This window comes from Mchenga conophoros, linkage group LG20 (genome assembly GCF_057382185.1).
Source record: "Mchenga conophoros isolate Kocher_MC1m ecotype Shallow Benthic linkage group LG20, M_conophoros_male_GT1.1, whole genome shotgun sequence".
In the NCBI taxonomy this organism is placed as follows: Eukaryota; Metazoa; Chordata; class Actinopteri; order Cichliformes; family Cichlidae; genus Mchenga; species Mchenga conophoros.
In genome coordinates, this window is record NC_140545.1 from 26,900,715 (window position 1) to 27,044,893 (window position 144,179).

General features: G+C 39.7%; 5 protein-coding genes and 1 pseudogene across 6 annotated transcripts in view; 2 read left to right on the forward strand and 4 right to left on the reverse strand.

The window, feature by feature from the left end:
* Positions 1–8,182, forward strand: part of LOC146550970 (deoxynucleoside triphosphate triphosphohydrolase SAMHD1-like) — a 26,910-nt gene extending 18,728 nt beyond the window's left edge. The window contains exons 5-17 of the mRNA XM_085260490.1: positions 3,732–4,001; positions 4,086–4,186; positions 4,345–4,480; positions 4,566–4,657; positions 4,741–4,859; positions 5,831–5,943; positions 6,314–6,340; positions 6,421–6,492; positions 6,724–6,768; positions 6,855–6,920; positions 7,062–7,166; positions 7,278–7,412; positions 7,579–8,182. Of these exons, the coding sequence (XP_085116616.1) occupies positions 3,732–4,001; positions 4,086–4,186; positions 4,345–4,480; positions 4,566–4,657; positions 4,741–4,859; positions 5,831–5,943; positions 6,314–6,340; positions 6,421–6,492; positions 6,724–6,768; positions 6,855–6,920; positions 7,062–7,166; positions 7,278–7,412; positions 7,579–7,620 (1,323 nt within the window). The 3' untranslated portion in view covers positions 7,621–8,182. The remainder of the gene's footprint in view (positions 1–3,731; positions 4,002–4,085; positions 4,187–4,344; positions 4,481–4,565; positions 4,658–4,740; positions 4,860–5,830; positions 5,944–6,313; positions 6,341–6,420; positions 6,493–6,723; positions 6,769–6,854; positions 6,921–7,061; positions 7,167–7,277; positions 7,413–7,578) is intronic.
* A 13,833-nt stretch (positions 8,183–22,015) lies between these two features.
* Positions 22,016–23,709, forward strand: LOC146550971 (uncharacterized; annotated as a pseudogene).
* Positions 23,710–36,417: 12,708 nt separating this feature from the next.
* On the reverse strand, positions 36,418–38,111 carry LOC146550972 (zinc finger protein 862-like). Its single transcript, XM_085259707.1, has one exon. The coding sequence runs from the start codon at positions 37,966–37,968 to the stop codon at positions 36,418–36,420; it is 1,551 nt and encodes a 516-aa protein (XP_085115833.1). The 5' UTR covers positions 37,969–38,111.
* A 12,641-nt stretch (positions 38,112–50,752) lies between these two features.
* On the reverse strand, positions 50,753–77,579 carry LOC146550973 (deoxynucleoside triphosphate triphosphohydrolase SAMHD1-like). The gene is made up of 17 exons (XM_085259432.1): positions 77,522–77,579; positions 73,865–74,025; positions 73,394–73,599; positions 72,915–72,991; positions 54,922–55,191; positions 54,737–54,837; positions 54,443–54,578; positions 54,266–54,357; positions 54,064–54,182; positions 52,981–53,093; positions 52,584–52,610; positions 52,432–52,503; positions 52,156–52,200; positions 52,004–52,069; positions 51,759–51,863; positions 51,513–51,647; positions 50,753–51,346 (listed from the first exon to the last, which is right to left on the reverse strand). The coding sequence occupies exons 1-17, from the start codon at positions 77,528–77,530 to the stop codon at positions 51,305–51,307; spliced, it is 1,776 nt and encodes a 591-aa protein (XP_085115558.1). The 5' UTR covers positions 77,531–77,579; the 3' UTR covers positions 50,753–51,304.
* A 32,282-nt stretch (positions 77,580–109,861) lies between these two features.
* On the reverse strand, positions 109,862–117,241 carry LOC146550974 (deoxynucleoside triphosphate triphosphohydrolase SAMHD1-like). The gene is made up of 16 exons (XM_085259433.1): positions 117,189–117,241; positions 117,029–117,068; positions 116,498–116,658; positions 116,271–116,386; positions 115,959–116,032; positions 115,409–115,555; positions 115,223–115,323; positions 114,994–115,102; positions 114,815–114,906; positions 114,602–114,717; positions 113,860–113,993; positions 110,833–110,862; positions 110,682–110,747; positions 110,436–110,540; positions 110,215–110,343; positions 109,862–110,032 (listed from the first exon to the last, which is right to left on the reverse strand). Exons 2-16 carry the CDS (start codon positions 117,062–117,064, stop codon positions 110,009–110,011), a joined length of 1,440 nt encoding a protein of 479 aa, XP_085115559.1. The 5' UTR covers positions 117,065–117,068; positions 117,189–117,241; the 3' UTR covers positions 109,862–110,008.
* A 7,960-nt stretch (positions 117,242–125,201) lies between these two features.
* Positions 125,202–138,946, reverse strand: LOC146550975 (uncharacterized). Of its 2 annotated transcripts, none has more exons than XM_085260281.1 (19): positions 138,835–138,946; positions 138,667–138,717; positions 136,024–136,184; positions 134,088–134,266; positions 133,725–133,828; positions 130,442–130,615; positions 130,124–130,224; positions 129,779–129,899; positions 129,605–129,696; positions 129,390–129,511; positions 128,412–128,980; positions 128,029–128,043; positions 127,875–127,940; positions 127,662–127,751; positions 126,579–126,614; positions 126,401–126,493; positions 126,155–126,259; positions 125,895–126,044; positions 125,202–125,775 (listed from the first exon to the last, which is right to left on the reverse strand). In XM_085260281.1, the coding sequence occupies exons 1-19, from the start codon at positions 138,841–138,843 to the stop codon at positions 125,722–125,724; spliced, it is 2,292 nt and encodes a 763-aa protein (XP_085116407.1). In that variant the 5' UTR covers positions 138,844–138,946; the 3' UTR covers positions 125,202–125,721. The 2 variants fall into 2 exon arrangements, with proteins under 2 accessions (XP_085116407.1, XP_085116406.1); XM_085260280.1 differs by having other exon boundaries at positions 127,869–127,940.
* Between the last annotated feature and the right edge of the window lie 5,233 nt (positions 138,947–144,179).

Here is a 144,179-nt window from a genome sequence, read left to right on the forward strand (position 1 = left end):
ATGAGTCCACTGTCAGAGGCCATAAAAAGATCATTTGTAACCTTCACTAAAGCTGTTTCTGTGCTGTGATGAGCTCTGAAACCTGACTGAAACTCTTCAAATAAACCATTCCTCTGCAGATGATCTGTTAGCTGTTTGACAACTACTCTTTCAAGGATTTTTGATATGAAAGGAAGGATGGAGATTGGCCTATAATTAGATAAGACTGCTGGGTCTAGAGATGGCTTTTTGAGTAAAGGTTTAACTACAGCCAGCTTGAAGGCCTGTGGTACATAGCCGATCATTAGAGATAGGTTGATCATATTTAAGATGAAAGAATTAATTAATGGCAGGACTTTGCAGTTTTGTAGGAATGGGGTCTAAAAGACACGTTGATGGTTTGGAGGAAGTAATTTTTGAAGTTAACTCAGAAAGATCAATTGGAGAAAAAGAGTCTAACTTAACATCAATGGTACTAAAAGTAGCTGTAGATAATAATACATCTGTGGGATGATTATTGGTATTTTTTTCTCTAATGCTAAAAATTTTATTTGTGAAGAAGTTCATGAAGTCATTACTACTTAACGTTAAAGGGATGGTTGGCTCAATAGAGCTCTGACTTTTTGTCAGCCTGGCTACAGTGCTGAAGAGAAACCTGGGTTTTTTTTTTGCATCTTTTACATTTTGAGAGAAGCCAATTGAGTCTAATAGCAGATCAAATGCCATGTTGAGGCTGTCATTTTTAGCATCTACATGGATGTTAAAATCACCCACAATAATTATTTTATCTGAGCTGAGAACTAAATAAGATAAAAAGGCTGAGAAATCAGAGAGAAACTCTGTGTAAGGCCCAGGTGGACGATAGATGATAACAAGTAAGACTGGTTTCTGAGTTTTACAGCTGGGGTGGACAAGGCTAAGCATCAGTATTTCAAATGAAATAGAAGTCTGTCTTGGTACTTTGTTAATTAATAGGCTGGTGTGAAAAATTGCTGCCACACCGCCCCCTCAGCCTGTGCTTCGAGATTTCTGGTAGTTAGAATGACTCGGGGGTGTTGATTCATTTAAACTAACATAATCATCCTGTTGCAACCAGGTTTCTGTAAGGCAGAGTAAATCGATTTGTTGATCAATTATTAAGTCATGTACTAACAGAGACTTGGAGGAGAGAGACCTAATATTTAATAATCCACATTTCACTGTTTTACTCTTTGGTTCAGATGTGGATACTGTATTGTTCTTTCTTTGTGATTGTTTATGTTTAAGTTGTTTATTGCTGGTTTTTAGTTTGTTTTTTGTCTTTTTGGGAGCTGACACAGTGTCTATGGAGATGGGTTTTTGGGGGGGTAGCAGGAGGAGAGAAGCTGCAGAGAGGCGTGTAAGACTGCAACTCTGCTTCCTGGTCCCAACTCTGGATAGTCATATTTTGGGGGGTTTAATAAATTTGTCCATATTTCCAGAAATGAGAGCTGCTCCATCCTGTCACGGTCCGCTGTGACAGACCGTGTGGAGAGTGCATGGAGGACTCAGGTGCAGACAAAAGTGACACGGGAGTGAACTTTAAACAAAAGCGAGCCTTTTATTGTGGCTGGTAACGCAAGAGAAACAAACCAGAATAAGGGCAGCACAAAAGCAATAACTAAACAGAAACCTAAACTGGGAATGAACTAAGGTAAGGCTATGATTTAGAATACAAAGGTCTGGGCATGGAAACACGGAGGGTGGGAACACAGACGACGCGACACAGACTGTATGAAACACAGAGACTAAATACACATGAGGGATGATCAGGGGAAGTGGATGCACACGGGGAACACAGGTGACACTGATAATCATAACAAGACACGGCAGGAGTGAACGTAACACTGATGGGAGATGGGCAAAGTAAAACAGGAAGTACACAGAGGTTCAAACAGGAGGAGAGAGAGCACGGGGAGAACGCAGACATAACGGGCTGGGGAAAACATAGAATAAAACACAAAGAGAGACGAGGGCTCATAAATACACAGAGGGGCACACAGGGGGTAAGAGTCACGAAGGGAAAACACATAAGGAACAACGTAACAGATCAACCCAGGAAGCATGGCCTAAATAAAGAACAAAATACAAAAATACATGAAAACTAAGAATACTGGGCCCACATGGCCCAGGACCATGACACCATCCAAAGTGGGATGGATGCCGTCTCTCCTAACAAGACCAGGTTTTCTCCAGAAGGTTTGCCAATTATCTATGAAGCCCACATCGTTTCTGGGACACCACTCAGACAGCCAGGAATTTAAGGAGAACATGCGGCTAAACATGTCACTCCTGGTCTGATTGGGGAGGGGACCAGAGAAAACTACAGAGTCCGACATTGTTTTGACAAAGTTGCACACCGATTCAATATTAATTTTAGTGACCTCCGTTTGGCGTAACCGGGTGTCATTACTGCCTACGTGAATTATGATTTTACTGAATTTACGTTTACCCTTAGCCAGCAGTTTTAAATTTCCTTCAATGTCTCCTGCTCTGGCCCCTGGAAGACAATTGACTATGGTTGCCGGTGTCTCTAGCTTCACATGTCTGAGAACAGAATCACCAATTACCAGAGTTTGAACCCCGGCGGGTGTGTCGCCGAGTGGGGAAAAACAGTTGGACACATGAAAAGGTTGGTGGTGTACCTGGGGCTTCTGTTTAGGACTATGCTTCCTCCTCACCGTCACCCAGCCACCCTCTTTCCCCAGCTGCTTGGGGTCTGCCGGGGAACAGCTAGTGGGGCCTACGCTTTCTTTGGCTGCACCAGCTACAGGGGCCTGGCTAGCTACGGCTGAATGAAGGGTGCGAAGCCGAGTCTCCAATTCAGTAATCCTGGCCTCCAGAGCTGCAAATATGCTACATTTGTTCCAGATATCATTACTGCTAAAGGAGGCCTAGGAGTAACTAAACATCTGACACAATGAGCAAGAAAGTGCAGGAGGGACAGGTGAAGTAGCCATGGTGCTAACGAGTCGGCTATGAGCTAAGCTAAGCTAGCGAAACAGTACAGAGACAGTGAGTGAATTCTTTGGCTATAAATTAGGTGGTGACTACACAGAAAGTGTGCTTCGGATGAAGCACGTGAAGATTATACTATGAAAAAAGAATGTATTTAATTTAATTAATTAAATTGCTAAGCAGATAAGCTACTCAGAAACACCACTGTGTTTGAGCAGGAACAGGAAGTAATACTCTACCACAGAGCGAGCGAATACCAAGTGACTGTAAACTATACAATACATATTATGCATTTCAGATTGCTCAAATTAAATCATGTACATTACAAATCTCGTTCCCCTGTTGACTGTAGCTAGAACTATTCGTCTTTGTACAATTTAACCATGTTTTTCTCTCCCTTTTCTCCGTTAGCAGTAGTTTACCGGTTTTTTTTGCGTCTTTTTTGTACATCAAGCTAGTGGGATGTGAGATGTAGGGATATGGTTTTTTAATTTTGTTGTCTGGGTGGAAATTCAGGAGATTGGTGGCTCCGGGAGATTTTCGGGAGGGGCACTGAAATTCGGGATTCTCCAGGAAAAATCGGGAGGGTTGGCATGTATGGTATCACTTAAGCCATCTTATTTTGTATTGCTTTAAATTCAGCGTTTGTACATCAGCTTTGTAAAGCAAATTGGGACTTTTTTTTTTAATGTGCGATTAAAAACAACATTTGCATGCTTGCTTTTTTTCACTTTGATCCTGTCGCCACTAAAGCACCTGTCTGTGTATTCTTGTAGCATGAGGATGCCTCTATTAATATGCTTGATCGCCTACTGGAACAAAAAAATGGCCTGAAGGAAATGATGAAGGAGTGTGGACTGAAAATAGAAGAAAAAAGTGAACCTGACCGGGTGTTCATTGAAGAACTGATTAAAGGACGTCCGAAGAAGGAATCAGATCAGGATGGAAAATCTCAGGAGAAGGAACCAGATCAGGATGAAAAATCTCAGGAAAAGAAACCAGATCAGGATGGAAAATCTCAGGAGAAGGAACAAGATGAGGATACGGTACTGATCAGTTGTGTGAATTCACAATCATCGCTGCTGCAGAAGTGAGAATCTAATGCTTCTAGTCTGGCTTTATCTCCACAGTGGGAGTATAAAGGTCGAAAAAAGGAAAAATCCTTTCTCTATGAAATTGTGGCAAACAAGGAAACCGGGATTGATGTTGACAAGTTTGACTACTTTGCCAGGTGAAGCGTGCTTTACAAAAGAAAAATTCAATTTTTGTAGTAGACTTAGTGGTTCTTTGAAGAGTTTACCACAAGCTTTTTTTGTTGGTTTGTTAGTTTGCTTGCTTGTTTGATGTTTGTTTGTTTTTTTAATTCACATTTCCTCTCTCCCATCTCAGGGATTGCCACCACCTGGGCATCCGGAACAACTTTGACCATCAACGCTTCATTATGTTTGCCAGGGTGTGTGATGTGGAGGAGGAGGATGGGAGCAAAAAGAAAACAAAAATTAAGCACATTTGCTCTAGAGACAAGGTATTGACCTCTGCTTTTTTTTTTTAAATCAATTTTTAAGGAAAACTATATATGAGTAGCTATAACTAAACTATGCTGTCAACAGGAAGTGGCAAATCTGTATGACATATTCCAACAAAGGCACTCTATCCACAGAAGAGCCTGCAAGCACAAGATAGCGTTGGCTGTAGAAATTATGTGAGTGTACTCAAAATACTAGCACAAAATTGAGCTTGTTTGCAGTGTGCCACTAAAGTCATATGTTGGGTCATTATTTCCAGGATCAAAGATGCCCTCGTGCTAGCAGATAAGGTTCAAGAAATGCATATTGAAACTTCAAATGCTACGTTTTCTCTCTCTAAAGCCAAAGACAACATGGAGGCATACATGAAGCTGACAGGTAGTGGCTTTGATCTGTGTTGTGTATAAATTACAAATTGTCTTTACATGCATTTTTTTTTTTACCTATAAAAGTTTTTATTTATCTCATTCAGTTTATTTCAGATAAACTAAATACAGATATGAATTGGGAAAGATTATGGACAACACACAAATAGGACTATGTTCCTTTTGACTGACATTTTTGAAACAATTTAACTGTATATTTATTTAACCTCCTAGGACCTGGCGTCCACATATGTGGACATCACATTTTGGGTTATTTAGACCAAAATACTCAATTTTGCTCTAGAGGGGCCTGATATCCACTTACGAGGACATTATACTGCTACTGTTCTATTGAAATTTCAAACGAATATCCTCATATGTGGCTCTCATTTTTCTTAGAAACAAAAATCAGGTTAAAAAATAAATAAATCTGGTAATTCTTTGTTTTTACATTCATCAGGCCCCAATATGCCCAAATATCAAAGAGAAATTAAAACGCATGCCGTGGAAGAGTTCAGGTCTTACGGTGTGTTCACACCGAACGTGATAGACGCGACCAAAACGCGCCAGACGCGTGCAAATTTGCACCTCAACACGTGTGCAACGCGAATTAGACGCACGTCAAATGTGCCAGTCACGCTACTTTGACGCGTGTTTGACGCGTTTTCGCAACGCTAATCTGCTCCTGAATTTTCGCAGGACCCCCAGTCGCAGGTCATCACGCTTCTCCATTGACTTTACATGTAAACCTGACGCTCTGGTCGCGTCTATCACGTTCAGTGTGAACACACCGTTAGGAGGTTAAACTACTGTTCTCTGCAGAGGGGCTTTACTCTATTACACTATATTTAGTAATGTTTGCTATAATAATACAGTTGGTTTTTTGTGATATAAGTTTGTGTAAATAACTTTGTAAGATGAATTGTATTGTTTTATCTTGTTTGAACTGTCTTAACTTCCAATTTATTTCTGTTTACTCTGTAGATCATGTGATAGAAAAAATACTCAACTCTACTTCAGATGATTTGAAGGAGGCAAGGAAGATTCTAAAGAGGGTCATGGATCGAGACCTGTACTACTGTGTGGGTCAGGCCACGGTAAGCAATTATGTTTTTATGTGCCTGTATTACAAGTCAAGTATTCACACTGAATGGGATCCATTGACAGAGAAAGGGAGGGAGGAAGCACAGAACCTGAGCTTAGAATGCATGCAATACTACTTTCAAAGAGTCAATTTTCCATGCATGTACTAAAATACCAAGCTGTTAATGTATATCTGAAGAAAGAATATATCTGAAGAAAGTTTTGGAACAGCTCATATTTGATGGGTGAGAAATATTGTGTTTGAAGCAGAGAAATTAAGAAACATAGATTCTTTAAACATTTGGTTTGATGTGATCATGCTTGCTGTGTTTTTTCAGTACTGACTAAATCCTTTTCTTCCCCCTCCCACTTTTTCAATACAAGAAAAAAGACCAATTGGACATATCAGAGGTAAGTATGAGAACAGCTTAAAAAAACAATATTAACAAAACAATAATAATAAGACACATGTTTTGACCTCCATCCTTCAGGAGAAGAAGAAAAGTTTAAAAGAACTGTTCAAGGACGTTCCTGGGGTCGATAAGAATGAGTTTGTGATTACTGTGAGTTTTATTAATTTGTGAACCTTTCTTAAAATATTAATTTTTGTTGTTGATTTTTTAAAGATGTTTCCAACCCCCACTGGGCAATTATTTCATGTGAATATGAACATAGTCCTCCCTGTAGCTTTTCATTTTAGGTTGTGCCTTTGGTTTGATGTTATCATGCTTGCTGTACATTTTCAGTACTGAATAAATCTTTTTCTTCTCCCTCCCACTTCCCCCCTTTCTCAGCTCAAGGAAAAATACAACAAGGAAGAAAAAAAGAAAAAAATGGAGGTAAGAATGAGAGCAGCTCAAAAACAAGATTAACAAAACAATAATAAAAATGCACATTCTGTCCTATTATCTCCTTCATTGTTCAGGACTTGAAGGCAAATTTGACAACAAAACTGGAGGAAAAGTTTCCTGGGGGAAAATTTGAAGTCATTGTGAGTTTTATTGATTAATAACTTTTCTTAAAATCTGGATTTTTTTTCCCCCAATGTATTTAAAATATGTGTCCAACCTCCACTGGGCCAATATTTATATGTGGATATAAACACAGGCTTCTCTGTAAAATTTTATTTTAGCCTGTCACTTTTGACTATGGGATGAACACTGAGGACCCCATCAGTAAAGCATTTTTCTATCGCAAGGATAACCCTGACAAAGGAATCCCAATCTCCAAATCAAAGGTGAGAACTACAGCCTTTATTTCTATGTGCTGTGTTCTTTTTTTATGCATCTCCATAAGAAAACATTGGCTGTGTAATACGTAATTTATATGCTGCTGTGCCTGATGTCAGGTGTCGAAGCTTCTCCCAGAGCGCTTTTCTGACGAGACACTTAGGGTTTACTGGAAGAACCGTGAAGACATACCAGACAAAGAAAACGATATCAAGAAAGCTTTCAAGGACTGGTGCAAGGACTATGGCTTTGAGGTACTACTTACTTTATTCTATTTAATTGCTTTGATCAGCATTACTACATAATAAGCAAAATGATGTGAGTGTAAGTAGGAAAACTGTCTATCTTGTCAGATCCCTGAGTTCAGATTACACTTCAAAACTCTAACATATTGGTGGTACTAATAAGCTTTATTTACAGGATGTGGAAGAGGAGGATAACACTGACCCCAACACTAGTTGAGCAACTCCAGGAAATGACCAGACGATCTGAACATGTGAAAGATTCATGTATCAAGTTTTTGTGTGACTGTAGGGATTTTAATATGGGTGTTTTGAATCTGGCAATTAATGTAGTTTGGAGATTTTAAATATTTCTGTTTGTTTGTTTTTCTTATCTTAACCATCTGATTTATTCTAGATATGAAATTTTATCAAAATATTACATGCTGAATGACTTTCAATCTGTTTTTTGTGATTGATACAAACTGATACTAAGTACTTCCTGCAACAATTCCCTCAAAATGTATCAATATGAAACAAACTCTTGATAATCTAAAGTGAGTCATTTATTGTAATGTTTCGACTACTTATTGCACATTTTCACAAGAATCACACTAAATAGATTGTGTTGTTTCAAAACATGCAGTTTTGGGTAGCATTATGATTTGCTTCTTGTGTGAATATTCATTATTTTTCATGTCATCGCTAAATGAAAATCTACAAAGGTTACAATCTTTTAGCTGCTTTCCTATTCCAATTTGTTTACTGCTGATTTCAGGTAAATTCAAAATAAAGCTCTTTTTCCCTCATGTTTTGTGTCATCGTGAATGTGGCATGAATGACAAACCCAACCACATCATCACACTTTTCAGCAAACATTTTATTTCTGGTTGTTGTTTCCACAATAATCGCAGCTACAGCTTTTTAGCTTCCAGCCTCCCATAGACCAACAACAACTACCACAGACTTTTATACAGGGGAGGCACGATGAGCTGATTGAGCTTAGGTGTATCACCCTCTAACGCTACTAACCACGCCACAGTGAAGTTACAGCTATAACATTTATGCCACAACAATGTGCATCCCTCGGTTCTGCCAGAAAAAGGTAACCATAATGCTCCATGCACAATGGCACCCATGGAAAACTAACTTGAAACTTTAACCACTTAATACTTAATTATGAAAACTTTAAGCTTATCTTCTCTCATAAAATGAACCCGACACCATCTGTAAAGAATCCATCCACCCACAAAGCGAGCCAAGAACCTGAAAGAATGATAAAGCTGAGTAGAGCTTAAAGCTTAAGTGGAATTTCTGACTAGTAAGGACAACAGCTTCTTGAGAGCATCTGAAGAATCTTTTGCAGTTCTGGATGGGTTGGAGGTTCCACCCAAAGAGCTGATTGAGAAGGTGCCAAGTAGGCGCCAGCCAAGAGCCATCATATGCTTTGACATCATCAAGTTGCCTGACTACTGCCACAACTATCTGACACAGGGCTTTGTCTTGTTTTAATGCCAAAAAAAGGGGTTCTAAAGTTTTGAAGGATTTCCAACGTTTTTCCTGGAGTGTCTCTCTGAACAAGTTTAATTTAAGAGCAGTTTTAAAAAAACTTTGTTGTTTATGAACGTGTTTTTATTCCTTTCCTATGTAGCTCTGGAGCGCTATTCAAAGCTAATAAATCTTTACTTATTAATAGTAATATACAAAAAAAAAATACAAAAAATATAAAGTGAAAAGCATAAAAGGAGAGTGGACATTCACTAAAAGGAAAATTAAACTGGGCAACACAAAAACCAACACAGAGAGAGATCCTGGAACATGGAGGGAGATGAACAGACAATCCAGCAAGGGACAAAAGGGAACTGACAAAATATGTACAAATAAGAGCGATTAGGGAATGTGGAGACACATGGGAATCAAGAGGGACAGATCAGACACAACAAAGTCAAAGAAACCTTTATTTTTCACATGCAAATATTACAGCCTGCAGTGAAATTGGACCCCCCCCCCGAACAAACATACATAGCACAGATGTCACATGGGAAAACAGGTCTGAGATAGAGAAAAAACTAGGAAATGTGCAATACAACGGGTAGGTGGAGGAGGGGAAAAAAGAGACCCCTACTCATACTCGGCTCCTGGTGGGAGGTCAGTATGAGAACAGAAAAACAAACAAAACTCCTCAGCACAGAGAGCACATAAATCTCCACATCAAAACACCATGAAAACAAATGGCAAGCAACAGGGGTGGTTAAGGGGTAAGGGGGGGGGGTGAGCCGATGTAGACACAGCCATCGGCTCACCCCCCCCCCCGCACCATTCGTCTGGTGCGGGGGCAGAGCCGCTGTCTGACCTTAGCTGGAGATAAGCATTTGGAGGTGTTTGGAATCCAGATGGGGACGAGGAGTCTAAACTGTTCTGTTATCAGGGAGAGAATTTGTTGTTGTTGATCAGCTTCAGCCTTGAGACCACAGCCAACGCCGATAAGGAATATCTAAATGAGTTGACAAATCCATTTGGAATTATTGCCATTTCTGAAACATGGATTTATGCTGAGAAAGGACTGGACTTTGGACTGATGGGATATGATGTGAATTGTGTAAATAGAAGGAACAAAAGTGGAGGGGGAGTAGCTGTGTATGTGGATAAAAACCTAAATTACAAGGTGGTGGAAAGTATGACAACTGCGATTGATAATGTATTAGAATGTGTAACAATTGAAATTTATAAAGAAAAAGAGAAAAATGTAATAATTAGCTGTATATATACAGTGGCTTGCAAAAGTATTCGGCCCCCTTGAACTTTCCCACATTTTGTCACATTACAGCCACAAACATGAATCAATTTTATTGGAATTCCACGTGAAAGACCAACACAAAGTGGTGCACACGTGAGAAGTGGAACGAAAATCATACATGATTCCAAACATTGTTCAAGCGATCATTCAGAAATGGAAGGAGTATGGCACAACTGTAAATCTACCAAGACAAGGCCGTCCACCTAAACTCACAGGCCGAACAAGGAGAGCGCTGATCAAAAATACAGCCAAGAGGCCCATGGTGACTCTGGACGAGCTGCAGAGATCTACAGCTCAGGTGGGGGAATCAGTCCATAGGACAACTATTAGTTGTGCACTGCACAAAGTTGGCCTTTATGGAAGAGTGGCAAGAAGAAAGCCATTGTTAACAGAAAACCATAAGAAGTCCCGTTTGCAGTTTGCCAGAAGCCATGTGGGGGACACAGCAAACATGTGGAAGAAGGTGCTCTGGTCAGATGAGACCAAAATGGAACTTTTGGCCAAAATGCAAAACGCTATGTGTGGCGGAAAACTAACACTGCACATCACTCTGAACACACCATCCCCACTGTCAAATATGGTGGTGGCAGCATCATGCTCTGGGGGTGCTTCTCTTCAGCAGGGACAGTGAAGCTGGTCAGAGTTGATGGGAAGATGGATGGAGCCAAATACAGGGCAATCTTGGAAGAAAACCTCTTGGAGTCTGCAAAAGAGTTGAGACTGGGGCGGAGGTTCACCTTCCAGGGCAACAATGGTGTCATGGCTGTGTGCAGGCAGGCAGAGAGGAAGGATCCTAAATGCAGGATTTGGAGGCAGACGTGAACTCAAAAACACTCAGCTTTATTGCTGGGCATTAACAGAACATAAACTTAACTAAACTGAGAATACAAAACTAACTAAGCGGACAGGCAGGCTAGCGGACAGAACACACAGTTAACGTGAGGGTACGACGCGACACTGAGCAAAGGCAAACACAGGGCTAATACACACAGGGAAGTAATCAGGGAATGGAAACCAGGAGGGAGACACAGCTGGGAGAGATTAGGACTAACGAGACAGGGGGGAGCGAAGCCGGACACACTGACATAAGACATAATCCTTTAAAATAAAACAGGAAACAATACACAAAGATGCAGACTAAGAAACACGGCCTTTACACGGGCAGAACTAAACCTAAATCAGATTAAGCTGGAACATACTAAATAATACTAATCATCACCATCATCATAATCTCCTGAAAACAGATCAAGAAAATAACCAAAAATACAAAATCAAATCAAAACATGAGAACTCAAAATGCTGGTCAATTTGACCCAGAACCGTGACAAATGGGATGGTTTAAAACAAAACATATCCATGTGTTAGAATGGCCCAGTCAAAGTCCTGATCTACATCCAATCGAGAATTTGTGGCAAGATCTGAAAACTGCTGTTCACAAACGCTGACCATCTAATCTGACTGAGCTGGAGCTGTTTTGCAAAGAAGAATGGGCAAGGATGTGCAAAGCTGGTAGAGACATACCCTAAAAGACTGGCAGCTGTAATTGCATCAAAAAGTGGTTCTACAAAGTATTTTTTTTTCTTTTTTTTTGCCTGTCCTGTTTGGCTCTTTTGCCATCAGAATTATTGTCTAAAGGCAAAGAAACATGCCCAACGGATTTACTTTACCAAATTGACCAACCCAGCCTTGCTGTATTGGTCTATTTGATTCGCCTTTTATTGTTTATTTTATTTTAACCTGCAAAATACGGGACAGACTTGACTGGGGAAAAGAAAGGGGAGAAAGAAAGAGGGAAAGAAAAACAGCGGGGAAGAGGAATGGTGATAAAGGGCAAAAAAACAAAAACCAACAAAATAAGCAGACAAAAAATATATATATCAATCACCTGGATCACCTGTTGAGAAAGAAAAAAGACCCACCAACGCACCGATGTCTGAGGGCGTCTGCCACTGGCAGGGGGAGGGGAGGGGTGGGGGGAGATAGGCCTCCATAACTTGGAGGGCCTGAGATTTCCCTAGAGAGGTGGCGTCTAATATCCAACCTGACGTATAAACACAGAAAAATAGGCACACACAGATACAAACATCCATTCCCACCCTCATGCTCTCATATGCAAATACTCAACACTCACCCAACGTGGAGACAGACATAAATAGACACTGTACACACAATCACACTCCCCAAGCGTACTCTAAGCCCCAGGTCTAGGTACCCTTGCCCCTGGAGGGGGAAACTGCACTCAGACCCAGGTAGTGTTACCCTTTTCCCTGGGGTGGAGTGAAGCAGACTGCCCTGGCCAGGCAGCAGCAGGGAGGCCCCACATTCCAGACCCCAACTGGACGGCCAACTCCTCCTCCTAGCCCCCCCGCTCCAACAGGCAGCAGAGAACGGGGGTGTGTGAAGACTCTAAACCTCACTCCGCCCGCTCATATGTAGTGTTGGTGTATGTGTGTTCTAAGGTGCATTTAAAACCCAGGAGGGCATGGAGCTACCTGCCAGAGAGCAGCAGGTAAGCGCATAGCCCCTAAACCCCCATGTATAAGCTTAAAAACACTACAAAAGACCAAGGATAAAGGAGGATTAGAACTACCTAACTTTCAGCACTACTTCTTAGTATTAAATTCCAGTTCTTTTGGATTCTTTAGGGCCAAGAAAGACACGGCTCAAAAGTGGTCCTTTTACTTTTAAAATTATCTTTATTTTACATATCCGGGATATGGAGACCTGAACACAAAACACACAACCCCAGGTCTGAAGCACAAACGGAAGCCTAGTTATTTATATACTTGCACTCTACGTCACACCACACTTTAAGTTTCGATCAAACGGCATAGTTGGTTTGACTTTCTACTGCAATTACCATGCTTCTGCAAAAGCATGCAGTTTCCTGTCAGCACTTTTGGCACAGAGTGTACTCAGAGTTAGGCCTTTCTTATATAAAGCAATATAATCAGCATATAAGCATTTAAGATTATAAATTTAAACCTCAACAGTTCCCCCTCTTCATTTCTCACTTGAGAATGAGTCATGTTGGGGACTCTAATCAAAAGTATTAACCTAATTATGTGTATAAGTGTGTTAGCATCTATCCATCGGCACTCAAGGTCATCTCTACAATATATCAGTTCAGTCAGTCACGCTGAACAACGTTGACCGAGTGACAACTCCTATGAGCACAGTCGCAATTTGTGTATAAAAAATCATTTTTATATATATATATATATATATATATATATTATATATATATATATATATATATATATATATATATATATATATATATATATATATATATATATAATCTTCAATTTTATTCATTTGGGTAAGCAACACGTTTAACAACCTTTAACCCCCTTTAAGAAACTATCTTCTTCTCTTATCTGATCATCTCAAGCACGTCCTGTACTCAACTTACTTCCTGTTTTTAGTCACACGTACATTTACAAGCTCTACCACATTTGCCCTATATGGTTGTCTCAGTCTCCAGATGTTTTCCTGATGACCTATTCAGAGCAGGCCTATTTTCACACCTTCTGCATTACTTCTTGCTAAGCAAAGACAAAGCAAACTGTTTTTCACCTTTACCCCAGAAACCAATCTACGTCATGTCTGTGTCTGTACGCGTGCATTAAAAAAACTGTTGCAAGTGCAAAAGTTTCCACGCAAAATGTGTCTTAACTCTCACCTACAAATGAACCTTCATGTTATCTATGTCTAGAAGCATTTTGTTTTTACATTGACCCCCTACATATTCTACTAAAAAATCAAAGGAAAAACAAAACAAGCATTTTCATTCAATTAAGTTTAAGCATAGAAGCAATTACTTATCTGTAAGTTTTATCATAGCTAAATCATCAAGCTCCCTTGATAAAGCCCCTTATTTCAAAGGCAGCCAAAAGATTAAGTCTGCAAAGCATCCCCTTTCTCTCCCCAACAGAGTCAATTGTTTGTCCCCCTTTATTCATGGTAGCCTTGGTCCAGTTGTCAGTCCAGTCACAGTCCAGTCATTCACACATTCACTCAAAAGAAAAACACTTGTCTATCATTTTGGTCTGGATTGACACGCCGCAATCCTTTTAGACAGGAACTCCAGATTCCCACAGGTGGCCTTCTCCTCAGCCAGCTATAATCTGGAAAAGGTCACCTTATATTTGCTCTCCCAAAAAATTTTTTTTAGCGCTGTTAATTCAATCTTGCAGGCCTGCTTACAACAAAAATGAGAAAAAGACAGCTGATTATTAGCTCATCAAAACACAAAACATAATCACCTGACAGGTTTTCTCTAAGTGCACTGTTACAATTTTAAAGGGCCCAATTCTAGACATGTCCATGTTTAATAAAACTCCCTCTATTAAAATAAGAAAACAACCCAAACCTAACTGACAGAATCCACCCATCACTCAAACAACAACCCCAAAGATCTTAAACACAAAAAAAATTCTTATTAATCTATCGATATGTTGTGGGGATTAGAACTTCAGGGCCACAAAGGTTTTGCCCTACTCTTGGTTTAACTAATACTTACATAGTCTGAAATCACACTTAAAATCACTCCCTCTGTTCATTTTCCCCACATCATATCTTAGTGGTTGGCCTCAGATTCCACAGCGTCCCAAGAGTCCGAGGTCAACTGACATAATTTCACCTGCTAAATACACAAAAAATCTTGTTAAAAGCCACACAATTTGCACACAATAATGTTCCCCTTTAAGCACTTTAACATACTTAGATTTAGCATAAGATATAAACCCGTTATAACAATGTGTCATCACTAAATTATAAATTTCTTGTCCAACTCTGTACTTCTAAACAGACCTGACCACGTTAATTAATTATCCTGTTACTTTACCATTATATATTTCACCAACTAAATCTTCTCAGTCTCTGCTATGTTTCCTCCATTCAAAGCCTCTGACACCCAGCCACACAGGAAGCTTCTTTCTCACCACTCGCATGTGCAGGGGTTTTCATCTTCTTCTGTTCGTTTAATGGCAGTTTACTCCCCAGTGTACGAGGATACTGCCACCTGCTGACCGAGCGAATGAACCCTATTGTAAACTGAATTAGCGTCATTACAAACATGTGTTAAATTTGATTTAGTGATAGTCGAGTGTGTTTATGCTTGTCTCTGTGGAGAGGATTGATTGGAATAGTGATGATGATGCCCGCTATCACTGTCAATTGTCAGTAAACACTTCATCTGGCTGATGAATCTTCACGTGACATATTACAAAGTCTGTATTATTAACTCTGTAATTAGGCGCCATTCTTCTTATTTTATGGCGCTGTTGTTCAATTGGGGAACACTCTCTGTTGAGGAGAAAAGCATGAATTTGTTTGTATACGGATTATCCATTGTTTAAATGTCCCAGTAGTCAAAAAAGAGGCAGAGCTGTTGAGAAATGCTAGGAGCTAACTGGGCGCTAACTGTATCATTCAAATATATTGAATGTCACAATGTTGGCAAAGAGAGGAAGTGACGTAAGATTTGCTCATGCGGGGTACCGATTGGGTTTCCGGTACGGATCGGGTAGCGACAGACAGCGTCCTCCTTTTCCCCGAATTTGAAAGAGGGGTCGGGTGTGTCCTTCGTGGCCCACCATATCCCAGAATTCATAGCGCAGCCCAGCCAAACTCCAGTTTCCGGCAATGGCGGCTGCTACCAAGTTTTAAAATTACTCTTATTAATCTTTCTGAATCACAAAATAAACTTTTAACATATTTTCAGGCGAGAATGTGGGTGTGTAAACTTCAAATATGTGCTTGGTTTACCAAGATATCGCATATTTGCAAAAGTGCTTCAACGTTTTCAGAGACGTCTGTTACCTACCAGCTCGATAGCTAACCGAGAGCTTGGTCACTAGAGCCGCAGAGAACGGCACAACTCCCGGCACATCATTTTCAGATCACCACCGTCTTTCGCTACTCAGGTTAAACATAAGTTTAAGGTCAGCCTACCCGACCTTCTGAGGACCCGTAGCCCGCGAAGGCCGGGTCCTCAGGAGGATTCAGCCCATGAAGTTGGACACGACCTCAGTGTTCCGATTACCAGTCCGGGACTGGTTTTGCATGCTGACTGATAAAAAGCGCACCATGAACACATTTCATTGCAACTTACCGGCAGTTGTCTAGACTGTTAACAGACAGCAACAGATTCCAAGTTTCATTTCAAGTAATGGTGCATTACACAGACGCAAGCAATACAAGTTAAGTTTAATAGCTCATCACTTCAAAAATTACCATTTGCATGCACTATTATATATTATTCACCCTGTGTAAATAGCTTACCGTCACTTCTGTGGTTTGATCGGGTTCGATGGAATCCGGAGAAAGGACCCAGAATTTGCTTGCTGTCCCGCTCAGTCGAAAAGCGCGGTCCGGCGCATGCGCAATTGGGAACATAAGACTCATGGTTTGGGGGTATATTTTACTGCATTTTTTAATGTAATGTTGTTACTCTTAAGAAAAGGGTGTGTGAATTCCTGGATGACAAAAGAGGGAGGAGAATGTGTGTGAATGTGAGTGAAGTTGGCCAACTTCACTCACATTAATAACAGTCACTGTGACGTGGCATTTGCCCCAGACTGTTGGTATTTACTCCACTGTGTCTTCACTAGACCAAAGCAGTATCTTCATGTGTTTGCAGCAATTGCTAGCATGCTTATAGCCATCAAGCTTTACTCTCAAAGCTACTCTGTCCATTACACTTTTATAATTTAATCAATTTTAATAGAAAATATTGTTTTTGTTTTTTAACAGAGCACTTTCTATAAGAACTCCAGAGCTCACTGAATGATTCTTCAGACAATCACCATGAAGCACCACCACCAAAAACTCCTCTTCTGGCTTCCTTGAACTGGAGCACAAGAAAAACTCTTTTTTTCAGAGAGTTGGAGGGCCAAAAGACCCCATCTGGTGAATACCATGGCAGCTCAAGAAAGTGTGTCGGAACATATATGCAAACAACGTGGGAGCAATCCAGCTGTGCTTCGTTGTCATGACTGTCTACCACGCCCCCTTTTTTGTGATAATTGTGATGTCATCACGCACACCAGATATGTCCGTCACAATAGACGTGCCATGAATGCGACATGTTTTAAAATGTAACTGGATATCTCAAATATATCAGTCACCCTTTACATCACATGCCAGGGGGGTAGCTATACTATTTAAGAAAAATGTCCCATTTCAACTAAAATCTGTAATCAACTGTTAGTGGAAAATGATTCTATGTTTCTTTACCTTCTTTTAAATGTACAAAGATGCCCTTTGTCTGCCCTTTGTCTATGGTTAGATTAGTTTAGAATTATCCTTTTAGACTTTCCCAGCAAAGACATATTATTTTGGGACATATTGTTTTAGATTGTTTTATCTCTCACAGCTTTCTCCCAGCTCTCTGCTGACGAGACTAGCACCACATATGGAGTTGTTTATTTTATCTGTTTATTATTTTCTTATCCTGTTCTCACTGTCTCTGTGATTTGTGCCTATAAAAATGCCAAGCCTCTGTTCATGGGTGTGAGTTGTTCTTAACAGCTTACCCGTGTACACGTTAAAGCATAAAAAGTAACTTTGTCTCATTGTGTCTTTATTTCTCCTGGGTCTTTTGCAGAGTTTTCCCCCAACATCAACAATCCTCAGGGACGATACATAGTGGTTTCAGGGATGATAGCTTCTCTCCCGTTGACCCTACTAAATATTTATGGTCCAAATACAGATGAGCCTACGTTTTTCAGAAAGGTGTTTGACTTGCTACCGGATGATGCTGACTCAAATATAGTAGTAGCAGGAGATTGGAACTGCTATTTAGACCCTTACCTTGATCGCCTGTCAACTCGCCCTCCCCCAGAGATTGCCTCTGTGCGGCTTCTGAATAATCTTTCTAAAGCTAGAAATTTAGTGGACATTTGGAGACTTCAACATCCCACTGATAAAGATTACTCCTTTTACTCTGGCGTCCACAAATCCTACAGTCGAATTGATTATTTTTTGGTCAGTTCAAGCCTTATTTCTCAAATTTCGAATTCCAGATATCATAATATTTTGATTTCAGATCACAGTCCCACATCTATATCACTGAGTCTTAGTTTGCCTAAAGTGAACTATTCCTGGCGTTTTAATCCAACCCTTCTCAGCGACGAAAAGTTTATTAAATATATTACACCCAAACTCAAGGACTTTCTTGACTCAAATGACAACGGAGAGGTCTCTGATTCAACACTGTGGGAAACATTAAAAGTCGTAATGCGTGGCGAAATTATTTCCTATAGCTCAGGCCTCAAAAAGGAGAAGATGAAGCGACTTTCTGAAATTAATAGTGCCATTCCTCATCTAGAAAGGGCTTACCAGAATTCTAAATCACCTGAGGATTACAGACAGATATTAAAACTCAAATACGAATACAATGCAATTATGAGTGACCAGGTTACCAACCTTCTACTGAAGCTGAAACATAAACATTTTGAGATAGGAGACAAACCCGGTAAATTGCTAGCGCAACAACTAAAAGGAACACAAGCTTCAAGAGCAATTCACAAAATAAGATCTAAATCTGGTGCTTTTCTAACAAGCCCTATAGACATTAACGAGCGCTTTAGAGAGTTCTATCAGGAGTTGTACTCATCCCAGCTGAATGTAACACAGTCTGCCTTAAACGACTTTTTTGATTCTCTCAGTCTGCCTAGGCTAGATGAAGCTGCCAGAGATCAACTCGATTCAGACTTTATGTTGCAAGAAGTGGTAGCTGCTATTAAGTCATTTGCATCTGGGAAGGCTTCAGGCCCTGACGGTTTTGGCATAGAATTTTATAAGAAATTTTGTGATGGTCTTGCTCCATTCTTGCTTAGGATGATGTGTGATTCTAAAACCAGGGGCGTACTACCCCAAACTCTGTATGAAGCAAATATTTCGTTAATCTTGAAGAAAGGCAGAGATGACTCGGATCCTGCTAACTTCAGGCCAATTGCTCTTCAAAATTTTGATCGAAAAGTGGTAACCAAAATTTTAGCAACTAGACTGAACAAGCACTTGACCTCTATTATTCACCCCGATCAAACGGGATTTATCCCTGGCAGACTTTCTTTTTTCAATGTTAGACGCCTTCTCAACACCATCTATTCTGACCATGGTAGTTCGGCAGGAGCAGCAATTTTAGCTCTTGATGCACACAAAGCCTTTGATCAGTTGAGTGGTTTTATATGTTCGAGTCATTACGGAAGTTTGGGTTTGATGAAATATTTATATCTTGGGTGAAATTAGTATACGCAAATCCAACCTGTTCAGTTCTCACAAATGGAGAGAGGTCGGCGCCATTTCCTTTGCAGCGCTCTGTTCAGCAGGGCTGCCCCCTGTCCCCTGCTCTATTTACTCTATTTGCATTAGAGCCCCTTGCGATTAGGATAAGAGCACATCCAAAAATACAAGGGCTCTTGGTCGGAGGGGTTGAAACTGTTATTAGTTTATACGCAGATGACGTACTATTATACCTGTGTAATGCAGAAGACTCTGTACCATCCCTTCTTAATCTGGTAACCTCCTTTGGCAAAATCTCAGGATATACAATTAACTGGGACAAAAGTGAACTTATGCCTTTATCTAAAACCGGTTCACCGAGTTCTCTTTGTAACGTTCCATTCAAAATAGTTAACGACCATCTCACATACCTTGGATTAACTGTTCCTAAAGATCCCAAATTAATTTTTAGCTTGAACTTTGCTGAATTCTTGTCAACATTAAAGCATAACATCGAGTCATGGAAAATTCTTCCCCTATCTATGATTGGTAAATTCCATAAAAATGGTCTCTCTTCTTAGATTTCTGTATCTTTGCCAAAATCTTCCTATTTATCTCACTTCCTCTTTCTTTAAGGAGTTGGACTCAATTATTACTTCTTACATATGGAACAACAAGAATCCTAGGATTTCAAAACTACATCTACAAAAATCCAAATTGGAGGGAGGTCTGAATTTACCAATATTTAAACATTATTACTGGGCTGCAAATCTAAGAGCCTTGACCTTCTGGCAGCAGACATCCTCAGATCTTGGTGATTTCAACATCCCCCTTTGGGTTAAAATGGAGGCTGGCATTGTAAGGGGCTCCTCTCTAGAGGCCCTGCTTCTCTCGAAAGTAGGGAGGGCTGAGAGTCTTAAGAAACTGAGGTTTGTTCCGAAACAATCTGTGCGGATTTTGAACCAAGTTAGAGGTTTTTTTGAACTACCAAACTCCTCTGTGCAGGCACCAATATGTGATAACCATGCCTTTTTGCCTCCTTGGGATGATAGATCCTACTATGTTTGGAAGGAGAAGGGCTTAACCAAATTCAAAGATCTTTATATAGATGGAAAATTTGCATCATTTCATCAACTTGAGCAAAAATTTGATTTACCGCATTCACATTTTTACCGTTACCTACAAGTCAGGCATTTTATGCAATCCAATATGAAGAATTACCATGATGTTCCACATGAACATAACCTTTTTAAGGTGTTCCTGAGCCCTCCTTACTCCAAACATTTGATTTCTACAATTGTACATTTGTTTGATGACAGCATTGAAGTGCAGACTACGAGAGTAAGAGACGCTTGGAGGGAGGACTTGGGCGTGGAAATATCAGAATCAATGTGGGACAAATGCCTATCAAAAATTCATTCCTGCTCTGTTAACAGCAGACATCAATTAATACAATTTAAAATTGTCCATCGGCTACATTATTCCAAGGTTCGACTACACAAAATTTATCCTTCAACTTCCCCCATATGTGACAGATGTAAAACATCAGAGAGCACATTGGCTCACGCTTTCTGGCATTGCCCCTCATTGACCAATTTTTGGTCCAAAATATTTGATTGGTACTCTAAAGCTTATGGGATTTCCATTTTACCCAACCCAGAAATTGCCGTTTTTGGCTGTGTACGTTCCAGGACTATCCCTGCGACTGTGCGGGTGCCAATCGACCTCGGAATGCTGGTTGCGAAAAGACTTATTCTAAAGGAATGGAAGTCCGCTGCTCCTCCCTCCTTCAATGTCTGGCTCAATGACATGTTATCAGTCATTCAGCTGGAAAAAGTTCGATACCTGCAGACACCTACAGCAAATGTTTTCTCAAAATCCTGGACTCCGTTTTGTTCTCAACTTGAGAAAACTCATGTTGTATAAACATGTACCATGGCACCGCAATTTCCCTGTTTATTACATGTTCATGACATTTGATTCATTATGGATACTGGTAGTTTCTAATTTTAATGTTTTCTTTCTTTTTTCTTTTGTCTTTCCTCATTGACTATTATCATTATGCTATTTCTTGTCCTGTCATCTCAGCGCCTGTGCTGTATTTGTTTGTTGATGGAGTTTTCTATGCTGAAAAAATTAAAATAAAATACTGAAAAAAAAATGCTTGTCAACGAACTCTCCATTTTGGTTGTGTGAGCATTTTAGTATATGCATCCTTTACAGTATGGTTCTTCTGGATTTAAAAGTCACTTGTGGCATAGTTGTTTTCTGTTTATGTCTTTCATTTTAAACCAGACGGGAAAGATCTCTGCAGATGGCTTTCAGAAAAGTTATTTTGAGTGGGAGTGAAGAGATTGTGAAAAGACACTGTCAACACCTATTTAATGCATTTTAGGTCTCCGGACGAGGTGTTTGTGGAGGGGAGTGGTCAGCAGCCAGAGAGACCTCACATAGATCCAGCAGCAAAGTGGATGAGGAGGGACTGGAACTTGCAGTGTGTAGGCATGGAGTGCTGCTCAGTGCTCTAAATATGTACAGGGGTGAAATTTTTGCTTATCCCTTGTACCTGCAACAAAAGCTGGCCAATAGACATATCACTTTTTTTTGTATGGATGTTACCTGCAAGTATTGGCCATATCTTGAATGAGTAACAAATAGCTGTCCAGAGCTCCAGCACCTTCTTAGAATGAAGCCATTTCTTTCAGTCTTTCATGCTAAAGCCCACGATTTCAAATGTGAGGTATGAAATTCTGACTTTAATCACTTTATCTGAACACTTGCACATCAACATTTTGTGTAATGTGTATGTGCATCTGTGTGTGTGTGTTTTTTCCAGGTGAAATGGAGTGGAGCATATCAAGATGGGGCTGGTTTGACTCTAGGGGAGGAGGTGGAGCAGAGTAATGCCTTTTTGTCAAGGATTGTGGTTACCACAAAACACATGTCCAAAGCAGGTGAGAAGGCAAATGCTGCACTAGTTATATTTAAGTGTCTAATTATGATGAAAGTGGTAACATTACGTTTTCTGTGTGTGCAGGACGGAGGGACATGCTAACTTTTATGGCCATGCGCTGGAATCAACAAACGCTAGACCAGTTGGCCACCTCTCTGACCCATCGATATCAGAAGGTAATGATATTGGTACTTTATTTTTAGATGCTTACTCCTCTGTGTTCTAATTATTTGGAGTAAACATGTATTTAGTGTTTTTTGTTTGTTTGTTTTTTAATCTCAAATTGACAATGTAGGCCACAAAAGCTCTTCTAACCCAGCTTCAGAACCTGGAGTCCTTAAAAGTCCAATTAGCAGTGACTGACAGTCAACTGGATGAATGGGTCAGTGATGTAAAGGAGTGGGCAGAAGGTGAGCAAAAACTGATTCAAAAATGTGATGCAATTGCACAATGACTTTATGTAAGTGCAGCTGTCTTATTTCTTCTAAGCAGCAACAACAAGGACAAGCAATGTTGATCCTTTAGTGAGCAGAATTGAAGTGCTCGTAGCAAGCATAAAGAGACGATCCCAGCGTCTTTATAAAGACACAGATGGAAACAAAGCCCGTCCCAAGATTCATCGCAAGATCAGAGAAGAGAAAGGAATCTTGACTTCTGCTGTGGAAAAATACAACAGAATGGTTCCAGACAAAGAAACTCTGTGCTTGGAAGAAATTCTGTCTGGTGACACAGCTTGGCCGTGGAAGCGAGCACACAGCGGTACAAATATGTTGTCTACTTTCAGCATATCTGACATATAATGAAACCCTAAACTTCAGGTGTTAACCTAAAATCATTTACGACTTCAGACATTCTTTGTGAATTGATTTATAACTTTGTTATAAATTCATTTCAGACTCTGTCAGTCTTACAACAAAGAGAAGGGCATTCGATATCATCATGGCAATAAGAAGACTCGAGGAGGAAAAGAAGATTCTTGTTAGAAAGATGGACTATCACTGGAAATCTCTTTCAAAATATGATGATACCCTGAAAGAGCTGTTTTCCAGTGAGATATTTAAATGTATGTATTTAAGTAATGCATACAAAACACTGACTGTTTCTGAATGCAGTAAAGCAGACTAAATTATATGTTCTATTTTTAAGGTTCGCATTGTGGCCTAAGTGAGGAGGGTTTGAGAGGTCAACAGAGCATCATCCTCAGCAAACGACATAATGTGAAACAAAACAAGCTGCACGCAAGACAGTGTTATATGCAAGTTTTGTCAGGAGCAGAGAACATTAACCTTGATCATACTTCTGGTGATTACTTTTACAGTGACTCTGAATTTTCTGATTAAAGTCGGTAATAAATATCTGTAATATATCAGTTTGTCTTCAAACTTATATCAACTTCCTACCTAGTAGGTTTATTGCTGGGGACCCAAATTTTTTCATGTCTGCCATAGACCAGTCATATACAGTGCATTCCCAAGACTTCATCACATCAATGCATATAGTTTTTTACAAAGACTGCTGGCACATTTTTATTTAATGTCATTCGTAGAGCCTGTTACACTGTCTTTAAACATGCATTTTAGTAATACAGAACAGTAGACTGGTACAGTGGGGCAAAAAAGTATTTAGTCAGCCACCGATTGTGCAAGTCCCCCCACCTAAAATGATGACAGAGGTCAGTAATTTGCACCAGAGGTACACGTCAACTGTGAGAGACAGAATGTGAAAAAAAAATCAATGAATTCACATGGTAGGATTTTTTTTGCCTGTCCCGTTTTGCTCTTTTGCCATCAGAATTATTGTCTAAAGGCAAAGAAAGATGCCCAATGGATTTACTTTACCAAATTGACCATCCCAGCCTTGCCATAATGGTCCATTTGATTCACCTTTTATTGTTTATTTTATTTTCACTTGCTGTATACGGGACAGACTTGACTGGAGAAAGAAGGAGAGAAAGAAAGAGGGAAAGAGAAACAGCTGAGAAGAGGGACGGGGGAGAAGGGCAAAAAACAAAAACCAACAGAATGGGCAGGAAAAAAAATAAAAAAATAAAAAAAACAAAAAAAGGAAAAAAAAATGCATATATCGATCACCTGTTGAGAAAGAAAAAAGAAAACAAGCAGAAGAGAACAAGAGTAATAGAATAAACAACACCACAATGATATATGGGAATATGACAGTAAAGGACAGTAAATACTAAATATTAAACATTATTGTGCAGCATATAAGATCAACAGAACACAGTGTGCTTTGAGGTAGGAGCCAAAAGGGGTGTAGTTTGTGGGTGTGATCACCCGTGTGTACACCTGTGAGCATGGACGCGCTTGTTTTTTTTTAAAAGGTTCCTTCATGTAATGATCTGCTAGAGGGTGTGGGGGGGCCTCAGCCCCGTCCTCCAGGGCATGAAGCAGGTATGGAGGAGATCAAAACTCCAGACATCCAGAGGCCCCCAGAACACAAGAGACCAAGGAAGACTAACAGAGGGGCAGCTGCGCCACTGTCCCAGAAAGAGCTAGGGAGAATCCCAGATGAGGGTTCACCCAGCAGCCGCGGAGCAGAAGCCAGGGGGAGTTGCAGTGACGCGCCCGTGTGCTCCGCCGGCAGCCAGCTGTGCCTGAGTGACCGAGCCCCAGGTCGAGAGGCCGGGGGAACCCCACCTCCGAAGTGGCCCGAGCGAGCCCCGGGCTCCAGGCCCCGATAAGCGGCCGCCAAGGAGTGAGCCGGCGTGTACCTGGACGCCCATCCCCAGACACAAAGAACCTCCAACGCACCGATGTCTGAGGGAGTCCGCCACTGGCCGCCAGGGGAAGTGGTGGTGGGGGGAGATAGGCCTCCAAACCTTGGAGGGCCTGAGATGTCCCTAGAGAGGTGGCGTCTGATACCCAACCTGACATATAGACACAGACATACAGGCACACACAGATACAAACATCCATTCCCACCATCATGCTCTCATATGCACTTACTCCACACTCAACCAACGTGGAGACAGACATAAAGAGACGCTGTACACACGATCACACTCCCCAAGCGTACTCTACGAACCGGGTCTAGGTACCCTTGCCCCTGGAGGGGGGAACTGCACCCAGACCCAGGTGGTGTTACCCTTTTCCCTGCGGTGGGGAGAGGCAGACCGCCCCGACTCCGCAGCAGCAGGGAGGCCCCACACTCCAGACCGCAGTCGGACGGCCAACTCCTCCTCCTAGCCCCCCCGCTCCAGCAGGTTGCAGAGAATGGGGGTGAGAGAAGACTCCAAACCTCCCTCCACCCGCTCATTGTAGTGTTGATGCATGTGTGTTCTAAGGTGCATTTAAAACCCAGGAGGACATGGAGCTACCTGCCAGAGAGCAGCAGGTAAGCGCATAGTCCCACCTGCTAGCCCTCAATGTCTACGTGTATTTAAAATTGAGAGGTGGGCAACGACGCCAGGGGTGAGGTGTACACCCTGATGGTAACTTGGATTCCGTGTATCGTGCCCACCCCCAAGATCCTATATGTATGTGTAATGAGAGTGTGAGTAATGTGAATGTCTAAGTTGTGGGATAAAATTGAGGCAGAGGCAGCCAGAAGGGGACAGAGGGGGGGGGTAGCCTCCTCTGCACCCTGGTGACATACCCCTACTCCAAGGCCCTGCATGTATGGGTGGTTGTGATGTAGCGGTAAGAGGGAGGCAGCTGGAGATGGGGAGGGAAGGAAGGGAGGGGCAGGTGACCCCAGTAGGCACTCCCATACTCCGCGACCCGCCAGGGAAAGGGGGCCCAGGCCCATCCAGACCCCACAGAGCCCGGGACAGTCCACCCAACCCCACCACAGAGAAAACTGCACCTACCCCACCATCCACTCATCTTCCAGACTACATGAGACAATAGACGCCCAGGCTGAGATCTTCCTCCACCTCTCCTGTATCTCCCCTTCCTGCAGAGAGAGTTCCTGAAGAGAGGAAAGCTCCTGCAAAATGTGACAATCTCTCCCACCAGTTGAAGAGCCCCCCAGGTGACTCGATGCACCGGCGGCACCCCGCGCCAGGGCTGGGCCCCCATGCACCCGCCCGCCCACAACCCTGGCAACACACCAACCAGGACCCAAGCCCCCGAGGCCCGGCCAGGGCCCCAGCCCAGAGACGGAGCGCCCCCAGAACCTCACGCCCATCCCGGACCCACCCAGGGGCAGCCAGGCTACCAGGTCAGTAACCCACGTCCGTCAGCACAGACCCTCCCCTAGCCCCGCTGCACGCAGCCACGAGTAAACAGTCACCTGAGAGCCAACAGAGCCCCTAACCGGACATGACCGCTACCCCGGGTTGAGCCCCCCAAGGAAGATGCCTCCGGGGAACCCCCCGACGCCCCAGGCCTGTCCCTACCCCCACACCAATCACAACAGTGAAGGCGGGACCAAACTATGACCCCCCCCCACCCCCACTAGGTGATAGAGCTGATCAAAGGAGCCCAGAGCAATTGATCTGATGTGGTGGCAGAGGCTGTATCAAGACTAATGTAATCTAATAGATAATTTCTATATTGGTTAGAATTAAGATTATTTTTATTTTTCCAGTTCATGAGGACTGTTTTCTTGGCTATGCATAGGGCAGTGAAAACCATATGGGCTATATTCTTTTCTGAAGTGACATTATCGAAGCTGCCCAACAAACACACTAAGGGGGAAGTTGGAATGTTACATTTCAGACACTTTGATAAGTCTTCACATATCTTGCGCCAAAACTTCTGAACTGGTGGACAGAACCAAAGAGCGTGGATATAATTGTCCGGTGAATTGGTTTGGCAGTGTGAGCAGTTGTTGGTAGACGTAAAGCCCATCTTGAACATCCGATGACCTGTATAGTGCACTCTATGTAATATTTTGTATTGAATTAATTGAAGACTGGGATTTCATGGTAGGATTTGTAAAGAATTTATTCATAAATCAGGGTGGATAATAAGTATTTGGTCAATAATAAAAATACAACTCAATACTTTGTAACATAACTTTTGTTGGCAATAACAGAGGTCAAACGTTTACTATAGGTCTTTACCAGGTTTGCACACACAGTAGCTGGTATTTTGGCCCATTCCTCCATGCAGATCTTCTCGAGAGCAGTGATGTTTTGGGGCTGTCGCCGAGCAACACGGACTTTCAACTCCCGCCACAGATTTTCTATGGGGTTGAGGTCTGGAGACTGGCTAGGCCACTCCAGGACTTTCAAATGCTTCTTACGGAGCCACTCCTTTGTTGCCCGGGCGGTGTGTTTTGGATCATTGTCATGTTGGAAGACCCAGCCTCGTTTCATCTTCAAAGTTCTCACTGATGGAAGGAGGTTTTGGCTCAAAATCTCACGATACATGGCCCCATTCATTCTGTCCTTAACATGGATCAGTCGTCCTGTCCCCTTGGCAGAAAAACAGCCCCATAGCATGATGTTTCCACCCCCATGCTTCACAGTAGGTATGGTGTTCTTGGGATGCAACTCAGTATTCTCCTTCCTCCAAACACGACGAGTTGAGTTTATACCAAAAAGTTCTACTTTGGTTTCATCTGACCACATGACATTCTCCCAATCCTTTGCTGTGTCATCCATGTGCTCTCTGGCAAACTTCAGACGGCCCTGGACATGCACTGGCTTCAGCAGCGGAACACGTCTGGCACTGCGGGATTTGATTCCCTGCTGTTGTAGTGTGTTACTGATGGTGACCTTTGTTACTTTGGTCCCAGCTCTCTGCAGGTCATTCACCAGGTCCCCCCGTGTGGTTCTGGGATCTTTGCTCACCGTTCTCATGATCATTGTGACCCCACAGGATGAGATCTTGCGTGGAGCCCCAGATTGGGGGAGATTATCAGTGGTCTTGTATGTCTTCCATTTTCTGATGATTGCTCCCACAGTTGATTTTTTCACACCAAGCTGCTTGCCTATTGTAGATTCACTCTTCCCAGTCTGGTGCAGGTCTACAATACTTTTCCTGGTGTCCTTCGAAAGCTCTTTGGTCTTGGCCATGGCGGAGTTTGGAGTCTGACTGTTTGAGGCTGTGGACAGGTGTCTTTTACACAGATGATGAGTTCAAACAGGTGCCATTCATACAGGTAACGAGTGGGGGACAGAAAAGCTTCTTACAGAAGACGTTACAGGTCTGTGAGAGCCAGAGATTTTCCTTGTTTGAGGTGACCAAATACTTATTTTCGACCCTAATTTACGAATAAATTCTTTACAAATCCTACCATGTGAATTCATGGATTTTTTTTTCACATTCTGTCTCTCACAGTTGACGTGTACCTCTGGTGCAAATTACTGACCTCTGTCATCATTTTAGGTGGGGGAACTTGCACAATCGGTGGCTGACTAAATACTTTTTTGCCCCACTGTATGTATCAGAGGGAGAGAAATGTACTTTTTACATTTTTGTCATGTTAAGTTACTGTAATATATTTTTGGCTCACAGAATTTACAAGACATATTGAAATGTGATTGATAGAACTTTGTAAGCAAATTTCACAGGTGATATTTTTCATTCTTGAGTATTTTGATGTACATGTTAAGTATATTTTCATGGTATATCATTAGTATCAACAGTATTAATAATGTTAGAGTGCATTACTTGTGCTTATTTTTAAAATAATCATGCTACAGTACAGTAGGCAGTTCAGCTGATTATGTCACAACAGCCCTGATCCACAAAATAACTTTTGGATATATAACTTTTTTTGTTTAGTTCCAGTTGTACAGCGATGTGCTCAACCATATTTTTTCAAATTTACTTGTCGTGTCCAAATTCATGGGCTGCATCCTCCTGAGGCCGGATTTGTAGACCGATTACGTCACAGCGACGCGCCGAAGGCTGTCCAAATTCGTAGACTCCTCCGAATGCAGCCGACAAATGCGTCCTCCTTTTCCCCGAATTTGAAGCATGGGTCGGGTGTGTCCTTCGTGGCCTACCATATCCCAGAATTCATAGCGCGGCCCAGCCAAACTCCAGTTTCCAACAATGGCGGCCGCTACTAAGTTTTAAAATTACTCATACTAATCTTTCTGGGTCACAAAAAAAACTTTTAACATATTTTCAGGCGAGAATGTGGGTGTGTAAACATCAAATATCTGCTCGGTTTATCAAGATATCGCATATTTGCAAAAGTGCTTCGACGTCTGCTACCCACCAGCTCGATAGCTAGCCGGGAGCTCGAGGGTTACTGATGAGGCCGAGAACGGCACAACTCCCGGCACATTATTTTCAGATCACCGCGGACTTTCGCTGCTCAGGTTAAATGTAATATATAAGTCACTTAGACAACATAAAAATGTTATTGTTGGGCTTTTTTCAGTGTTTTGTTTGTTCGTGAGTAAATCGGTTTGGCTGAGATTAAAGTGATTAGATTAGATAAAATAAAACTTTATTAATCCCCCGGGTGGGTTCCTCCTTGATTTTTACACAGCTGACTAAACGTCAAACAGAAAACTGATTAAACAGAAGTATGAGACAGTTGAGAATTTACACCAGTGTCCTGTTATACTTTAGATAGCAAGGATCAGACGGCTGAGTTTATTAAACTTCACCGAGACAGCGGTAACGCTAATTAGAAGGCTAGACCGTCCAATTTCACGGCCGTTTACTTCCGGCCTATCCGATCTTCTGAGGACCCGGCCCACGTAGACCGCGAAGGCCGGGTCCTCAGGAGAATGCAGCCCATGAATTTGGACACGACCACTGTCTTAATTGATCCAGTGGTTACTAGGCCTCAGTGTGTTGGGGTGGACCAACATCATTGTCATTTTATCCCCACCGAATTTCCTGAAATTGTCTGTATCACTGTATTTTCTTTTTCTTTTTTTTAGATTACCAATGAACACAATCAAATAAAGCTGAAAAATAACTGTCAGTTTTCATGCAGTTTCAATGGATCATTTTGTCACCACAGTTAAAATTTAGCAACATTTATGTTTCCATGACAAAGACATAAAACACATTTCTGTTTAATATAGTTATGACTGTAGACTTGATATGTAACAACTGAAAATGCAAATTATGTAAGTAATTTGTGAAAAAGAATGTAGAAATCTATTTTTTTTTTAAAAACAACTTCTTATTATGCAACCCTTTCAACACTACAGCCCACACCAGATCAAATTTAGCTATTTGTGACACATACAGCACATAAATTTATTCCACAAAAGGACTAGATGGATGGCCAATATGAGGAAAGGCAGTCTGGAAAATTCATCAGGAGGACAAATTGTTGTGTGCATGAACTTCACGGTGTCTTTTGGTCTTTTATCAAAAGCTATTTGCCATTTTTTAGTTTCTTTTAAAGTTCTTGGTTAGGTTTAGGGATTAAAGACCAAATCCAGATTATAATATTAAAATATTGTGATACATCATCAGTAGTGGGCCTTGGATTCATTGGGTGTTTTGGCCCTTACCAGTAGACACCCTCATAAATGGAGGCCCTGCCAGGGTTGATCAGGTCCAGGGGTGTGTCACTGGTTGATGTGAAATTGTTATTTCTCTTCTACTTTTTTCTGTTTAGTTTTCTACAATTTATTTTCTCCTATCAATTCACTGCAAAACGAGAAGTAATATTTATCTCTTTAGTACTTAAAGAGCCTTACTTCTTAAAGAGATAGAAAAGGTGAAAGAGAAAAGTAAGAGAAAAGAGATAAGATAGGAGAGAGGAGAGCCGGAAGTGGGGCATCTGATCTGGCATCCCATACCTCCCTGCCCGGATCGGGCTGTACCCTCTACCTCTCCACTGCCTCTCACAAACAGGAAAAAGAGGTGAGGGGGGAAGAGCAGAACGTTTTTACATTCCTCCCTTATGTTTCACTACCATGAGGTTAACTGCACAGCCCAAGGAGGCCCTAAGACAGCTGTATCAGTCAACAAGTCTTCTGGTTTATCACAGTTCAAATTATAGTGTTAGGTTTTCTACCCTTTTGATGCCCTCTGCTTACTCCACCATGGTTTGATCAGTTCTGGGCATGTGTGTCGCAGCTAGCTGACTGCCCAAGTGATCTCAGCCCTCTTTAACCACAGCCAGTGGTTGGCCCACTCAGCAGTGTTAACTAATTTTCTTATAGCCTGCCACAGCACCTGTCCTCTGGCTCCAATCTCTTTAAGCAGTTTTGCTGTTGTACTGGCCCCTAACCCTAAATTTTAGTTCAGGTCGTATCTCTCCACAGAAACAGCTTAATTCCCTTTGTCCTGTGACGGCCAGTATTGGTTAGTAATCTTATAAAGCCAAAAATGACATATTGCCAAAATACAGGGTTAAGTGCTGTTACAGCTCAGAGGGTTGACTTAACCCTCTAATAATCAATGTAGTTAAAATACTCAAAACAATGTTGTCAATGGTAATGGGACAAAGCCACATTCAATGTTGATTTTAATTTGAAAATATGTGTACATAATCTAACATGCTTATTATTTGTGGGGACATCAAACTTGAAATAATTACTGGTAGTGAAATTAAACATTTTTTGTGTTCTATGTATACATTATATGTACAAAACAGAAAAAATAATATTTGCATAGAGAATGGAGTTATATAACAGTGTGGGTGGACCAATGGCAAGTAAGATAAAGTATTTTTTTTACGTAACACAATGCATTTGCAGTATAAATATCTGTCTAACATTTCTAAACAATCAAACTCCTGAAAATGAACACATCCTGTCTGTGAACAGAGAAGATCATGTGACATCTGGATGTATGGACCTTCGGTTCCACATATTTCTGAAACTGTTCCTTGTAGACAGTACACAACTGCAGTTTTCAGACATTATATGTTACTTGTTTGTAACATGGAAAAACAAACATTACAACATCATAAAAAGACTTCCTCATTGGCTGAAGGAGGTGGCACATCTGGCATGGCAAAGTGGTGTTGAAATTCACTGGCCGGCTCCCACGGTTCATCCCAGATTTTCCCACTGGAAAATATAATTATTGAAAGAAACAATACCAAAACCATTAATATCAGGTTGGGGATTACTTCATGCTTTTTATGTTTAACACCAGAGGTAGAACATGATAAATACATTTACTTAAGTACTGTACTAAAATGCAAATTGTCATTTTTATGGATATTTTTAGCTTCTGGTACACTATTTGTAATTTAGATGGATTACAAACAAAACATTAGTGTACAGTTACACTCAACACATATGAAAGATTTAGTTATTGTTTTTCAGTTTAACATTTCATAATATCCTTTCTGTGAACTGAAAATAAAAATTGTCCAAATGTAATAATTAATTTCTTTTTGATCATTCTAAAGGCTGTTGTTTTCTCTTTAATTTGTAGAGATGCATTGGTGTCACACAATTGTAATGCTAGAAATACAGGATGCAAAACAACTGAAAGCTTTCACAGTGTGATATTAGTACTTCTTTGGAAAGTTAAGAATCTGAATACTTCCTCCACTTCTTAGGCAATTTATCCTTTCGCACACATAAATCTGTGCAAGACATGGACATATTCTCTCCACTTTGTCAGTGTCCTCATAGCTTTCATATATTTCTTACCATTAATGTGAGTGCTCTTATGGTCACAGCAAAGTCCAGCCAGAATAATTCCCAGTACTTTTGCATCTAAGTGAGACACTATGTGTGTTTTCTGAACAGTTTCAAAAATACTTTGTGTCATGTATTGATATGGCTATGTCTTAATGTGATGACCTTTGAACCGGATGTTGTTGTCCGAAGGAAGCCCCGTTAAGTGGCTAGTTGTAAGATGGACAGTATTCAATAAAGCAAGACAAAGACCGTGCTTTATGTCCTGATTCAATTCAGAGTGCTCTGCCTAATTTAGTAATAAGGTGGGCACATAACAATGGCGACGAGGATGAGACGGACCTGGATTTGTTTTTGTGAGAAGTAGACCCAGCGAGGGACCAGGGGCAGATCACACCAAACCGAAAAACTTGTGGGCTAACATGGAAAAGTCGGGTATTCAACCGCTCGCCTGCTACACTGATCCAGCTACGCTCGGACTGAGATGGACGCGGTGGTTAACATCCTTCGAGTTGTTTGCTGATGGGAAAGGTCTATATTTTGACGGCTAATGCTATAGACGCGATCAGACAGCAGAGACGCGCTCTTCTACTGCACTTGGCCGGACAGAACGTGCAGGACGTCTTCTCCACTCTACCACAGACGGGAGAGGCGAAGGATTACACCGCTGCGGTGACTGCACTCAACACTTATTTTGTTCCTCAAGTGAATGCAGCATACGCACGCCAAACTTTCCACAAATTGTCCCAAACACCAGGTGAGACTGTGCAACAATTTTGTACACGTTTAAGGCGAGCTGCAAAAGACTGTGACTTTCAAGGTGACAATGATAACCAGATACGGGACGCTATCCTGAGTAAATGCACTTCTTAATATGTACGGAGAAAGCTGCTTGAGGAGGGTAAAGGCTTAACCGTAACGCGCACGTTGGAGGTGGCTTCACACTGTGAACGCGTGGAGGAGCAGATGGCGGCGATGAGCATCGCCGGGGAAAAGAAAGGAGAGGACACGGTCAGCCGGATTTTTACAGCAAAGGAAGAGAAGAACAACAGACCAAAAGGAAAAATGAAAGATGATAATAAAACAGACAGACAGGTTACAGGTGTGGTTATACTGACCACATGGGCAAAGATCCCAAATGCCCAGCACGAGGACAAACATGTCACAAGTGTAATGGTAAGGACCACTTTTCAAAAATGTGTCGTACAAAAAGACAGAAGAAACAAAATGTGAATGCTGTTGAACAAGATGATTATGCATTTACTGTGAATGATGATAATGTACCTGAGAAACATACCTTTTCTGTTGGGGGAATAGAGTTGAAAATGTTAGTTGACTCTGGAGCTACAAGTAATGTGATGGGAGAAAACATATCGGAAAAGCTAAAAGCTGAAAAGATAAAATGTCACTCATATGTACCCAAAGAGCAGAGGAATTTATATGCATATTCCTCAGAACAGGCACTCACGGTTAAATGTGCATTCAGATGTGAAATCAAGATTGGTGACAGGACTGAAGAGGCTGAATTTATTGTGATTAGAGGTAATGGTGAACCACTCCTGGGGAAAAAGACTGCCATAAAGTTAGGAGTGTTGAAAATAGGTGAAAATGTCACAATGTCACGCTGTCACAGATTTAAAGCACACTCTTAAAGAAAAGTATCCAAAAGTGTTCAAAGGAGTAGGAAAGCTAAACACCAAACAGATCAGCCTGTACATTGATCCAAATGTGAAACCAGTAGCACAGCCACTGAGGCGCATACCTTATCATTTGAGGGATGCATTGGAGAAAAAGATCAATGAACTAATCGACATGGACATTATAGAACGTGTAGAAGGACCTACACCTTGGGTAAATCCTGTAGTGGTACTCCAAAGAAATGTGACAAAGATATCAGAATGTGCTTAGACATGAGAAAAGCAAATGAGGCAATAATCAGGGAAAGATACCTCATATCCACTGTGGATGAAATCTTGCAAGGACTAAACGGCTCTGCAATCTTCACCAAACTCGATTTCAAGTGGGGATACCATCAGCTAGAGCTTACCCCGGAGTCAAGACAGATAACTACATTTGCAGTGCACAACGGAGTATACCGGTACAAAAGGCTAATATTTGGAGTCTCATCAGCTAGTGAGCAATATCAGCATGAGATTGCCAATGCACTAGCTGGCATTGAAGGAGTTGAGAACATTTCAGATGATGTAATCATACACGCGTCAGACCAGGAAACCCATGATAAGCGCCTGCATGCTCTGATGAAGAGACTCTCTGACTGTGGCCTGACACTAAACTCAGAGAAGTGTCAGTTCACCATGGACAGACTCGTGTTCATGGGAATACTGCTGACACAGAAAGGTATTGGCCCAACTGAAGAAAGAGTGAGAGCTGTGGTGGAAGCCCGAGAACCGAAGAATGCTACTGAGGTGAGAAGCTTTCTTGGACTGGTAGGCTTCAGTAGCAGGTTCATACCACAGTTTGCTACACTCTCTGAACCACTAAGACGTTTAACTCGAGAAGAAACTATGTTTACATTTGGGCCAGAACAAAAGCAAGCATTTGAAAGACTAAAGACTGAGTTAGCCAGAGCAGGTACCCTAGCCTATTTTGACAAAGAAGCCCCAACCAGAGTCATAGCAGATGCAAGCCCTGTAGGCTTTGGCGCAGTGCTAATACAAATACAGAATGGAGAAGAGGTACCAGTGTGCTACGTAAGTCGGAGTTTAACAGACTGTGAGCGAAGATATTCTCAAACACAAAGAGAAGCCCTAGCACTGGTGTGGGCATGTGAGAGACTACATCATATGTGTATGGCAGGAAGTTTGACCTCATCACAGACCACAAGCCATTAGAGGTCATATACAGCCAGAAATCTAAACCTTGTGCACACATAGAAAGATGGGTTCTCAGACTGCAACCATATGACTTTAAAGTAGTGCACATCGCGGGAAAACAAAACATTGCGGATTCACTGTCAAGACTGCTGTCTGACACCACGTCAAAAGAGATACATAAGCATGAATCTGAAGAATATGTGAGCTTTGTTGCAGTTAATGCTACTCCAAAAGCACTCACAACAAGAGAGGTTGAAGAAGCCTCTGCTACAGACTCAGAATTAACAGAAGTGCTACTTCTCCTCCCTCTTTTGTCATCCAGGAATTCACACACACATGCACAGGCTGGTCACTCGCCCCCACCTTTTCTTTCTCTCTCACAGACACACGCACACATTTTACTCCTCGTTCGTTCCGCCTGTGAACCCGCCCCTCGAGGCTGGCTCACACAGACTTCATGCTTCTCGCAGTCCAGGGCTCGCAAAATTTTAAAATCCCTGGTAGCCCTTCGGGCAGGCACTCTTTAGTTTTTGGTAGCCCGAAATAAATTTGAGTAGCCCGAATAAAAAAAGATTATTTTTATTGTATAATATTGTAAAGGAAACAAAACATCAATCAAAAAATTGTTAAAACACAAATTACAACAACTGTGTAAACATTACAATCAACTCAAATATCTGGTTCTAATTAAACAGAATTTTCTGTGAACTTGTTAGAACTGTGTAGAACATGAATTAGTCTGTGTCAGATCCTGAATCTGAAATTTCCACTGAAGTCTCGGATGAGAAAATGCCACTCGACATTGAGGGCATAGCATCTCCTTCATCAGCTTTCTCTTCCTGTGCATTGCCCTCCATTTCACTGCTCTTTGTTCTTGTCGGGGTTTTATGATCCAGGTGTCTTGAACCTTTTCCAGAAAACATCCAGAAACGAATCGACTTGTCAGGGCAAAAAGATTCAACTGTTTCCCCATTAATGGAGAGTTGCATGCAGTCATTCAGTGTTTTAGGGTGTAGAGAGGTACGATGTGTTGTCTTCACTCGGTTCATGCAAGAAAATCCTCTCTCACAGATGGCTGTCGATGGACTAAGTGTCAGCATTAATTTCACCAGCAACAAGATATGAGAGAGATGTTCTGGATTCTCAGAGAGGAGATCTCTGTACAAGCAATCTACTTTGCGACCCCGGCGTTCTGCAAGCCACACTTTTAGATCCATCCATTCTTGTGGAATTTTCTCTTTCTCTTCTGCATCTAGCAAACAGGCAAAATGTGTGACAAGATAATCCACCTCTTCATCCCCATAATTTGCTAGTTCTTCTCTGGGGTAGGGAAGAGTGGAAGGGTCAAAAACCTTGAAACAAGAGAGAGGCTTTTCGTGGAGATTTTTAAATCTGTTGTCCATGTACTTGACTGTGTTGTCAATAATCTTCTGGATCTCTGCACCAAAGGTGTCTTTGTCTGTTCCCTCACCTCTTCTAGCAGGTCGCTGACTTTTTGTTAGCCGAGTTCCACAGTAGCAAATGCTACCATCCTGGTTCGCTGTGAACTTTGTGTCCAAGGTTTTCTGATATTCTCCTGGTTTTGTTTTTAGGCTGAGTAAGCGTGATGTTGTGCTCTCAACTAACTGATTTGTTCGTGTGATGTTTAGGTTATCATGCTGAAAATCAGTAGAGCACTTGGATAAGATGGTACTGTAGTCCAACATGAAATGCAGGAAGCAAACAAATTTCTCAGTCTTCATCTCCTGCACCACCCCCTTAGCCTTGGCTGCATCCTCGGCTTTGACATCACTTCCTTCTGCCATGTTCTCCATATGAACAACAGTGGGAGTGTAATTTTTTTCCACAGCCTTTAGACATCTCAGCCGGCTTGGAAGCCACCGTGTGCTCTTCAGCCCACTGAAATGTGCCAGCCTCTCATTTAGCAGTTCACTTATTTCTGTCAGCTCTCTTCGCTTCTTTGGGGAATAGTAGTACATCTTAAAGATGGTTTTCAGTGTATCTTCAAATTTCACCAGGTACTCACAGACTTTCACGCTATCCAGCACGGCTAGCTCTAGTTTGTGTGCCACACAGTGGATTGTTATGATGTGGGGTATCCTCTGTTTCAGTCTCCCAGCTACTCCTGTTTTCTCACCCATCATCACTGCAGCACCATCAAAATTTGCACACACTACTTTCTTTTTCCATGTGTCCTCTCTGATACCCATGGTGTTCACTGCTTCATCAATAGCCTCTAAAATACCTGCAGCATTTGCACTCTTGACTGGCTGACATTTGATCATGTATGTGGCTATGTCACCATTATCCCTCACATACCTGACGTGAACCAACTCCTGTTCTATTATACCAGTGTCTGTACTGCCATCTGCAAGAATGGATAAGAACCTGCTTTCTTGAATTTCCTTTTCAATCTGGTCTCTTGAAGTTTGTGCTATTGCTCCAATAAACTCTCTGAAAGCATGGTCATTGAGGTAAGTGGAACCAAGATCTAGGCCATTTGCTTTCTGAAGTTTGCAAAGACTGCTAAATTTTGCCAGTGGTAGTTCACTCTTTGCAACATAGTACGCAGTTCTAAACAGCTTTTTCAGGACTTCTTGTTGTGCTTGGTTTATTTTTAGTATGGTTTTTGCAATTGGTGTTTGTTCTGGGACAGATGCTGCAGACTGAGCACCAATGCATTTCTTGTGATGCAGAGATTTCTCATGAGTTCTGATGGGGTCTTTCCTAAAATTACTGGTCCCAGTAACAAAGGCGCTTGTCGACTCAGCAATAGAGGGAAACTCACGACACACCCGGCAGAACATCATGTTATTTACCTTGTCATATTCCAGCCACAGAAATTCTTTTGTCCATGAATCCAAAAAACTGCGCTTTCTTTTTGCCTCGTAATCTGATTTATGATAACTTTTCCGCTTTGTGGTAGGTCTTTCTTTGCCTGTCCCTTCTTCATCCTGACCTGTCTTTTTTGGCTCAGCAGAACTAAAATACCTGCGTAAATCCATCTGTCTTTACACATGCCAGAGATTTTTTTTTAAATTCTCTGCGCAGTCAACCTCTAGCACGTTTAAGCTTGCTGCGGGAGATTTCACGTGTCACGTTTGAAGAGTAAGCTAGTGAGTGATGTTGTGTCCTGTCTGACTATACCATATTGCACCACTAGAGGGTAGTGTCGTGAAATAAGAGGAAAGTGCAGTCGGGAAATTGTAGAGTTAGAATATAGTTAAGACGGCTATCTGATAACTCGATATGTCTCCCTGTTACCTCTACGATGTAAAGTTATGTGCTGCATTCATTAAAGAGCACTGTTCTTTGATGAGGACTCAGCTAATTACTCAGCTACATTTGCGAAAGAAAGTTTACTTCCTATGATAGCCCGACGGGCAGGGCTGAGATAGATTTTGGTAGCCCGACTGGAAATATCACTAGCCCCGGGACGTCGGGCTAGCGATTTTGCGAGCCCTGCAGTCCCATTCAAACTTTCTGCGAGACACTTCTTTCTCTGCTTATTCTGGACAACGCCCTAGACGGCACACAGAGCGGGTGCCATCCGCTCTTGTGCACCTCACAAATTTTCAAACTGCGCCACGGACTCGATACCGCAGTTTCTCTTCCTTTAAAAAATATAAAACCAAACTCAACCCCCCAATTGACTTCACAGTTTGCAACAACTCGTGACACGGCCTCCTGCCGCGATTTCTACACACCACAAACACACACTATTTTGTTTAATCCTCATACACTCAGCTTCCGTATCAAATCACTTTCACAGCACACCCAGTCATAATCAATATTAACAATTCACACAACCAATTTACACTTTATTTTATATACTCAGATGTGTATAAACATGACAAAAGACACCAGATGCCAAAACAAGTTATTCAACAGTTCCTTATCACTCCTTCAGAACCTCTGTACCAGTACACCTAACTTTTTGACTAATTTAAAAGCCTCTAAGCCCAGGTCCAACCTTGCTGGTCAATCAACCCGCTTCGGGAACACCCTCGCCGACAGCGGTCAAATTTTTAAGCCATAATTAATTTATAACCGCTTCCCGCAGCTCGACAGGAAGCTCCACATCCAGCGTCTAAGTATCCCACTTGCGCCTTCAGCTTTACTTAAAGCTCACCTGTCAGTCACGATGAATGGTCACGGCCGAGTCCAACTCTTCACCCAAACAGCGCAGTAAAAATGTGGTCCCTGACCAACTGGTTTTTAACGGGTGTCCGAAATCCCGCGGGAACCACCCGAGCTGATCTGGACGTCGTCAGAAATAACCGTGCGTCCACGGTTACCCGTCGCTGCAAAACGCTGAACAAACCGCGCTCTACGGAGTCCAACTCCGGTCTTAAAGTAATTTAAATACTTTTAAAAGCATCACTTATGTGATGCCCGAATCCAATTCTGCTGATCTGGGAATAAAATCCCTTAGCCAAATACCCTAACCTAAGCCTTGCTTGGCTGGCGTCACAGTCAACAATTATAACACATCAACTTAAACACGTAATATATTAACTTAAACACACAACCTATTAACTTAAAATTCACCCCAGAATTAACAGCAATAAATTTTGTCAGTCAAATATTCCCCAAACTTTTTATCACTAATTACCCAAAATCACCACGGACATTTCCCCAGAAACTACTGAGTGAACATTTAATTTAGCTTAATTTCCAATTTAGCACCTTTGGATATTACTTTAATCAAGAGGTGGTGCTTACCTTTCTATTAAGGGCCCGTCACTCAGTCGACCTGCTGGTCCGAACCGTCTTTGACCGCACCTGCCGGACCTCAGCCAACCCAAGTCCCTCCTCAAACTGGGTTTTCGGCACCAAAACTGTCCTGATTTCGTATTTGAGGTGAGAGACAAACGACTGGAGGTCCATTGTGCATCAAAACAATGATTTTATTTACACACGCGTGTGGTGGAGATGAGCTCTGCAAAACATCAGCCTCGATCTCCCCAGAACAATAAACGAGCAGTCATATATATAACATAGTTGATGACGAGCATCATGCGTCAAAGCAGATAACTAACATGCATCACTTCCAGTAATTCCGACATTGAACACATTCAAAAAAGAACAGTTCCTTCCTCTGTTCCTCCGCCACCGCCAGATGCTTCCTGTTATTTCACTTACTGCACTTCAGAATAGAACATGAGCATGCCATTTACAAGCAAAACAAGTCTATATACTGTGTATGTGTGCAGGCAGCCTTATGTGTGTCTTGACCTCAGTGCATGACCTACTCTGAGTCATCTGTTACCAGGCAAACTCCAATGCAGCAGGCTGCTGAACACACAGGCCTGTATTATATGTGGTGTATTGTATTGTAAGCATGTATGCAATTCTTCCATAGCTTTGGGTCACTTTACTCAATAGATCGGCCGAACATCGCGTCGCCCGAAGCTTCAGACCATTAATTAACTTGACCGAGCTTCAACTCTATAATTAGCACAAAAATGCAATGTGTATAACATCATTACAGTTGCACCTGCAATGAAAGATTATTATGTGATTATGCTAACACCTGAAATACAGACTTTAATGTAACATCAACAGCTTCAGTAATTGGTTTGATGAAATGATAATGATAAATGATAAGTAATGCAACAGTAATGATAATGGTTATGAATAGTAACAGTAAAATAATATTCTAATCTCCACAGAGGGGATAGAATCCACTGACATTAAGCCAAGAAAGCTCCTTACCATGCATGGAAGGTTTTAGCCCAAATCCAACACCTTGAGACTACGTTAAGTGAAACAAAAGACTAAGGAGTGTCAGAACCACTATCCGGATGAAAGAAAAAGATCTATGAGTATTTCAAAATCAGAAATAATAGAAAACGAAACAACTGTGAAAATGACAGAAACCAAAACATTTAAAACTTTCCACTAAGGCTGTCATGGGCCTGGGTCTGTGACCCAGTGATCAAGTGTTATTTTTGGGTTTGATAAATATTTATTCATTTCATTTGTCTTCTGGAATGCTTATGATGGTTTGGTGTGATCTGCCCCTGGTCCCTCGCTTCCCTGTGTACGAGTTGGAGTGAGTGTGTGTGTGTGTGCCATGGTATGTTGGTTTTGCTGCCACACCAGGCCTGGAGCGTCTCCCGCCTTTGAGCCAGCCACACCTGGGATTAATCACTCACCTGTTGCCGATGTGCCTAATCAAGAGGCCCTACTTAAGAGAGCAGTGGAGCAGCAGTGGGTGTGGGATTGTTACACTAAGAATACACTGATAAAAGCTATTTTGGAGAGAGGTCTATATAATCTAAGGAAATCATATAAATTTTACTCTATTATTGCACTCAGCCAAGGAATTATAAAGTAATGGGTTAATTATACCCTTTTCTTAAGACTAACAACATTACATTAAAAAATCCAGTAAAATATACCCCCAAACCATGAGTCTTATGTTCCCAATTGCGCATGCGCCGGACCGCGCTTTTCGACTGAGCGGGACAGCAAGCAAATTCTGGGTCCTTTCTCCGGATTCCATCGAACCCGATCAAACCACAGAAGTGACGGTAAGCTATTTACACAGGGTGAATAATATATAATAGTGCATGCAAATGGTAATTTTTGAAGTGATGAGCTATTACACTTCACTTGTATTGCTTGCGTCTGTGTAATGCACCATTACTTGAAATGAAACTTGGAATCTGTTGCTGTCTGTTAACAGTCTAGACAACTGCCGGTAAGTTGCAATGAAATGTGTTCATGGTGCGCTTTTTATCAGTCAGCATGCAAAACCAGTCCCGGACTGGTAAAGTGTGTAAAGTAAAGTGTGCGTGTTAGTCCCCATAGGGAAATAGTTCCTCTGCATTTAACCCATTCACCCAGTGAAGCAGTGGGCAGCCACCAGTGCAGCGCCCGGGGAGCAGTGTGTAGGGACGGTACCTTGCTCAGGGGTACCTCAGGGTAGCCGTTTAGTGGAGTCGAACCCCCGACCTTCCGATCATGGGGCCACCACTTTACCTACTGAGCTATCCCTGCCCCCAGTTTTTATTTATTTATTTTTTTTTATTTTTTTTTTTTTAAAGTGAAGTAAAGGTAATCGGAACACTGAGGTCGTGTCCAACTTCATGGGCTGAATCCTCCTGAGGATCCGGCCTTCGCGGGCTACGGGTCCTCAGAAGGTCGGGTAGGCTGACCTTAAACTTATGTTTAACCTGAGTAGCGAAAGACGGTGGTGATCTGAAAATGATGTGCCGGGAGTTGTGCCGTTCTCGGCGGCTCTAGTGACCAAGCTCTCGGTTAGCTATCGAGCTGGTAGGTAACAGACGTCTCTGAAAACGTTGAAGCACTTTTGCAAATATGCGATATCTTGGTAAACCAAGCACATATTTGAAGTTTACACACCCACATTCTCGCCTGAAAATATGTTAAAAGTTTATTTTGTGATTCAGAAAGATTAATAAGAGTAATTTTAAAACTTGGTAGCAGCCGCCATTGCCGGAAACTGGAGTTTGGCTGGGCTGCGCTATGAATTCTGGGATATGGTGGGCCACGAAGGACACACCCGACCCCTCTTTCAAATTCGGGGAAAAGGAGGACGCTGTCTGTCGCTACCCGATCCGTACCGGAAACCCAATCGGTACCCCGCATGAGCAAATCTTACGTCACTTCCTCTCTTTGCCAACATTGTGACATTCAATATATTTGAATGATACAGTTAGCGCCCAGTTAGCTCCTAGCATTTCTCAACAGCTCTGCCTCTTTTTTGACTACTGGGACATTTAAACAATGGATAATCCGTATACAAACAAATTCATGCTTTTCTCCTCAACAGAGAGTGTTCCCCAATTGAACAACAGCGCCATAAAATAAGAAGAATGGCGCCTAATTACAGAGTTAATAATACAGACTTTGTAATATGTCACGTGAAGATTCATCAGCCAGATGAAGTGTTTACTGACAATTGACAGTGATAGCGGGCATCATCATCACTATTCCAATCAATCCTCTCCACAGAGACAAGCATAAACACACTCGACTATCACTAAATCAAATTTAACACATGTTTGTAATGACGCTAATTCAGTTTACAATAGGGTTCATTCGCTCGGTCAGCAGGTGGCAGTATCCTCGTACACTGGGGAGTAAACTGCCATTAAACGAACAGAAGAAGATGAAAACCCCTGCACATGCGAGTGGTGAGAAAGAAGCTTCCTGTGTGGCTGGGTGTCAGAGGCTTTGAATGGAGGAAACATAGCAGAGACTGAGAAGATTTAGTTGGTGAAATATATAATGGTAAAGTAACAGGATAATTAATTAACGTGGTCAGGTCTGTTTAGAAGTACAGAGTTGGACAAGAAATTTATAATTTAGTGATGACACATTGTTATAACGGGTTTATATCTTATGCTAAATCTAAGTATGTTAAAGTGCTTAAAGGGGAACATTATTGTGTGCAAATTGTGTGGCTTTTAACAAGATTTTTTGTGTATTTAGCAGGTGAAATTATGTCAGTTGACCTCGGACTCTTGGGACGCTGTGGAATCTGAGGCCAACCACTAAGATATGATGTGGGGAAAATGAACAGAGGAGTGATTTTAAGTGTGATTTCAGACTATGTAAGTATTAGTTAAACCAAGAGTAGGGCAAAACCTTTGTGGCCCTGAAGTTCTAATCCCCACAACATATCGATAGATTAATAAGAATTTTTTTTGTGTTTAAGATCTTTGGGGTTGTTGTTTGAGTGATGGGTGGATTCTGTCAGTTAGGTTTGGGTTGTTTTCTTATTTTAATAGAGGGAGTTTTATTAAACATGGACATGTCTAGAATTGGGCCCTTTAAATTGTAACAGTGCACTTAGAGAAAACCTGTCAGGTGATTATGTTTTGTGTTTTGATGAGTTAATAATCAGCTGTCTTTTTCTCATTTTTGTTGTAAGCAGGCCTGCAAGATTGAATTAACAGCGCTAAAAAAAAATTTTTGGGAGAGCAAATATAAGGTGACCTTTTCCAGATTATAGCTGGCTGAGGAGAAGGCCACCTGTGGGAATCTGGAGTTCCTGTCTAAAAGGATTGCGGCGTGTCAATCCAGACCAAAATGATAGACAAGTGTTTTTCTTTTGAGTGAATGTGTGAATGACTGGACTGTGACTGGACTGACAACTGGACCAAGGCTACCATGAATAAAGGGGGACAAACAATTGACTCTGTTGGGGAGAGAAAGGGGATGCTTTGCAGACTTAATCTTTTGGCTGCCTTTGAAATAAGGGGCTTTATCAAGGGAGCTTGATGATTTAGCTATGATAAAACTTACAGATAAGTAATTGCTTCTATGCTTAAACTTAATTGAATGAAAATGCTTGTTTTGTTTTTCCTTTGATTTTTTAGTAGAATGTGTAGGGGGTCAATGTAAAAACAAAATGCTTCTAGACATAGATAACATGAAGGTTCATTTGTAGGTGAGAGTTAAGACACATTTTGCGTGGAAACTTTTGCACTTGCAACAGTTTTTTTTAATGCACGCGTACAGACACAGACATGACGTAGATTGGTTTCTGGGGTAAAGGTGAAAAACAGTTTGCTTTGTCTTTGCTTAGCAAGAAGTAATGCAGAAGGTGTGAAAATAGGCCTGCTCTGAATAGGTCATCAGGAAAACATCTGGAGACTGAGACAACCATATAGGGCAAATGTGGTAGAGCTTGTAAATGTACGTGTGACTAAAAACAGGAAGTAAGTTGAGTACAGGACGTGCTTGAGATGATCAGATAAGAGAAGAAGATAGTTTCTTAAAGGGGGTTAAAGGTTGTTAAACGTGTTGCTTACCCAAATGAATAAAATTGAAGATCATATATATATATATATATATATATATATATATATATATATATATATATATATATATATATATATAAATGATTTTTTATACACAAATTGCGACTGTGCTCATAGGAGTTGTCACTCGGTCAACGTTGTTCAGCGTGACTGACTGAACTGATATATTGTAGAGATGACCTTGAGTGCCGATGGATAGATGCTAACACACTTATACACATAATTAGGTTAATACTTTTGATTAGAGTCCCCAACATGACTCATTCTCAAGTGAGAAATGAAGAGGGGGAACTGTTGAGGTTTAAATTTATAATCTTAAATGCTTATATGCTGATTATATTGCTTTATATAAGAAAGGCCTAACTCTGAGTACACTCTGTGCCAAAAGTGCTGACAGGAAACTGCATGCTTTTGCAGAAGCATGGTAATTGCAGTAGAAAGTCAAACCAACTATGCCGTTTGATCGAAACTTAAAGTGTGGTGTGACGTAGAGTGCAAGTATATAAATAACTAGGCTTCCGTTTGTGCTTCAGACCTGGGGTTGTGTGTTTTGTGTTCAGGTCTCCATATCCCGGATATGTAAAATAAAGATAATTTTAAAAGTAAAAGGACCACTTTTGAGCCGTGTCTTTCTTGGCCCTAAAGAATCCAAAAGAACTGGAATTTAATACTAAGAAGTAGTGCTGAAAGTTAGGTAGTTCTAATCCTCCTTTATCCTTGGTCTTTTGTAGTGTTTTTAAGCTTATACATGGGGGTTTAGGGGCTATGCGCTTACCTGCTGCTCTCTGGCAGGTAGCTCCATGCCCTCCTGGGTTTTAAATGCACCTTAGAACACACATACACCAACACTACATATGAGCGGGCGGAGTGAGGTTTAGAGTCTTCACACACCCCCGTTCTCTGCTGCCTGTTGGAGCGGGGGGGCTAGGAGGAGGAGTTGGCCGTCCAGTTGGGGTCTGGAATGTGGGGCCTCCCTGCTGCTGCCTGGCCAGGGCAGTCTGCTTCACTCCACCCCAGGGAAAAGGGTAACACTACCTGGGTCTGAGTGCAGTTTCCCCCTCCAGGGGCAAGGGTACCTAGACCTGGGGCTTAGAGTACGCTTGGGGAGTGTGATTGTGTGTACAGTGTCTATTTATGTCTGTCTCCACGTTGGGTGAGTGTTGAGTATTTGCATATGAGAGCATGAGGGTGGGAATGGATGTTTGTATCTGTGTGTGCCTATTTTTCTGTGTTTATACGTCAGGTTGGATATTAGACGCCACCTCTCTAGGGAAATCTCAGGCCCTCCAAGTTATGGAGGCCTATCTCCCCCCACCCCTCCCCTCCCCCTGCCAGTGGCAGACGCCCTCAGACATCGGTGCGTTGGTGGGTCTTTTTTCTTTCTCAACAGGTGATCCAGGTGATTGATATATATATTTTTTGTCTGCTTATTTTGTTGGTTTTTGTTTTTTTGCCCTTTATCACCATTCCTCTTCCCTGCTGTTTTTCTTTCCCTCTTTCTTTCTCCCCTTTCTTTTCCCCAGTCAAGTCTGTCCCGTATTTAGCAGGTTAAAATAAAATAAACAATAAAAGGCGAATCAAATAGACCAATACAGCAAGGCTGGGTTGGTCAATTTGGTAAAGTAAATCCGTTGGGCATGTTTCTTTGCCTTTAGACAATAATTCTGATGGCAAAAGAGCCAAACAGGACAGGCAAAAAAAAAGAAAAAAAAATACTTTGTAGAACCACTTTTTGATGCAATTACAGCTGCCAGTCTTTTAGGGTATGTCTCTACCAGCTTTGCACATCCTTGCCCATTCTTCTTTGCAAAACAGCTCCAGCTCAGTCAGATTAGATGGTCAGCGTTTGTGAACAGCAGTTTTCAGATCTTGCCACAAATTCTCGATTGGATGTAGATCAGGACTTTGACTGGGCCATTCTAACACATGGATATGTTTTGTTTTAAACCATCCCATTTGTCACGGTTCTGGGTCAAATTGACCAGCATTTTGAGTTCTCATGTTTTGGTTTGATTTTGTATTTTTGGTTATTTTCTTGATCTGTTTTCAGGAGATTATGATGATGGTGATGATTAGTATTATTTAGTATGTTCCAGCTTAATCTGATTTAGGTTTAGTTCTGCCCGTGTAAAGGCCGTGTTTCTTAGTCTGCATCTTTGTGTATTGTTTCCTGTTTTATTTTAAAGGATTATGTCTTATGTCAGTGTGTCCGGCTTCGCTCCCCCCTGTCTCGTTAGTCCTAATCTCTCCCAGCTGTGTCTCCCTCCTGGTTTCCATTCCCTGATTACTTCCCTGTGTGTATTAGCCCTGTGTTTGCCTTTGCTCAGTGTCGCGTCGTACCCTCACGTTAACTGTGTGTTCTGTCCGCTAGCCTGCCTGTCCGCTTAGTTAGTTTTGTATTCTCAGTTTAGTTAAGTTTATGTTCTGTTAATGCCCAGCAATAAAGCTGAGTGTTTTTGAGTTCACGTCTGCCTCCAAATCCTGCATTTAGGATCCTTCCTCTCTGCCTGCCTGCACACAGCCATGACACCATTGTTGCCCTGGAAGGTGAACCTCCGCCCCAGTCTCAAGTCTTTTGCAGACTCCAAGAGGTTTTCTTCCAAGATTGCCCTGTATTTGGCTCCATCCATCTTCCCATCAACTCTGACCAGCTTCACTGTCCCTGCTGAAGAGAAGCACCCCCAGAGCATGATGCTGCCACCACCATATTTGACAGTGGGGATGGTGTGTTCAGAGTGATGTGCAGTGTTAGTTTTCCGCCACACATAGCGTTTTGCATTTTGGCCAAAAAGTTCCATTTTGGTCTCATCTGACCAGAGCACCTTCTTCCACATGTTTGCTGTGTCCCCCACATGGCTTCTGGCAAACTGCAAACGGGACTTCTTATGGTTTTCTGTTAACAATGGCTTTCTTCTTCCCACTCTTCCATAAAGGCCAACTTTGTGCAGTGCACAACTAATAGTTGTCCTATGGACTGATTCCCCCACCTGAGCTGTAGATCTCTGCAGCTCGTCCAGAGTCACCATGGGCCTCTTGGCTGTATTTTTGATCAGCGCTCTCCTTGTTCGGCCTGTGAGTTTAGGTGGACGGCCTTGTCTTGGTAGATTTACAGTTGTGCCATACTCCTTCCATTTCTGAATGATCGCTTGAACAATGTTTGGAATCATGTATGATTTTCGTTCCACTTCTCACGTGTACACCACTTTGTATTTGTCTTTCACGTGGAATTCCAATAAAATTGATTCATGTTTGTGGCTGTAATGTGACAAAATGTGGGAAAGTTCAAGGGGGCCGAATACTTTTGCAAGCCACTGTATATATACAGCTAATTATTACATTTTTCTCTTTTTCTTTATAAATTTCAATTGTTACACATTCTAATACATTATCAATCGCAGTTGTCATACTTTCCACCACCTTGTAATTTAGGTTTTTATCCACATACACAGCTACTCCCCCTCAACTTTTGTTCCTTCTATTTACACAATTCACATCATATCCCATCAGTCCAAAGTCCAGTCCTTTCTCAGCATAAATCCATGTTTCAGAAATGGCAATAATTCCAAATGGATTTGTCAACTCATTTAGATATTCCTTATCGGCGTTGGCTGTGGTCTCAAGGCTGAAGCTGATCAACAACAACAAATTCTCTCCCTGATAACAGAACAGTTTAGACTCCTCGTCCCCATCTGGATTCCAAACACCTCCAAATGCTTATCTCCAGCTAAGGTCAGACAGCGGCTCTGCCCCCGCACCAGACGAATGGCAGTAGGGCAGGATGGCTGTGTCTACATCGGCTCACCCCCCCCCTTACCCCTTAACCACCCCTGTTGCTTGCCATTTGTTTTCATGGTGTTTTGATGTGGAGATTTATGTGCTCTCTGTGCTGAGGAGTTTTGTTTGTTTTTCTGTTCTCATACTGACCTCCCACCAGGAGCCGAGTATGAGTAGAGGTCTCTTTTTTCCCCTCCTCCACCTACCCGTTGTATTGCACATTTCCTAGTTTTTTCTCTATCTCAGACCTGTTTTCCCATGTGACATCTGTGCTATGTATGTTTGTTCGGGGGGGGGGGGGGGGTCCAATTTCACTGCAGGCTGTAATATTTGCATGTGAAAAATAAAGGTTTCTTTGACTTTGTTGTGTCTGATCTGTCCCTCTTGATTCCCATGTGTCTCCACATTCCCTAATCGCTCTTATTTGTACATATTTTGTCAGTTCCCTTTTGTCCCTTGCTGGATTGTCTGTTCATCTCCCTCCATGTTCCAGGATCTCTCTCTGTGTTGGTTTTTGTGTTGCCCAGTTTAATTTTCCTTTTAGTGAATGTCCACTCTCCTTTTATGCTTTTCACTTTATATTTTTTGTATTTTTTTTTTGTATATTACTATTAATAAGTAAAGATTTATTAGCTTTGAATAGCGCTCCAGAGCTACATAGGAAAGGAATAAAAACACGTTCATAAACAACAAAGTTTTTTTAAAACTGCTCTTAAATTAAACTTGTTCAGAGAGACACTCCAGGAAAAACGTTAGAAATCCTTCAAAACTTTAGAACCCCTTTTTTTGGCATTAAAACAAGACAAAGCCCTGTGTCAGATAGTTGTGGCAGTAGTCAGGCAACTTGATGATGTCAAAGCATATGATGGCTCTTGGCTGGCGCCTACTTGGCACCTTCTCAATCAGCTCTTTGGGTGGAACCTCCAACCCATCCAGAACTGCAAAAGATTCTTCAGATGCTCTCAAGAAGCTGTTGTCCTTACTAGTCAGAAATTCCACTTAAGCTTTAAGCTCTACTCAGCTTTATCATTCTTTCAGGCTCGCTTTGTGGGTGGATGGATTCTTTACAGATGGTGTCGGGTTCATTTTATGAGAGAAGATAAGCTTAAAGTTTTCATAATTAAGTATTAAGTGGTTAAAGTTTCAAGTTAGTTTTCCATGGGTGCCATTGTGCATGGAGCATTATGGTTACCTTTTTCTGGCAGAACCGAGGGATGCACATTGTTGTGGCATAAATGTTATAGCTGTAACTTCACTGTGGCGTGGTTAGTAGCGTTAGAGGGTGATACACCTAAGCTCAATCAGCTCATCGTGCCTCCCCTGTATAAAAGTCTGTGGTAGTTGTTGTTGGTCTATGGGAGGCTGGAAGCTAAAAAGCTGTAGCTGCGAGTATTGTGGAAACAACAACCAGAAATAAAATGTTTGCTGAAAAGTGTGATGATGTGGTTGGGTTTGTCATTCATGCCACATTCACGATGACACAAAACATGAGGGAAAAAGAGCTTTATTTTGAATTTACCTGAAATCGGCGGTAAACAAATTGGAATAGGAAAGCAGCTAAAAGATTGTAACCTTTGTAGATTTTCATTTAGCGATGACATGAAAAATAATGAATATTCACACAAGAAGCAAATCATAATGCTACCCAAAACTGCATGTTTTGAAACAACACAATCTATTTAGTGTGATTCTTGTGAAAATGTGCAATAAGTAGTCGAAACATTACAATAAATGACTCACTTTAGATTATCAAGAGTTTGTTTCATATTGATACATTTTGAGGGAATTGTTGCAGGAAGTACTTAGTATCAGTTTGTATCAATCACAAAAAACAGATTGAAAGTCATTCAGCATGTAATATTTTGATAAAATTTCATATCTAGAATAAATCAGATGGTTAAGATAAGAAAAAAAAAATATTTAAAATCTCCAAACTACATTAATTGCCAGATTCAAAACACCCATATTAAAATCCCTACAGTCACACAAAAACTTGATACATGAATCTTTCACATGTTCAGATCGTCTGGTCATTTCCTGGAGTTGCTCAACTAGTGTTGGGGTCAGTGTTATCCTCCTCTTCCACATCCTGTAAATAAAGCTTATTAGTACCACCAATATGTTAGAGTTTTGAAGTGTAATCTGAACTCAGGGATCTGACAAGATAGACAGTTTTCCTACTTACACTCACATCATTTTGCTTATTATGTAGTAATGCTGATCAAAGCAATTAAATAGAATAAAGTAAGTAGTACCTCAAAGCCATAGTCCTTGCACCAGTCCTTGAAAGCTTTCTTGATATCGTTTTCTTTGTCTGGTATGTCTTCACGGTTCTTCCAGTAAACCCTAAGTGTCTCGTCAGAAAAGCGCTCTGGGAGAAGCTTCGACACCTGACATCAGGCACAGCAGCATATAAATTACGTATTACACAGCCAATGTTTTCTTATGGAGATGCATAAAAAAAGAACACAGCACATAGAAATAAAGGCTGTAGTTCTCACCTTTGATTTGGAGATTGGGATTCCTTTGTCAGGGTTATCCTTGCGATAGAAAAATGCTTTACTGATGGGGTCCTCAGTGTTCATCCCATAGTCAAAAGTGACAGGCTAAAATAAAATTTTACAGAGAAGCCTGTGTTTATATCCACATATAAATATTGGCCCAGTGGAGGTTGGACACATATTTTAAATACATTGGGGGAAAAAAATCCAGATTTTAAGAAAAGTTATTAATCAATAAAACTCACAATGACTTCAAATTTTCCCTCAGGACACTTTTCATCCAGTTTTTTTGTCAAATCTTCCTTCAAGTCCTGAACAATGAAGGAGATAATAGGACAGAATGTGCATTTTTATTATTGTTTTGTTAATCTTGTTTTTGAGCTGCTCTCATTCTTACCTTCATTTTTTCCTTTTTTTCTTCCTTGTTGTATTTTTCCTTGAGCTGAGAAAGGGGGGAAGTGGGAGGGAGAAGAAAAAGATTTATTCAGTACTGAAAATGTACAGCAAGCATGATAACATCAAACCAAAGGCACAACCTAAAATGAAAAGCTACAGGGAGGACTATGTTCATATTCACATGAAATAATTGCCCAGTGGGGGTTGGAAACATCTTAAAAAAATCAACAACAAAAATTAATATTTTAAGAAAGGTTCACAAATTAATAAAACTCACAATAATCACAAACTCATTCTTATCGACCCCAGGAACGTCCTTGAACAGTTCTTTTAAACTTTTCTTCTTCTCCTGAAGGATGGAGGTCAAAACATGTGTCTTATTATTATTGTTTTGTTAATATTGTTTTTTTAAGCTGTTCTCATACTTACCTCTGATATGTCCAATTGGTCTTTTTTCTTGTATTGAAAAAGTGGGAGGGGGAAGAAAAGGATTTAGTCAGTACTGAAAAAACACAGCAAGCATGATCACATCAAACCAAATGTTTAAAGAATCTATGTTTCTTAATTTCTCTGCTTCAAACACAATATTTCTCACCCATCAAATATGAGCTGTTCCAAAACTTTCTTCAGATATATTCTTTCTTCAGATATACATTAACAGCTTGGTATTTTAGTACATGCATGGAAAATTGACTCTTTGAAAGTAGTATTGCATGCATTCTAAGCTCAGGTTCTGTGCTTCCTCCCTCCCTTTCTCTGTCAATGGATCCCATTCAGTGTGAATACTTGACTTGTAATACAGGCACATAAAAACATAATTGCTTACCGTGGCCTGACCCACACAGTAGTACAGGTCTCGATCCATGACCCTCTTTAGAATCTTCCTTGCCTCCTCCAAATCATTTGAAGTAGAGTTGAGTATTTTTTCTATCACATGATCTACAGAGTAAACAGAAATAAATTGGAAGTTAAGACAGTTCAAACAAGATAAAACAATAAAATTCATCTTACAAAGTTATTTACACAAACTTATATCACAAAAAACCAACTGTATTATTATAGCAAACATTACTAAATATAGTGTAATAGAGTAAAGCCCCTCTGCAGAGAACAGTAGTTTAACCTCCTAACGGTGTGTTCACACTGAACGTGATAGACGCGACCAGAGCGTCAGGTTTACATGTAAAGTCAATGGAGAAGCGTGATGACCTGCGACTGGGGGTCCTGCGAAAATTCAGGAGCAGATTAGCGTTGCGAAAACGCGTCAAACACGCGTCAAAGTAGCGTGACTGGCGCATTTGACGTGCGTCTAATTCGCGTTGCACACGTGTTGAGGTGCAAATTTGCACGCGTCTGGCGCGTTTTGGTCGCGTCTATCACGTTCGGTGTGAACACACCGTAAGACCTGAACTCTTCCACGGCATGCGTTTTAATTTCTCTTTGATATTTGGGCATATTGGGGCCTGATGAATGTAAAAACAAAGAATTACCAGATTTATTTATTTTTTAACCTGATTTTTGTTTCTAAGAAAAATGAGAGCCACATATGAGGATATTCGTTTGAAATTTCAATAGAACAGTAGCAGTATAATGTCTTCGTAAGTGGATATCAGGCCCCTCTAGAGCAAAATTGAGTATTTTGGTCTAAATAACCCAAAATGTGATGTCCACATATGTGGACGCCAGGTCCTAGGAGGTTAAATAAATATACAGTTAAATTGTTTCAAAAATGTCAGTCAAAAGGAACATAGTCCTATTTGTGTGTTGTCCATAATCTTTCCCAATTCATATCTGTATTTAGTTTATCTGAAATAAACTGAATGAGATAAATAAAAACTTTTATAGGTAAAAAAAAAATGCATGTAAAGACAATTTGTAATTTATACACAACACAGATCAAAGCCACTACCTGTCAGCTTCATGTATGCCTCCATGTTCTCTTTGGCTTTAGAGAGAGAAAACTTAGCATTTGAAGTTTCAATTTGCATTTCTTGAACCTTATCTGCTAGCACGAGGGCATCTTTGATCCTGGAAATAATGACCCAACATATGACTTTAGTGGCACACTGCAAACAAGCTCAATTTTGTGCTAGTATTTTGAGTACACTCACATAATTTCTACAGCCAACGCTATCTTGTGCTTGCAGGCTCTTCTGTGGATAGAGTGCCTTTGTTGGAATATGTCATACAGATTTGCCACTTCCTGTTGACAGCATAGTTTAGTTATAGCTACTCATATATAGTTTTCCTTAAAAATTGATTTAAAAAAAAAAAGCAGAGGTCAATACCTTGTCTCTAGAGCAAATGTGCTTAATTTTTGTTTTCTTTTTGCTCCCATCCTCCTCCTCCACATCACACACCCTGGCAAACATAATGAAGCGTTGATGGTCAAAGTTGTTCCGGATGCCCAGGTGGTGGCAATCCCTGAGATGGGAGAGAGGAAATGTGAATTAAAAAAACAAACAAACATCAAACAAGCAAGCAAACTAACAAACCAACAAAAAAAGCTTGTGGTAAACTCTTCAAAGAACCACTAAGTCTACTACAAAAATTGAATTTTTCTTTTGTAAAGCACGCTTCACCTGGCAAAGTAGTCAAACTTGTCAACATCAATCTCGGTTTCCTTGTTTGCCACAATTTCATAGAGAAAGGATTTTTCCTTTTTTCGACCTTTATACTCCCACTGTGGAGATAAAGCCAGACTAGAAGCATTAGATTCTCACTTCTGCAGCAGCGATGATTGTGAATTCACACAACTGATCAGTACCGTATCCTCATCTTGTTCCTTCTCCTGAGATTTTCCATCCTGATCTGGTTTCTTTTCCTGAGATTTTTCATCCTGATCTGGTTCCTTCTCCTGAGATTTTCCATCCTGATCTGATTCCTTCTTCGGACGTCCTTTAATCAGTTCTTCAATGAACACCCGGTCAGGTTCACTTTTTTCTTCTATTTTCAGTCCACACTCCTTCATCATTTCCTTCAGGCCATTTTCTTGTTCCAGTAGGCGATCAAGCATCTTAATAGAGGCATCCTCATGCTACAAGAATACACAGACAGGTGCTTTAGTGGCGACAGGATCAAAGTGAAAAAAAGCAAGCATGCAAATGTTGTTTTTAATCGCACATTAAAAAAAAAAGTCCCAATTTGCTTTACAAAGCTGATGTACAAACGCTGAATTTAAAGCAATACAAAATAAGATGGCTTAAGTGATACCATACATGCCAACCCTCCCGATTTTTCCTGGAGAATCCCGAATTTCAGTGCCCCTCCCGAAAATCTCCCGGAGCCACCAATCTCCTGAATTTCCACCCAGACAACAAAATTAAAAAACCATATCCCTACATCTCACATCCCACTAGCTTGATGTACAAAAAAGACGCAAAAAAAACGGTAAACTACTGCTAACGGAGAAAAGGGAGAGAAAAACATGGTTAAATTGTACAAAGACGAATAGTTCTAGCTACAGTCAACAGGGGAACGAGATTTGTAATGTACATGATTTAATTTGAGCAATCTGAAATGCATAATATGTATTGTATAGTTTACAGTCACTTGGTATTCGCTCGCTCTGTAGCAATTTAATTAATTAAATTAAATACATTCTTTTTTCATAGTATAATCTTCACGTGTTTCATCCGAAGCACACTTTCTGTGTAGTCACCACCTAATTTATAGCCAAAGAATTCACTCACTGTCTCTGTACTGTTTCGCTAGCTTAGCTTAGCTCATAGCCGACTCGTTAGCACCATGGCTACTTCACCTGTCCCTCCTGCACTTTCTTGCTCATTGTGTCAGATGTTTAGTTACTCCTAGGCCTCCTTTAGCAGTAATGATATCTGGAACAAATGTAGCATATTTGCAGCTCTGGAGGCCAGGATTACTGAATTGGAGACTCGGCTTCGCACCCTTCATTCAGCCGTAGCTAGCCAGGCCCCTGTAGCTGGTGCAGCCAAAGAAAGCGTAGGCCCCACTAGCTGTTCCCCGGCAGACCCCAAGCAGCTGGGGAAAGAGGGTGGCTGGGTGACGGTGAGGAGGAAGCATAGTCCTAAACAGAAGCCCCAGGTACACCACCAACCTTTTCATGTGTCCAACTGTTTTTCCCCACTCGGCGACACACCCGCCGGGGTTCAAACTCTGGTAATTGGTGATTCTGTTCTCAGACATGTGAAGCTAGAGACACCGGCAACCATAGTCAATTGTCTTCCAGGGGCCAGAGCAGGAGACATTGAAGGAAATTTAAAACTGCTGGCTAAGGGTAAACGTAAATTCAGTAAAATCATAATTCACGTAGGCAGTAATGACACCCGGTTACGCCAAACGGAGGTCACTAAAATTAATATTGAATCGGTGTGCAACTTTGTCAAAACAATGTCGGACTCTGTAGTTTTCTCTGGTCCCCTCCCCAATCAGACCAGGAGTGACATGTTTAGCCGCATGTTCTCCTTAAATTCCTGGCTGTCTGAGTGGTGTCCCAGAAACGATGTGGGCTTCATAGATAATTGGCAAACCTTCTGGAGAAAACCTGGTCTTGTTAGGAGAGACGGCATCCATCCCACTTTGGATGGTGTCATGGTCCTGGGCCATGTGGGCCCAGTATTCTTAGTTTTCATGTATTTTTGTATTTTGTTCTTTATTTAGGCCATGCTTCCTGGGTTGATCTGTTACGTTGTTCCTTATGTGTTTTCCCTTCGTGACTCTTACCCCCTGTGTGCCCCTCTGTGTATTTATGAGCCCTCGTCTCTCTTTGTGTTTTATTCTATGTTTTCCCCAGCCCGTTATGTCTGCGTTCTCCCCGTGCTCTCTCTCCTCCTGTTTGAACCTCTGTGTACTTCCTGTTTTACTTTGCCCATCTCCCATCAGTGTTACGTTCACTCCTGCCGTGTCTTGTTATGATTATCAGTGTCACCTGTGTTCCCCGTGTGCATCCACTTCCCCTGATCATCCCTCATGTGTATTTAGTCTCTGTGTTTCATACAGTCTGTGTCGCGTCGTCTGTGTTCCCACCCTCCGTGTTTCCATGCCCAGACCTTTGTAGTCTAAATCATAGCCTTACCTTAGTTCATTCCCAGTTTAGGTTTCTGTTTAGTTATTGCTTTTGTGCTGCCCTTATTCTGGTTTGTTTCTCTTGCGTTACCAGCCACAATAAAAGGCTCGCTTTTGTTTAAAGTTCACTCCCGTGTCACTTTTGTCTGCACCTGAGTCCTCCATGCACTCTCCACACGGTCTGTCACAGCGGACCGTGACAGGATGGAGCAGCTCTCATTTCTGGAAATATGGACAAATTTATTAAACCCCCCAAAATATGACTATCCAGAGTTGGGACCAGGAAGCAGAGTTGCAGTCTTACACGCCTCTCTGCAGCTTCTCTCCTCCTGCTACCCCCCCCAAAAACCCATCTCCATAGACACTGTGTCAGCTCCCAAAAAGACAAAAAACAAACTAAAAACCAGCAATAAACAACTTAAACATAAACAATCACAAAGAAAGAACAATACAGTATCCACATCTGAACCAAAGAGTAAAACAGTGAAATGTGGATTATTAAATATTAGGTCTCTCTCCTCCAAGTCTCTGTTAGTACATGACTTAATAATTGATCAACAAATCGATTTACTCTGCCTTACAGAAACCTGGTTGCAACAGGATGATTATGTTAGTTTAAATGAATCAACACCCCCGAGTCATTCTAACTACCAGAAATCTCGAAGCACAGGCTGAGGGGGCGGTGTGGCAGCAATTTTTCACACCAGCCTATTAATTAACAAAGTACCAAGACAGACTTCTAATTCATTTGAAATACTGATGCTTAGCCTTGTCCACCCCAGCTGTAAAACTCAGAAACCAGTCTTACTTGTTATCATCTATCGTCCACCTGGGCCTTACACAGAGTTTCTCTCTGATTTCTCAGCCTTTTTATCTTATTTAGTTCTCAGCTCAGATAAAATAATTATTGTGGGTGATTTTAACATCCATGTAGATGCTAAAAATGACAGCCTCAACATGGCATTTGATCTGTTATTAGACTCAATTGGCTTCTCTCAAAATGTAAAAGATGCAAAAAAAAAACCCCAGGTTTCTCTTCAGCACTGTAGCCAGGCTGACAAAAAGTCAGAGCTCTATTGAGCCAACCATCCCTTTAACGTTAACTAGTAATGACTTCATGAACTTCTTCACAAATAAAATTTTTATCATTAGAGAAAAAAATACCAATAATCATCCCACAGATGTATTATTATCTACAGCTACTTTTAGTACCATTGATGTTAAGTTAGACTCTTTTTCTCCAATTGATCTTTCTGAGTTAACTTCAAAAATTACTTCCTCCAAACCATCAACGTGTCTTTTAGACCCCATTCCTACAAAACTGCAAAGTCCTGCCATTAATTAATTCTTTCATCTTAAATATGATCAACCTATCTCTAATGATCGGCTATGTACCACAGGCCTTCAAGCTGGCTGTAGTTAAACCTTTACTCAAAAAGCCATCTCTAGACCCAGCAGTCTTATCTAATTATAGGCCAATCTCCATCCTTCCTTTCATATCAAAAATCCTTGAAAGAGTAGTTGTCAAACAGCTAACAGATCATCTGCAGAGGAATGGTTTATTTGAAGAGTTTCAGTCAGGTTTCAGAGCTCATCACAGCACAGAAACAGCTTTAGTGAAGGTTACAAATGATCTTTTTATGGCCTCTGACAGTGGACTCATCTCTGTGCTTGTCCTGCTAGACCTCAGTGCAGCATTTGATACTGTTGACCATAATATCCTATTACAGCAATTAGAACATGCTGTAGGTATTACAGGTACTGCGCTGCAGTGGTTTGTATCATACTCCAATTTGTACATGTAAATGGAGAGTCCTCTTCACACACTGAGGTTAATTATGGAGTTCCACAGGGTTCGGTGCTAGGACCAATTCTGTTTACACTATACATGCTTCCCCTAGGCAGCATCATTAGAAGACATAGCATACATTTTCACTGCTATGCTGATGACACCCAGCTCTATCTATCTATGAAGCCAGATAACACACACCGACTAGTTAAACTGCAGGAATGTCTTAAAGACATAAAGACCTGGATAGCTGCTAACTATCTGCTTCTTAATTCAGATAAAACTGAGGTTATTGTACTCGGCCCTGAAAATCTTAGAAATATGGTATCTAACCAGATTCTTACATTGGCATTACCTTGGCCTCCAGTAACGCAGTGAGGAACCTTGGAGTCATTTTTGACCAGGACATGTCCTTCAACGCACATATTAAACAAATATGTAAGACTGCTTTCTTCCATTTGCGCAACATCTCTAAAGTTAGAAATATCCTCTCTCAGAGTGACGCAGAAAAACTAGTTCATGCATTTATTATTTCCAGGCTGGACTACTGCAATTCATTATTATCAGGATGTCCAAAAAACTCACTGAAAAGCCTTCAGTTAATCCAAAACGCTGCAGCAAGAGTACTGATAGGGACTAGAAAGAGAGAGCATTTTTCTCCTGTTTTGGCTTCCCTTCATTGGCTTCCTGTTAAATCCAGAATTGAATTCAAAATCCTGCTCCTCACATACAAGGTCTTAAATAATCAGGCCCCATCTTATCTTAATGACCTTGTAGTACCATGTCACCCTATTAGAGCACTTCGCTCTCGCACTGCAGGCTTACTTGTTTTTCCTAGAGTATTTAAAAGTAGAATGGGAGGGAGAGCCTTCAGTTTTCAGGCCCCTCTTCTGTGGAACCAGCTTCCAGTTTGGATTCGGGAGACAGCCACTATCTCTACCTTCAAGATGAGGCTTAAAACTTTCCTTTTTGCTAAAGCATATAGTTAGGGCTGGACCAGGTGACCCTGAATCCTCCCTTAGTTATGCTGCAATAGATGTAGGCTGCCGGGGATTCCCATGATGCATTTAGTTTTTCCTTTCCAGTCACCTTTCTCACTCACTGTGTTAATAGACCTCTCTGCATTGAATCATATCTGTTATTAACCTCTGTCTCTCTTTCACAGCATGTCTTTTATCCTGTCTTCCTTCTCTCACCCCAACCGGTGATTAAACAGAAGTGTGAGATGGTCGAGAATTTACGCCAGCATCCGGTTATATTTAGATAGCATGGAGCAGACGCAGTTTCACTCCACCGAGAGAGCTCGTGGCGTAATTCTGAAGGCTACACCGTCACAGTCGCTCACTTCCGGCCTACCCGGCTGTCAGAGGAACCGGCCCACTTAGACCACGAAGGCTGGGTCCTCAGGTGGATGCAACCTCTGAATTTGGACAGCCGTGGCTGGGGGACAGTAATAACGGTGACATTTAACTTACTTGGGGTGATTGTGGCTCAAGAGTTGGGAGTTTACCTTGTAATTGGAAAGTTGCCGGTTCGAGCCCCGGCTTGGACAGTCTCGGTCGTTGTGTCCTTGGGCAGGACACTTCACCCGTTGCCTACTGGTGGTGGTCAGAGGGCCCGGTGGCGCCAGTGTCCAGCAGCCTCGCCTCTGTCAGTGCGCCCTAGGGTGGCTGTGGCTACAATGTAGCTTGCCATCACCAGTGTGTGAATGTGTGCGTGAATGGGTGGATGACTGGATATGTAAAGCGCTTTGGGGTCCTTAGGGACTAGTAAAGCGCTATATAAATACAGGCCATTTACAGGCCATTACTTTAAATAAATAATTTTAAATAAATAAACACTGTAAAATTCAATTTTTTTGTATATGTGTATGTATACGTATATGTATACCTACCCCCTTCACTTTTGAATGTCTCCCTAATTCAAGGTTGGCAAGTATGAGTGATACAGCAGTGTTAGCTTTCAAACATCATATCCTAAAGTGCATTCTATTATTGTGGATAAGACAATCATTCTAAATCTAACTATTTCAAGTGTTAAATGTTTTAATTACACCAACTATTATATTTATAATTAATTATAAAATTATATTTCATTTGGTTGGGGGGGGAGAGACACCTCCAGGCAAGTAAAATTAATAAAGGTGTGGAAGTATGAAGTTAGTGGTTTGAAACACTGTTGAATAAATTTCATTTCTAAAGTGTATTTAAGATTTTAAATGTTACCTGTACTTTTGTTAAGACGGCAGTGACTGTCAGTGCATGGTTGTTGATCAATAGTCATGACAATTGGCCATATTAATGATCAAGAAACGGTCCTCACAGCCCATTGTTTGTCGATTTTCAGTAATTATGATAACGTACTGTTGTTGGGGAAACCAGCAGTCAGGTGAGACTCAAGAAGTCACTTGGATATTGCTGCACATCTGCCTTTTCAAAGTCAGAATCCTTGTTTGTCTTTTGCAAGAATGTCTAATTACCAGAATCCAAATGGGCTAGCCACCTTAGTCACTTTAATGAGCAACATAGATTCTTGTTCTCACCAGAGCAAAGATACTGGCTGGACAAAACTTGAAGTATCCCTTACATTTAAATGGAGGAACAAATATAACTGTATAGAAGAGAGCCATAACAATTACTTAATCATAGTCAGTTTCAAAATTAATTTAACTGAGTAGTTTTGCTGTATTTCATTTTTTTACTTCTCCAATGTAAGTGTACTCAGAGCTCCAAGGGGTTCAAACAGAGCATGTCCAGTAGCGTCCATGACAAAATTGACAGCCGTCAATTCTGATAAACCAGATCATAGATGATGCTGTGGCCCTCGTTATAGTAATCCATGAGAATGACCCAGTTCATTATCAGCCTGTAAATGTCTTCAAAGTGTCTGGAGGTCTCCCAAGAAGTAATACTGCTTGTAGTCATCTATTCACTACACCTTTGATCACAATTATTACTAAGGCACATAACATTGTGTTTATTCAGAGTACAGTAGTCTGGGTGCTGGTAAACTGTATCAGAGCACAGTATCTGTTTTGTTTTTTGTTATTTGTTTTCGTTTGTTGTTGAAATAACTGGACTAGAAGAAGGACAGTGGTATATGTACATTTTAGAATTTAACATTTAAGAGTTTAACAGTTCATGGTGTAATTAATCAAATCTGCTATTGAGACATTCAAAAGTACACATCATGTCGTCCTTAGCATCTGATATTCTTTTTAAAATTACTTATTTTAGTAATGCCATTGTCACCTGAGCTCTCCTCTCACCACAACCCTGCTTCACCCCTATCCACACATCTATCCACAACAAAGCGACCCCCACCCCCCACTCCAGCCCAGCCTCATATCTACTTCACAGCTGATCAGGTGAGAAATCAGCTCAAGAGGACGAAGGCAAGGAAGGCAGCAGGTCCGGATGGAATCTGCTCCAGACTGCTCAGGGACTGTGCAGACCAGCTCTGTCAGGTGGCCCTGTACATCTTCAACCTGAGCCTGAGTCTGGAGAGGGTTCCTGAACTGTGGAAGACTTCCTGTGTGGTTCCGGTGCCAAAAATCGCACACTCCAGGGAGCCCAACCACTTCAGGCCTGTTGCCTTGACTTCTCATCTGATGAAGACCATGGAAAGGCTCATCCTGCACCACCTTCAGCCACTGGTGGGCTCAGTGTTGGACCCCCTGCAGTTCGCCTACCGTTCTGGAATTGGGGTGGATGACGCTGTCATCTACCTGGTACACCGATCCCTCTCTCACTTAGAGCAGGCGGGGAGCACTGTGAGGATCATGTTTTTTGACTTCTCCAGTGCTTTCAACACCATCCAACCTGCACTACTGAGAGGGAAGCTGGAGGGAGCCGGAGTAGGCAAAAAGCTGACTGCATGGACCATCGACTACCTTACCAACAGACCACAGTATGTGAGGCTCCATGACTGTGTGTCCGAGGTGGTAATCTGCAGCATGGGGGCACCACAGGGCACGGTTCTCTCACCTTTCCTGTTCAGCCTTTACACTTCAGACTTCTGTTATAATTCGGCTGATTGCCATATACAGAAGTTCTCAGATGATACAGCCATCACTGGATGCGTATCAGACGGGAATGATCAGGAATACAGGGGGGTCATCAGTGACTTTGTTGGCTGGTGTGAGACCAACGTACTCCAAATCAACGCCGGCAAGACAAAGGAGATGATCATAGACTTCAGGAGGAAGTCACCCCCTACAACACCGGTGAACATCCAAGGGAAAGACATTGAGATAGTGGACTCTTATAAGTACCTGGGTGTTCACCTCAACAATAAACTGGACTAGACTACAATTACAGACGTCCTGTATAAGAAGGGCCAGAGTCGACTCCACCTGCTGAGGAGACTGAGGTCCTTCAGAGTCTGCAGGACTCTGTTAAGGACATTCTATGACACTGTGGTAGCATCTGCCCTTTTCTATGCAGTGGCCTGCTGGGGGAGTGGATGCACGGACAGGGACAGGAGCAGAATTGACAAACTGGTGCGGAGGTCTAGCTCCGTGCTGGGATGTCCCCTGGAGTCTGTGGAGGTGGTTGGTGAGGGGAGGGGAGGATGTTAATAAAGCTGACATCCATCATGAACAACCCACATCACCCACTGCATGAATATGTGAGTGGGCTGAGCAGCTCCTTTAGTCAGAGACTGAAACACCCTCGCTGCAGGAAGGAGCGCTTTCGCAGATCATTCATCCCAACAGCAGTTAGAATCTATAACTCCTCAATCACGATGTCATAAGTCACTGGACACTGCGAACATCCACGGTCACCACTTCATGCATAATGGACCTTCCATGACCTTCCAAGCTAAATAGTTTATGTCTTCCATATTTCCAACTATATCCATAATCACATACTGTGTATGCTACCATTGTATATAGTGTATTATCTTACTTTTTTTCATTGATTGTACTTAATTGAATTTTTGTATTTCCTTCATATATCTGTACTTGAGCTGAGGTGACGCAAAAATTTCCCCGTTGTGGGATCAATAAAGTCTTATCTTATTTTATTTCTTAAATATTAACAGTGCAGTGTGTTTTGGGTGGAGGTCAAGAAAATACTGAACTGGAGAAATGTACTTAAGCTTTTAAAATTAGCAGTACTCAATGTGATTGAGGCAGTCTGTTGCCTCAAATTGTTTACGTTTTGTGTAACATGTTTGAGTTTTCAATATTCAGATCTTTGACTTTTCTTTAATTGAATAGGATTACAAAAGTGAACAATAAATACTGAGTTTTGCTGAACTGAAAAAGTGACTGTTGCACTCAGTCCTTTTAAGTTATGTCAGCTAGTTCCCATTGGAGAAATAAATAAAAACTTTAGTTCTAGTTACTAAATATTTTTGAATATAGTTATTAAATATTTTACTTTCATTTTAGTCAAAAGGTACATTTCAAATGTAATCAAAATATTAGAGTTCTGATAACCTTCAACTTTTAAATTCATCAACTTAAATTTAAGGCAATCAGTTGGCTTAATTTTCTTTAAATTCTGCAAACTTCTTTGGGTTTACAGTGTAGCTATAATTTCATATTGTAGGTATATTTACTCTGTATTTATTTCTACCTGGGCTTATTTGAGTTTTTGCACTGAACAGAAAAACAGCTTGTAATGTGAAGTGCTGTTGGGTCAGAAAAGCCACAATATAAATTGTAGTCCATTTCCATTACTTTTTCAGTGATACGGTAAGATTTGATTTGTGTTAAACCCAACCTCAACCCTGCACCCTTAAGAGCATCAAAATAGCATTAAAAGCACCCTTACACCACAGGGTCCAGACAAAGGGTTATTATAAAACAACCTGAGAGTAAGACCTGGGACTTGAGTTTTATGTTTTAGTTTAAGAGTCGACCCAAAAACAGACTGGACACAAAATAAAACCAAGTACCTTTGATTATAAAGGTACACAGCAAATTCAAAAGTGTTAAATGTTTTGGTGTTAATAGTCTTCTTGCAAAAGTAGAGTTAATTTTACTCTAAGTAGAGTCACATTCTTTTCATGTAACTCTGAGGTGTAAAATGATAGTAGTTAAAATCGAGTGTTAAAAATGAGTGTTTCTATGTCAAATCTGGAGGTGTTACAATGGAAACATTAACTCTTGACCTCTTAACTCTGAACTCCTAGAGGTGCTATGACACCAACAGGGATGATCTGATATCCTCGTGTTGGTGTTGTTCCCAAATCATCATTAAAATGTTGTTCCAGGTTCAACATTGCAAGTGACCAATCACATTGTTGTGACGTTATTCTTTTGCGAGCCAAGCCATTCGTGCATTCGTGCAATTCCAATGTTGCAAGGACAATATCAATTCTGCTTACTGTTTATTAAAGAGTTACGGTTAGGGTCAGGGTCCGTTGATCGGCGGACAGAGGCGGTTTCTCGCAGCTTAAGTACAGTTTTTTGTTTTACGGCGGTTTTTCCCGAAGTCGCAAAAGTATGACGTCACGACATTCTGATTGGTCACTTGCAATGTTGATCCTGGGACAACATTTAGTATGATGATCTGGGAACAACACCAACACGAGGATATCAGATCAGGCATTAGCCATGTTGCTTGGTCATAGCATAATATTCTGTTTTAGCTAGCTGAAAGGTATTGTTTGTGGGCAAATACCACAGCCTTGAAAAAAGCTTGCATGTGAATTTTCAGTCAAACCTTTGGTCAAATACACCTAAAACAATGTCTAGAATGTGAAATGTTGGTATAATGGTGCTACTTGAAGCCTGAAAACGATCGCCCATAAAAAAAACAAAAAACGAGCAAACAGCAGTAGCAGACGTCCTGACTGGATTCTACGTTAGCATAGATCCCTCCAGAGTTTCGTGCACACGGTTTAAGTAAAAATGAAAAAGTTTGAGGTTTTACATTTAGTTCAGTATTACCTGTTGCCTGTGTCCTTGTCTTTTGGGAAAATACTTTACACAAGTAATGGCTCAAAGAGGATTCCTTTTTTTTTTTTTTCACTGTGCTGCAATTGTTTACTGGATTATTTGTGCCATTAATTAGTGTCAACTAATTTTTATTCAATCTCCGCACAGGATATGCTTGTGAAGATGGATTATGGGGGAGAGCAGAAGTGCGTTGAAGTTCCACAAAGGGATGAATGAAGGACATGCATATTGTATTGAAGAAATAAGTGATGAGAATGCTGTTATTTGCATTTACCAGCTCATCTATGTCAGACCTTTTGATAAACAAAATTCTAATGAAAGTGAGAACATTTATACTGTTACATCTTTCAGAAAATGTTTTGAAATTGTGGTGCACAGTTCAGAATAAATGTTTTTCAAAAACCGTTGCATCTTTTTAGTAAATGTTTATTTCCAAAATAAATTTCTAGAAGTTCAGAACAGTAAAATTCCCACTTTTTAGTATGAATTAGAAGATAACTCTTGCGTAGATAAACTAAAATACTCTTTGAGAGTTAATATATAAACTCTTAACACCAAGTGTTAAATTATCAACTCCAGACAGATTTGGTGTTTAACACTAAATCAGAGTTAACATACCAACTCTCCAAAAAGAGTTAAATTAACACTCTCTGGTGTGGACCCATATAGACACTTTAATAGTGTTGAAATCAAATCCGACAGTGTTAATTTGGACATGCTGGATTTGCTGTGTAATGTGGATTTAAAAAAGCACCAAAAGGTGCAACAAACAAAGTCAAAAAAAATAAAATGGGGCAAAGAACACACAACTCACAGGAGAGACATCACTGTATCATGGCTTCCTTGAATTCAGTTAAATTGAGTTTATTTATTTTTTTCTCCCAAGAAAACATTTTTAATTAATTAAAAACAAGAAGGATATAGCTAATACAATAGAAATTAAAAGTTATAGAAGAAAATTAAAATGCTAAAAATGGAGCATGCACCGTGACGCAAACCGTAAATTTTATCCAAACTAAAGGTTTAAATCACCGTCAATTTCAGTATTTTATGCAGGAAATAGATTCAGAGAATGCCGACATTCCTTATCATACAGAGGTCCGTTGGCTGAGTTGGGGAAAAGTTCTCAATTGAGTTTTTGAGCTCAGCAGGGAAATCTGTCAGTTCATGAACATGGCATGTATGATGTGGTGAAGGCATTTCAAGTGAAGCAGTCACAAATGCACCAGTGCAACTTGCCTCTCTTTCCCTGTTGCCAAGTAATGTTGAACCACGTCAGCGCAACAGTGTTCCCAAATGCGCACTTTGCTGATAAACTGAGCGCACTGATTTTACTCAGCGCTTTGGTGACTTTGAAGCACAAAAAGAGAATTTCGAGCTGCTTCACAACCCATTTACGTGAAAACTGCACCTGTGCAGATTCAGATGGAGCTGCACTGTAATGGGACACTCAAGGCAAAGTACGACACTGAATGGCCCGCACAGTTTATTAGTTCCATTCCTGAAGCAAAGCCCAGCTCCGTCTACATGCAGCTCCAAACTTGTGTATGCTTTCATTTATTTTCATTTTTTTGGCAGCATGTTCATATTTCTAACTAGCATAATTTTGACAGGATATATATTTATGAAGAGCAAAATATTTACAGTTTATTTTTTTAAGTTTATTTATTCTGGAATAATATTCCTGTCTATTTTTAATTCATATTTATGTTTAAAAATAATCATTTTAGTGTGTTCAATAAATGTTTATCTTGTTTGGCCCGCGACCTAAAGTGTGCCTTGAGGTTTAGCCCCCTGTGCAATTGAGTTTGACACCCCTGCTCTAAGGGATTAATAGGAAGAAATCTCTGTCAGAACCAGGCTCAGATAGGGCAGCCATCTGCTGCAACCGGTTTTGGGGTGAGGGGAGGAAGACAGGGCAAAAGATCCACTTTGCAAGAGAGCCAGGGATTAATAGCAATGATTAAATGCAGAGTGGTGTATAAAGACATAGCGAATTAGGTGAATGAAGAAGAAACATTCAGTGCATCATGGGAAGCCACCACTAGCCTAGCTGCATTGTACCAGATTCAGCGAGGGTGTAGGGTCACCTGATCCAGCCCTAACTATACAGTCGTGGCCAAAAGTTTTGAGAATGACACAAATATTAGTTTTCACAAAGTTTGCTGCTAAACTGCTTTTAGATCTTTGTTTCAGTTGTTTCTGTGATGTACTGAAATATAATTACAAGCACTTCATACTTCAAAGGCTTTTATCGACAATTACATGACATTTACGCAAAGAGTCAGTATTTGCAGTGTTGGCCCTTCTTTTTCAGGACCTCTGTATTTGACTGGGCAACCTCTCAATTAACTTCTGGGCCAAATCCTAACTGATCGCAACCCATTCTTTCATAATCACTTCTTGGAGTTTGTCAGAAGTAATGGGTTTTTGTTTGTCCACCTGCCTCTTGAGGATTGACCACAAGTTCTCAATGGGATTAAGATCTGGGAAGTTTCCAGGACATGGACCAAAAATTTCAACGTTTTGGTTTTGGTCCCCGAGCCACTTAGTTATCACCTTTGCCTCATGGCACGGTGCTCCATCGTGCTGGAAAATGCATTGTTCTTCACCAAACTGTTGTTGGATTGTTGAAAGAAGTTGTTGTTGGAGGGTGCTTTGGTACCATTCTTTATTCATGGATGTTTTTTGGGGCAAAATTGTGAGTGAGCCCACTTCCTTGGATGAAAAGCAACCCCACACATGAATGGTCTCAGGATGCTTTACTGTTGTCATGACACAGGACTGATGGTAGCGCTCACCTTTTCTTCTCTGGACAAGCCTTTTTCCAGATGCCCCAAACAATCGTAAAGAGGCTTCATTGGAGACTATGACTTTGCCCCAGTCCTCAGCAGTCCATTCAACATACTTTCTGCAGAAGATCAATCTGTCCCTGATGTTTTTTTGGGAGAGAAGTGGCTTCTTTGCTGCCCTTCTTGACAAGAGGCCATCTTCCAAAAGTCTTCGCCTCACTGTGCATGCAGATGCGCTCACACCTGCCTGCTGCCATTTGTGAGCAAGCTCTGCACTGGTGGCACTCCGATCCCGCAGCTCAATCCTCTTTAGGAGATGATCCTGGCGCTTGCTGGACTTTCTTGGACGCCCTGAAGCCTTTTTAACAAGAATTGAACCTCTTTCCTTGAAGTTCTTGATGATCCTATAAATTGTTGATTTAGGTGCAATCTTAGTAGCCACTAGTGATGGCCAAATGAAGCTTTCTGAAGCACTGAAGCTTGTATTGAAGAACGGTTCATTACTCAAAGCTTTTCAACACAGTCCTCTCTGGTGACATCTGGTGGCCAAAAATATGAAGAGCAGCTTGAATCCCCAAAATAAAACCAACTGCTTCATTATGATTGCTCACGCTACAGCAGGGGCAATTCTAGGATCAGAGATATGGGGGTGCTGAGCACTCAGAGAGCTGCCCAGCCAGGCAAGATAAACTTACTCATCATGATGAGACTTCTTCCCTGTCTATTCCTCGCTGGCTTCAAATCTCTCAGTGGAATGATCAGTGGTTCGCTATCTGTCACCATCAAAACACCACAAATCCCACGAATGATTCATTTCCTTATAAACCATTGAATCAGACGCCGAAGCAGTTAGGCTCTAAATGAAGCTTCGGACGTCACTGATCACGTGACTCTGGCCAAACGAATCAAGCTTCAACACAGTGCTTCTGAAGCAGTGTGTTAATTTTTTTGACACACGCACCGTAGCGTCAGCTTCAAGCGGGCCATCACTAGTAGCCACAATATCCTTGCGTGTGAAGCCATTTTTATGCAACGCAACGATGGCTGCACGCTTTTCTTTGCAGGTCACCATGGTTAACAATGGAAGAACAATGATTTCAAGCATCACCCTCCTTTTAACATATCAAGTCTGCCATTCTAACCCAATCAGTCTGACATAATGATCTCCAGCCTTGTGCTCCTCAACATTCTCACCTGAGTTAACAAGACGATTACTGGAATGATCTCAGCAGGTCCTTGAATGACAGCAATGAAATGCAATGGAAAGGTATTTTTGGGATTAAGTTAATTTTCATGGCAAAGAAGGACTATGCAATTCATCTGATCACTCTTCATAACATTCTGGAGTATATGCAAATTGCTATTATAAAAACTTAAGAAGCAACTTTTTCAATTCAGAATCAGAATCAGAAAGGGTTTTATTGCCAAATGTTGAGCAGGTTTACAACATTAGGAAATTGCTGCGGTGCTTCAGTGCAAATTTCCAATATTTATGTGATTCTCAAAACTTTTGGCCACGACTGTAGAGCATATAGTTAGCGTTTGATCAGGAGACCCTGCATCATCTCTTAGTTTATAGAAGAAGGGAGATTAGGGAAGTAGAGAAAGCTTGGCAAAACAGACAATCAAGACACTCATAGGGGAAGTTAAACTCAAAGCAACGCACAAGAGATACTATCACCCATCTATCTAACTATCATAGTAAAACAGGAAATAATAGAGAAAAGACACACACTTAACAAGGTAAAAGAAGAACACTGGGGAGGCAGGAATAACAAAGTGAAGACAAAACTGAAACTCACCATAATAATGAGAAAATAGACTCTACCATAGTAAAGTGATAAAGGTTTCAAACAAGAATCTAAGAATGCAATAAAAAAACCAAAACAAAAATCGAAGCCTTAACCCTTTAAAGCCAGTCGGAGCGGGCACGCTGCGTTTTGCTTAACTATTTTTAAATCCCGGTAGCACTGCAACCATGTAAGCTAGCAATAATTTTTTTTGTATATGAAACCGGAGAAATTTTACTTATATCTTATGCCATCAGTTTGTCCTAGGTAACGGTTTCCTTCCACATATAGCTTTGAAAAAACTACATAAAAAGCACTTGTAGCAACAAAAACATAAACAGAAACAAGCTTTGCTGATCTGATCGGCTGTTCGTAACACTTCCTATGTCCATCAGCGCGAACTATCGCATATCCGCCATGACCTGGCCGAAACCGGAAGTGATGTCATTTTGCGGAAATGTAGTTTTTTTTTTTTACCATCAGGGCCTCATGAGCCTATACTGGTGTTTTTAAAAGTTATGTTTGACTTTATGACTTTCTGTGTCGTTTCTGGGATGCTTAGAAGTCAAATTCCACTGCTGGAAATAGTTTATTTTGATGCATATTTTTGCAAATTTGCATTTTAATATTTATTTTCGTTTTTCCTGCAGTATATAAAAATTGGTGAATTTCAAAAATAAAACTATGAAGACACTCAAAATAAATTTCCTGTGGTGGGAAACTATTTTGTGCAACTTTTTTGTATTTACAGTTTTGAGGGATAAGCCTCTTAAAATTCTCTAACTAGAAATATATGTTAAAAAAAACCAAAACGATTTTCAATTTTTTTGTAGTTTATTGCACTTTTTTGCAATTTATGTAATTACTATGCACTTAATGCATACATATTATTAAAATTTGGGCTATAATGGTTGTTTTGGTGTACAGCAACTTGAAATGCTCCCAAAAATGGCACTACAGTATGTAAAAATATAATATAATATATAACACTGTGTCGGTTTGAAAGGTACTGTCTTAAAGTTTTTCTAGTCCTACCTGGATAACAGGAGTTTTTCTGTTCACCTCGGTGAACTGTTATCTCCCAGAGCTCCTTTAACTTGTGGTGTACCTCAGGGGTCCATTCTAGGCCCCCTGCTGTTTACTCTGTATTTGCTCCCTCTGGGCGATGTGCTGCGCAAACATAATGTGTCCTTCCACACCTTTGCTGATGACATTCAGATCTACCTCCCTCTGAGGTTAGACTGTAAGGACTCTCTGCAGCCGTTATTCTTCTGTCTGTCTGACATTAAGACTTGGATGGCTCTTAAGTTCCTACATCTAAATGAAAGTAAAACTGAAGTCATTGTGTTTGGGCTTCCTAAAGACCCCAACCTTTCCTTTGATTTTATGGGACCCCTAACTTCCAAATGTACTTCCTCCATTAAGAGCCTCGGTGTTACTTTTGACAGTGCTTTTAAATTTGATAAACAAATCAGCTCTGTAGTCAAGGGATCTTTTTATCATCTACGGATTTTAGCTAAAGTCAAGTCCTACCTGTGCAGGAACAATCTAGAAAGGGTGGTCCATGCTTTTATTACATCACGGCTGGACTACTGTAACTCCCTTTATGCTGGTTTAGATCGTTCCTGTCTGCATCGCCTCCAACTGGTGCAGAACGCTGCTGCTCACATGCTGACTGGTTCCAAAAAGAGAGACCACATCACTCCGGTCCTCTGCTCTTTCCACCGGCTCCCAGTTGCTTTTAGGATTGATTTTAAAATTTTACTGCTGGTTTTTAAGGTTCTTAACGGTACTGCACCTCCTTACCTGGCAGAGCTTCTTAGCATTTATCGCCCCAGGAGATCTTTGAGGTCAGCAGACCTGATGCTTTTAGATGTTCCCAGGTACAGATTAAAGACTAGGGGAGAGAGGGCTTTTGCTGTGGCTGCACCCAGACTGTGGAACAGTTTACCTCCTCACATCAGATTCTCCACAAGCCTAGGAACTTTTAAAACTGCTCTTAAAACTCACCTCTTCTCATTGGCTTTTAGCAAGGTTTAACTTACTGTTTTAACTTATTGTTTTATCAGTGAGGTGTTTTATGTACTTGTGTTTTATTGTATTTTATATTTGGATTTTATTGTACAGCACTTTGGTCAGCCTTGGTTGTTGTTAAATGTGCTTTATAAATAAACTTGACTTGACTGACTTGACTAAAAGCTCTGGCAGCCGTGGTTCGATGGTAGGTCTTAAAGGGTTAAACACTGAGTAGCAGGTAAAAGCTAAAGAGAATCTCAGACATTATATTAACTAACGGGTCAAACAGAAACATAAGAACCATAAGACTGGGGAACAGGTACTCCTACAAAGTTTAAAATCAATTGCCCCTAAAGTTCGGATCACTTTTTACTGTAGTTTAATTTATTTATGCCTTTTCAATTATTATTTACTTACCTCCCATTTCCCATTGTCTTCTTTGTCTGCTTCAGGCATAAACATCCGATCAAAAAGATGAGAAAAGGGCCCGTGCCCTTTATATGAAAAAATAAATATATAAATTATTTGAACAATAGGGTGATTTGTGATAACTTATTATTAGTCATTGCACACTGACTAGTATAGACAGGTACTTGTATAGATGGGAATGCAGTGCAGTGAACAGCTTCTAGTTAAAAGGAAATATTGTATAACACTGAAACGTAGATAGCATTTATTTTATTAAGATGAGAAACATCTGTTGTATAGTGTATATCATATTTTATCCTATTAAATGTTCATCCTGTTTAGACTTTATTCCTAGTCACATCAGTGGTCAAGGTCAACATAATACTTGACATGGGGATAGTTTCATTTTAGTTTCATGTTTAATCACACCTTATGATGACCATCTGCAACATAATACTTGTGATACATAAAATATTTGTATTACTTACCTAGGTCATGACAAAGACCGGCAATCTGCACACAGAGGACATCTTGTTCACTGATGAGTGATTCATTCAACTCATCTAACCTCTTCAACTTGACCAACTCCTCAGACGTCAACTTCTTCAACCCCTTCAACTCCTCCAGTGCCTCGATCTGCTCCAACTGCTTTACCCTCAGAGCTTTTGCAAGCTCACCTGCTAAATGTGCCACCCTTTAAAGAATAAAGGTAGAACACACACACATACACATACTCTTTAGTGCATTGGATTAATTGTTTTCAGTTGGTACATTGCTACACTGCTAAAAATAGTAAAAAAAAAAAAAAAGTAATACTTTGAAAACACATCAGATCTAAAGTATATCAAAAAAATCTCCTTTGGGCTATATAAAATATTATCAGTCAATCAATCAATCAATAAACCAGTCTGTCCCTTGTTTTGGAATTTTGTTACATGTGTGCAAACCCATGGACATACCCAATTGAGTGTTCAAAGCGGTTGTGGGATGCTCCTGGATAAACAAAATACACCCCACCAACTTGCTTGATGTTTCGTAGTCTCTGGAACTCAGGGGTGTTTATAATTTTGACAAGAACTGGGTGTAACTCAATGTGGCCATGGATGGGATCATTAAACACCTTTGTGAAGAAAAAGAACAAGACGACAATCAAAAGAAGACTAAAAAGAATTAAACGATTTCCAGCTCTTACCCAAGAACAGGTAGCAGGTCTCAGTCCTTTTATATATAACTTAATGTTTTTCAAACAGTGGTATGTAAGCATTGAGGCTGATGCTAGGCTAAGGATCTTCTAGTATCATGCCTTTTACTGTGGCAATGGCAACTTGTTTAAATAAAAATAAGGTATTTTCCCACGAGGAAATCTAACTGATATTTTATCCTTGTCCTTTTGAATATTTTTGATATTTGATAGAGCTGATGCTCTCATGGAGTCCTTTAGTGCTGCAGGCAGATTCTGCTATTCCTATACTTATTTTCCACCCTGATTTACGAATAAATTCTTTACAAATCCTACCATGTGAATTCATGGATTTTTTTTTTTCACATTCTGTCTCTCACAGTTGAAGTGTACCTCTGGTGCAAATTACTGACCTCTGTCATCATTTTAAGTGGGGGAACTTGCGCAATCGGTGGCTGACTAAATACTTTTTTGCCCCACTGTATATTAGGTTTGTCATTCCATGACCAATTCTGGACATCTGTATGACGCCCAAACTTGGTCTACAATTTGGGCATTCAACCACGCCCCAACCTGGATGTCAATAAGACGTTCAACATTTCAACTTTGGAATGGGTAATTTTTTTGGATGTCATGTAGACATCTATGACAGGTGCAGGCCAATTTATGATTAATAAATGTAATTTTTTTTAATTGGACAATATTGTAACGTTCACAAATGCTCTCAAGCACCAGACGTTTTGATTTCACCACGGTTAATTGAAAAGGCACAGGAAAATGGACTGTTAACCCACAGGAGAATCCTCCAGTCCATTCCCCTCCAGCTCCGAACAACAACAGGACCCACCTTCCCACACACACTCACTCACTTTTTCTGCAATGCAGCCAAATATGTCTTTTAAAGAAACAACAACAGTGCACAGAGATTATTTTAATTAAACAACTTATTTGTTTGTAACTAGGCCCATTTACAGCATCCTGCATGCATTTGTCCCTAACCATCAGGAACCCTCCAGTTAACTTTTATCAGGTGGGAAAAAAGTATTCATCCTCCAGCTTCACTGTGTTTATGTTATGCTAACATAGCTTTGTCGCTAGCGATCACATAGCACATTATTATATACCAGCTAGTCCAACTTCAGTAACTCTACAAACATCACTGCTCTTTAGTTTTTGTCCTTATTTATGTTGGAAGTGATAGCAGAGCTGTGCGTTTTAATTTATTCAAAAATCTCTTAGTCAGAACATGGTATATCATGTTTAGCTGGAAATTAGTTAGAAGTTAGCAGGAAGTTAGCTAACTCTGTTGAATTTAATAAATTCTGTTTTCATGGATACCTGGATGTTAAACTTAATTGTTACGCCTAGTAAGGCAGCAACGCTGATCATTTTATTAAAGATGAATTAGACCGTTTTTAACTCTCAGTGATGCTGCAGTGTTCGTTGGGAAAGAAAAGCAATTTACCGTATTTTTTGGACCATAAGGCGCACCGGATTATAAGGCGCACTGTTGATGAACGGATCTGTTTTCTTTCGTTTGACTTTGGGACATGAAGCATACAGACTTTTGGACCCAGATTATTCCACGAGGCTCCTGACTACGGCAGCTGTAATGCTCCGACAATCCATCAAGCAGTGCGGCTTCGTAGTTACCAAAGTCGTACTAAAACATTTGACAGATTTTTGAGCGCCGTGGACCAAATCAGTTCAAGGTCAGTAAGCACAACCAGAATTCATACATAAGGCGCACCGGGAGGGAGAGACCGAGAAAGAGAGCCAGGGACAACGACATCACATTAGAAAGGTATAGTAATCATCCACAACTATTTTCAGTTGCGGATGATAAAAGATTCAGAAAGTTTATTCATGCAGGCCCATATGACAGAGAATGTGCATCTTCTTTTTGTTTTCATATTTTAATTTATATTTAATTGTGTTGTGGTTTGCAGTGTTTTGTGTTGTTTCAGTTTAAATTTGTTTAAAAGGAAAAAGCTGAAAATTTAAATAGTTAAAAGTTGAAATGTAAATAGTTGTTTTTTGTATTATAAGATTTATTTATTACATTTTATGTGGAGTAAATAAATAAAAGTATATTTACAGTGGCCCCTAGAGACAAAGCACATAAAAACTCCAAAGCACATTCAAACTCCGAAGCATGCAAAAACACCAAAATGCATAAAAACTCCAAAACACGTAAAAACTCAGAAGCACATACAAACTCAGAAGCACGTATAAACTCCAAAACACGTACAAAACACTAGTGATGTGTGGCTCGATCCTGAAATATCGATTCCTCCAATACCAGTCATTTATGTTCTAGAATCGATTCTCACATTAAAATATCGATATTTTTAGTAATTTAGGGTAAATTTGTAGTTTGTCATTAATAGGAACACAGTGGAAAGAAACTATAACATTCGGATTGTCTTCATTCAAAGGAACTACTTCCTCTTCCGCCTTTCATAGTCATGCGCGAAATACGGCTGTATAAATGTCTTGTAATCTGGGTCCAAAACACCGCCGGCTTCATATCCCAAAGTCAAACGAACACTGCAGCATCACTGAGAGTTAAAAACGGTTTAAATCAGGGGTCGACAAGTACCATCTAAAATTTCCAGGGATGTCAATGTGACATATGATTGCATTAGCAATAAATTTAATAACGCTCTATATTAACAGTTACACACTATATAGAACAACTTTATAGAACTATAGTTGTTCGCAGATGTTGGCAGCTATAAGCGAATAGTTATCAGCTATTTTGAAACAAAAAAGACACTTTTTATCCATAAAAAGAACACTATAACAGCAAATGAACTGTACAACAGAAAATGCAAATGCTGATGATTCAGGATTTCAGGATGTTAGTAGGGCACTTTGAGCTCTTGTTGCCAAAATTGGGACCACATTTAATGAGCTAAATGACCTGAAGCAGCATCTAGCTGTGTCTCCAAGGTAAATAGTTATTTTACTATTTACATATCATTGTATATTCAGTACCACTGCATGTTTTGAGCTACGAACAAACTTGTTGCCAAATCCAGTGGTCTGATTGGTCAGATCTGAAAATAACCAAATTCATCCACCTAAGCGCATTTGGTGTCCAAAAAATATCCATTCACATAAATATTTTGGATTCCTTTTCTTGGAAAATGAAGCAAGTACAAAATGGGGTACTTGGACAGAAAACTCAAATACAAAAACATATTTCAATATATCGAGTTTTTTGTGGAAAATTAACCGTCACTAATCCGACTGAAGTGTAGTTAAAAGGCTTTAGCAAACTCATCTTGAACAAAAAACTATATACAATATAGAAATATGAAAACAAATAAAATATAAAATTTAAAAAATAATTCTTATATGAGTCCCCCCAACCCAGCACCTGCTTCATAATATCATGACTTATGTTACTGTTTAAGTGTGTGTTAATTACCTTGGCCATGGTGATGAACTTCAGTCTGCACAAAAAGGATGTCTCTGTTGCTGATGTCAAGTTCTGACTGCTATGTACATCAAGCTCTCCTCCTTATATTAACATGTATTTGGTGTTTATGCTCCTCCCCTCTGTCTTCTGTCTTTCTATTTGTGTATGTGTATCTATGGGTGTGGTGCTCACATCACTGACTACTTACTTCTGCATAGGACAGACCCAGTGTTGCCAACTTAGTGACTTTGTTGCTATATTTAGCGAGTTTTCAGACTCCCTTGGAGACTTTTTTTTTTCTAAAAAGCGACTAGCAACAAATCTGGCGACTTTTTCTGGTGTTATTGGAGACTTATTTATGACGACTTTTTGATGTGAAAGCGGGTATCGCTTTTACTCTCAAAAAGCAGCGGGTGCCGCCCGTTCCAAAGCGCTCACGGGCGGAGGATAGTCCTCCCCCAGCTGCTATCAGGGCAGAAGATGTTCACGCCTATGCATCCGAACTGCAAATGAATCCCGCATGAGCGAAGCCGCTGCTCCCGCACTGACTGTAACGCAGTCGCTTGGTGTCAAAGCTGTGGTAGCTGGACTCCATTTTGTCCCTGTAGTCCTTTCTGGCCTTTTTTATGGACTTTCGGAGGTCATACCTGGCTGCTTTACATGCATCAGCGTCCCCGGAGTTAAAGGCAGAGGTCCGCACTTTTAGCTTGGCGCGAACGTCTTTATTTACCCAGGGTTTCTGATTTGGATATATGTGGTTTTTGTGATGGTATCATCCATGCACTTTCCAATATATCCAATGACAGAGTCTGTGAGTTCATTGATGTTGCCATCAGTTGCATCCACAAATATCTGCCAGTCAGTTGTGTCAAAGCAGTCCTGCAGGACCTCCTCAGCCTCACTGTCCCATTTGTAAATAACCCTGGAAGCTGGGTTTTTCCTGTTTTAGTCTTTGAATGGAGTGTAACAGTGGTCCAGTGTTTGATTACCTCTTGTGGGGAAGGAGATGTGCTGATAGTATTTGGGGAGAACCCTCTTCATGTTCTTCAAGTGTCATGTTATCTCATCAACTGCCAGAGAGAGTACACACACACACACACACACACACACACACACACACACACACACAGAGTTTGTAGGTTATTTTGCGTGTTGAAATAAATGAAAGCGTAAGACACTGAGTTTGTGGAACAACTTTGGATCACAGCCCTACATGATTCTCTGAAATTATTTCCAATGCAAACAAAACTTATTTAGAAATGAATGTGTGTTTCAACATACCTTTTTGGCCCAACACGAAACAAACCAGAAAGCAATTAAAGAAATCAACAAAACAAAATCTAATCAACAATAAAAGACAAAAGGTGTGTTCAAATCGTTAATTTTTTTCATTACTAAATAAGACAGGTAACCTGTGTGGTAGCCATTGTAAGAGCTGTTCCAATTCTCCAAATAATAAAGAAAGGACCTTTGGTGCTTCCTTTGTTGTATTTTTACAGTGATATCATTATATAGGTATTTGTAGTACTTTCTACAGTGGGCCTGTGAGGTCAAATGTACTGCAACTTAAGGAAGAACCAACAAATAGAAAAATGCTGCTTGTTTCGTCCCCTGGCTAGTCTAGGGGGTTGAAGGGACGACCATAAAGGTGGATAGAGAAGGAGGAGCCAAGATGGTAAGTGTAGAAGGTTTATTTAGTGCTGGTGATGAGATTTGGGGTTCAGACTGAGGTATAACGTCAGGGAGAGCCAAGGCCAACATAACAAACAAAACATCCCTGATGTAGAAATAAAAGAAACTTACCTAACTCAGAAACCAGTCTTACTTGTTATCATCTATCGTCCACCTCGGCCTTATACAGAGTTTCTGTCTGATTTCTCAGACTTTATATCTAATTTAGTTCTGAGCTCAGATAAAATAATTATTGTGGGTGATTTTAACATCCACGTAGATGCTAAAAATGACATCCTCAACATGGCATTTGATCTGTTATTAGACTCAATTGGTTTCTCTCAAAATGTAAAAGAACCCACCCACCACTTAAATCACACTCTAGATCTTGTTTTAACATATGGCATAGAAACTGAACATTTAACAGTGTTTCCTGAAAACCCTCTCCTGTCTGATCATTTCCTGATAACATTTACAATAATTGATTACACAGCGGTGGAGAGTAGACTTTATCAAAGTAGATGTCTTTCTGAAAGCGCTGTAACTAAGTTTAAGAATATAATCCACCCGGTTTCTGGACAGGGTATTTTACTATTATGTCAACTGTTCTTGGGGTAACTCTTCATCCTTGTCCTCTGATTGCTGTGTTTGGGATTCCTGCTCGCTCACTTACACTTGATTCCACACAAAGGGATATTATAGCCTTCACATCCCTATTAGCGAGACGTCTAATATTGTTGCATTGGAAGTCTGCTAAGTATCCTACTATTTCCCAGTGGCTTAAAGATGTCATGTTTTTTTTTAAACTTGAAAAAATTAAATATACGTTGAGAGGTTGCACAGCCAAGTTTTTTCACAAGTGGCAACCCTTTATCTCTTATTTTGCTAGTCTAGAGGTATTGCCTGTTTAAATCTACTTTTGTTACTGTTATATTCCTCTAATATGTTTGATGGTTGTGTTGATCTGTGTGGGACTGGGGGGGGGGGGGGGGCATTGTGTTTTTTTTCTATATATATATATATATATATATATATATATATATATATATATATATGTATATATATATATATATATATATATATATATATATATGTTTATTTACTTAGGAAAATGAAGAAAGGTTGATTGTATTTCGGTAACTGCAAGTACTGTTTTCTTTTTTCAATAAAAATATTTTCAAAAAAAAAAAACAAAAGAAAAGAATATAATCCACCCACTGTTATTATCTTCAATGCCCTGTACCAACACTGAGCAGAGCAGCTATCTGAACGCTACCCCAACAGAGGTCGATTATCTTGTTAATAATTTCACCTCCTCACTACGTACGACTCTGGATACTGTAGCTCCTGTGAAAACCAAGGTCTCTAATCAGAAGTACCTGACTCCGTGGTGTAATTCTCAAACACGTACCCTAAAGCAGATGACTCGTAATCTGGAGAGGAAATGGCGTGTCACAAATTTAGAGGATCATCATTTAGCCTGGATAAATAGTTTGCTGCTCTATAAGAAAACCCTCCGGAAAGCCAGAACATCTTACTATTCGTCACTGATTGAAGAAAATAAGAACAAAAAGCATCTCTAGACCCAGCTGTCTTAGCTAATTATAGGCCAATCTCCAACCTTCCTTTCATATCAAAAATCCTTGAAAGATTAGTTGTCAAACAGCTAACAGATCATCTGCAGAGGAATGGCTTATTTGAAGAGTTTCAGTCAGGTTTCAGAGCTCATCACAGCACAGAAACAGCTTTAGTGAAGGTTACAAATGATCTTCTTATGACCTCTGACAGTGGACTCATCTCTGTGCTTGTCCTGCTAGACCTCAGTGCAGCGTTCGATACCGTCGACCATAATATCCTATTAGAGCGATTAGAACATGCTGTAGGTATTACAGGTACTGCACTGCAGTGGTTTGTATCATATCTATCTAATAGACTCAAATTTGTACATGTAAATGGAGAGTCCTCTTCACACACTGAGGTTAATTATGGAGTTCCACAGGGTTCAGTGCTAGGACCAATTCTGTTTACATTATACATGCTTCCCTTAGGCAACATCATTAGAAGACATAGCATACATTTTCACTGATATGCAGATGACACCCAGCTCTATCTGTCCATGAAGCCAGATAACACTCACCAATTAGTTAAACTGCAGGAATGTCTTAAAGACAAAGACCTGGATGGCCGCTAACTTTCTGCTTCTTCATTCAGATAAAACTGAGGTTATTGTACTCGGCCCTGAAAAGCTTAGAAATATGGTATCTAACCAGATTCTTACCCTGGATGACATTACCTTGGCCTCCAGTAACGCTGTGAGGAACCTTGGAGTCATTTTTGACCAGGATATGTCCTTCAACGCACATATTAAATATGTAAGAGTGCGTTCTTCCTTTTATTACTTCCAGGCTGGACTACTGTAATTCATTATTATCAGGATGTCCAAAAAACTCACTCAAAAGCCTTCAGCTAATCCAAAATGTTGCAGCAAGAGTCCTGACAGGGACTAGAAAGAGAGAGCATATTTCTCCTGTTTTGGCTTCCCTTCATTGGCTCCCTGTTAAATCCAGAATTGAATTCAAAATCCTGCTCCTCACATACAAGGTCTTAAATAATCAGGCCCCATCTTATCTTAATGACCTTGTAGTACCATATCACTCTATTAGAGCACTTCGCTCTCGCTCTGCAGGCCTACTTGTTGTTCCTAGAGTATTTAAAAGTAGAATGGGAGGGAGAGCCTTCAGTTTTCAGGCCCCTCGTCTGTGGAACCAGCTTCCAGTTTGGATTCAGGAGACAGACACTGTCTCTACTTTTAAGATTAGGCTTAAAACTTTCCTTTTTGCTAAAGCATATAGTTAGGGCTGGACCAGGAGACCCTGAATCCTCCCTTAGTTATGCTGCAATAGACGAAGGCTGCCGGGGGATTCCCATGATGCTTTGAGTTTTTCCTTTCCAGTCACCTTTCTCACTCACTGTGTTAATAGACCTCTCTGCATTGAATCATATCTGTTATTAACCTCTGTCTCTTTTCCACAGCATGTCTTTTATCCTGTCTTCCTTCTCTCACCCCAACCGATCACATGGCCCCGCCCCTCCCTGAGCCTGGTTCTGCCGGAGGTTTCTTCCTGTTAAAAGGGAGTTTTTCCTTCCCACTGTCGCCAAAGTGCTTGCTCATAGAGGGTCATATGATTGTTGGGTTTTTCTCTGTATCTATGAAGCGCCTTGAGGCGACTTTTGTTGTGATTTAGCGCTATATAAATAAAATTGAATTGAATTCAAAGAAGCAAAATATACAACCTATAACCATAACCTACCTAACAACACATGAACAGGAGAAAACAGGGTGTTAAAGCAAAAGGCAGCTCTCCCCTACAAGCAGTCTGAACATGCTCATACAAGTTACAAAGGCATGCAAGCCTGCACAGGTATGGCAACCAAAATGGCCAGAGGGCACAGAAGCACAGCTCCACAGGCCTTAAGTAGTGCTCTGCTGATTACCAATTAGCCAGACTCTGCGCAGCATCCAATCAGGACAGAGGAGGTGGAGCCTAGACAAAACAAAGGGTTAGAAGGGAGAAGAGACATCCTCCTGGGGGATGTAACACTGCTTAAGCATATGCATTGTTTGTCCTTTATTTTGACCTGTGTTAAACAACAGGGTAAAAATACCTTGTGTCTAAGAAGCATGTTTTGTAGTACACTGTAAAAAAAAAATTGTAGAATTTACGGTGAATTACTGGCAGCTGTGGTATGGGGCGCCGTTTGTAAACTGAAACATGCCGAAATTAACAGCAACATTTTTCCACATTTAGCTCTAAATCTTACAAAAACATGTTTTTTCCAGTCATTTTTTACAACATTTAGTAAAATATTTGTAACTTTTCATATTTAAAACCGGATTTTAAATGTTAAATCTGAATGCTAAATGTTAAATCTAAATGTTAAATGTTAAATCTAAATGCTAAATGTTAAATCTAAATGCTAAATGTTAAATATTATATATAAATCTAAATGTTAAATGTTAAATCTAAATGTTATATATAAATCTAAATGTTAAATGTTAAATGTAAATATTATATATAAATCTAAATGTTAAATGTTAAATGTAAATATTATATATAAATCTAAATGTTAAATGTTAAATCTAAATGTTATATATAAATCTAAATGTTAAATGTTAAATCTAAATGTTACGGGAAACTAAATATTTAGCTAATATGCAAATTTATTGTACGGGTCAACGGAAATACCAAAATAAAAGCTTCAAGAAAACCTCCCGCGCTAAAGTGTGCCGGTCGTGGTCAGGTTCTGTGTTTGCGCTCCTCTCATCGTCACTTTTGACTGCCATGAGCTGCTTCAACTATTCCCTACCAGCATGTCCAGCGATTTAGCTGAAAACATTGGAAGAGCCGTTTTGTCGGCCATCCAACGATTCAGCGGTAGTGCACCCTCGACCTCACAAACGCCGCAGCACTTGGTAAGTTTATTGTATAGCATTTTGGACGGGTTGATAGCAGTGTTAGCAAAACTAGCAAAGCTAAATTACTTAGCTAGTCCTCAATTATTTCATTTGGTAGGCAGCAGACAGAGATCGAACATCATACAACTCTATTTATTTATTTGGTAGGTAGGTAACAGTCATTCTTGATGTAAATGTTTCCTTAGGAATCCAGCAATGCACCTGGACCAAGTAGACCTGCTGTCTCCACTGGGATACCATACCGCTCGGTAGGCCTTCTTACACATATCATTTAGCTGACTGATTTCTGTTTTTGTCACCTTAAATTAAATCCTGTCAAAGTAATGATTCTGATTCTACATACATTTCATCTTCTTAGGGGTCCATCACTAGCAGTGTCACATCACCACCAACAACATTCACAAGTTTTACGTCATATTTTATTACTGTTTTTGCTGTGAAGTGTCTTTTGATTGCTCACTTTCATATTTTAAAACTATTGATAAAATATTACTCTAGCTAATCTGTCACAGTACAATTGCCTCAAATTACCCATCTTTTGTTATAGAATTGTGCTCATTGAGATTTTCTGTGCCGTGTTCTAGGATGGTTACCAAGGAAGGCTTCAGATTTCCAAAGAGGAATTGGAAAATGTTCTTTCCCTGAAAACATCTTTTACTGAAGCTGCATCTATCCTTTCCATCTCCAGGCCCACTCTGTATAAGTTACTGCAAGACTATAATATCTCAGAGTCAAAATTCAATGTAATCAGTGACCATGAGTTAGATCAGATAGTGTCCCAGATAAAAACTGAACATCCAAATGTTGGAGAAGTGATGCTGATGGGTCATCTGCGTTCCAAAAACATAGTGGTTCAAAGATGGCGCGTAAGAAAGTCACTGCGGAGGGTGGACTCGGCTGGTGTTCTATCCAGGAGAAGAACTGCAGTTGCTCGGCGAGTATATTCTGTGCCTCATCCAAATTTCATATGGCACATAGATGGAAATCACAAACTGATTCGTTGGAAGTTTGTTGTTCATGGTGCAATAGATGGATACAGCAGGATGTTGATGTTTCTTCAGTGCTCCAGCAATAATCGAGCTGAGACTGTGAAAGCCCTCTTTACTGCAGCTGTTGGACAATTTGGCAGACCCCTGCATATCAGGACTGATCATGGAGGAGAGAACGCTCAGATTTGGGAGGACATGCGAGCAAGCAGGGGTGAAAGCTCTGTCTTAATGGGAAGTTCTGTGCACAACCAGAGGATTGAGCGTTTCAACCGAGACTTAAACAACAACTGTAGCCGCATTTATGCACCTATATTTTATGAATTGGAATCACTTGGTATCCTAGGCTTGGAAAATGCAACAGACCTATTTTGCCTTCATTATGTGTTTCTACCACGAATCAACCACACTTTGAAGGAATTCAAAGCTGGATATAACAATCACTCTATTTCCACTGAAGGTAATAGAACTCCCATCCAGCTTTTTTCCTGCGGAACTCATGTGTCTCATCGTCACAACCCAGAACTTTCTACAGCAGAGGTCATACCCTCCTTGTCAAACTCTGAAAATAGGTTTGTCCCATTAAATGACAGCGATTTACAAGAGCTATATACAAGCATTATATACAAGCATTCACCCTTTTGAAGAAGACAACAATAATGGTAAAACATTGTTTCAACGAACACAGCAGTATATTTTTAACAAACTTGTAAATGTGTGATCTCAACCACAGGATACCAGTGATGTTCTAAAGAGTGATGACACTTAGTATTCTTAAATGCTGTACAGCAAATGCGTTTTTTGTACTACTGCAGAAGCCCCTCCCCTCTAGCAGTGATGCCTCCTGCCACATAAGGACTCAAAGTTAATGACTGACAGTGACTCATAGGCTATTCAGAAGGCTACAACCACTTTTAGTTTATGGGTAAAACTAAAAGTGGTTTCCTGGCCTCCACAGTCACCTGATCTAAACACAATAGAGATGGTTTGGGATGAGATCGACCGAGTAAGGGCCAAAGGTCAAACAAGTGCTCGGCATCTCTGGGAACTCTTTCAAGGTTGCTGGAAAACCTTTTCATCTGACTACCTCATGAAGCTCATCGAGAGAATGCCAAGAGTGTGCAAAGCTGTATTCAAAGCAAAGCCTGGTTATTTGAAAAATCTAAAATATGTTTTGAGTTGTTTCACACTTTTTTGTTTACCACATAAACACATTTTCCATGTGTTTCAGACTTAAAAGGAGTTTCTAAATTCATGCAGTGTTGGTGAGGGCTGTCGCTCAGGTAGTAGCGCCTACAAATTGAAAAGTCAGTGGATCAATCCCAGATTTTCCAGTCTGTATGCTAAATAAACTTTGGATTTGATATTGAACAGGACATTAGGTCTTTTATGAAGGCAAGAAAGAAAGAGAAGTCTGGGAGAAAGTTTAGATGCAGCAGTCGACCAAGATAGTGTGCATTTCTGAGTCCCTGTTTGGACATCCATCCATCCATTTTCTTCTGCTTGTCCTGGGCCAGGTCGCAGGGGCAGCAGCCTAATCAGAGAAAACCCAGACCTCCCGCTCCTGGGCCACCTCCTCCAGCCTTTCCAGGGGAACACCAAGGCGTTCCCAGGCCAGCCAAAAGATAGATTCTCTTGAGTGTGTCCTGGGTCTTCCCTGGGGCCTCTTCTCGCTGGGACATGCCCAGAACACCCCACCCAGGAGGTATCATAGTGAGATGCCGAACCACCTCAATTGGCTCCTTTTGATGTGGAGGAGCAGCGGTTCTACTCTGAGGCCCTCCCAGATGGCCAAACACCTGACCCTATTTCTAAAGGAGACAGGCCAGGTGTTTGCCAGCCACCCTTCAGGCAAAGCCGCTTATATCTGCGATCTTGTTCTTTCGGTCACTACCCAGTGCTCATAACCATAGGTAATGGTAAATTCAGAGCTTCAGTTTTACACTCAGCTCTCCTTTTACCACAACAGACTGGAACAGCTTCCATATCACTGCAGCAAATGTATGAACAAACAAAATGTACTAGAAATACTGGAGACAGCACATTAACCCAATACTATGAAAAAAATGAAAACAATATGGAGTGGGTAATAGATAGTGATTTGTAAATAACTGGACAGGAATAACTTGAGCGTATTATATTATATCATACTACAGTCCTAACTAACTTGGCAGCTCATTGTCTTTCTCTTGTCAACACTTTTAAAAATAGAACTCATTTTAGGGTCGTGCCTGCCAGCAGGATCTGATATCCTCGTGTTGGTGTTGTTCCCACATCATCATAATTAATGTTGTTAAAGGTTCAACATTGCAAGTGACCACTTCCCTAGATCCCTGATCATTTTACTAACATAAGTAAAGAGAAAAGCATCTAAATAGCCCAGCCTAATGGTTGTGTGCTAAATCAATGAATAAAAATGTCAACTGTAAACATAACTGGCCCATAGCTGTGGAAATTGACTTGAATTCTTTAGTTTGTGGAGATCAACAGTAATTTAAAAAGAGCTAAACTTGTCCTGAGCCATCATGTAAAAGTTTATCCCGACCTGTCTCGAATAGAGAATGTGTGGCGTATTTTGAAGTACAAAATGCCACAACGAAGACCCCGTACTGTTGCCCACCTTAAGACTTGTTTGCAGGAAGAATGGCACAAAATTACACCTGAAACACTTCACTTGGTGTCTTCAGTGCCTAAATATTTAAGTGTTGTATTAATACCGTGTGTCCAGTTTTTCTACATCATTTTTTTTTTTGGTTCATGCATTAGGTGTCCAACTTTGTTCAATTCTGTTTATTCAACAGTACAAAATAATCACTGAAAAATTATTTGTTGCTAGCTGTAATCAGTCTGCCTCTCCTTTTACTCTTTCAAACCAATATTTACTTCAGCTTTCTGCAGTTTCTTCACCTGATTAAATGGCTATGAAAATATTCTCCTGAGCATCTTTAAGTTGTGTCTGATTTCACAACAAAAAAGGAAACAGAAAACATGATGATCAGGAAGACTTGAGTATAAAACAAGAAATACTTGTGGAACAGTCACTCAAGGTCCGTTTTGTTGTGTTCGTCCTGTGTTTCCAGTTTTTAACTGCTATTTATGTTCATGCATTGGGCGTGTCCAACATTGTTCAGACTTGTTTTACCAATTGTTTGAGCTCATACACGTGTTTTAAACAAGTCATGTGTACACTTAACTTGATGCTTGGACTTACTGGGTATTTATGTATCAACATTTGTATATTTACGTCATCCTACTCATATAAGAGTTTCATATTTTATTTGAACAAAATCAGTGGTTAATCAGTGGCTGTTGATCAATAGTCATGAAAACTTGCATATTAATGATCAAGAAACTGACCTCACAGCCCATTGTTTAATCAGTAGGTTTGTTTCAGTCACTGTGCAAAGAAATCACTTGAAATACAGGGAGTGCAGAATTATTAGGCAAGTTGTATTTTTGAGGAATAATTTTATTATTGAACAACAACCATGTTCTCAATGAACCCAAAAAACTCACTAATATCAAAGCTGAATGTTTTTGGAAGTAGTTTTTAGTGTTTTTAGTTTTAGCTATTTTAGGGGGATATCTGTGTGTGCAGGTGACTATTACTGTGCATAATTATTAGGCAACTCAACAAAAAACAAATATATACCCATTTCAATTATTTATTTTTACCAGTGAAACCAATATAACATCTCCACATTCACAAATATACATTTCTGACATTCAAAAACAAAACAAAAACAAATCAGCGACCAATATAGCCACCTTTCTTTGCAAGGACACTCAAAAGCCTGCCATCCATGGATTCTGTCAGTGTTTTGATCTGTTCACCATCAACATTGCGTGCAGCAGCAACCACAGCCTCCCAGACACTGTTCAGAGAGGTGTACTGTTTTCCCTCCTTGTAAATCTCACATTTGATGATGGACCACAGGTTCTCAATGGGGTTCAGATCAGGTGAAGAAGGAGGCCATGTCATTAGTTTTTCTTCTTTTATACCCTTTCTTGCCAGCCACGCTGTGGAGTACTTGGACGCGTGTGATGGAGCATTGTCCTGCATGAAAATCATGTTTTTCCTGAAGGATGCAGACTTCTTCCTGTACCACTGCTTGAAGAAGGTGTCTTCCAGAAACTGGCAGTAGGACTGGGAGTTGAGCTTGACTCCATCCTCAACCTGAAAAGGCCCCACAAGCTCATCTTTGATGATACCAGCCCAAACCAGTACTCCACCTCCACCTTGCTGGCGTCTGAGTCGGACTGGAGCTCTCTGCCCTTTACCAATCCAGCCACGGGCCCATCCATCTGGCCCATCAAGGCTCACTCTCATTTCATCAGTCCATAAAACCTTAGAAAAATCAGTCTTGAGATATTTCTTGGCCCAGTCTTGATGTTTCAGCTTGTGTGTCTTGTTCAGTGGTGGTCGTCTTTCAGCCTTTCTTACCTTGGCCATGTCTCTGAGTATTGCACACCTTGTGCTTTTGGGCACTCCAGTGATGTCGCAGCTCTGAAATATGGCCAAACTGGTGGCAAGTGGCATCTTGGCAGCTGCACACTTGACTTTTCTCAGTTCATGGGCAGTTATTTTGCGCCTTGGTTTTTCCACACGCTTCTTGCGACCCTGTTGACAATTTTGAATGAAACACTTGATTGTTCGATGATCACGCTTCAGAAGCTTTGCAATTTTGAGACTGTTGCATCCCTCTGCAAGATATCTCACTATTTTTGACTTTTCTGAGCCTGTCAAGTCCTTCTTTTGACCCATTTTGCCAAAGGAAAGGAAGTTGCCTAATAATTATGCACACCTGATATAGGGTGTTGATGTCATTAGACCACACCCCTTCTCATTACAGAGATGCACATCACCTAATATGCTTAATTGGTAGTAGGCTTTCGAGCCTATACAGCTTGGAGTAAGACAACATGCATGAAGAGGATGATGTGGACAAAATACTCATTTGCCTAATAATTCTGCACTCCCTGTACAAGTCTAGTGTCAGTGACGCGCCGTCCCTCACGGCTGTGTTTCTTTGTGTGTTTCCCTGTGAGTTTAGTTTATTCTTTTCCAGATTATTTTAGTTTTGTGTTGTATGCCTTTTCCTTTGCCTTCAATAAAGCTGTGGTTTTTCAGTTCATCCCTCGTGTCCGAGAGTCTGCATTTTGGGTCAAACTCCTGCCTGCACACAGCCGAATCTTGACACTCTCTCTGTCTCTTGCTAGCAAAGTTGCAAACCTGTTTCATATACGCGCGCAATAGTTTTCTATACGAGATCACCGCAAAAAGTGCAGCCACTGTTGCTCATTTTATATTAAGATTTAAAAATCTAGTTGGCATTGGTATGGCGAGTAGCCTTCAGTAATAGTAATAAATCACACTGCAATAGTACATACATGTAGTTGTAAAAAGCATAATAATATATTAAGTAATCCAAAGTATTCAAAATACGTTACTCTCATCGAGTAACATAACGGAATACGTTACATACTACATTTTGGGCATGTAATCTGTAGTGGAATACATTTTAAAAGTAACCTTCCCAACACTGGTGGTGCACATACAATAATGTTCCTTGTTCTTTGAAACAACGTCCTGATATTTTGCTTCCTATTTTCAGTTTTTAAAATTAACTACAGCACATTTTGGTTGAGTATTTTAAAGTTAAGGTCTAAGACGATTCTTAATCAAGGTAAACAGCGAAAGTTTGCCTTTATCAGACACTCTGATCATATTTTGACAAACCCAATGTATAGTTTAAATTATTTTACAGTTTGTTTGCCATTTTTGGGCCTGATTTTGATGAGCACAGGCAAGGAAAATGTGTATCTTCAGGGTCGAGTCACCTACATAACATTTCCTTTTACATTCTCAGTATTTAGGTGTTTCAGAGAAAATGAAACAATACTTAAAAATTAGAATGTGGTGAGTCTGTGTCTCTTCAGCACCAGATTATGTTAGCATGTTATGTGAAGATGTCACATATCAGATTTTATGTAAAAAAGAAAAAAAAAGAATTCCCTTTCAGATATCATTTCATGTCTGGAGACTAGAAGATCTGAAGCAACCAGTGCCATCAAACAGCTGTGTTTTTATCTGTTTTTAGCCAGTGAACTAAATTCAAGAATTGTTAAGGAAGGTGGTGAGAAAGTCTGGATGCACAACTCTGTGTATCCAGAAGCTGTACCAATTTTGTATGATGTGTGAAATTAACATAGTCAATATTTTAAAACAGTGTTTTGTAAAAATTCATATTCTTGCTAAATGTGAAGACTTTGTGCATTGTTGCAATACTGAGCTGAAATAGCATTTTTACGATTCTGCTGACTTTGACTTATTTCTGTTTATAGGGACTGATTGTTTGTTGACCGTTGATTTTTTTTTCACAATAAAGTTGAAAAAAATGTTTTGTTCAGTAATGTTTTGTTCAATAAATTCTTTTAGTAACTCAGATGTTTTTAATCTGAACAAAATTTTTTTAGGAATGGTTGACATATTACATCAAAACCTTAACAAAAGACAAAATGGAACTATGCAGAAATTCCAACACTAACTCACTCACAAAGTAAAGATGCAGTGAGCAAAAAATCAAATAAGAACATTAAGATGGAAACATTTAATGTACTTTACATTATACTTGCATGTTTTTCCTTTGTTTTTTTTTTAAAAAACTTCATGCTTTCTGAATAAAATTGTATCGATAACATGTTATACTCATAAGACCAACCATTTTAATACATACGGACCTGTGATAACTGCCATATAAAACCTTAAACTGAAGGATCTCACATGTAATAATGTGACGTGTGTGTTAACTGATGAACTGATGTTAAGTTCTGACTGCTATGCACTTCAAGATCTACAATAAGATGTATTTGGTGTTTAATTCCCCCCCTGTGTTTTCTAGCACTGCTGCAATACCTGTGCATGGGATTTAGTGTGCTGTGAGAAAAAGCTGTTTTACTTTTAAGTTGCAGCCAGTGTAGGATTTGTGCAGCAGGCAGGAAAAGGACCCAAACTCGTTTTGGCTTTATTTGCTGAAACGGAAAAAATACAAAACTATACTGGGACATGTGTAAAACAAAACACATGAGGAGGTACAGAGGGAGACACACAGCCATGACGGTGCAAGTTAGGTTAGGTTAACGATGCAACAAAGAGTAAAGGAAAACACAGGGCTAATTAAACATGACAAGACAGCGAGGAAGCAAAACAGAATACACTGACATCATCATCATTATCGTTTATTTGTATAGCACTTTATGAACACACCAGGCAGACCAAAGTGCTGAACAACACAGATCAAAACAACAACCAAATTAAAAATACCATAAAATCATTACATACAATAAAATTCCTACAGAGTTAAAAGCCAGGGAATAAAAATAGGTTTTCAATCTGGACTTAAAGACCTGCACTGATGACGCTTGTCTAATTTGGAGGGGAAGGTTATTCCAGAGCATCGGAGCCGCAATATTACAATATTACATTTGTTTCAATGGAGGAAGCAACAGTTGATCATTGAGGTGATAACTTTGATACCCATTTGTATAGCAAATTCAATATCTGATTATCTACCTCTGTGTCACTGACCTTCCCTCTTGACGCAGAAAGAAACTGATCCCACTTTGAATTACTGTGTATTAAAACATGCAAATCACATTTATGATCAAACATCTCCACTTCATTTGGCTTAGCCATACAGGAAACTATACAACCCCTGGCAGAAATTATAGTTTCTCTTTTCTTTCTTTGAACTTTTTTGCTTTTCATCACATTTTTCATCATGCAAAATACACATGGAAAATGTGTATTTTGTTAAGGAAGTCATCTTTATGTTTTAATGGAGCAGCAGCCTAAAGTTCCTCAATCATCATCCTTGGCTAGTTCTTATTTGTTTTGATTGATTCATGATCACCTGATTGTAAATATTACTGTAATCCACAGTGCATGATTGCTTCTCTTTAGCTCACTGTAACATTCTTTTCTTCTGATTAGGTGTTAGTGCTGTACGTAGATTTTTATTTGTGTATGGGCTTTTGTGTACTTCGGTGGTAATATCACCTTCTGCTTTTACTGTGACATCCTCCAAGGTGACCTTTGTTTTGCTGTCTGTTGTTCGATGTCTTCAGTGGAGGTCAATTTCCTATGTGTTGATTTTGATCCAGTTATGATTGACACATTTGGCAACAAATCCTGCAAAGGAGATCTTTGTTTTCGATTTAGATTTTTCTGCCCAGAAAATTGCCACTGTTGGAGAAAAAACTGTGTATATGCACATCTGGCACATACATTGTTTTTCCCCATTGATATCTGATGTGTTTTCAAAGTGTCCCTTTATATTTCTTTGTTTACTTTATATTAATGGCTTATGCAGAAACCCACATTATTTAATGGAAACCAGTAGAAATCAGCAGAGGTTAAAAAGGGCAAATAGCCTATCTCCCCCCACCGCTCCCCCTGCCAGTGGCAGACGCCCTCAGACATCGGTGCATTGGTGGTTCTTTGTGTCCAGGGATGGGCGTCCAGGTACCCACCGGCTCACTCCTGGTGGCTGCTTGTCCGGGCCTGGAACCTGGGGCTCGCTCGGGCCCTCGGCCTCTGGGCCTGGAGCTCAGCCACTCTGGCACAGCTGGCTGGTTGAAGCTCACGGGCACGTCACTGCAACCCCCCCGGCTTCTGCTCCGTGGCTGCTGAGCGACCCCTCCTCTGGGGCTCTCCTCAGCTCTTTCAGGGATAGTGGAACGGTTGCCCCTTCGTTGGTCTTCCTTGGTCTCTTGTGTTCTGCGGGTCTCTGGATGTCTGGAGCCTGGATCTCCTCCATAGGGGCGATCGTGGCTCAAGAGTTGGGTGTTTGTCTTGTAATCGGAAGGCTGCTGGTTCGAGCCCCGGCTCGGACAGTCTTGGTTGTTGTGTCCTTGGACAAGACACTTCACCTACCGCCTACTGGTGATGGCCAGAGGGGCCGATGGCGCAATATGGCGGCCTCGCTTCTGTCAGTCTGCCCCTGGGCAGCTGTGGCTACAACTGTAGCTTGCCTTCACCAGTGTATGAATGTGAGAGTGACTGAATAGTGGTATTGTAAAGCGCTTTGAGGGGTCCCGAAAAGCGCTATATAAAATGTAAACGATTATTATTATTATTATTATTATAGCTGCTTCATGCCCAGGAGGACGGGGCTATGGCTCCCCACAACCTCTAGCAGATCATTACATGAAGGAACCTTTTAAATACAAGTGCGCTAATGTTCACAGGTGTACACACGGGTGCTCACACACACAAACTACACCCTTTTTGGCTGCTACCTCAAAGCACACTGTGCGCTGTCGATTTTACGTGCTGCACAATAATATTTAATATTTACTGTTATATTCACATAGATCATCGCGATGATGTTGTTTATTATATTGCTCTGTTTTTCTTTGCTTCTTTTTTCTTTTTTCTTTCTCAACAGGGTGAACCAGGTGATTGATATATGTATTTTTTGTCAGTTTGTTTTGTTGGTTTTTGCCCTTTATCACCATCCCTCTTCCCCGTTCTTTTTCTTTCCCTCTTTCTTTCTCCTGTTTCTTTTCCCCAGTTAAGTCTGTCCCGTGTTCAGCAAATGAAAATAAAATAAACAATAAAAGCAAAGGTGAATCAAATAGACCAATATGGCAAGGCTGGGATGGTCCATTTGATAAAGTAAATCCGTTGGGTATCTTTCTTTGCCTATAGACAACAATTCTGATGGCAAAAGAACCAAACGGGACAGAACCAAATATATATATGTATATATATATATATATATATATATATATATATATATATATATATATATATATATATATTTTTTTTTTTTTTTTTTTTTTAGGGGTGCAACGATACACAAAATTCACGGTTCGGTTCGATACTTTGGTGTCACGGTTCGATATTTTTTCGATACAAAAAAAAATGTTCATGCCTTTTTAATTTGTCATTTTTTAAAATTATACATATATATTTTAACTCAAAAGTACAGTTTTTAAATTTAATGTTGCTGAAACAAAGTAATAAAAAAAATATATATATCTGATTGAGGAATCACTCATCTTTGGAAAAAAGAGTTTATTACAGAGAAATGTCTCTTTCCAAAATAAAAGCTATACTATACGCTTCTTCTGGGCTATATTCTCAGCAGCATATTAAACATATCAGTTCCCCATGAAGGGAATCATGTGCTAACGGCTGTCTAATGACTCGGGTAAAGTTTGTAGCATTCGTGCTTGTTGTTTTTGTCTGCTTCAACTTGTCTTTGCACTAGGATGATGTCGGAGTAAATTCAATTCAATTCAATTCAATTTTATTTATATAGCGCCAAATCACAACAAAAGTCGCCTCAAGGCTAAATGTGCAGTCATATTCGTTGTGTTCCCACTAGTGCTGTCAGCGTTAATCTCGTTGAAATGACGTTAGCCTCCCTCTTTCAGTAATCTGTAAAGCTCACAGCTTTCCTGATTTAAAGCATAATCATTTTTGATAGAATTTTTAATTGCTCAGAGTTTTGGCTCTTTTTTGGGTGGAGTTGGAGTGGGTGGGTCACGCCCAGGTTACCCCTAGGCCAAGGACGTAACATCAGGAAACTTATATTAACTCATATATTAACTTATATTAAGTATTAACTTGCACAGCACTCTATCTAGATTTCAATCTGAAAGGAATGTCATGGTACAAATGGTCCATGTTAACTATTGTTTGTGAGAATGGTTATAGAAACTTGGGTCCATGCATCAAACAATTTAGCCTATCATAAAACCCCAAGGAGGTGAAAAGCCAGAATGTTTAGGTATTAAACAAAAATAGTTTTGATCATATCTGTGATCTGCTTATTTGATGAAAAAAGTTTTTGTTTTGTTTTCAATAGAAAGCTTTTAGCCAGGGCTAGTCCTTTCCTGTATGTATAAAGTAGAGGTGGCCCTTACCAGAAAGCTGTAGGAGTGACAGAGACCAAAACATGCAAATGATTGCACTGAAATGCACTTTAAAAAAGTGGAGGATTCATCTGTGTTTTGATGGAGAAAGAAATATGTAATTTAATGTGTGTTTTAATTTTAGTGATGGGCAATGCAAGGCTCTGGAAAACTGTAGGAGGTATTTAGGTTTTGAAACAATCTAACATTTGTTGTCCACTTTTTGCTATCGTCAGGTCTTGATAATCCTATTTTGTGAAACAATGATGCAGACAGGCCATGAACAATTCTTATAATATAAGAAATATATATAAGAATTACATATAGAATTCCTATATATAATTCTTATTATTATACCAGACTATTGAAAATTCAACAAACATGTTTTGAAGAAATCCCTGTAGGAAAGGAACAAAAAACATTGAGATTGTAAAAGACAACAAGCTGTGACTAAAATGAACATTGTGCTTCTGTTATGAGGTTGTTTTACTTAATAATTCAGTGCAATGCGTAACAAACCAGTTGCTGATATATCTAAAGTTAATAAAATTCACTGACCTGATTCATTTTCAGTGATTTAGTTTAATTTTATTTTGCTGCTGTGTGAGTGTAGTGTAGTAACAGTATGTGTGTGGTGCACATACATTAATGTGCCTTGTTCTTTCAAACAACATCAAGGTATTTTGCTTCCTATTTACTGTTTTTAAATTAACTACAGCAAATTTTTTGCTGACTATTTTAAAATTATTAGGGTCTAAGATTATTTTTAATCGAGGTAAACAGCAAATGTTTTCCTTTACCAGTCACTCTGATCATATTTTGACAAACCCAATGCATACTTTAAATTATTATGCAGTTTGTTTGCCATTTGTGTGCCTGATTTTGATGGAAAAGAAAATGTGTATCTTCAGGGTCACGTCACCTACATATCATTTCCTTTTACATACTCAGTATTTAGGTGTTTCAGAGAAAATGAAACATTATTTAAATATTAGAATGTGGTGAGTCCGTGTCTCTTCAGCACCAGATTATGTTAGCATGTTATTTGAAGATGTCACATATCCGATTTTATGTAAAAACTAATTCACTTTCAGGTATCATTTCATGTCTGGAGCCTAGAAGATCTGAAGCAACCAGTGCCATCAGTCGCCTGTGTTTTTATGTCTTTTTAGCCAATGAACTACAGTCAAGAATTGTTAAGGGAGGTGGTGAGAGAGTCTGGATCCACAACTCTGTGGATCAAGAAGCTGTACCAAAAAGAACAATTATGCAATTTTGTATGATGTGTGGAATTAACATGATGTTTAATTTTTGCAAACAGTGTTTTGTAAAAATTCATGTTCTTACTAAATGTGAAGACTTTGTGCATTGTTGCAATATTTAGTGCGTGAACTAAACTAAACGTGAGATACAACCGAGAATAAATACAACAACAACAATCTTTATTTATAGAGCACATTTAAAAGCCTTGGGCATACCAAAGTGCTTTACATAAAACAATAAAAAGGTTCAAACATTGATAACGGACAAAATAAAAATGATGAGTATGTTCACAGATAAAAGCCACCAATAAGAATGACTACAGCACATGGGTAATAGCAAGATAAAAGCTGTACCACCATAATAAAAGACACCAATAGAAAGATAGGAGGGAATTAAGACAAGAGGTCAATAGGTCACAGCAACCAAACAAACAAGCAAACCAGCAATTAAAAGGTGGAGAAGGCAAGTTTAAAAAGATATGTTTTAAGCTGTGATTTAAAAGAATGAATAGAATCAGATGCCCGGATGCCAATCGGGAGATTGTTCCACAGCACAGGTGCGACAAGAGCAAACGATCGATCACCTCTAGTCTTAAGTCGAGATCTGGGCTGAGCCAGCAGTAATTGTGACGATGACCTTAAAGCCCTAGAAGGAGCATAAGGGTTTAAAAGGTCCTTAAAGTAGCTGGGTGCAGTGTTGTTAGTCATTTTAAAAGTAAACAACAAGATTTTAAATTGAATACGATAAACATAAATCCTTAAACATGAAACTCAAATCATAAACATCATAATCATTATCATAAACACAACAAGAAAACAATCCCTGATGCAAACTAAAACCAAAACATAATAACCTCAAACATGGAATAACAAAAACATGAAACTCCACATACTGGGTCCAACGGACCCAGACCCGTGACAAATAGGGATCCATCCATCCATTTGCTTCCGCTTATCCTTTTCAGGGTCGCGGCACTGGGGTCTATCCCAGTTTTCATAAGGTGAGAGGCGGGGTGCACCCTGGACAAGTCGCCAGTCTGTCACAGGGCCAACACACAACCATTCACACTCACACCTAGTGGCAATTTGGATTAATCAATTAACCTATCCCCACAAACTGCATATCTTTGGACGGTGGGAGGAAGTCGGAGTACCCGGAGGGAACCCACGCAAACACGAGGAGAACATGCAAACTCCACACAGAAAGACCCCGGCCTGATGGTGGAATTGAACTCAGGACCTTCTTGCTGTGCTGCAACAGTGCTAACCACCATGCCACCGTGCTGCACTAAACAGTTAATATTTAATTATAAAATTAATGACTAAAAAGGCACTGATCTAATTAATATCAAACTTAGTACAATCAAAAACAAATAAGTACATAATAAACAGTCAAACAGAATTTAAAACACTTAATACTTGAGTGGTTGACAAAGTTTCTTTTTAGAGGGCTTTCAAAACAGTCTCTGATGGTGTCTGAGGAACTGGAACTGGTTTTGGATTCAATGTGCTGGAGGACTTGCATGTTGTTCTTCAGATGCTTGGTGTAGATTAGCGTTCTTTCCTTGCAGTCTGAAAGCAAATACAAAGCACAAAGCAAACTGCCCATTTCAAAAGCAAATATACAATCTTACATGTAATAGAGCTGACACAATTAATCGTATAATGATTTACAATTGTGATGCATTGCAATGCGGAAAAAAGCATTCTTAATCCATTCAGAAGAAACTAATCGATTATTAAATACAGTCCTAATCAAAAGTTTACGACCACTTGAAAAATGGCAAAAAATCATCTTTTGCATGGTTGGATCTTAACAAGGTTCCAACAACATGCAACAAGCAGAAATGGGAGTGAGACAAAACATTTAACTTACATTTCACAAACTTAAACTGGGACAGGCTGTTTTACAGCGAATCAAATATTTAGGACCACATGCCTTTAAAAGGCCAAATCTGTTCAAAACTGTGGATTCATTGTCATTTTCTGTCAGGTAGTCAGACTGTCAGGATGTTCTGATGGCAAAAGTAAAAAAAAACGTTTCTTTTTGAACATGGTCAGCTCGTTGAACTGCATAAGCAGGGTCGGTCACAGCGCGCCATCGCTGCTGAGGTGGGATGCAGTTAAGACAGTCAATTCTTAAATAATCCTGGGGGTTATGGAACAAAAATGTGAAGTGGAAGACCTAAAAAATCTTCAACCTGAATTAAGGCCATTAGTGGTGCCGACTGCACCCCCATAACCATCAAACGGCATCTGAGACTGAAGGGCTTCAAAAACCAATTCTCTGATGAGAAAAAAATATAACCTTTTTTTTTCTCCTGTAAAAAAATGCAACCTTGATGGTCCTGATGGTTTCCAACCTTACTGGCATGACAAGCAGGTCCCACCTGAGATGTTTACTTCACCCTACAGACGAGGGGGTGCCACAATGATTGGGGAGATGCTTTTTCCTTCGGTGGAACAATAAAGCTTCAGGAGGTGCAGGGGTGTCAAACGGCTGCTGGCTATGTCAGAGCATCCCTCATGACTGAGGGCCCTCATCTGTGTGGTAACGACTGGGTTTTTCGGAATAGAATAGAATAGAATAGAATAGAATAATCCTTTAATTTGGTTGTGACAGCAGCCAGAAAGACACATATACAACAAACAGTAAACAGGACACAGAACAGAAACATACACAATTTTTCTTACATATTTACATTAAGGACAATCGTTACTATACTATACTGTGCCGCAGTCGCAAGGTTTTACGCACCTTTTGACTATTGTTGAACACACCACCCGGTGGCCGGAGGCGGTCCCCCTGGCGTCCACTACCGCAGCAGTGGTGGGTAGTGGACGTTTTTATCAACCTGGGTCTCGCGTTTCCATTACCTACAGCATTAACAACTTCAAAGCAGGGGCGATTCTAGGATCAGAGCTTTGGGGGTGCTGAGCACCCAAAGAGCTGCCCAGCCAGGCAAGATAAACTTTACTCGTCACGATCAGACTTCTTCCCCGTCTCTGTCAGTCCCTGCATCCTTAAACGTCTCCAGTTGTCCTAAGTTCCCTCTGACTGTCTCCTTGGTGCATTTAAACCCCTGTTCCTCTCCGTCCTGTCGTCTGTTGTCTTTGTCAGTCATCAAAATTTTACCATCTCTGTGCAAGTCTGCAAATTTCTTTATTAAATCATAAGATTCTTAAATTCATCAAGTCTCTCTGTGCCTGGGTCCTCGTCACAAAACATGACATCACTATTTTGTACATTTTAACACAATTTAATCCCACATTTGTGAAAGAAAAGCAAAACACTATTTTAAAAGTCTGTAACAAAACCATCAAATCGGATAAAGGTTATTTAAATGCTGCAAACGAAGAATGGATTGGAATAAAAAAAAAAAACATATTCTAACCCTAATTACTGGGGGAGAATAATGAATGATGCTCATAGTGAGTAAGAAGTAAACTCAGTACATTTTTTGTCAGAGATTCACTTTCAATGTGTATGTATAATACAACACATTCAATACACAGAAAATACACAAAATACACTCCAAAAATAGAGTCCTTGAAATGTACAAATGTACAAAATATTGATAAAAAAAATGATGAAAATGGAGGCAACTTTGCCTATGGTACAATGTATACAATGTATGAAAAGATCTTTACTGCAGATACTAATATGGCTCTGCAGATTTTTTATTTTATTTTAACCTATGTCGCCTCACCTTCAGGTTGGCAAATCTGTCTATCACTTTTTGGTGGTCAACTCTCTCAAGCAGTTTAACAGTTTCTGTTGTGCCGGTCACTGTTCCCTGTTTCTTCCTAACCTTTCTCCTCACGTTCGCCTCTTTCCTCTCTCCCTCTTTGGACTGACAATCATACACAAATAGATTGTATTCAATTAGATGAAAATATTACATTAATATGAAAAAATTATTAAGATCACTAATAAAAAGTCCTCTCTCTGTGTACTTTCAACCAAGAGGCAAATAACCAAACCACATGTACATCTAATAAAAGATATAAATATTGAAACACTGATCCAACATTAAATTTATTGACGGATCATTTGTTCTTTCATTTTTACCTGAATGTTGTTCCTGGGTTTAATATCGGCACATGCACATATGACAAAATAAGCAGCTTCTCTCATTCCATTTCAAACAGGACAGTGGCAACAACAGTAGGCTAAAACAATTTTAAGTTTTAGATTTTAAATAGGTTATATAAATTTCAGTGTTTCTTTCAGCTAGAAAGAAACATGGTCTGACTCCAAACTAACTATATAAAGAGTAACTGAAGGTTAAATGCAGCTAATATGTCCTGTTTTAAGCCAGGCACTTACACCTCTGCTACGTTTCACGTCTAATGATATACTTACATATCTTACATATATGTGTTTGGTCCAAAAAAAAACTCTGACAAGTTAGAATACTTATTTTAGTAGGTAATGTTTTAATGTTGCTATATAGATTATTTTGGTAGCAATCTTGTGTTTAACAGTACTTTGATACAACTCATGGCTGAAAACGAATGGTTCACCTGAAGACTCACATCATAGACAAATATTGTATTTCCTGCTATGAAGGAAGCAGGAGCTGAGAACTGTTCAGCAACTCAAGTTGGAGCTGTTAGCTCATGTAATTCAAGCATGGATGAAAAATGTATTCTGATTTTGTTCATTCCAACAGATTCAGAAGATTTTTTTAACACCCAAAATATGAAAAACAATAGGTAGTGAAGTTGGGTGAGAGCCCAACAAGACTCACACACCTACACTTGTCTTGCATCTTTATTTATACACTTCAGTAAAGTGATGTCACATGGCAAAGGAAAGATAAAACAGGAGCTTGGCTGCACGCTCTTCACTCGTGGGGAGAGAACATGCAGTTGCTGGAACTTAATCTAACAATAACAGCTTGTTTTCACAACTCATTGTGGTGTTGTGATGTGATTGTTCAGAGAGTTCCTTGATAGAAAGACATTTGCATAAGCAGAAATATTAAACACAATCTAACAATAACAGCTTGTTTTCACAACTCATTGTGGTGTTGTGATGTGATTGTTCAGAGAGTTCCTTGATAGAAAGACATTTGCATAAGCAGAAATATTAAACACAATCTAACAATAACAGCTTGTTTTCACAACTCATTGTGGTGTTGTGATGTGATTGTTCAGAGAGTTCCTTGATAGAAAGACATTTGCATAAGCAGAAATATTAAACACAATCTAACAATAACAGCTTGTTTTCACAACTCATTGTGGTGTTGTGATGTGATTGTTCAGAGAGTTCCTTGATAGAAAGACATTTGCATAAGCAGAAATATTAAACACAATCTAACAATAACAGCTTGTTTTCACAACTCATTGTGGTGTTGTGATGTGATTGTTCAGAGAGTTCCTTGATAGAAAGACGTTTGCATAAGCAGAAATATTAAACACTTATCAGTATATCACTCAGTTGCATTTCATGACAATAAAACTTAAAAATCCCCTGACAATCTGGCTTCATGGATAGATAAAGTTGGATATCACCTGCATAGCAGTGAAAATGTATGCTATGTCTTCTGACGATACTGCCTAAGGGAAGCATGTATAATGTAAACAGAATTGGTCCTAGCATTGAACCCTGTATCCAATGAATACTGAATCCATAATTAACCTTAGTGTGTGAAGAGGACTCTCCATTTACATGAGGAAATTGGAGTCTATTAGATAGATATGATACAAACCACTGCAGCGTAGAACCTGTAATACCTACAGCATGTTCTAATCGCTCTAATAGAATATTATGGTCGACAGTATCGAAGGCTGCACTAAGGTCTAGCAGGACAAGCACAGAGATGAGTCCACTGTCAGAGGCCATAAGAAGATCATTTGTAACCTTCACTAAAGCTGTTTCTGTGCTGTGCTGAGCTCTGAAACCTGACTGAAACTCTTCAAATAAACCATTCCTCTGCAGATGATCTGTTAGCTGTTTGACAACTACTCTTTCAAGGATTTTTGATATGAAAGGAAGGTTGGAGATTGGCCTATAATTAGCTAAGATCGCTGGGCAGGAACAGTACAAAATAATTACTGAAAAAATAATTTGTTGGTAGCTGTAATCAGTCTACTGCCTTTCCATTTTCTCTTTCACAACATTTTTTACTTCAGCTTTCTGAAGTTACTGTCATGGTCCTGAGCCTGCCGACTCAGTGTTTTGTTTCCTTATGCTTTTGTTCATTCCGAGTATGTATTCTGTTGTGATTTGCCATTTGTTAGGTTTCTGTTCTTTGCCTGCCTGCTCCCACTTCTCTGTGTTCCCTGTCTGTCCATGGTGTTATTGTGTCTACTTATGAGTCTGCCTGTCAAGTTCAGTGTCCTGTCTGGTTCTTTGTGTCTGTTAGTTTCCTGTTTTATTCTGAAAGTCTGTATTCAATGTCAGTGTATTTAGTTTCACTGTTAGATTAAATAGTTAAACATTTGTCATTTTTATATGTACCATTTTGTCCATTGTTTTTAACCCTGTGAAAGGAATTCTTTCTCGAGGTTCTGGGTGCAAGGTTGAAGTGTTTTATCACAGGAACGTCCTTTTGAAGATCTGTTTGATGTTTGGTAGAGCTTCCTACCCTTTGTATGGTTTCACTGTGTTATCTTTGGTAAACCATACATTGGGTGTGGGGGAAGTCTACTCTCTTTATGACCAAGGATGTTGTTCCTGCTTTTAGGTTTTATGACCCTTTGATCAAAACACACACACACACACACACACACACACACACACACACACACACACACACTTACATACAGTCCTTGTCTATGTAACCAAAAGGGGTTGCAGGGGGAGGTGTTTTGTAAACTATTGTTTGAAGTTTGTCAATAAAAGGCGGCGAGAGGAGGCCACCAGTGTGGTCATTTCAACGTGCTGGTCACAGATGAGAGGCCTCCCTTGCGCAAGAAATCGATCGAACGTTGTTGCCTTACTTTTCTTTCATGGGAATAAGTCTTAGATACAGCGGGGGTCTGAGTTTAGACCCAACATTCACCTCTCCTGTCCTGTTGTTAGGTTCATGTGTGTCAGCTGTGCTCCCATGTGTGGCCACTTCCCCTGATCATCCCTCATGTGTATTTAGTCTCTGTGTTTCATGTAATCTGTGTCGCATCGTCTGTGTTCCCACGCTCCGTGTTTCCATGCTCCGTGTTGCCATGCCCAGTCTTTTGTATCCCCAGCCATAGCCTTACCATAGTTTGTTCCCAGTTTAGGTTTCTGTTTAGTTACTGCTCTTGTGCTGCCCTCATTCTTGTTTGTTTCTTTCGTGATCATCAGCCACAATAAAAGGCTCGCTTTTGTTTAGGTTCACTCCCGTATCCTCACTTGTGTTTGCACCTGGGTCCACCACACACATCTCCGCACGGTCTGTCTCCACAAACCGTGACAGTTACTTTCATCCCATTTTCTTGATATGATTAAATGGCTATGAAAATAGTCTCCCGAGCATCTTTAAGTTGTGTCTGATTGCACAACAAAAAAGGAAAGAAAAAAACATGATGATGAGGAAGACTTGACTATAAAACAAGAAATACTTTATTTATGTTCATGCATTGGGCGTGTCCAACATTGTTCAGACTTGTTTTACCAATTGTTTAAGCTCATACACGTGTTTTAAACAAGTCATGTGTACACTTAACTTGATGCTTGGACTTACTGGGTATTTATGTATCAACATTTGTATATTTACGTCATCCTACTCATATAAGAGTTTCATATTTTATTTGAACAAAATCAGTGGTTAATCAGTGGCTGTTGATCAATAGTCATGACAATTTGCATATTATTGATCAAGAAACTGACCTCACAGCCCATTGTTTAATCAGTAGGTTTGTTTCAGTCACTGTGCAAAGAAATCACTTGAAATACAGGGAGTGCAGAATTATTAGGCAAGTTGTATTTTTGAGGAATAATTTTATTATTGAACAACAACCATGTTCTCAATGAACCCAAAAAACTCATTAATATCAAAGCTGAATGTTTTTGGAAGTAGTTTTTAGTTTGTTTTTAGTTTTAGCTATTTTAGGGGGATATCTGTGTGTGCAGGTGACTATTACTGTGCATAATTATTAGGCAACTTAACAAAAAACAAATATATACCCATTTCAGTTATTTATTTTTACCAGTGAAACCAATATAACATCTACACATTCACAAATATACATTTCTGACATTCAAAAACAAATCAGTGACCAATATAGCCACCTTTCTTTCCAAGGACACTCAAAAGCCTGCCATCCATGGATTCTGTCAGTGTTTTGATCTGTTCACCATCAACATTGCGTGCAGCAGCAACCACAGCCTCCCAGACACTGTTCAGAGAGGTGTACTGTTTTCCCTCCTTGTAAATCTCACATTTGATGATGGACCACAGGTTCTCAATGGGGTTCAGATCAGGTGAACAAGGAGGCCATGTCATTAGTTTTTCTTCTTTTATACCCTTTCTTGCCAGCCATGCTGTGGAGTACTTGGACGCGTGTGATGGAGCATTGTCCTGCATGAAAATCATGTTTTTCTTGAAGGATGCAGACTTCTTCCTGTACCACTGCTTGAAGAAGGTGTCTTCCAGAAACTGGCAGTAGGACTGGGAGTTGAGCTTGACTTCATCCTCAACCCGAAAAGGCCCCACAAGCTCATCTTTGATGATACCAGCCCAAACCAGTACTCCACCTCCACCTTGCTGGCGTCTGAGTCGGACTGGAGCTCTGTGCCCTTTACCAATCCAGCCACGGGCCCATCCATCTGGCCCATCAAGACTCACTCCCATTTCATCAGTCCATAAAACCTTAGAAAAATCAGTCTCGAGATATTTCTTGGCCCAGTCTTGACGTTTCAGCTTGTGTGTCTTGTTCAGTGGTGGTCGTCTTTCAGCCTTTCTTACCTTGGCCATGTCTCTGAGTATTACACACCTTGTGCTTTTGGGCACTCCAGTGATGTTGCAGCTCTGAAATATGGCCAAACTGGTGGCAAGTTGCATCTTGGCAGCTGCACGCTTGACTTTTCTCAGTTCATGGGCAGTTATTTTGCGCCTTGGTTTTTCCACACGCTTCTTGCGACCCTGTTGACTATTTTAAATGAAACACTTGATTGTTCGATGATCACACTTCAGAAGCTTTGCAATTTTGAGACTGCTGCATCCCTCTGCAAGATATCTCACTATTTTTGACTTTTCTGAGCCTGTCAAGTCCTTCTTTTGACCCATTTTGCCAAAGGACGTTGCCTAATAATTATGCACACCTGATATAGGGTGTTGATGTCATTAGACCACACCCCTTCTCATTACAGAGATTCACATCACCTAATATGCTTAATTGGTAGTAGGCTTTCGAGCCTATACAGCTTGGAGTAAGACAACATGCATGAAGAGGATGATGTGGACAAAATACTCATTTGCCTAATAATTCTGCACTCCCTGTATATGCTAGATGAACAGAATGAACTTTTTGGGATTTACTCACCTGGATGACACCGAGACACTGATGGTTGTAGCAGTTTTTGATTTTCCATATAATATCAGCACCACACACTTTACTGATACAGCACCTGGCATTCACTAGCTCTGGCCAAGATCTTGTAAGTGCACACCAGCCACAAAACACAGGAATATTGAAATTTTACAACAAAAACATGTTACATGTGGTCTGATATATGTGTTATAAAGATTCTTCTCAACTTTGTGACTGCAGTGCACCTGGTTTGCTCGTAAGTTGGAGCACAACCATCTCAAGTGTGCCAAAAGCTTTTGTGGCTGTCCTGTGACACTGTGCAGCCTCTCTTCAACACAGTTGTAATCTTTCATTTCCTACAAAGTTTACAAAGGTTTCTGGTGTCTCTAAACCTCAGCTGTGGCAAAAGGGCTAACGGCAAATGGACTTGATCTCTCTGAACAATAATAATTATTACCTAAACTCCACTCCTCCAAGAGCACCACTATGGACCACTGAAAAATCACATACAATGTAAATTGCTATAAATGTCTGTTAAGTCAGTTTCATAATGAGAGCTCGTGCTACCCGGCTCCATTAGGTTTTGCATTCTAGATGTTTTTTTCCAACACTAACCAGCAGGGATGAGTAGCAAGGCAAGGCAAGGCAAGTTTATTTGTAAAGCACAATTCAACAACAAGGTGATTCAAAGTGCTTTACAGAGACATTAGAAACAAGAACAAATAAAAAGCATGATTTAAAATTGATTAAAACAAGCAAATAACCTAACTAACTAATAAACAAACAAACAAAACAGTATATAAAATCAAAACAGATAAAATCAGAACAGTAGATAAAATCAGTAGTTAAATGTAAGTTTTGAAATTTAAGCTTAAAGTGTGGATTTGGTGCTTTATTCAAATGCAGCTGAGAACAGGTGAGTCTTCAACCTGGATTTAAATAAACTGAGTGTTTCAGCTGATCTGAGGCTTTCTGGGAGTTTGTTCCAGATATAAGGAGCATAAAAGCTGAATGCAGCTTCTCCGTGTCTGGTTCTGACTCTGGGAACTGATAAAAGACCGGATCCAGATGACCTGAGGGATCTGGATGGTTCATACTGGGTCAGGAGGTCATTGATGTATTTTGGTCCTAAACCATTCAGAGCTTTATAGGCCAGCATCAGAACTTTAAAGTCTATCCTCTGACGGACAGGCAGCCAGTGTAAGAACCTCAGAGCTGGACTGATGTGGTCCACTTTTTTGGTCTTAGTGAGGACTCGAGCAGCAGAGTTCTGAATGAGCTGTAGTTGTCTGACTGATTTTTTAGGTAGACCTGTAAAGATGCTGTTACAGTAATCAAGCCTACTAAAGATGAATGCATGGACTAGTTTTTCCAGGTCCTGTTGAGACATCAGATCTTTTATCCTTGATATATTCTTGAGGTGATAGTAAGCTGACTTTGTTATTGTCTTAATGTGTTTTTCTAAGTTTAGGTCTGCATCCATCACTACACCCAAATTTCTCGCCTGGTTTGTGGTTTTTAGATGTATAGATTGAAGTTCTCTGGTGACCTGTAATCGTTTTTCTTTGGCGCCAAAGACTATTACCTCAGTTTTGTTTTTGTTTAGCTGGAGAAAATTGTGGCACAGCTAGTCATTGATTTCCTCAATGCATTTACCAAGAGCCTGTACAGGGCCTCGGTCTCCTGGTGACATTGTGATATATATTTGTGTGTCATCTGCATAGCTGTGATAGTTTATTTTGTTGTTGTTTATAATCTGTGCCAGTGGGAGCATGTAGATGTTAAACAGAAGGGGTCCCAAGATGGAACCTTGGGGAACTCCACATGTGATGATTGTCTGCTCAGATGTGAAGTTACCTATTGATACAAAGTATTTCCTGTTTTCTACGTATGTTTTGAACCAGTTTAGTACAGTTCCTGAAAGACCTGTCCAGTTCTCCAGTCGTTTGAGTAATATGTTATGGTCAACTGTATCAAATGCTGCACTGAGATCCAGTAAAACTAGGACTGACATTTTTCCACTGTCTGTATTCAGACATATGTCATTAAACACTTTGGTCAGAGCGGTTTCAGTGTTGTGGTTCTGTCTAAAACCTGACTGGAAGGCATCGTAGCAGTTATTCTGTTTTAAGAAGTAATTGAGCTGTTGAGAAACTGCTTTTTCAATGATCTTACTTAAAAATGGGAGATTTGAGATCGGCCTGTAGTTGTTCATTTGTGTCTTGTCAAGATTGTCCTTTTTCAGTATAGGTTTGATTACAGCAGTTTTTAGTGATTCTGGAAACACACCTGATAATAAAGAAAAGTTGACGATCTGTAACAGGTCTGACTCTAAAGTCTTTGAGACCTTTTTGAAAAAACTTGTTGGCAGGACATCTAAACAGCAGGAGGAGGAGTTCAGTTTACCTAAGATGTCCTCCAGGTCTTTGCTGTTAATAGGTTGAAACTGTTTCATGGTGTTTAAACAGTTTTTTGGTGGACACAGTACATATCCTGGATCTGCTGTTGATGTACCAATTGCTTGTCTAATTTTTTGGATTTTTTCAGTGAAGAATTTGGCAAAGTCATTGCAGGCCATGGTCGAATGAAGTTCAGCTGCCACTGACACAGGAGGGTTTGTTAGCCTGTCAACTGTAGAAAATAAGACCCGAGCATTATGGCTGTTTTTAGTGATGATGTCAGAGAAGTAGGACCTCCTTGCATTCCTCAGTTGTAAATTATAATTGTGAAGTTTCTCTTTATAAATGTCATAATGAACCTGGAGGTTTGTTTTTCTCCATCTGCGCTCAGCTTTCCTACACTCTCTTTTTTCATTTTTGTGGAGGTTTGCTGTTTGTGGAGTTTCTCCATGGAGACTTTTTCCTTCCAGAGATAACCTTCACCTTAATGGGAGCAATAGTGTCCATTACATTTAACATGTTAGCATTGAAGCTATTGACGAGCTCATTGACTGACCCTCTGGGCAGGTCAGGTGTTAATGGGAAGACCTGGTTAAAAATTGCACTACTGTGTTCAGTTATACACTGTTGTTGATAAATTTGTGTGGGCTGAGATTTTACTTTCAAAGAAAACACAGTAATGATCAGACAGGCCCACATCAGACACAGTAACCTTTGAAATGCTCAGGCCTTTGGAGATCAGTAGGTCAAGAGTGTGTCCTCTATTATGTGTGGCCTCTGTTACATACTGAGTCAGCCCAAAGTTGCCCAGAGTGTTACTCAGGTCTTTAGTCCCTTTGTCCTGAGGGTTGTCCACATGAATGTTAAAATCCCCAGCAATAATTACACAGTCAAAATCGTGAAATCTATGCAATTTTTAAGAATATAGTATCTGTATCATAGTTCCCTCTTATGTTCCAAAAACCGTTACTTTAAAATAATACACAACAAAGAGAAAAGTAACTTTATTTTGAATGGACCAGAAACCAGCAGTAAACAAATCTAAAGAGGAAACAGCAGAAAGATTCTGTTATCCTTTGGTAAATTGTCATGTAGAGACCATGTCATGTTATATAATAAATAATGATTTTTCAAATCATAGCAGTAGCCTTTATCCAAACCATTGAGCCAAGTTGAGCTATATAGTCTGATTATTGTGAAAATGTGTGATAAATAGTTTAATCATCAAACTACTTTAGTTTGTCGATTTACCTGTTTTTAAATCTCTGCAGTAACACAAAAAAACCCCTAATTTCTCAGTGTTTCCCATCTTCATTTCATGGAGTTGCTCTGTCTCGATCCTGTAGATATAAAAGGACACAGACAAGTTCATTAGTACAACCAAAAGGTCAAAAGTGTAATGCTAACTCGAGGCTCTGACAGGATACGCAGGTTTAACTGCAGCTTTCTTCTTTATGTTCTCATCACATTGCTTGTAACATGGTAATGCCTGTCACTGCCATTGAACAGAATAAAGTGTTACCTCAGTTAGGAAGTCATTTTTGTGACACCAGCTTTGAAAGCAGAACTTAGCATCTCTCAGACTCGCTGAGTTCTTACAGTAAACTCTGAGGATCTTCTCAGCAAAGCACACTGGGAGAAGCTTGGACACCTGACAACACGGACAGTAACATAAAAGCTGTTTTACAGAGACATCTACAGAAAGAACACACAGCTCATGCAAAGACATGCAGTAGTTCTGACCTGTTCTCTGGAAATCTTGAATGCTTCAGTAGGGTTAGCCTTAGTGTAGAAATATGTGGTATTGATGGGGTCCTTGTTTTTCATCCCATAGTCCAAAGTGACAACCTACAAGAAGAGTGTGACAGACCAGCCTGTGTTGATGTTCACATGTACATTATGACTCAGTGGATGTTGGCAACACAATTTAGCTAAAACAACAAAACAAAAGCCAAGAAATTAGTGAGTATAATTAGAATAAAAACTCACTATAATTTCAAAGTTGTCTTTTGGAATGACTTTAACCAGTTCATTTTCCAAGCTGTCCTTCATCTTCTGACAGATGGAGGAAAGAACATGTGCTGTCATTGTGTTATCATTGTTTTGCTGATCTCTTTTTATGATCACTTTTCACTCTTACTTTTATTTCCTCTTGGTCTTCTTTCTTGAGCTGAGAAAGGGAGAGAAGAGTCACATCATCTCTCTTTTTTAGCGCACTCACACACCACAAATATTGTAATCAACTTTATTTTTTACAGCAATAAAATAAAATGGAGGTTAAACTGAGCTAATAAGCTATTATGTAGGTGACTATGAATGACTCACTTAGGATTTAAATGGTTTCAAAATGGTATCAAGATCAGCTACGATGAATTCAGTTTAACTCTGTCTCAAATATTGAGAACATCGGGCAGTACAGTGGCGTGGTGATTAGCACTGTTCCCTCACACCAAGAAGGTCCTGAGTTCAACTTCGCATCTGGCCAGGACCTTTCTGTGTGGAGTTTAATGTTCTTTTGGAGGTTTTCTCCAGGTACTCCAGCTTCCTCCCACAGTCCAATGACATGTAAGTAGTGGGGTTAGGTTAAGTGGGGAATCTAAATTGCCCGCAGGTGGGTATGGTTGTCTGTCTCCCTGCATAAGCCCTGCGTCAGGCTGGCTCACTGCTTTTGGCTAGTTTTGCTTTTGGCAAGGGTCAGTGTCACTACTGGAAGACTGATGCAATACATGTTCCCTACAGAGGCTGTCCAAATCTTCCAGAATGGCACATTAATACAAGCCACTGCAAGATGTTCTTCTGTGTCTCCCAGTACAGTCTCAAGAGAATGGAGGAGAATCCAGGGCATTAACAGCAGTAACTCTAGGAGAGCAGGAAAGTGCCATAGAAGGTCCTGTCCAGAGCAGTATCTGCTCTTTTGCGCCACGCATTTGCCATTAAATACCAGAAATGACAAGTCTACCACTGGAACTCTGCACTTTTCACAGATGAGAGCTGAACACATAAGAAAGGCTCACATTGGACAGCTGTGAAAGGGTCTGGAGAAGCCATGGAAAATGTGATGCTGCCTGTAACATTGTTTAGCATGACCAGTTTGAGGTTTTATAAGTGATGGTCTGGGGAGCCATATCCATGGAGAGACACACAAACCTCTACAGGTTATGCAACAGATCTTGGGTTGAAGTCCCACGCTTACAGACCCTATGCTGGTGCATTGGGTCCTGGATTCCTCCTGGTGCATGACAATATCAGTCCTGATGTGGTGGGAGTATGCAGGCAGTTCCCGGAGGACAATTTCCATTTATTTTACGGCTAGATACTAGCCTGTACAGGCCTTTACACATCTACAGTAATTTCCTGCCTTTTTTCTAATGTAAATCTTACAGAAGCTTTTTAGTTCAAACTCTCAATGTACACCTGGTAGTCTGTTGGGATCGAGTTTGAATTATGTTCATACCATAAACGAACCTTCTCCAAAAGCCCCTTTTTATTAGTACCTAATTGGATCTACTCGCCACAGTTTTCAGGGTTTTCTATTAGGTCATAGTACCTTGTACCAGGTACTAAAACAGCGCCTGCTCAGTCAGAGTTCAAAGCGATCTGAGCAGGTACTAAAATGTGATGTGGTCAGACCTCATGCCACCAACTGACTGGTCAGTGGTGTCACTCAATGAGTCATGAGATCATCTGATGGGGCCACAGGGTCTTGGTGCAGTTGTTTTGGTCCACACCTGAAAACAATAAAAATAAACTAACAGATGCAGCAAAATGTGTCAAACTAACCACCATGTTAGCTGCTGCCCCAGCTGTGAAGAGGTGGGGAAGAGAAGAGCAGTGATGAGAATAACAGCATTTTTCAGTAACTAGTAATCTAACTCATTACTATTTCTACTGTTAGAATGCTGTTACCGTTACTAAAAAGAAAATGCTGCACGGACACATTACTATTTGTAAACACACAGACAGTTGAAGCTGTCTACAGCTTACCTGGAGCGATGGGGGCGAAACAATTGCACAAGTGCTGCTGATTGGCTGAGAAAGAAAACTAGTAAACCATGGTAACATGACCAATTTAAGATGACATAGCAACAAGATGTCATGTGAACCCAAGACAAGCCTCAGTGTCCATTTTTGTGTTTAAAGTGAGGTATTCAGACTATATACCAATTTTTAAATTGTGTTGACAAGAACACGTAAAACCAGAGCCATGATAAAAAATGTTCGCATTTTTTTTTTTCCTGAATGCTATTGTCAAATTTACATCTAAGGACAGCGCTAGCAAGCACTCTCTGCTTATGACCAAACAAATATAAAATAAAAAACACCCCTTTCCTATTGGTGGAAAAATGTACCATGTCAACCAATCAAAAAATCATATGGCAACATGGGGCATTTGTTGTTTAGGAAGAAGGGTAATTTTTTTAGAGTGACGGGAGTGAGAGAGAGTGAGAGTTTTGAGATGTGAGATTTGTGACATTTAATGTGTTTGGAGTGTGTAGTTAGTGTGTAGTTGCTAGTTTTTTTGTGTGTGTGTGTCAGAACAATGAGGCGACTGGTGAATGTCACAGTTGCAGCTAAAAAGTCACCAGAGACAGATTACAGTGTAAATGTTGTCTCTAGGTGGAAAATGGGATGAGTGATACACCTCGTGCAGTCAGGCCAGCAGGTATCAGGTTTGAGATGATGTCTTCTGTCTTATAGTGGACAAAAAATATTTTTTGGAGTGGCACAAATAATTTGTATGGCATCTTATTTGATGCAGAACACCAGATTGTTCTGTAAATAGTTTGAAATGGCCATAAAAGAATCCCATGGCTGCAAATAGTTGCAAATAACTATTTGCAATAACTGTCGTTTGTTTATAAATTTACAATTTATATTTACATTTCAAGTTATGATCTGTTAAACATGTTTGTGGTTGTTACAGTAAAAAATATAACCTTTTCTACTCAGATCTTATGTTTTTTGTCTGATTTTAGATCAATTATTGAGTAATTGTGTCAAAATGAAAAACTAACTGTAAATTCAGAAATATGAGGTTTTGCTGAAAAAAATGATACTAAACGATAACAAAGCAAGATAAATAGTTTTTAAAGGTGATATGCAGAAGTAAGTGGGCCAAAAAAGCCTGGGCCAATTTTTTTTTCCCAGTCCATCCCTGATTGCACACCTTGGTTTCACCCATAAACTGGTACAGGTCTCGAGACATGATCCTCTGCAGAATCATCCTTGCTTCCTCCAGAGGAGAGGGAGTGAATTCATTTGAACAAGAACAAGGGTGGAGTATTCTTTCAATCATTTGATCTGCAGAGTAAACAGACAAATAAAGTTAAGATCAGGTCAATTCAAGTAAACCAAAGAAACATTCACAAGTTCATCAGTAATGTCATATAAAGAAAGACACACAAAAAATTGATTAACATTAATAAACAAAACAAAATAAGCAAGCGATAAAGCAAGCAAAGCATTAGTAATACTGCAGTATTAAATAAATAAATTTACAGTTTACTATAAACTAGTAGAGACGTATCCGTCATACTGAAGAATCAACCTGACATCATGGCAAATCCTGTAATAGACACGCCAGTCAACAGTTTTTTTTTTCCATGCTGTGCATCTCCAAAGTGTGAAAAAAAAAAACCCACAAATGCAGAAGTTGCAGTAAGTTGCAATAAACTGCAGTGTGAGATTTTTTTTTTCAATTTCAAACCAACATGAAAATAATCATTGGTATTTTAAACAGATGTTGTTAATTCATTTACATACATATTAGCCACCTTCTTTAATAGTTTCTGAATAGAAAATGAAATATATATAAAATATATATGAAATATATAAAATAATATATATAAATACGGTATATAAAATATATGAAATATAAAATGAAATATGTAGAGCATGTTTTCCACTACCTGTCAGCTTTGTGTAGGCTTCCATGTCAGTTTTAGCTTTGGAGAGACAGAACGTTGTCCCTCCTGAACCTTTAGTCAGGATGTACTGATCTGCTTTCAAGAGGGCGTCTTTGATCCTGGATAAAAAAAAAAAGACCCAGTATATGACTTTATGGGAACTCTGTAGATAAAATAAATGTTGTCTTACAATAGAATTACACAGTTGGTACTTACATAATTTCTACACTCTTGGTCACTCTGTGCTGGTAGGCTCTTCTGTGGAGAGAGTTCCTTGTGTGGAACATGTCATACAGGTTTGCCACTTCCTGTTGAGACCATCGCCTATAGTTTAGTCACAGCCAATCAGATAATGAATTACTCATTAAAAACTGATAAAAAGCAGGGATCCACACCTTGTCTCTAGAGCAAATGTGCTTCCTCCCATTCACATCACACACCCTGGCAAACATGATGAAGCGTTGATGGTCAAAGTTGTTCCGGATGCCCAGGTGGTGGCAGTCCCTGAGATACGAGTGAGGAATTACATCAATTTAATTACATTTATTATGGTAAACCCTCCAAAACACCTTTAAGACTTGCTGTAGATAGAAATACTGAGTTTGTCATCAACACAAGTCCCACCTGGCAAAGTAGTCGAATTTGTCCACATCAATCCCATTTTGCTTGTTTGACACAATTTCATAGAGGAAGGATTTATTCTTATCTCGACCTTCATACGGCCACTGTGGAGACGACACCAGAATTGACGTTCGTGACAGCGATGATAACGAATGGTTTCATAATATTCAGACAGTAACTGGCCAGTACCTCAGCGTCATCAATCTTTAGAGGTTTAATCATCTCCTTGATAAATGTCAGGTCAGGTGGGAGTATCAGTCCATAACGCTCCATCTCTTGTGCCAGACTATTCGCCACCACCAGATGATCAAACATCTCTAAAGAGGCATCCTCATGCTGCAAGAGATACATTATTATTGTTTATATTAAGAACAGAATTCAAATGGTTGAAAGTTTAAAATGATCAGATACAACATACAGAATCAAATTTGAGCACATGACCATCTCTTAATAGAGGTAATTAGTGTCAGTATTCCAGTTTTAACCAGAGGTTCTCAACTTTTATGAGTCAGACATGATGAGCGTGGACATAACAGTGGTATGGCTTCTTCTAGCAGAAAATGATGTTTGTTTGTTTGTGCTGATAATTGTTAACACTGTGTTGTTTCTATCATTTAGTGCCATGTGTACTTTATTTCCTCAAGATGGCATCTGACAGTGTTTTCAAATATATTTGATTTTTGTGGGTGGCCATTATGTCGCGTCTCACAGTAGAGAAAAAAAAAATATTTTCACGTACCTTCCAGTCTTTATGTTCTGGGTCTGCTTCGGGGTTGAACATTCCATCAAAAAGATGGGAAAAAGGTCCATGTCCTTCATGGAGAAACAAATGTAAAAAAAATAAAATAATAATTAAAGCCTCCTGTTATAGTTCACACACACACACACACACACACACACACACACACACACACACACACACACACACACACACACACACACACACACACACTGACCATTTGCCTTTTTCATTTTACCAAGCATGTTTTATTTTACACTGGCTAGTATTATAAACTTGATGCTATTAGAGTGAAAGACGTGCAGCACTTACCCAGGTCATGACAGAGGCCTGCAATTTGCACACAAAGGACGTCTCGTTCACTGATGTCGAGTTCTGGCTGTTTCAGCTTCAGAGTTTTTGCAAGTTCTCCTGCTAAGTGCCCCACCCTGTATCACCAAAAACCACACACACACACACACACACACACACACACTTCATCATGCAGCACTGAAAGAAAAGCATTACTAGTGTATCTGACTGTAAACAAGTGGACATACCCTATTGAGTGTTCAAAGCGGTTGTGCGATGCTCCTGGAAAAACGAAATAACCGCCCCCAAGCTGCTTTATGTTTCGTAGTCTCTGAAACTGAGGTGTGTCTATGATCTTGACAAGTAGTGGATGTAACTCGATGTGGCCATGGATGGGATCATTAAACACCTGTGTGAAGAGAAATGAACAAAAAATAGACAAACTTGGAGGGTTTTGGAGGACTTGGTCTCAGATTTTCGTTCAGCACTCACTTCTTGGTGAGTAAACACTGTGCCTCATGCTAGGTCAAATTTTCTGTCACCTTGCCTTTGACCAAAGCACTGGCAGCTGGCCAGCCTACTGACGTTATGTCTAAGGTGAGTTAAATATAAAGATTGTATTTCCCTAAAAAGATCATCAAATGATATCTTACATAGACAAATATACACATGATACACATATATTATGAATTCACATTTTTATGAAGTGCTAATCACAACAGTAAGTTAGACCACACACCAAAGACCATATTATAGAAGATACTTTCATGTTACGTCACCTTGTTTAAATCTTTGATGTTCAAGTGCTTCTCCATAGTGCTGTAAATGTTTAAATGACCAAAGATTACAGTTTTGCACAACATGCATTCTGGATATAAAAGGAAACAGTCAATGAATGTAATTGTAATTTTTCAATACTGGTCAAGTATGAGAACTTACCAGTTCTTCCAGTTTTTTATTGAAACTCTGACACTTCAGTTTCTCATTGTTCTCTGAATTAAAGCACAGAACAAATAAACAACTTTTTAAGTTAAAAAATAAATCATAGAATCTATTTATAAACAAACATTTTCTAATCTTCTGACTCATCAAAGCAGCTGCCTTTAACAGATATAACAGTTAAATGTGTTCGTGCCCTTCTTTCTACATCAGAAGCCAAATATTCTTCAGAAATGTCTTCCTAACTGTTGCATAAATGTGTGGCTCTTCTGGGTTTCTTTGCTTCCACTCTTCCGTCCAGTTCATTCCAAACCAGCTCGATGTGGTTTAAGTCTGGAGACTGTGCTGGCCACTCCATGTTGTCAAGCTTGCCTTCTTGTTCTTTTTTCCTAAGATAGATCTGTAATAGCCTGGACTCGTGTTTTGGGTCATTATCTTGCTGTAGGATGAACCCCTGACCAACTAGGTGCATACCAGAGGCCACTGCAGAATGCTATGGTAGCCATTTTGGTTCAGGATGTCTCTCACTCTGTAAAAGTCACCTGTATCCAAGAAAAACACCCAAACCATGCTTCCTCCTTAATGTTTGACATTTGATGCCACAAAGTAAGGAACCAACGTTTTACCTAATCAACAGTGTGCAAAAATCCTGCATTATGAACCAAAGATTTCACATTTTGATTCATCAGTCCATAACACCTTCCATTATTCAGCAGTCCATTGGTGGCATTTCATGGCCCAGGCAAACCTTTTTTTTCATGTTTTGATGTCTAAGTAGACTTTTTTGCATTGATGTTTTTGTATTGATATAGACTAACCATGACAGAGACACACAACTATTAACTTCTTTATGAATTAGAAAAAAGATGTTAAGTCTTCTGATATTATGATTTTTTTCCAAATACATTAGATTAGTGCTATCACTACAGGGGACAATGCCATCCATCCATCCATTCACTTCCGCTTATCCTTTACAGGGTCGCGGGAGCCTATCTCAGCTGTCATAGGGCGAGAGGCAGGGTACACCCTGGACAGGTTGCCAGTCTGTCGCAGGGCCAACACACAGGGACAGACAACCATTCGCACTCACATTCACTCGCACATTCACGCCTAGTGACAATTTGGATTATCCAATTAACCTATCCCCACAAGCTGCATGTCTTTGGACGGTGGGAGGAAGTCGGAGTACCCGGAGGGAACCCACGCAAACAAGACCCCGGCCTGATGTTGGAATTGAACTCAGGACCTTCTTGCTGTGCGGCAACAGTGCTAACCACCGTGCCACCGTGCTAACAATTCTGCAGCCTAATTTGGTCTTGAGCTGCACGTTTACAAGGAAACACGATGATGCTTTGCCTTCTTTTACTTTAAACGGACATCTCAGTTCAGTTCTATTCACTGACGCTGTGTGGACATTTTTAGATTTGGTAGAAACTCATTCACTGCAAAGTGTCCTGTACGTATTTCATCTACTGGCAAGCATAAGCCCCTTAATTAAAATGATACTTTCAATCATACAATACAATTATTTTTGTTATCCAAAGATTTTCACATTCAAATTTGACAAAAAAAGTAGAAACAAATATTAAAGAAGTTAATTTATTAGCTTTATTTAAAAAAATCGTTTTCGTGATTGAATTTTATGTCTGATTAATTTCTGAATTCTCAGACTGGTCCAGTGTGCAGGCCAAAATATGGGTATAAAAACATGAATTCACTTTGACTTAGAGTCTTAAACAAGTTTTTCACAGATTTAAAAACAATATTTTTGCTTTATTGTTGACAGCTGGTCTAATAAATGTGTTAAGCACTGCAACAGTATGACATGGATTCAGTCGAATATACAAAACTATTAATAAAAACAACTTTGCACGATTCGGAGGTTTGATAAATTAATCTGGGAACACTCCTGTGAGTAAAGCTTTCATACAAACATGAAATCACTTAAAATACAAGAAAAGGTTATTTTATAAAGCCCACTGAGCCTGGACATAAACCCAAAGCTTCATGAGAGTTTAAAAAAAAACAAAAAAAAAAAACAGGTATACGAGATGAATAAACACGTTGAGAGAAAATATGAAACAAAGTTTGACTTACCAAATCGGCTTATGAACTAAACAATAGTAGTAAAGCACTCCGAGATCTCCCGAGTGACGACGAAGATTTTTTTCCTTTCAATGTGGAAACGTTCACGTGATCTTTTTTTTTTTTTTTTTGGCTTTGTTTTGCTGTAGTCTGTAATCGGGTGTCATTACACTAACTACAGTACTACTGATGCTGTGATAAAGCCCCGTGAATATGTCGAATTGCTTCGCCAAAACGCAGATCACACGAAGCCCCGTTCAACAGCTCGTTTGGAAATACTGACATCTGCTGGTAATTCACTGTACAGCAACCCTGCTGTGATATATCAGTGAGTATGTGAACATAACCATGTATGAATTGAAGGATACCCGTATGAGGTCCCGTGTGTGTGTGTGTTTATGAAACTAGCCATCATCTCTGAGATTGATGATAGATGTTATCATTGGATGATATTATGTGAAATTATGTCAGGTGCTCACAAAACGCTCACAAAATTATTTTAGCGTTTTTAGTGGCTCCATAATGTTCTTGCAATCTCCTCGGAATCACCTCAGACCCAGATCGTGTGAAACACTTCTTGTAATTCTGTAATGTGTTTTCAACAGCTTGAATCACATAATGAGGAAGTTGTTTCAGAGAAAGGGGGCCTCGTTTGTCTTTGGTCAAATGACATTTTGAAGAACTACCTACACAGTTTAGGACGAAAGAAACTGTACACAACGGTCATCAAGAATGGGGTGCAAATGAAAGGAGATGTGAAACCCTAGAGAAACATAATTAATATTTCAGTGTTTCCTTTTTTCATCATCAAATTATGTTTTTAACATAGGATCTTCAGCAACACATTTGTGAGGGAAGACAACTTTCTTTCAGGGTAGAATGGATGTTTTCATGTCAGGTATGGACAGGAATATGATCACAGCTTCCAGCAGTTTTTCCAGTATTACTATTGTAATGGAGTATTAGTTTTAAAAATGCTGTAGCTTTCCTAGAATTTGCATAACTTAAAGCACATTATGTCAGATTGTTTTAAGAAGCAGGGTTGTGGCTATTTCATTATGATGTCACGCTCAAAGATCACAGAGCAGATCACACAGCATTTGTAGAATCAAGAGATCTGGTACAAAGACGTGCATGTGGTGTCTTATTGCACTCCAAAATGATATGTAGCAGGATATTTAGTGGTTTTTGTACAGCAGATCAGTTAATTTGTGTGTGCATACCACCCTACATTTATCTTTCATTCAAGGAAGACCTCAACTGTTACTGAAACATATGGCTCAGCTAAAAAGCAGGTCCAGGCTTACAGATCAGCTGTATTTCTGCTACATACACATGGAATTGACACTTAATTGTGTATACATTTGCCTCCTGTTCCTTTTATTGTTTTAGATCAGTGCGGACCTCTGCCTTTAACTCCGGGGATGCTGATGCATATAAAGCAGCCAGGTACGACCTCCGAAAGTCCATAAAAAAGGCCAGAAAGGACTACAGGGACAAAATGGAGTCCAGCTACCACAGCTTTGACACCAGGCGACTGTGGAATGGACTGCGCTGCATCACTGACTACAAGAAGGACAACACAGGCAGTGTTCAGCCCACTGCATCTCTTACAGACGAGCTCAACAACTTCTATGCTCGTTTTGACGCAGACAACAGAGAGCAGATCCTCTACCCTCAGGAGGACAGTGAGGCTGCAACTCTAACTCTGAAAACAGAAGCTGTGAGATGGACTTTTAAAAAGGTAAATCCTCACAAAGCTCCAAGACCAGACGGCATCCCAGGCCGGCTACTCAGAGTGTGTGCAGACGAGCTGGCAGAGGTGTTCACCAACATCTTCAACCTCTCCCTGAGGCAGTCTGTGGTCCCCACGTCCCTCAAAGCATCCACCATCATTCCCGTTCCCAAAAAATCAGTGGTCTCCTGTCTGAATGACTACCATCCTGTTGCACTGACATCCGTCATCATGAAGTGCCTGGAGCGGCTGGTCAAAGGTCACATCTGCTCCTCCCTCCCTGACACACTGGACCCTCTTTAGTTTGCCTATCGGACAAACAGAGCCACAGAGGATGCCATCGCCCTGGCAACGCACACCACCCTCACTCACCTGGAGAAAGGGAATACATATGCAAGGATGCTCTTCATCGACTACAGCTCGGCATTTCACACCATCATCCCCTCAAAAATTGCCACGAAGCTCGTCGACCTTGGGCTGGGAACACCGATCTGCAGATGGATTCTAAACTTCCTCACAAACAGGCCCCAGGTGGTGAGAGTTGGTAAGCACACCTCCTCATCACTCATCCTAAACACAGGTACGCCACAGGCTTGTGTGCTTAGCCCCCTCCTATATTCCCTGTTCACACACGACTGTGTTGCTAAACACGTGTCCAACATCATCATCAAGTTTGCGGATGACACAATCATAGGCCTCATCACAGGCAATGATGAGACGGCCTATAGAGAGGAGGTGATGGCACTGTACGAGTGGTGTCTGGAAAATAACCTGACTCTCAACATCAGCAAAACTAGAGAGATGATAGTGGACTACCGGAAACGACCAGTCAGAGAACACCAGCCCATCCACATCAACGGTGTCAAGGTCAAAAGGGTCAGCAGCTTCAAGTTCCTTGGAGTCAACATCACTGAGGACTTCTCCTGGACCCTTCACACAGACACTGCTATCAGGAAAGCTCGCCAGCGGCTTTACTTCCTGAGGAGGCTGAGGAAGTTTAGCATGAATGCCAACATCACCTCAAATTTTTACAGGTGTGCAATCGAGAGCTTGCTGACGAGCTGCATCACAGTTTGGTACGGAAGCTGCTCTGCCAGCAGCCGTAAATCACTACAGAGGGTGGTGAAGGCAGCAGAGCACATCACTGGCACGAGGCTTCCTGCCATTCAGGACATTTATCTCCAGCGATGCCTCCGTAAAGCACACAGCATCATCAAGGACCACAGCCACCCAGCACATCAGCTGTTCTCCTTGTTACCATCTGGCAGACGTTACAGGAGTCTGTCTGCTCGGACTACAAGACTCAAAAACAGTTTTTACCATCAAGCCATACGACACCTCAACCACAACACTTAAACACACACAACACAGCACTCAGAAGCTACCCTGCAGCTTCACAAGTACTCTGTTTAATCTGCACTGGTCACTCCACTTTATTGTCATTGATATTTATATTTAAAAGTCAATACTGTAATTTTCTGCTGCTCATTCCTGTGCAATATCCCATCTGCCCTCCCGTCATATTTCTTTTCAAGATTTTCTTATTTAATCACTAGTGTACATATATTTATATTTATAGATACATATATATTTAGTCATCTTTTCTCTTTTACCATGTCTTTCTAATATTTTGCTCCTTACTATTTTTCTATTTTCTTATCATTTTTATTTTATTATATTTTCTTCTACTGTACCATGCTGCTGAGTGACTGCTGCTCGTCAAACACATTTCATTGCAATGTTGACCCTGTGCTAACTTGCATATGACAAATAAAACTGAAAACTGAAAACTAAAGCTAGTTAAAAAATCTTTTATTGAAAAGTTATTTCAGGTGGCATTGTATGCGTATGAAAGCTGTACATTTTCCCTCAAATCTATGTTTTGATTCAGTGTGTTAGCCCATGAGGTACTTTAAATTACACAAATAAATGTTTACAGTACTCTGTAGTCTAGTAGTTATTCAATTCAATTTTATTTATATAGCGCCATATCACAACAAAAGTTGCCTCATAGATAGATATGATACAAACCACTGCAGCACAGTACCTGTAATACCTACAGCATGTTCTAATCGCTCTAATAGGATATTATGGTCGACAGTATCGAATGCTGCACTGAGGTCTAGCAGGACAAGCACAGAGATGAGTCCACTGTCAGAGGCCATAAGAAGATCATTTGTAACCTTCACTAAAGCTGTTTCTGTGCTGTGCTGAGCTCTGAAACCTGACTGAAACTCTTCAAATAAGTCATTCCTCTGCAGATGATCTGTTAGCTGTTTGACAACTACTCTTTCAAGGATTTTTGATATGAAAGGAAGGTTGGAGATTGGCCTATAATTAACTAAGACTGCTGGATCTAGAGATGCTTTTTGAGTAAAGGTTTAACTACAGCCAGCTTGAAGGCCTGTAGTACATAGCCGATTATTAGAGATAGGTTGATCATATTTAAGATCGAAGAATTAATTAATGGCAGGACTTCTTTTTGTAGGAATGGGGTCTAATAGATACGTTGATGGTTTGGAGGAAGTAATTATTGAAGTTAACTCAGAAAGATTAATTGGAGAAAAAGAGTCTAACTTAACATCAATGGTACTAAGAGTAACTGTAGATAATATTACATCTGTGGGATGATTATTGGTAATTTTTTCTCTAATGATAAAAATTTTATTTGTGAAGAAGTTCATGAAGTCATTACTAGTTAACGTTAAAGGGATTGTTGGCTCAAAAGAGCTCTGGCTTTTTGTCAGCCTGGCTACAGTGCTTTAGAGAAACCTGGGGTTGTTCTTATTTTCTTCAATCAGTGATGAATAGTAAGATTTTCTGGCCTTGCGGAGGGCTTTCTTATAAAGCAGCAAACTATTTATCCAGGCTAAATGATGATCCTCTAAATTTGTGACATGCCATTTCCTCTCCAGATTACGAGTCATCTGCTTTAGGGTACGTGTTTGAGAATTATACCACGGAGTCAGGTACTTCTGATTTGAGACCTTAGTTTTCACAGGAGCTACAGTATCCAGAGTCGTACGTAGTGAGGAGGTGAAATTATTAACAAGATAATCGACCTCTGTTGGGGTAGCGTTCAGGTAGCTGCTCTGCTCTATGTTGGTACAGGGCATTGAAGATGATAACAGTGGGTGGATTATATTCTTAAACTTAGTTACAGCACTTTCAGAAAGACATCTACTTTGATAAAGTCTACTCTCCACCGCTGTGTAATCAATTATTGTAAATGTAAATGTTATCAGGAAATGATCAGACAGGAGAGGGTTTTCAGGAAACACTGTTAAATGTTCAGTTTCTATGCCATATGTTAAAACAAGATCTAGAGTGTGATTAAAGTGGTGGGTGGGTTCTTTTACATTTTGAGAGAAACCAATTGAGTCTAATAAAAGATTAAATGCCATGTTGAGGCTGTCATTTTTAGCATCTACATGGATGTTAAAATCACCCACAATAATTATTTTATCTGAGCTCAGCACTAAATCAGATATAAAGTCTGAGAAATCAGACAGAAACTCTGTGTAAGGCCCAGGTGGACGATAGATGATAACAAGTAAGACTGGTTTCTGAGTTTCACAGCTGGGGTGGACAATGTTAAGCATCAGGCTTTCAAATGAATTAAAAGTCTGTCTTGGTCTTTCATTAATAAATAGGCTGGTGTGAAAAATTGCTGCCACACCGCCCCCTCGGCCTGTGCTTCGAGGTTTCTGGTAGTTAGAATGACTCGGGGGGTGTTGATTCATTTCAACTGACATAATCATCCTGCTGCAACCAGGTTTCTGTAAGGCAGAGTAAATCGATTTGTTGATCAATTATTAAGTCATGTACTAACAGAGACTTGGAGGAGAGAGACCTAATATTTAATAATCCACATTTCACTGTTTTACTCTTTGGTTCAGATGTGGATACTGTATTGTTCTTTCTTTGTGACTGTTTATGTTTAAGTTGTTTGTTGCTGGTTTTTAGTTAGTTTTTTGTCTTTTTGGGAGCTGACAGAGTCTCTATGGAGATGGGTTTTTTTGGGGGGGTAGCAGCAAGATAAAAAAGCATTCCGATTAGTAGGTGATCTGCTCTACCACCTCAGCTCCAGCCACCTTGGCATTCTGGTTACCTTTTTCAGGCAGCACCCAAAGGACAGACAGTGTGTTAAATGTTATGTTGTAAGAGCTGTAACTTCACAGTGACACAAAACATAAGAGAAAATTAGCTTTATTTGGAATTTACCAGAAATCAGCAGCAAACAAATCAGAACAGGAAAACAGCTGAAAGATTCTAACTTTTATAGATTTTCATTGATAGACGATATGATAAATAATGAATTTTCAGATAATGACCAAATCACAACAGTACCCAAAACTGCATGTATTGAAACGAGGTGATCTATTTAGTTTGATTCTAGTGAAAACATGCAATATGTAGTCAAAACATTACAATAAATTTTTTATTTGAGATTATCAAGAGCTTATTTCATATTGATACATGTTAAAGGAAGTAGTATCAGTTAGTCCAAATCACAAAAAAAAATCATTCAATATGTAATATTTTGATAAAATTTCACATCTAGTCTAAATCATATAGTTAAGATTTAAATCAAACAATGAAAAAAAAATCAAACAACATTATTTTTTTCTCATTCAAAACACCTATATTAAAATCTCTACTGTTGCACAAAAAAAATTGATAACTGAATCTTTGACATATTCATTCATTCATTCATTCATTTCCTGGAGTTGCTCGACCAGCGCTGGGGACTTCCTTGTTTAGATCCTGTGTTTATAAATAAAGCTGATTAGTCACACCAAGAGTCATGAAATGCAATCTCAACTCGTGCTTACACTTGCATCAGTTTGCTTATTATGTAGTAATACCTATAGATAAAGTAATACCTTATAACCATTCTTCTTGCACCAGTCATTGAAGACTTTCTTGAATTCTTCCTCTTTTGTTTTTATTTGTTCATCTTTTAGTGCCTTAGGATTCTTCCAGTAAACCCTAAGCATCTCGTCAGAAAACCAGTCTGGGAGGACACTGAACACCTGACATCAGGGACAGCAGCATAAAAATTACATATTACACAGCCAACGTTGTTTTATTGAGCTGCATTAAAAAGAAAACAGCATATGGAAATCAAGGCTGTAGTTCTCACATCTGATTTGGGGATTGGTTCTCCTTTATCAGGGTTATCCTTGCGATAGAAATATGCTTTACTGATGGGGTCAACATTTTCCATCCCATAGTCCAAAGTGACATCCTAAAATGAAATGTTGCAGAGAAGCCTGTATTCATAATATGTAAATAATGACCCAGTGGAGGTTTAAAACATATTTTAAATAAAATGAACAAAAGCAACAACAAGATTTTAAGAAAAGTTTGATGAATTAATAAAACTCACAATAACTTCAAACTTGTCACCAGAAGAGCATTCACTCAGTTTACTCAGTTTACTCAGTTTACTCAGTTCATCTTCCAAATCCTTCTTAATTCTCTGAAGGTGGAGAAGACAACAGTGTGTGTTATTATTATTGTTTTCTTAATCTTGTTTAGTCTTCTTGAGCTGTTCTCATTCTTACCTCAGGTGTTTCCTTTTTTTTTTCTTTTTTCTTGTCCTGAGAAAGGGGGCAAGTGGGAGGGAGAAGAAAAGATTTATTTAGCACAGAAAACACAATCACATTGAACCAAATATTTAAAGATAATGTTTTTCTTAATTTCTCTGTTTTAAAAAGGATTTTTTTTACAATAAATATTGATTTACAGCTTGGTGTTTTAGAGGATACATAGAAAATGAGTCTTGGAAGGTAGTATTGTATGACGTTCTAGTTCCCAGAGGGCTGTGTGATAAGGTAGTGTCAGAATAACACCACATGTACTGTCATCAACCTATAAGACTGATTTTGTATTGTTTTTTTTCCCCTAGCAGCAGCTTGGCTATAATTAACTTGTGAGTTTTCCTTCCAACAACACACTCGCCTAGCTTCAGAAAAGGAAAATTATATTCCAAGTTTTGTTGATGAATCATGAAAGACTACAAGACTGTGTATGAGACAAGCCTGGGCATGTATGAAAGTAAGAGTCCACAGTACACTGGTATTTTTGAAAACTGAGATTTTCCATTTACTTAAAAAAAAAAAAGAAAATCCTGTCCACACATGCAGTTTTGAAAAAATATCTCTGTCCACATGTAAATGCAAAAAACAAAGTCAAATGCTGTCAAGAACATGCCAAATCCTAGCTGTGTAGAAATGTTGGCCAGTCTGTGTTGAATGTAGAAGCCACGTCCGAAGTTCACTCTGACACCTCTATCTTTCTAAATGGAGGGGCAGTATATGTAAGCGTGTAAAAACTGCAGTAAGTACGATTAACAGCAACAGTATCTTGTCTTCATCCACCATTGTTGAAATTAATCTCATGTCAACAATAATGTGGCGCAAAGCGTGACGTGTGGACGAAAGGCCCAAACGCATAGAAAAAGCTGCGTTTTCAAAAATACCCGTTTACACATGGACGTAGACTGATATGCTCTCAGAATCATTCTCCTTGGACACCGGACATAAGGGACAGCAGCATAAAAATGATATATGGCAAAGTCGAAGTTGTTTTATGGAGAAGCATAAAAGAAGAACACAGTGCATGTAAATGAGGGTTATAGTTCTCACCTCTGATTTTTCAGGCTTCTCCTTGTCATAACAATATTTTTTAGTGATGGGCTCCTCTTCATTTCCCATGTTATATGTCAAAGTGACATTCTAAAATGAAATGCAACAGAGACTCTGTGTTTATATTCATATGTAAATAATAAACCAGTTTGAAACATATTTTAAAGGAAATTAAATTTAAACGTTTGATGAATTAATAAAACCAACATTAACTTCATCTCTGTCTTTCCCGTCCTCCTGAATGTCGTTAACCAGGTTTTTTAACCTTTCCTTTATCTCCTGAAGGATGGAGGAGAGAACATCAGTGTTGTTACTGTTGTTTTAGCTAATCTTGTTTTAAGAGCTGTTCTCATTCTTGCTTTCTTACCTCTTCTGATTTTTTCTTGAATTGAAAAAGGAGAAAAGGAGGGCAAAGAAAAGGATTTATTCATTACTGAATACACACAGAAAGCACAATCACATGAAACCACATGTTTAAAGATAATGTTTTTCTCAATTTCTCTATTTCACACAGGAGTTTTCACACCCACCACATTTGAGCTGTTCCAAAACATTCTTCAAAAAATATATATCTATAAATGTACAGCTTGGTGTTTTAGTACTTACATGAAAACGACTCTTGGAAAGTAGTATTGTATGCTTTGTAAGTTCAGGTTCTGAGTTTCCCTCCCTCCCTTCCTCCATCCATGCATCCCATTCAGTGTGAATACTGGGCTTTTAATACAGGCACATAAAAACATAACTGCATACCTTTGCTTGACCCACACAGCGGTACAGGTCCCGTTCCATGACCCTCTTTAGAATCTCTCTTGCCTGCTCCAAATCTTGTTCTTTCTTCCTTTCTTCCATGACCCTCTTTAGAATCTCTCTTGCCTGCTCCAAATCTTGTTCTTTTTTACTTTCTTCCTCAGAGGAAGCTTCCTTCCTTCCTTCCACGACCCTCTGTAGAATCTCTCTTATCTCCTCCAAATCTTGTTCTTTTTTACTTTCTTCCATGACCCTCTTTAGAATCTCTCTTGCCTGCTCCAAATCTTGTTCTTTTTTACTTTCTTCCATGACCCTCTTTAGAATCTCCATTGCCTGCTCCAAATCTTGTTCTTTTTTACTTTCTTCCATGACCCTCTTTAGAATCTCTCTTGCCTGCTCCAAATCTTGTTCTTTTTTACTTTCTTCCTCAGAGGAAGCTTCCTTCTTTCCTTCCACGACCCTCTGTAGAATCTCTCTTATCGCCTCCAAATCTTGTTCTTTTTTCCTTTCTTCCTCGGAGGAAGGTTGCTTCCTTCCTTCCTGGTAATGGAGTATTCTTTCAAACACATGATCTTCAGAGTAAACACAGAAATAAATTGGAAGTTAAGTCAGTTCAAACAAGATCAATTTAGTTCAGTTTCACAAATGTATCAGTAATGCCTTATAAAGTTATTTATACGAATTTATATCACAAAAAACCCAGCTGAATTATTATAGCAAACATTACTAAATATAATGTAACAGAGTAAAGCCCATCTGCAGACAACAGTAGTTTAAATCAATATACAGTTAAATTAATTTAAAAGTGTCAGTCAAAAGAAACAGTCCTATTTGAGTGTTGTCCGTAATCTTTTACAATTTGTATTTGGAGATGGTTTATCTGAAATAAACTGAATGAGAAAAATAAATACAATTAAAATAAAAAAAAGTGTATGGATAAACAATTTATAATTTATACACAACACAGATTGAAGCCACTACCTGTCAGCTTTGTGTATGCCTCCATGTCACCATTTGCCTGGGAGATATTTAGCATCTCCCCTTTTGAACTTTTAATTTTGAAGTCTGGATGGTCATCTACTAGTATGAGGGCATCTTTGAGCCTAGATAAAATGACGCAACATATGACTTCAGGGGCACAACTTCAGACAAGCTAAATGTTGTGTAGTATTGAAAATGGAACTCTAGGTACTCACATAATTTCTACTGCCATTTTTATCTTGTGCTGGCAGGCTCTTCTGTGGATCGAGAGCCTTTGCTGGAATATGTCATACAGGTTTGCAGATTCCTGTTGACAGCCATAGTTTAGTTATAGCTACTCAGATTAATTTTTCCTTAAAAATAAATATTAAAAAAGCAAAAGTCAATACCTTGTCTCTAGAGCAAATGTGCTTAGTTTTTTTCCTATCCTCCTCCACATCACACACCCTGGCAAACATGACGAAGCGCTGATGGTCAAAGCTGTTCGGAATGCCCAGGTGGTGGCAATCCCTGAGATGGGAGAGAGGAAATATGCAAATAAAAAAGAAAATAAATTTTAACAAAACCTTAAAAAAAAAAACCCTCATCAACTTATGGTAAACTCTTCAAAGAACCACGAAGTGTGCTACAAATAGTAAATCATAAAACTAACGAGTTGAAAGCAGAAAACAGGACAAAGTAGTTTTGCGCATTGCATCAAAATATGAATATTTCTTTTGTAAAGCAAGATTTACCTGGCAAAGTAGTCAAACTTGTCAACATCAATCCCGGTGTTCTTGTTTGACACAATTTCATAGAGAAAGGATTTTTTCTCTTCTCGACCTTTATATGGCCACTGTGGAGACAAAGCCAAAAGACAAACATTAGACACTAAGACTGAAGAAGTCACTTGAATGAGTGATGAAACGTTCCTCCCACTGAAAACGCTATGCCCAGATGAGCAGAATCAACTTTTTGGGATTTTCTTGGCTGAATGATTGAGCATGCATCAAGACATTAGACACTGACTTCTGTAGGAAAGACAATACTTAATTCACCCAATTGACCAGTACCTTCTTGGAAGCATCATTCTGAGGTTTTTCATCCTGAGGTTTCTTAATCATTTCTTCAATAAACACCAGGTCAGTTCCATCTCCATCTACTTTCAGTCCATATTTCTTCATCACTTCTGTTAAGCCATTTTGAACCAGTAGGTGTTTAAACATTTCAATAGAGGCCTTCTCATGCTGAAAGAATACACAGGTGGATGCTTTAGTGGCGACAGGTTAAAATGGAAAAAAAAGCAAGCATGCAAACCTTATTTTTATTGCACGTTTAAAAAACAGCATCAATTTGCTTTACAAAGCCAATGTACAATATCTGAATTAAAAGCAATACAAAATGAAAAAGCCAAAAACAAGCAAACAAAAGAGCCCTTCATAAAATAAAATAACTTTACCAAGTGATCCCTTTCAGACATCATATCCCCTCATATCCCTCTATTATTGTGGACAAGACAATCATACTAAATTTTGAAGTTAGTGCATAGATTTAGTATCTAAAGTACATTTAACATATATGTTACTCTATTCCTTTGTTAAGACATGAGTGGTTGTTGGTTGATCAGCATTAATGACAATTTGCATATTAATGGCCATTGTTCATCAGTGGGCTAGTTTCAGTCATTATGCAAGTGTACTGTTTATAAAGTTGGGGACACCCACACTCAAACTGAAATTTTGAATTCTAGCATTAGAACACTTTTTTTTTTTTTTTTTTTTTTGCTTTCCTCTTGCTTTTCTCATGTCTTACTGCTTAATCTTCATCATCCTTTGTCCACTATATCTACTATTCCTTCTCTCCACATTTCCAAACCATCTCAACCTTGCTTCCATTTGTCACTCGGGTTCAGTGGCCTCTGAAGCGATTACTGCCTAGAACACAGATCATCTGTTTTTATCTACCCATAAGTAGTTTGCACTCAGAACAACTACAAAAATACAGAGTTGTAACTAAAAATCAAACAAGATCTCCCAAGAACTGTTGCTGATGACCTTGTTGGTAATGTTTTAAGTGACCTATGCACTAAACCTACTACTACAATTATTACCAAGGGACTGAATGACACTGTATTAATTCAGAGTACGGTAGTCTGAATGCTGGTAAATTTTTCCCCAACTTAAGAGACTCAAGAGTCTGGGTGATTGTATCAGACCACAGTATCTTGTTTTATTTTTTGTTGTTTTGTTTAATTTTTGTTGCAATCACTGGACTACAAGAAGGACAGTGGTACATAGGGTTCAGAATTGATAAGAATTTAGCGATTCCATTTCCATTATCAATATCACTTATTGATTCGATTCCTTCTTGATTCTCAATTCTCATTTGCTCATTGTCACCAGCATCTCTAAGCAGCATACCAAAGACATTAACTTCGTGCAAATTAATTACATGGTCAAATGTTTGTGAATGTTGGAGGTATTTCCCCTCTTTGTTGGGATCAGTGTTGGGGTCATCAAATCTGCAATTGAGATTTTCAAAACTGCACATCATGTCTTTAGCATCTTATGTTCTTTTTAAAATGATTTATTTTAGTATTTTTTAAATTTTGGCATTGCAGTGTGTTATTGGTCATGGCTAAGAAAATACTGTTGAACTGAAGAAATGTACTTAAGTTTTTAAATTTAGCAGTACTACATGTGATTGAGGCAAACAGTAGCCTCAATTTTTTTACATTCTGCAAAGTTCTTTGGGTTTACAGTGTAGCTATAATTTTACATTTGACATATATTTACTCTGTATGGATTTCTCGTTGGGCCTGCTAGAGTTTTTGCAGTGATTAGAATAACAGCTTATAATGTGAATTTTTTGAGTAGTCAGTTGGACCAGAAATGCCACAATATAAATTCTAGTCATTTCCATTAACTGGTAAGTGATAAGAAAAGATTTGATTTGAGTTAAACCCAACAACAACCACCCTACACCCTTAAGAGCATCCTTACACCACAGGGCCCAGACAAAGGTGGCTGAGATACCCTGAGAGTGAGAGTAGGTACTCTGATTTTATTTTTCAGTTCAGGATTTGACTCAAATACAGACTAGACACCAAATAAAACCATGTCTTCCATAAATTATGAAGAGTCACCTCAAAGTGCTTTATATTGTAAGGTAAAAATACTACAATAATATAGAGAAAACCCCATCAACCACATCTTTTTATGCCTAGTGTGTCATATTTGATAGAAACAGTTTTTTGAGTTTTTGAGCCTTCTACCATCGTCGGTGTGATTTTTTTCTCTCTCTGAGAACACATTTTAAGTAATTAAAAAAAGACAGATGTAGGAAATACAATGGAAGTCACATCGGAAAATTGAAATGTACTTAATATCTTTTTTTAAAAATTGTCAAATGTATCAATAAACTCTCCATTTAAAAAAAATAAATTGAATTTTCTGGAAATAATATCATATTTAAGGTTTTAAGGGGTTGACAGGAAGAAATCGCTGGCAGAACGAGGCTCAGGGAAGGGCAGCCATCTGCTACAACCAGTTTTGGCGTGAGGGGAGGAAGACAGGGCAAAAGAGAGCAAGAACCATTAATAGTAATGATTAAATGCAGATTGGTGTATTAACACATAGTGAGTGAAAAAAGTTCAGTGAAGAAGATATATTCTTCATTCATGGGAAGCCCCAGCAGCCTAGCTTTATTGCAGCAGATGCAGGGTCACCTAAACCAGCCCTAACTATAGAGCATATAGTTAGCGTTTGATCAGATGACCCTGCATCCTCTCTTAATTTATAGACAGAGGGTGATTAAGGAAGATAGACAGCTAGGAGAAACAAAATAAAGGTGCAGACAATCAAGACAATCACAGGGGAAGTAAAACTCAAAGCAAGGCAGAAGAGATACTATTACCTATCAATTTAACTATTATAATAAAACAAGAAATAACACAGAGAAAAGACACACACCAAAACAAGACACAACAAGAACACCAGAGAGGCACGAATAACAAAGTTGAGATAAAACGGACACTCGCCATAATAATGGAAAAATACCAAAAGATTATCAACATACTAGAACAATAAAGGTAACAAACACAAATCTAATTATAATGAAACAAAAAAAATCTTAGCCGTAAACACTGAAAAGCATGAAAAAGGTAAATAGAAACTCAGACATGATTATATTAACGAAGGGATCAAAATTCCAAAATATTACAGAAACTAAGAACCATAGCACCGGGAAACATAGTTCTTCAAAGTTTAAAACCAGTTGCCTCTAAAGCTCAGATCGCTTTTTAATTTAATTATTTAAATTTGTATATATGTTCCAACTATTATTTCAAACTCTTACCGTCCATTTTTCATTGTCTGTGACTTCTTTGTCTGCTTTGCCTTTTTTGTCTCTGATTGCTTCCATAAACATCCCATCAAAAAAATGAGAAAAGGGCCCATGTCCTTTATATGACAAAATAAACATATGATATGAACAACAGGGTGATTTGTGATAACTTCTTAAATGTTGATCCTGTTAAACACATGGATTTTATTTTCTGCTTTCATTTAAGACTTTGCTAGTCCTAGCCACATCAGTGGTCAAAGTCAACATAGTACTTGACATGGGGATGGTTTCATTTTACTTTCATGTCTAATAACACCCTATGATGACTATCTGCAACATAATACTTATGCTACAAAAAGTATGTGTATTACTTACCTAGGTCATGACAAAGACCGGCAATCTGCACACAGAGAACATCTTGGTCACTGATGAGTGATTTATTCAACTCATCCAACTTCTCCAAATCCTCAGGCTTCAACTTCTTCAACTTCTTGATCTGCTCCAACTGCTTCACCTTCAGAGCTTTTGCAAGCTCACCTGCTAAATGTGCCACCCTTTACAGGGAGTGCAGAATTATTAGGCAAATGAGTATTTTGTCCACACCATCCTCTTCATACATGTTGTCTTACTCCAAGCTGTATAGGCTCGAAAGCCTACTACCAATTAAGCATATTAGGTGATGTGCATCTCTGTAATGAGAAGGGGTGTGGTCTAATGACATCAACACCCTATATCAGGTGTGCATAATTATTAGGCAACGTCCTTTCCTTTGGCAAAATGGGTCAAAAGAAGGACTTGACAGGCTCAGAAAAGTCAAAAATAGTGAGATATCTTGCAGAGGGATGCAGCAGTCTCAAAATTGCAAAGCTTCTGAAGCGTGATCATCGACCAATCAAGCGTTTCATTCAAAATAGTCAACAGGGTCGCAAGAAGCGTGTGGAAAAACCAAGGCGCAAAATAACTGCCCATGAACTGAGAAAAGTCAAGCGTGCAGCTGCCAAGATGCCACTTGCCACCAGTTTGGCCATATTTCAGAGCTGCAACATCACTGGAGTGCCCAAAAGCACAAGGTGTGCAATACTCAGAGACATGGCCAAGGTAAGAAAGGCTGAAAGACGACCACCACTGAACAAGACACACAAGCTGAAACGTCAAGACTGGGCCAAGAAATATCTCAAGACTGGTTTTTCTAAGGTTTTATGGACTGATGAAATGGGAGTGAGTCTTGATGGGCCAGATGGATGGGCCCGTGGCTGGATTGGTAAAGGGCAGAGAGCTCCAGTCTGACTCAGACGCCAGCAAGGTGGAGGTGGAGTACTGGTTTGGGCTGGTATCATCAAAGATGAGCTTGTGGGGCCTTTTCAGGTTCAGGATGGAGTCAAGCTCAACTCCCAGTCCTACTGCCAGTTTCTGGAAGACACCTTCTTCAAGCAGTGGTACAGGAAGAAGTCTGCATCCTTCAAGAAAAACATGATTTTCATGCAGGACAATGCTCCATCACACGCGTCCAAGTACTCCACAGCGTGGCTGGCAAGAAAGGGTATAAAAGAAGAAAAACTAATGACATGGCCTCCTTGTTCACCTGATCTGAACCCCATTGAGAACCTGTGGTCCATCATCAAATGTGAGATTTACAAGGAGGGAAAACAGTACACCTCTCTGAACAGTGTCTGGGAGGCTGTGGTTGCTGCTGCACACAATGTTGATGGTGAACAGATCACAACACTGACAGAATCCATGGATGGCAGGCTTTTGAGTGTCCTTGCAAAGAAAGGTGGCTATATTGGTGGCTGATTTGTTTTTGTTTTGTTTTTGAATGTCAGACATGTATATTTGTGAATGTGTAGATGTTATATTGGTTTCACTTGTAAAAATAAATAATTGAAATGGGTATATATTTGTTTTTTGTTAAGTTGCCTAATAATTATGCACAGTAATAGTCACCTGCACACACAGATATCCCCCTAAAATAGCTAAAACTAAAAACAAACTAAAAACTACTTCCAAAAACATTCAGCTTTGATATTAGTGAGTTTTTTGGGTTCATTGAGAACATGGTTGTTGTTCAATAATAAAATTATTCCTCAAAAATACAACTTGCCTAATAATTCTGCACTCCCTGTACAGTAAAATGTAGGACACACACTTTTTAGAACGTTGGCTTAATTGTTTTCAGTTGGTACAGTACTACACTGCTAAAAATAGTAAAAAAAATCTGATGTCAAGTATATAAAGTTGATAAAGCAGTCTGTCCCTTGAATTGGATTTTTATTATAATTAGGTGTAAATGTGTGCAAACCAGTGGACATACCCAATCGAGTGTTCAAAGCGATTGTGAGATGCTCCTGGATAAACAAAATAAACCCCCCCAAGTTGCTTGATGTTTCGTAGTCTCTGGAATTGAGGGGTGTCTATGATTTTGACAAGAAGTGGATGTAACTCGATGTGGCCATGGATGGGATCATTAAACACCTTAGTGAATAAAAAGAACAAGGCATAACATTACAACAAGACAAAAAAGAATTAGACTATTTCCAACTCTTACCCAAGAACAGGTAGCAGGTCTCAGTCTTTTTATATTTAATTCAGTGTTTTTTAAACAGTGGCAAGTAAGCATTGAGGCTGATGCTAGGCTAATGTTCTTGTAGGATCATGCCTTCTACTGTGGCAATGGCAACTTGTTTGAATAAAAATAAGGTATTTTCCCACGAGGAAATCTAACTGATATTTTATCCTTGTCCTTTTGAATATTTTTGATACTGTAAGCATTGAGGCTGATGCTCTCATGGAGTCCTTTAGCGCTGCAGGCAGGCAAGGTGTTCAAATAGCACAACTTCAGTTTTTTTTATTTCTATATGATGAACTCTGCCTTATTAAGTGATAAGAACAAGTAATCTGTTGTCCTGTAATCATTATGACGCTATAATTTGAGATACAATAAATAAAATACGTTTTTTTGTATAAAGTATCGGTATCGGATCAGTATCGTCGATACCACCCTGAATATTACTTGGTATCGGATCGGAAAGGAAATCAGTGGTATCGCACATCACTACAAAACACAACAGAAGTGCTCCAGGACGCTAGGCGCAATGTTGAGCTTTTGTTACCTAGTGGCTACACAAGCCAGGAAGTACCAACGACCGGATTTGGTGTGTGGTAGTAACAGGTAAATGAACTTTTTTTTTTTAAATTATTTGAATATATATGAGTGCTTTTGTATAAAGACACAAACAATACACATATGCTTTCAATTGTGTAATTTAAGTGATCTAGGTAGCTCTGTTTTGGAAGTTCAGTTAATGCTAGAAATGTGTTTTGGAGTTTGTACGTGCTGTGTCTCAAGGGGCCACCGTATATATTTACAAATAAACATTGTCAGAGGATTTTTATGAAATATAATATAATCAAGTATAATCAAGTGTGCTTTATTTTCTAGTGTTCATATATTTTCACATAACCGAGTCTATTTGTTAACACAAACGCAATGCATTCTTTTTTAGTGTCTGTGATGTCAGATAAGCATGATAAACTTCTGTATTCTTTACCCCAGTCTGAAAGGTCAATTAAGTTGAGATAATGTCTAACCTCTCCTCCTGTAACTGAAAAGAGGAAGCACTATGTAATCAGTTTCTTACCCTATAAATAAAGGAACAAGGCATGCATTCGGTGTGTGTTTTTGCTCAGAGGCACACACCCATGCGCATGTTTTAAAACTCTCTGAATTGGTCTGCAGTGTCTTATTTCTCTTACTTGTGAAAAATGTCAAAACCCCTGACAAACATATATAAATAAAACCATGTTTTTTTTTTTTACATTAGTAATTCCTTTTGTAGATAATTTTATATTGTTGTTAATAATTAAATTAAAGTAACAAAAACCTGAAGAACCGGTTGGGAGCCGAGCTGAAAGAGCCGGTTCTCTAAAAAGAGCCAGAAATCCCATCCCTAGTAATCTGGGTCCAAAACACCGCCGGCTTCATATCCCAAAGTCAAACGAACACTGCAGCATCACTGAGAGTTAAAAACGGTTTATATCAGGGGTCGACAACCTTTCTGATGATAAGTACCATCTAAAATTTCCAGGGATGTCAATGTGACATATGATTGCATTAGCAATAAATTTAATAACGCTCTATATTAACAGTTACACACTATATAGAACAACTTTATAGAACTATAGTTGTTCGCAGATGTTGGCAGGTATAAGCGAATAGTTATCAGCTATTTTGAAACAAAAAAGACACTTTTTATCCATAACAAGAACACTATAACAGCAAATGAACTGTACAACAGAAAATGCAAATGCTGATGATTCAGGATTTCAGGATGTTAGTAGGGCACTTTGAGCTCTTGTTGCCAAAATTGGGACCACATTTAATGAGCTAAATGACCTGAAGCAGCATCTAGCTGTGTCTCCAAGGTAAAATAGTTATTTTACTATTTACATATCATTGTATATTCAGTACCACTGCATGTTTTGAGCTACGAACAAACTTGTTGCCAAATGCAGTGGTCTGATTGGTCAGATCTGAAAATAACCAAATTCATCCACCTAAGCGCATTTGGTGTCCAAAAAATATCCATTCACATAAATATTTTGGATTCCTTTTCTTGGAAAATGAAGCAAGTACAAAATGGGGTACTTGGACAGAAAACTCAAATACAAAAACATATTTCAATATATCGAGTTTTTTGGGGAAAATTAACTGTCACTAATCCGACTGAAGTGTAGTTAAAAGGCTTTAGCAAACTCATCTTGAACAAAAAACTATATACAATATAGAAATAATAATAATAATAATAATAATAATAATAATAATAATAATAATGGATACTTTATTGATCCCCATGGGGAAATTACTTGTTTTTCTCTGCATTTGACCCATTCACTCAGTGAAGCAGTGGGCAGCCCACTAAGCAGGCGCCCGGGGAGCAGTGTGTAGGGACGGTACCTTGCTCAGGGGTACCTCAGGGTAGTCGTTAAGTGGATTCGAATCGCCGACCTATGAAAACAAATAAAATATAAAATTTAAAAAATAATTCTTATATGAGTCCCCCCAACCCAGCACCTGCTTCATAATATCATGACTTATGTTAATGTTTAAGTGTGTGTTAATTACCTTGGCCATGGTGATGAACTTCAGTCTGCACAAAAAGGATGTCTCTGTTGCTGATGTCAAGTTCTGACTGCTATGTACATCAAGCTCTCCTCCTTATATTAACATGTATTTGGTGTTTATACTCCTCCCCTCTGTCTTCTGTCTTTCTATTTGTGTATGTGCATCTATGGGTGTGGTGCTCACATCACTGACTACTTACCTGTGCATAGGACAGACCCAGTGTTGCCAACTTAGTGACTTTGTTGCTATATTTAGCGAGTTTTCAGACTCCCTTAGCGACTTTTTTTTTCTAAAAAGCGACTAGCAACAAATCTGGCGACTTTTTCTGGTGTTATTGGAGACTTATTTATGACGACTTTTTGATGTGAAAGCGGGTATCGCTTTTACTCTCAACAAGCAGCGGGTGCCGCCCGTTCCAAAGCGCTCACAGGCGGAGGATAGTCCTCCCCCAGCTGCTATCAGGGCAGAAGATGTTCACGCCTATCCATCCGAACTGCAAATGAATCCCGCATGAGCGAAGCCGCTGCTCCCGCACTGACTGTAACGCAGTCAGTTTACTGTTATGCTGTTTTGTGGATCACGAGGTTTAAAACTACTTATATACACACACACACACACACACACACACACACACACACACACACACACACACACACACACACACAAAGTAACTCAATTAATCTGTAGTTCTAAATAAACTCTAAATGCATTTAGGACATTTTTTACTCACTTTATGTCTCTTCCACAATGTTATTTCTCTCTCCAACTACATAGGTTACAATTATATCAGCGTGACCAATTATTCAAATTAGGCGATGACATCATTTAGCGACTTTTAGGACAGCCAATAGCAGTTTTCCTTACTGAGGAGTTGGCAACACTGGACAGACCTTCCCAAAGTGTGGGGCCCGCAGAGCCATTGCAGGAAAAAAAAACCCCAAAAAACAATGCTTGGACACTGCTAGCACGGGGCGCCTCCACAAATGCAAATCAGAAGATGAAGCATAGCTGAATATGTTTCCAAACCAACTTCATTCTAAGCCAAACACTAGAAAATATGGTGAAGCATATCTGCCCTTTGGTTTCACCTGCACAAGTGCCAAGGTAGGTCTCCCCTGCAGAATTGGTTTTCCCTTCATCAGGAGCACGCACTGGGCTCTTCAAATCACGGACAAACAGTATCCCACAATCTTCAGGATAAGATCGAGATGCTTATTGAAGCTTTTGTTTAGAAAACCCGCCTCCTTTTCAAACAAATGAATGGAATGATATTTTGTAACTCTTCTTCTTTTCTCTTTTTTCTAAACTGAGGACCTGCTGGCTCTGAACTTTTCTTGTCCATCTTTCATTGGTTTTAATTTTGCACTACAGTATGAACACCCATCCCTCAACCCGAGGATCACCACAACATAACCTAATAGACCTACACCTTAGCTCACAGAATTACTTTGTCTAAGGTGCATTTCTGAGATTTCACACAACCCAGGATTCAAATCATGAATACATAATGGGCTTGGATTTACAACATTATGATGAAATGTGCTCTATTTGGAAGCAGCCACCCCCTCCCCTTTCGACGGGTTGTGTGAGACTTTAAATCATCAAACTGTAAATTATAAAATTTAAATTGTTATTGATCCCTTTACCTCAGTCCTAAAGTGTATATTTATTTTCTTACTCTTCTTATATTTACTGTTTGTTTACTTGCACTGCTGTAACTGGAGCCTCGTCGTCTTGTCTCTCTATATACTGGACTGTATATGGCGGAGATGACAATAAAGATTACTTTGACTTCGGCAGCAAGCAGGCGCATCAAGGGCTCTTCCGCTCACTTTTTGCGTAAGGAATTTCGAAAAAAAACATCAGTGCAAATTATAAGTCTGTGTCATAATGTCCGCTTTTTTCGTGTTTGTTGGTTTGTTTTTATTTTGCGAGTTGGTTATTAGATGCTGCTCCAGCCGGTCAGAGAATTCCCAGCCGCCCCCTCCTCCCTGCGCCGCAAGCAGCAGGCGCACCTCGCAAACAAAGGGCGCCCTTACTCCCAGCAAATGGGCGATAGAAAACCGATCGGTGCGTATGTCATTCCCAATATGCGCTGACTGACGCCGATGCCCGTGATGTCGCCCCCCACCACGATGCCGCCCCGGGCAACCGCCCGTGTCGCCCGTATCTAAAACCGCTACTGAGTAATACTGACAACAAAATATAGTCTCCAGTGTAAAATCTTACAGCATTTCAACTTAATCTGTATTCAACAATACAAAATAATCACTTTAAAAATAAGAAATTATTGGTCATTGTAATCATTCTACTGCCCACCCCGGTGTTGAAAGAATGCCTCCCAAATTTTCTTTCAGTCAATTATTTACTTTAGTTTCCTGAAGTTCTTTTTATTCCTTCTTTGCTTACATGATTACATGGCTTTAAAAATATTGTACAGAGTATCATTATGTTGTAGCTGATGGCACAACAAGAAAGGAAAGTGAAAACATGATGATGAGGAAGACTGAGTATAAAACAAGAAATACTTGTGGAACAATCACTCAAGGTTCTTGTGTTGTGTTCATCCTGTGTGTCCAGTTTTTCTGCTGCTTTGTTTTTAGTTCATGGATTAGGTGTGTCCAACATTGTTCAATTATGTTTTTCCAAATGTTCGATCCCATACATGTGTTTTTAAGCAAGTCCCCTGTATCTATGCTTAGTGTGTATATACATTTTTTTAACATTAGCATTCTCAGATGAGAGTTTTACATCTCATTTGAGAAACACATTTGAGGCCAATATATGATTGTTTTTCTTTTCTTTGCCTTTTATGCAAATTAAATCTCTCTCAAGGTCTTATCAAGAGTGTTGATACTAAATTATAGATTCTTAAATCATCTGCGTCTGATAGAACAGGGGGAGGACAAACCACTGGCAGAGGCGGAGCAGGGCCAGGTGACGCGAAGACAGAGGGAGACAAAGATCAAACTAACAAAAACTAATCTGGGAACAAACTAAACACAAGGTATGTGGAGCAAGAAAAAAGCTGGATCATGAAAACCTGAGACCTAAAACCATGAGGGAAGATGAACAGACGATCTGACAACTGGCAGATATAGACAGGGCGACTAAATACACAGTGTATAATGAGGAGATGAGAAACAGGAGCTGACAAAGTTATTAAAAAACAAGTCAGTTTCCTGTAAACTGCTAAAATCCTCTTTTAAATTGAACTTGTCCAGGGAGACACTTAAGATAAAAAACTTTAGAAACCCTTTTTGTTTTTGGCCTTTAAACAAGACCAAGCCCTGTGTCACAGGCAGTGTTGGGCAAGTTACTTTGAAAAAGTAATTAATTGTTGTTACTAGTTACTTCTTCAAAAAAGTAACTGAGTTAGTAACTGAGTTACAAGAAAAGTAATTAATTACTTGAAAAGTAACTATTGCGTTACTTAAAAAGAAGTGTTTAACCCTCTGGGGTCCAGGGTATAATTGTCCATTTTTTAACTACTTTTGATTTTACCTCTACATTTCACCTTAAAAACTATTTATTTTTTCTTGTTTGGTATCATACTTTTCAGCACAACCTCATGTGTCCGAATTTACAGTCATGTTTTCATTTTGACATACTGTATTAACACAAATCTGAGTAGAAAGTTATATTTTTTTACTGTAACAACCACAAACATGTTTACTGAATCACATTTCATAACTTTAATAATAATAATAATAATGGATTGGATTTATATAGCGCTTTTCAAGGCACCCAAAGCGCTTTACAATGCCATTATTCATTCACTCTCACATTCACACACTGGTGGAGGCAAGCTACGGTTGTAGCCACAGCTGCCCTGGAGCAGACTGACAGAAGCGAGGCTGCCATATCGCGCCATCGGCCCCCGGGCCGATTTAAATATATATTTAAATATATATTTACATTTATATTTAAATGTAAATATAAATTGTCAATTTTAAAATCCTATGCAAAAGTTCTGCAAACAGCAAAGTTATTTGCAGCCATTTACCTTTTACCCTTTTTTTTATAACCATTTGAAATTATTTACAGAACAATCAGCTGTTCTGCATTCAGTAAGATGCCACGCAAACTATTTGTGCCACTCCAAAAAAAATTTTTGTCCACTATAAAGGAGAACATCACAAGCCTGATACCTGCAGACAGCAGTCACCTCATTGTTCTGACACACAACACGAAACTATCCACAACACTACACACTAACTACACAAGACAACACATTAACTACACACTCCAAACACGCTAAACGTCACAAATCTCTCACATCTCCAAACTCGCTCTCTCTCTTTTTCTGCTGTCTTTCTCTCTCTTTCTCTCTCTCTCTCGCCATCACTCCTAAAACTTCCCCCTCTTCCTAAACAACCAAATGTCATGTTGCCTTATAATTTTTTTGATTGGTCGACATAGTACATTTTTCCACCAACACGAAAGTGCTGTTTTTTGGTTTTTTGGTCATAAACAGAGAGTGCTTGCTAGCGCTCCCCTTAGACAGTAAACACGATGAAACTATTCAGGAAAAAACATGGGGTATATATTGTTTATCATGAATCTGGTTTTACATGGCCTATCAACACAATTTAAAACTGATATATATCACCTTGTTACTTTGTCATCTTGAAGTGGTCATGTGATTGGCTTACCACGACTGCTTTATTCTTCCTCAGTCAAACAGCAGCACTCGTGCGATTGTTTTGCCCCCTGAGCTCCGGGTGTTGTGCCAAAAAGTGATCATCTGCCAGAAAGTGATTGCCATCTGCAGCAGCGCACGCAGCTGCTTAAAGTTGTAGTGCCCAGATTGCTTACAGCTACTTCCGTGCAACTTATATAAGGTGCGTAAAGCTGAAGACAGCTTCAACTGTCTGTTTGTTGAAAAATAGTAACACGGCCGCCATGCATTTTCGTGTTAGTAACGGTAACGGCGTTATAACAATAGAAATAGTAATTAGTTAGATTACTCATTACTGAAAAAAGTAACGCCGTTAGTAACGCCGTTACTTGTAACACCGTTATTCCCTTCACTGGTCACAGGTAGTAGTGGTAGTGGTCAGGCAACTTGATGATTTCCCTGTTGCCATTTTTTCTCCCTTACATTGTCTTAAAGCTTAAATGGGATTTTTGAGTAGTAAGGAAAACAGCTTCTTCAAAGCAGTTCCTATTAAAACGGTTAGTGTGTTTTGGAATTCCGCTTAGGACTACAATGTGTTTAATAATTTTAAAAGAATTTGCATTACATATGGTTCACTTTTAAAAGTATCCTGTTTAACTGTGAAGAGCTCATGATTGTAAGCAGAAGTGAATATAGCTGTGATTGGTAGCTACTATGAGAGAAG

Coding starts and splice junctions, on each gene's coding strand:
- LOC146550974 (XM_085259433.1), bottom strand. CDS start 117,064: ATGGAGAAGCACTTGAACATCAAAGATTTAAACAAG. Junction 115,324..115,408: donor TAAAGATTGATGACGCTGAG/GTACTGGCCAGT, acceptor TCGTCTCCACAG/TGGCCGTATGAAGGTCGAGA. Junction 110,541..110,681: donor AAGACAACTTTGAAATTATA/GTGAGTTTTTAT, acceptor CTCTTCTTGTAG/GTTGTCACTTTGGACTATGG.
- LOC146550973 (XM_085259432.1), bottom strand. Junction 73,600..73,864: donor CGCTTTGAACACTCAATTGG/GTATGTCCATGG, acceptor TATTCTTTAAAG/GGTGGCACATTTAGCAGGTG. Junction 54,838..54,921: donor AGGAACAAGATGAGGATACG/GTACTGATCAGT, acceptor TTATCTCCACAG/TGGGAGTATAAAGGTCGAAA.
- LOC146550975 (XM_085260280.1), bottom strand. Junction 134,267..136,023: donor CGCTTTGAACACTCGATTGG/GTATGTCCACTG, acceptor CTCCCTGTAAAG/GGTGGCACATTTAGCAGGTG. Junction 129,697..129,778: donor ACATTTGCTCTAGAGACAAG/GTATTGACTTTT, acceptor GGCTGTCAACAG/GAATCTGCAAACCTGTATGA.
- LOC146550972 (XM_085259707.1), bottom strand. CDS start 37,968: ATGATCAAATGTCAGCCAGTCAAGAGTGCAAATGCTGCAGGTATTTTA.